Source organism: Meriones unguiculatus, chromosome 20 (assembly GCF_030254825.1).
Source record: "Meriones unguiculatus strain TT.TT164.6M chromosome 20, Bangor_MerUng_6.1, whole genome shotgun sequence".
NCBI lineage: Eukaryota > Metazoa > Chordata > Mammalia > Rodentia > Muridae > Meriones > Meriones unguiculatus.
Window position 1 is genome coordinate 47142504 of NC_083367.1, and position 125501 is coordinate 47268004.

General features: G+C 40.7%; 1 protein-coding gene and 1 pseudogene across 2 annotated transcripts; both read left to right on the plus strand.

The window, feature by feature from the left end:
* The first annotated feature begins 33693 nt into the window (after positions 1 to 33693).
* LOC132649607 (small nucleolar RNA SNORA17) lies at positions 33694 to 33779 on the plus strand (annotated as a pseudogene).
* Positions 33780 to 54307: 20528 nt separating this feature from the next.
* Positions 54308 to 121564, plus strand: Sec63 (SEC63 homolog, protein translocation regulator). Of its 2 annotated transcripts, none has more exons than XM_021644371.2 (21): positions 54308 to 54588; positions 75469 to 75568; positions 80916 to 81030; positions 82808 to 82920; positions 87246 to 87307; positions 88850 to 88908; positions 90762 to 90812; positions 91800 to 91908; positions 94286 to 94380; positions 94481 to 94613; positions 96584 to 96676; positions 97939 to 98093; positions 99275 to 99422; positions 103319 to 103401; positions 104383 to 104442; positions 104605 to 104775; positions 107633 to 107791; positions 109533 to 109634; positions 112721 to 112819; positions 116685 to 116789; positions 117716 to 121564. In XM_021644371.2, exons 1-21 carry the CDS (start codon positions 54465 to 54467, stop codon positions 117857 to 117859), a joined length of 2280 nt encoding a protein of 759 aa, XP_021500046.1. In that variant the 5' UTR covers positions 54308 to 54464; the 3' UTR covers positions 117860 to 121564. The 2 variants fall into 2 exon arrangements, with proteins under 2 accessions (XP_021500046.1, XP_021500045.1); XM_021644370.2 differs by having other exon boundaries at positions 54309 to 54588; positions 104602 to 104775.
* The last annotated feature ends 3937 nt before the right edge of the window (positions 121565 to 125501 follow it).

A 125501-nucleotide genomic window follows, 5' to 3' on the forward strand; every position in this document is an offset into this window, starting at 1 on the left:
CCATGAGCCCTTCTCTGCTCCAAGGCTGATGGGAAATTTGCTTACCTCGTAGCTGAGGGGAGGGAAATGGAAAGAAGACTTGGGCATGCACCTGGGCAATAGCCTTGTGATGCCCAGATGACACAGGCCACTAACAAGCCCCTCCCCCGCTTTCTCCCACACGTGCCCTTCACCAAGGGAAAGTTCTACTTCTTCAGGGCAACTCTCTGGGCTGTTTCAGCTCCGGTCTTCACCTTTCTCTGAACTCTAATTATAATCAGACTTCTCTCTCCATCAATTTAAGATTGGTTGTTTACCAATTTATGTGGGGGGGTTGTTTGTTTGTTTGTTTGTTTGTTTGTTTTAGTATTTTACTTGGGCTTCTCTGGAGTTCGACCAGAGCTCTCAGAAATCACGGGCAAATAATGCATGGTCTTGCCTCAGGAAATGCGTCTGTGTGATCCATTATGACTCTTCCTGGGAGGGTCTGTAGTGGGGAGGTTGTTCCAGCTGTGAGGATAGCGTTCTTGTCCCTGGGATACTATCTCTTTCTAAGGAGTGTGTCGACCCTGTGGCCCGTACTGTACGGGAGCACACATCAGCGGATGGTTCATGCACCTGGGGATTTAGTCTTCCAATACAAGTGTATTAAATACCTACTGTGTAGGGCAGCCTGGATTGTCAAGACGAAGAACTGGCAAGCTCCCTGCCGACCACTTGCCAGAAATGAAGCAAAGGGGCTGGGGAGATGCCAGCAATTGAGGCCTTGGGTTCAGTTTCTAGCTCCCAAATAAGTGTCCGGAACTCCACTTCCATGGAATCCAGTACCCTTTCCTTTGTGAGCTCCTACACACACATGATGAACATACATACATACATACATACATACATACATACATGCAGGTGAGAACACTCGTGCAAATGAAATGAAAACAATAAAATTTTGGGTTGGAGAGACATCTCAGAAGCCCACTGGCTCTTCTTTTAGAGGACCTGGGCTTGATTCCCAGTACCCACATGGTGCACAGAGATATACATAAAATGTAGAACAAAATTTAAATAACAGTAATATAATGACAATAACAACTTAAAAGAAATGAGGCAAAGTTTAGAAGCACCAGAGGAAGAGCTGTTCTTTCTTACTGCGCTCTTTGAAGCCAGCTGTGAAGCAGCAGCAAAGCCGACGTGAATTTTTAGTGGGCTTTCTCATTCACCCCACCTCAAACTCACTGTACCCTGGCCTTTCCAGCTGGGAGATTAAGCTGTACAATCTTGCTGCGAGAAACTGGTTTGTTCAGGTCTGTCTGAGGCAGGCACCCTGGCCAGGTTGGGTGGAATTCAAGTGTGCACATCTAGATACGTCTGAGTTTGGGCTGGAACCCTGTCAGTGGGCAAGGAGGGAACATTACCTTTTCTGCTTAGGGAACTGAATGATTTGGCAAAACAGGGGGACCAGCCTTGGGTTCCACAGTCCACCCTCTCACCTCAGCAAGACCTGCTTCAAGTTGTAGGCTGTGTCTGCCCCCTGCAGGGGGACGTGAGGCTGGCCAGACTTCCTTTTGAACTGGACCTCTTGAAGAACCAGAGTCACATTCTGGATAGTTGTGAAGTCTGCAGTGATGATCCCATGTCCTGGCTGCCTTCACTTTTCTGCTAGACTTAGAGAATGTACTAGAATCACGTTCATATCAGGCCGTAAAGGAAGACATTGCACACACTTTTTTTTCCAGTCCACTTTATTTCTTGTGTGTGGAAATTGTAGTAGGACATCAGTGGCAGAGCCACACAGGGACCCCTGAGCTAGACCTCTCTCATTTATGGTGACATCACCCACCCTTTCTAATCATCATTCTCTTCCTACACCTCTCTAGCAATCTATTCTGTCTCCCTTGACTGACTCACCTTGTGGGCATAAGGTTATTGTGTAATTCAAATGCTGATTCTATACCCTCTGTATCTGTTTGCAATCCTTGTTCTGAGGATCTCCTGTCTCAATGTTGTGTAAAAATTGCTCCCTAATTGTCCCCTGATATGTCAACAAAGCATCTTATAGCTAATCACTGAGCAGGGGAGAGAAGAGGGCTGGACTTCCTGGCAGCCAGGGGAGGAAGAGTGAGAGGTGGAAGTAGGGAATTGAGCTTTGGGCAGAGGTCCAGGAGAGAGGAAGAAGATTCAACTGGATCAGAGAATGCCATAAAGTGCAAGTATTTCTGGGATTTACTCTGGAAGGAAACTAGACTAGTTTAAAGGGTTAATAGATTTAAACTGTTCAGTTGTTGTGCTGTGAAGCTTGTTAAAATAATATAATAGAGGCTCAATTATTTGTATGATATCCGGGTTAAGAGAGAAACTGAGAAACAAGCACAATTATATAAAAATAACTGTAACACACCTCACTGATTTTTCTTCCTCTTACAATATCAAAAGCAAAACTTAACTACCAGTGAAGGAAACCAAAGAACAAAATAAAAAAAGTGCAACTTGTTTTTTCAACACTCCCCTAGACATTTGTTGTTTTTTGTTTTGTTTTGGTTTGCTTTGCTTTATTTGAGATAGCAAATAAAGCACTATGTAGCCTTGACAGCATTGGAGCTGAGAATATAGACAAAGCTAATCTATTCATAGAGATTCACCTGCCTCTGCCTCCAGGGTGCTGGTATTAAAGGTGTGCACCACTGTGCCCAGGCCTTCTCCTAAACACTCGATTTGTCAATAGTTCATGAATAAATATGTATTTCTTAGATTCCACTCTGCTTCAATTCATCCTGTTGAATTGACTGAACTTGGAGAAGTTCAAGTCTTTTTCTTTCTTTCTTTTTTTTTTGAAACAGGATTTCTCTGTGTAGCCTTGGCTGTCCTGGACTTGTAGACCAAGCTGGCCTAGAGCTCACAGAGATCCACCTGCCTCCTCCCCGAGTGCTGGGATAGCAGGTGTAGACCACTGTTCCCGGTCTTCTTTTTTCATTCAGACTTGTTTTGGTTACAAGTGCCAGAAACCCAATTTAGACTAGCTTGAACACAAGGGAGGTTTAATTGGAAGTCTGGGAATGTATCTAGCTTCTAGTTTTTCTAGGCTCAGGAACTACAGGCGATCACCACCTGAGCCTTCTAACTGCTTGTCCGGAAACCCTGCTGCTAAGGTTGCAGTCCCAAGTCTGCCATGACCAGAAGGTCTTTCTTTTCTCTGCCCAAGGATCCCAGACCATCCCCCCCCCACCTGAAGAATGTCACATAGTCCTTAGGGAAATTACAGGTCCAACTCCCTTCCTCCCAGTAAGAACCCATTCAACAGGCACCTGGGATTGCCTGGAATGCCTCCGAATGTAATGAGGCATCTCAGTACCTCAGCCCTTCAGCCAATGGTTTGTACCCACCCTGGATATCCCTTCCCCATTCCCAAAGTTCTATATAGCTCCTCATTTGCCCTGACTAAAGTTGACTGCCTTCCCAGAGCTGACCCTGGAGTGTCATCGCTTCAGTCCATACTAGTGGAGCTTCCAAACTCCCAGTCCCCTGTGGTGGACCCATGTCACGGACGATCCCTGGGGCCAGGGAGGGTCACAACTTGTCTGTGTCACACTCATTATTTTCCCACGCATTTCAGAATAAGCATCCCAGCACAGACACATACTCTCCATGTTAAACTTCTGAAAACCAAGTCTCTCCCCTTCTACCTCTAAATGGACTCTAGGAAAGGGCACTCTTTGGCCTAGATGGGGGCACATCCTCATTCCTGGATCAATCCCTGTGCCCAAGAGAATGAAAAACTAGGATTGAAGAACAGTGTTGTCCATGTGCAAGCACACACACACACACACACACACACACACACACAGAGAGAGAGAGACTGAGAGAGAGAGAGAGCTCTATGATTAGAGGGCAGGGTTCCACAATCAGCATAGGAACAAATCCCCACAAAAGGAAATTAGCAGATTCTGACTTCATTTTTTATTATGTGTATGTGTATGTATGTACATGTGCTGTGCATGTATGTGTGTGGCAGTCAGAGGACAGTTTTCAGGAGAAGGTTCTTTACTCTCACCGTGCGGGTTCTGGGCTTGAACGCAGGCCACCAGGCTTGGTAGCAAGCATCTTTACCTGCTGAGCCTTCTTGCCAGCCCCAGATTCCTACTTTTCCACATGCCCTCACTATCCTTGCAACGGTCAGGGTTGATGTCTGTACTATGTGGCACAGGTCTCTACACTCTGTCTGTGACCCTCTATCCTTACTGTGTACCACACACAAGCTTGTGCATGCACACGCACACACACACACACACACAGCATGATCTGCATGACCCTCAGGCTTGCATTTCTTAACGATCCATGGGTTGATACTGAAAGTGAAATAAATTCTGTAACTCAAGGTGTCACCGAACAGCTAATTTGCAGAAGGAATGCTCATGGGTGTGTCGCTAAGGCTCCCCACAGAAAACAGAGCCCACCTCAGGCAGCTAAGCAAGCAAACCTAAAAGGAGAACCTCTTACGGGAGTGTGCACAGTTAAAGAAGTGCAGAAGGGCTTGGAGGCTGTGAGTCCAGTGGAGTCTGAAAGCCACTATCTCCCCAAGCATTGGGGAGGAGGGAGAAAGCAATGGCAGTGGCTCCATGAATCAGTCCACCTATGGAGAGCCATGTCTGTGTCTCAGCTCCTGCAACCTCCCTACCTTCCATCTTCCCAGCATCCCAGACTAGAAGGGCCTGCACCCTCCTGGAGTGCAGGGAAAGATGGGGAATGGATCTAGGAGGCAGGCAGGCAGGCAGGCAGGCAGGCAGGCAGGCAGGGAAATCAGCAGAACCACCACAGTGCTACAGCATCTCTCCGCTCCAGCCACCACTCCGACTGTGGTAGAAGGTGAGCTCCAGTCAACCCTTGGAGGGAGACGTCCATCGGGACTGGAGGCAGCTCTCAGACCGCAGGGCCTCCAGTGTCTCACCAGCTCTGGGGCTGGGAGGAGGTGAGATGGACTACACAGAACAGGAAGACCGCTGAGCAGACTCTTGGAGACCAAAGGCTCTCTCAACCTGTGGCTCGTGACCCCTTCAGGGGTTGACTGACCCTTTTTCAGGGGTCACCTAAGAGCATTGGGAAACACAGATATTTACGTTATGATTCATAATGGTAGCACAATTACAGATGTGAAGCAGCAAACAGTCATTTTGTGGTTGGGGTCAGTACAACACAAGGAACTGTGTTAAAGATTGCAACGTTAGGAAGGTTGAGACACACCATTCTCCATAGTGTGGGCTAGGTAGCACAACCTGTCACCTCACTGTGACGTAATCTTCAAGCTTCCTCTCCAGCCCTTTCTTCGGATGGCCTTGGTACAGGGAGGACTCCAGTGGTAACGCAGAAGGGGATATGTTACGGTCAGCTAAGTTGTTCAATGACTAAAATGCATTTTTTTTGCCTCCCCCTCCCCTCAGTTTGTCTCTCTTATTAGGGTATGTAGCCCAGTCTGGCCTTGAGAGCCTCCTGACCTCATATGCTCCTCCTTTCGGGTGCTAGACTTACAGGTGTGGTACACACCTGGCTCTAACATACGGTCTTTATTGGGCCTATTCGCATGTGTTTGTTTTTTTGAAAAATCAATGAATATTATACCGACAGGAAGCAGACATTTAGCTCTCAATGCAGGAGACACCTCTCAACGCAGGGTTGACTGGCCTGGGCCTGTGCTACGACTTTCCAGCCATGTGTAGCTTACAGCATTTATTCATCTTTTTAAAGGAGAGAAGAGAAATGAAAGGAAGTCATGAGGGAAATATTCGGAATGAAGTGAAGGATAACAAAGTGATTATCTACTGCAGTGGGTCTCAACAGTCCTCATGTTGCGATTCTTTAATATAGTTTAATACCCAGTGGTCCCCAGCCATGAAATTATTTCGTTGCTACTTCATCACTGTAATTCTGCTACTGTTGTATATCAGAATGTAAATATCTGACATGCAGGAAAGCTGATGGGTGACCCCTGTGAAAGGGTCATTTGACCCCCAAATGGGTCATGACCCACAAGTTGAGAACTGCTGGTTTTATTGTATTGTGACTTAAGGAGGGAAAAAAAAGTCAAAAGTTTATAGCTTTTTCTTAGAGAATATGCTTATTATGAAAAAGTATGTTATTGGAAGGAAAAGGAAGGTAAATCCTGAGCATAGGAAGGAATTCTGAGCTGGGAGCCAAAAGCAGTACTTCTGACCTAGAACACGTTCTTGTTTTAATGAGAAAACGTTTAATAAAAGGCTTTTCTAAGCAGATATTGCTACCCATAGGCCTCTAGAAAAACAAGCCAAATTGTCATGCAAAATATTAAATGATAAGTTTACGAAATATGAAAATCATTCTTTAGAAGAATATGGTCAGGGATGGAGAGATGGCTCAGAAGATAAGACCATTAGCAGCGGCTCCTTCAGAGCTGTTTGTTTCCCAGCACCCACCTGGTAGCTAGCTCCCAGTCATCTGCAACTCCAGTTCCAGAAGATCTGATGCCCTCTTCTGGCCTCCACAGGCACTGCGAGCATGTGGCACACATACACTCACACAGGTTTACTGAGAAACCAGCCGATTCCATTTTGTAACCAGAGGGCATTTTGATCCTCTAGCTTATTTAGGTTTCCATTTAAAAACAGCCATATAGTTTTGCCCTATAAAGGAGGCTTAGAAATTGCCTCAGTACTGAGTGGGAGACAGCCACAATTCTGTTCTGCTGCACACAGAATAAAGCTTGCTTGGATTTGTCAACAATTTGTGGTCAGTGGTGTGTTTCTCCTTGGTTGGTGGAATTAACATTTGGAGGCCCCAGTGAGATAAAGACCCCAACCCAAATTCGGAAGCTGGACCCTACCCTCCAGGCCTCTGGTACTGGAATGCCACTTTCCATGGGGTGCGCACCTTGAGACATTCTAAGGCTCTGGGGTGTGCTTTCGGTTTCAGTTCAGTGGACTGCTGGAGCTAACAGGCTGCATCAAAAGATAACCAGCCAGCACCTGCCTGAGGAGGCCTCCACTGGTAAGCCATCATTTTATTTCTAGTTCAGTTGGGATCCTATCTGGGGATAGTGAGGTGACTGCTGAGACATTGCACTGCTCACCTATCTCTTATCCCCATGTCTTGTTCTGTGTTTGAAATGACTCATTTTACAGAATAAACAGGGATGCCTCCAGACTTCATTGTACAGGGAGCTGAGATCAGTCAGGCCCAGTCATATATACAAATGAAGGTGGCCACCACATATTTTTTGGTTGCAACTGGTCTCTTCTGGCTGTTTGAATTGTCTGTGTCCTGTGTTTATTGGCTTCATTTTGCTGTCTGTGTTCTTTCATTGTATGTGTTTCTGTGCCCTTAATTATCCTTTCCAGTTACAGGTCGACATGGGGGCCCAAGGAGAGAGCAAGGGAGAGGATGAGGGAGCAAGCACAGCTGAGGTGTTTGCACAGATCCTAGCTAGTGCTTCTCTTGGCTCCTTCCTGCAGAGTCCTCTGTCTGTAGCTCCTGCTGTTCCTGGCCTGAGACAATGTGAGCACAGCTCCCCACCCCCGCGCGCGCGCGCGCGCGCGCGCGCGCGCACACACACACACACACGACTCCCTGAGTTTTATTTAGATGCTAAAAGAGCTTCAATTCAGAATTTGTAATTTTTGAAGACTAAATTTAATAGGGATAAAAATTCAAATCCTATTCTTATAAAAGCTACTAACTTATAAACTGTTAAAGGTGATTAAGACATGTAAGTTAACAGTCAGCCGCATTATAAATGATCAGATTCTTTAATATGTTCAAAAATAAACTTGTAGTCATGCTAAATACAAATGTTTTCAAGGTCAAACCTAAAGTAAGTAAGTACACACAAATAACCATTATTTAAAATAAAGTATACTTAACAGATAATGGCCCTCAAGTTCTTCAGAGATCTGCTGAATATGGTACTTAAAATATTTAATGAAAAAGCTTCCCATGGTAGCCAGATATGCCAGCTCCTGGAAGCAACCTCAGGTCTCCAAAGAAACAGTGGGACACAGCTGACTTCGCCACTGACTCCACTGTATTATGATAACATTAACCACTGGGCAAAGAACTACTTCATGCCTCACCTGCCTGGAGCCCTGCCCAAACACTGGACATTGCTGGGATGACTGCACTACTCTGCTTCCTCAAAGTAGGTCAGTTTCCTCAAGTTCTTCCACCGGAAACCCTCTCAGACCTTCTGGGTCTGACAGCAGAAAGCTAATGCTGTCCTGTGTAGCAACTAAAGACATCCTGCTGTCCTGTATGACAACCGAAGACCTACAACCTCTGCTACCCCACCAACGAAGTCACAGGGACCACCACAGGAGCTTAGGGTAGGCAGCTGGTAAGTCTCTGTCATTTTAATTGATACACAGGCTGTTTGGCGTATACTTCCTGCTCTGATTTATTATTCTCAGATCTTTGGTGATATTTGATATCTGTAGGCTTAGATTTTTCAACAAACCTACTTTATTTAGGGTTCTTAAATGCTTCTATCTCCCTTCCCTCACTGACCAGAGGTAGGGGAGAAAGGTAAAGGGGGTGGTAAACCTTTTTAGAAGTAGTTCATTGGGATGAGTCAACTCTTTGCAGTCCAGATACCAGCAGCCCAGCCCAAAGGCCAACACCAAGCAGCAACATGAATCAGCATGATTCAGAATATATGGTTGAATCAGCGAAAGCCACAAGACTCAGTTGGATTGTCCCGAGAAGTTCCCTAGAATGTTTTCCCTTCAAAGTCAAGTGTCAAAGCACAAAGATCAGTGCTGCAATGTGGATCCAAAAGGCCATGTCTCACTGTCTGTGGGCTTCTATATATATAATCCTCTCCTCAGAGTCCACCCATGGATCCACCCACAGATATTCTCAGCTGACCAAAGTCCCATCCATAGCACGAGATAGCTCACAGTAAAACATTATGTGCCCTCTCACAAGCCAGCCTCCAGCAAAACATTACATGCTCTTTTACAAGACAGCTTCTAGTCGCAAAACATCATATGACTCAACTGAGTCTTCAAAGAAGCCAGAAACTTCCACTTCAGATAGTGATGGCCAACTGTAATCTTAGCAGTTTAGCAGAAGGGCTTGCTTGGTTGGGGCATTTCATGTATGAAAATGCCCTTTATTTTTCTAGAACTATTAGGTCTCCTGCTGAGAAAACAGTTTTCACAAAAACAAGTTTCAATGAAGTTTTTGTTTTGTTTTGGTTTTTTGAGATAGGGTTTCTCCTGGACTCACTTTGTAGACCAGGCTGGCCTCCAATTCACAGAAATCCACCTGCCTCTGCCTCCCTGAGTGATGGGATTACAGGTGTGCAATACAGCACCCATCTTCAATGTAGCTTTTTGCTACTCTTTTATTTAGAGGAACTTGCTTTGCAATGACTTCTCTCAGTAATCTGTGGAAGGAATCGATTGTGTATTGTATGCATGTAACACCTGTCAATTTAAAAAAAGTCTATGGCCTATGGCTGAGGCAAGAAATAGGGGTGGGACATTCTGTAGGCAGAAAGGATTCTAGAATAGAGCCAGGAGCTCAAGATTCAGCTGCCAAGATGTGAGAGAGATGGATGCATGGTGCCTGAGCTCAGGTAACCAGCCATAAGGCAGAATTTAGATTAGTATAATGGGTTAATCTAAGTTATGAGCTAGTCAGAGAAGAGACCAGCTATAATGACCATGTATTTGTAAATGATTATCTTGAGTCTCATGAGTCTCCAGGAGCTAAGGGACTGGAGGAAAAATCACCCACCACATAACAGCTACTTACAACAGTAATCAACCACTTGTGTTTCATGATAAATGATTGGATAAAAAAATAGAACTTAAAAATAATACATGATGTAAAAAAATTTAAAAAATTTAAATAATTTGTTTAATTTTATTATATGTGCATTAGTGTGAAGGTGACAGATCCCTTGGAATTGGAGTTACAGACAGTTATAAGCTGACATGTGAGTGCTGAGAATTGAACCTGGGTCCTTTTTGAAGAGCAGACAGTGCTCTTAACCACTGAGCCATCTATCTCTCCAGCCCCCCAAAACCAAAGTTTTAACATAGGATGTAAACTGTGGTAGTGTTATGCCAAGTTCATGAGACCCCACAAAAAACCACCAGGAATTGATGCCACTGCAAACACATGAGGATTTATTTAATACAAGCCTGGGTAGCAAGCTCACTGTGGAAACAGAGAGATATGCAGCCCTGAGGTCTGGGAGAAAGGGTTTTTAAGGGCAAAACTGCAAGTGGGGAATTTCCAAGCCTTGGGCTATTTTAGACGCCAAGGCCATAACGGTCCTGACCCATCTATCTGGAAGGTATATGCTCCTGTTAGGGAGGGGGAACGATCACCACATTTTGTGGTTTTTCTTAGTAGCAGGACTATGCGACTTTGGTCACCAGCTAGGGACTCTTTGGGTGGGTTACCAAGCAACGGTAGCTCTCAAGCTCAAGCCTGGTTACTTTTCTGCAGCAGGGCGGGTCGGTTTCAACTTGCCCACTTCTTTGTCTAAACCTGTACCCAGGACCACAGTCATGTTGCCCAGGAATTAAATTTCAAATTTTGGACCTCTCAGTGGCACACACCTTTAGTCCCAGCACTCAGGAGGCAGAGGCAGGCAGACCTCTCCAAGTTCCAGATTAGCCCGGGCTACAAAGTGAGCCTTTATCCTAACACACACACACACACACACACACACACAACCAACAAACAAATCTCTCAGGATTTGAGAAATGCCTCAGTAGTTAAGAATAAATTGTAACCCACGTCTAGCTCTAGGGAATCTGATGTCCCATTCTGGACTCCGTGGACATCAGTATGCAAACATAAATGCAGGGAAAACACTCATACACATAAAATAAAAATAAATAGAACCCTTGAGAGGTAAAATGAGCTTGCTTAGCTCTTTTTCATTTTTCTTCAAAAAAAAAAATAAAAATAAAAACCCTATTAATTTCCCATATAAGTCAGTAAGGAAAAAATGAAAAGTACATGTAACCAGTGTTTGCTACTTTATGGGTTCTTCTTTCTTCCACCCTTCTCTACCCCTTTTCTTCTTCCTTTTCAACCTCCTTACACCAGATATAGGAGAAAAAGGAGAAGAAAAGGGGCAATGTTATAGTTAGACTACTTCCTGCTGATTGGGGCATCGAACTCCTTGGGGAAAGTTTGATCTTTGCCATCAGGATATCCAGTTTCTTCTTGTTGTTTCTTCTTTGTGCTCAACTACTTAACAGCGACCAAAAACCAACCAACAACCAACAAATAACCAACCAACAATCAACAAACAAACCACCACTTTTCTCAGGGACCTAGCATTTATATACCCACAGAAAAGTACTCAGAATTCCAACTGTCACACAATAGCAGAAACCATCTGCAGCTGGCAAAATCATGCTCCTGACAGAGCACGAAGCAAATCAGTCGGCTGCTGCAAAGCAGCCCCATCTCCCCACACCTGGGATTAAAATGAAAACATATTCTTATAACACTTCTGTGGGATTTTTGTTTTTAGACACCAAACTTCCAAAATTCCCACTACAAGTACAATTCTGGGAATGTGATCTGCAGCTGAGTTCTCTGAACTTTGGCGAATCTCATTGTAAAGACTTGAGCATCATGATGCTTTGACATTTTAAGCTGCTCCAGAAGGAACTTCTGAGAGGTCAAGGACCACAGTCAAGTCTTTAAGCCAGCCAACCTGCCTGTTTATCATGTGGCTAGAGTGAGGCCAAAACCTTAGCTCCACTCTTCCCTTTTGAGTCCTTACACTTGTCTCTCATGCACACACCACAGATTCCAGAGAAGTTCATGACCTCCCCCTCCTGAGCTCTTCCCTTTTCTCTGATTTGGCTTTATAGAAATCGCTGCAGGGGAGGAAACTAAAACAGCACATTTGATACTCCTGTGGTGACCGTGCCCTCTAACTCTGATTAGAATTTATTCCTTAAATTTCATCTCTTTTAGCCTCTCCAGAAATAATCCTACCCAATTCAGTTTATGCCAAAACCCTTGTGCTGGGTAATATCCTCTTCTTTGTCCCTTAAGACAAGGCAGGCAGTGTGCCAGGCTTTGGAGCTGCAGCAGTCACCCCAACAGAAGTAAGGGTTGCCTGATCTCACAGTAACCTTTGATCTGGTGCTAATGACACTGGGGTGTTGTGAAGCCCAGAGAAGGACCCCAGTAGGATTCAGGCTGAAAATCAAAGTTTACCGATAAGAGTGGACCTTGAGCCCATGTAGGCAATTACATTTTGTTTAAAAATTTGAATTTCACAGTTCATTAAATAGAAATGGCCAGTGTTGCTTTGGCTGTTTTAATAAAAGATTCTACTATTCCATGAAAAGCCAGGCTGGCTACAAGAGTGTAATTGTTTTTCTCTAGGTTAGCCAATATTGCAGATAGTATGTATACCCTAGTTTCCTTGGTGGCTGCATAGTGTAATTTCTGTTGACTCCTTAGGCTGGTAGAACTCATAACATTCCCAGGGCCAAGCGAATGGAAGTGTTCGGAGGAACGAGAGTTTGTTATGAGCCGTTGGGCACGGCCTCTTTTGAACCGAGGGCTGATGGCTTTTCACACGGTTCCTCAGCATGGCGCTCCTGGGCTTGGGCAACTTAGAAGACAACGTTTGTAAGACTCAGAGCTCAGAAGACAGTCTGACAGAGTCTTTCTTCCTCTGTCCTTGTGAATATCCAATTCTGCTCATTCCAGTTTTCTTCTTCCCTTTTCTCTCTCACCCACACTGCCATGAACTGATCTGTCTCCAGGAGAGAATCTAACCGCTTTCCAGGGTTTGGCTTGGCCGGAGGTGCAGCCAGAGGGCTGCAGGGAGAAGCAGGATTCCTCCACCCTCTGAGTCAAGCTGTACTCAGGAACTACTGAGGGGAAATCCTTCACCAAACCGCAGGTTCTCAACTCCAGGACAGCAAGCACCATCAACCAGCACCACAAACGCAAGAAAGGATCTAAACTAAATGAGGAAGAGGAGGCAGGAGGGGGAGAGGAGGCGGCGGCAGAGATTTTCTCCCAAAGTATTTGCCAAGCTCCTTAGAAATGCAATTAAGGACCAGTTAGCCTCATCCAGTGCTAATGGAAAGCCCCTGATTCTGTAATGATGGCCAAAGGCCTGGCCATCCACTAACCTAGTTTCACCATTGCTGATTCTTGACAGTTTTAAAGTGTCTATTCCCCAAGAGGGGATGGAACTTAACAGCCTGTGCCAAACTAAATTGCCAATCTTCACCTCGTTAAACATACCATGAGGCCGCTCATGTATTTTATGCAGGCTCGCTTCCTTTCCTGACAGGTTTCACCTCTAAGATGTATGGACTTCTCTGTCTCGCGTTATCTACTAGATCTGTCTGTCTCTCTACCACCTGCATCCTTCAAAGCTACCCTAAGGCTTCAGTTGCCGGCTCTCCCTAAGCTTGTTCAGCCTCTACACTGCCCCCTATTGCCATGCTCTGGAATTGCGGCTCATGTGTCTGCCCAACACTAGCTTAGGGCCTGATTTCTTGAAAAGAATTTTTGGTAGGATTTTTCTGGGTCTCTGCTAGGAAGTTGTGAATAATTTCTCTACGTCTGGCCTCTACCCATGGAGTCAAACTCCAGATAAATGTTTAAGGATAGCTTGTCCTGAAATGAATCCAAACCCGTTTGGATATTAAGATTTGTTTTAGAGCCAAGAAACTTTTCTAAGTTTCATTTCCCAAAGTTGTCACCAGGGCAAACATCTGTTACTAAAATTTCTTTTTCTTTCTTTCTTTCTTTCTTTCTTTCTTTCTTTCTTTCTTTCTTTCTTTCTTTCTTTCTTTCTTTCTTTCTTTCTTTCTTTCTTTCTTTCTTTCTTCCTTCCTTCCTTATCTTTCTTTCTCTCTCTTTCTCTTTCTCTCTCTTTTTCTCTTTCTCTCTCTTTCTTTTTCCAGACAAGATTTTTGTTTTGTTTTGTTTTGTTTTGTTTTGTTTGTTTTAATGTAGCCCTGGCTATCCTGGAACTTGTTATGTAGACCAGGTTGAGCTTGAACTCACAGAGATCTGCCTGCTTCTGCCTCTTGAGTGCTGGGATTAAAGGCATGTGCCACTATGACTGGCTGTAGTTGTATTCTAACAGGGAAGATGCGGCGTGCTTGATCACTGTAAATTACCCAGGTGTAGGTCAGCATGAAGGTCAGCACGTGAAGCACCCTCTTGGTGTTGCTCTTTAGTGCAAGGTGGTGAACCGGGTCTCTACTCTCCCACCTTGGGAAGCCACTAAAGTGCTAAGTCTAATGATAAAAGCTACATCTTACTGATCTGCGGTGTGCCAGGATCCTCCTGTTTCTACCTCCTGAAATTTCCAGTGCACACCGCCACACTTGACTCTGTATGTGGATGCCGAGCATTGGTTCAGGCCCTCCTGTTTGTGAGGCAAGCATTCCTCTGACAGCTCTCTCCCTCTCTGCCTGTGGGCATTCTTTACGGTAGTGCTGTTTTCCATTACAATTATAATACTTAGTTTTGCACTGAAGAAACCAGGACTCAGGAAAGTTCAGGATCTTGTCTGGGGACTAAAGTGTTCTATTTCTTTTCTATTTCACTAGTACCGTGATGGGACCACACACAAAGAGTTCAGATTCATTATTATTATTATTATTATTATTATTATTATTATCATTATTATTTTGGACAAAGCCCTGCTATGTAGTCCAGACTGCGACTGTTTCTGCCTCCCAACTGGGATTACAGGAGTGGGCCATCATTCCCTCTTCACTTGTGGTCCTCCTGGGAGCTGGCTGTGGCCTGAGACCTGAGCCTCAAGCAGCAGCAAGAGAGACAGAAGTCAGACAGAAAAGCTCTGCCTGCCAAGAGCTGCCCAGCGATGCCGACGGCAGCTCATCGGTCAATGGGAATCCTATTTCAGAGTTCCTCCTGCCCAGCAAGCTCTCCGCTAGGTGCTTGGAAACAGACCGACTAACAGAATGGAGTGATTTTGTAAGCTGTCATAATACCATAAGCCAGAGAGCCACAGATGTTGACCCTCCGCAGGTATAATAAGCTCTTTTATTCAGCTGCACATGTTCTGCCAGTGGGGAGGAAGGAAGGGGGCTGTCTTCCAATTATATAACCTAAGCATATGTTTTGCCAGAGCACAAAGCATCATATTCACTTGCAGCAATCTTTTAAGCTGGGTTCTTTTTTTTTTAATCAGTCTGTTAGCTAATTGACAGGTAAGAGTTTGTATTAATAACACACTGCAGCCAGGCACAGCTTGCTATGACAGTTTTCTTAAAAATGCAGGCAAGCGCTGCAGTCGACAGGACTGTCAGCCCGGGATCCTGTTTATCAAAACTCTTACTGTGCCTGTTTAAAACCATTGCTCTGGCAGAAAACTGTGCTCCCAGGTCTCAAAATTGGTACAGCTTAGCTTGGGGGGCTTTAGCCGGTCCCCTTACGACACAGCGGAATGAAGAAGTAATTTTCGCCTGTGACTTCCTAAAATCTTGGTGTGGCAGGCCTGACCATTGCATTGTCAGCTTCACTGATTCGCTCCTGTCGGAGTCCATGTCTGGGCTTGGTACTGGCTGGTTCTCTGTCAACTTGACACAAGTTAGAGGCATTAGAGAGGAGGGAGCTCAGTTGAGGAAAGGCCTCCATGAGATCCAGCTGTGAGGTATTTTCTTAATTCGTATCAATGGGGGAGGGCCCAGCCTCTTGTGGGTGGTACACCCTTGGGCTGGTGGTCCTGGGTTCTATATGAAAGCAAGCTGAACAAGCCAGGGGAAACAGCACTCCTCCATGGCCTCTGCATCAACTCCTGCCTCCAGAATCCTGCCCTGTTTGAGTTCCTGTCTAACTTCCTTTGGTGATGAACAGAGATATATTAAGCTGGATAACAATCCCCCCCACAAAAAAAATCTTTGTGTGGTTCGTTTGCTCTGAACCAAAGTATTAACTTGGTGGATAGATGATATTACTCTCTCTTTTCCTCATATTTAATTTTCATTTTATTTCATGGTGCATAAAAAGAATTATTTCTTCCTGGACTGGTGGCACATACCTATAATTCCAGCACTTGGAGTGGAGACAGAAGGATCAGGAGTTCAAGGTTACATAGCAAATTCAAGGATAGCCTCGTATATGAAAGGTTCTGCCTCAAAAATAGATGGATAGATAGATAGATAGATAGATAGATAGATAGATACCCAAACCTGTTTTTCAAATCATTAACAATGCCCCCAACAATTGTATAAAGAGATGGCTCAATAATTCACTCACTGCTTTTGCAAAGGACCCGGGTTTTGCTCCCAGCACACATACCGGAAGGCTTGCAACTGCCTGTAACTCTAATTCCAGGGTATTTGACATCTCTCTCTTGACTTGGCAGACACTTGAATGCATATAATGTATACATAGCCACTCAGGTCCACACATGTACACATAAGACAATAATGGAATGGAAGGTTTGAAATGTGTACCGTGGTTTGGAAAGACGGCTCAGTGGGTGAGAGCACGCACTGCCCATAGAGGACCTGAGCTTGGGGCTCAGCATCATACCGGAAGCCTCATGATCACCCGTGACTCCAGCTGGGAGTTTTCAATGCCTCTGGCCTCTGAGGGCACACACCTTCACCCCCATGCACACACCCACACACAGATGCACATGTAATTAAAATGAATAAAGATGTATTATTTTTTAAAAAAAAATCATAAAGTTATTGGAGATAAAGCAAAATTAGAAATCTATCATGCTAGGAGCAGCGGTGTGCACCCCTTAATACTAGCACTCGGGAGGCAGAGGCAGGCCGGTCTCTGTGAGTTCAAGGCCAGCCAGGACTTCACTGTCTCAAAAATCAAAACAAACAAACCAAGTAATCAATCAAAAACCTATCACACCACACTTTACTCTCTGCCTTTGAGAGTCTCATTTTCAAAACTTAACATAAATAATCTCTTCTCTACGATGACTCTTCTAGTTTGGCCCATTGACAGCATCAAGTGTTTTTCTGCCCTACTCTTCCAGACACCAAACTTCTCTTTCAACTTCCTCTCAGCTTATGATAACCATCTTGGGGTGCAATTTGGCCTATGTCTCCATCCCTTTCTCCCAGGATATCTTGCCTATTAAAAATATCCACTAAATATTTATTGGCTTAATTAGCATTTACTCTCTACTGCTAACTCTAATCCCAGTCAGTCAGGTAATACCCTTGCTCTGTCTCGATCATAAGTACTTCTGAACTGTAACTGAATTTTCCTGGTGTGGGACTGCTCGTTTTCATTGATAGAGACTGTACCAAAACATATAAATATGATTATAAACATCTCATGACTAAAATCTTTCCATAGTTACCCATTTGTGTGTCCACCTAGCCTTCCTTCCCCTAGTGTTTTGTGTGCTGTATTGGGAGGGTGGGCTGGGACTTGAACTGTCTCTCATGCTCATGCTGGTCCAGCTGGCAAGCTAGTGGGGGAGGTAAGCAATATACAGGTCAGAAAGTACACAGCAGATTTGCCCCTTCCTATGCTGTGTCCACAGGTTCTGCATCCTTGGATTCAAACAATGTGGAGTGAAAAAAATGTTTTAAATAAAATTTCAGAAAGTTGTTAGGGTGTAGTGAGTCACACCTGTAATTACAGCTCGTGGGAAGCTCAGGCATGGGAGTCATGCATTTGAAGCTAGCCTGGGCTGCCTAACAAGGTTTGAGGCCAGCCTTGGCTACATAGTGAAACACTCTTGTAAAACAAAACAAAACAAACCCTCAAAACCACAAAACAACCTCACTCCCCCCAAAATTGGAAAAGTGTCTTCCAGAAGGTTCTCAAAGCGATACACCAAGCACCGTTCTGCATCTGGGCGCGCGGAGTGGCACTGTGCGCATCCTGCTGGAACTCCCTGCTGTGTCCCACACAGATGTCAGCCCAGGCTACTAGACCCAGCAAAGCTTCTAATCACCATAGATATTCCATGACAAAGCCAAATTTAAACAATATCTATCCACAAGTCCAGCCCTACAGAAGATGCTAGAGGAAAACTCCAACCCAAGGAGGCTAACTACATCCAAGAATACAAAGAAATAAACCCACATCAGCAAAAAAAAAAAAAAAAAGGAAAGCACACACACACAAGCACACACTGTACCACTAACGACTTAAAAATAACAAGAATAAATAATCATTGGTTATTAATATCTGTCAACATCAATGGACTCAACTCTCCAATAAAAAGACATAGGCTAACAGAATAGATGTGAAAACAGGATCCATCATTCTGCTGCACATAAGAAACATACCTCAGCAACAAAGAGAGAAATTACCTCAGTGTAAAGGGCTGAGAAAAGGTTTCTCAAGCAAACAGACTGAAGAAGCAAACTCCATTTTAATATCTAATAAAATAGACTTTCAACCAAAATTAATGAAAAGAGATGGGGAAGGACACTTCATACTCATCAAAGGAACAATTCAAGATGACGTCTCAGTTCTGAACATCTATGCTCCAAATGCCAGGACACCCACATTTGTAAAAAACATTATTAAAGTTTAAGTCACACATTGAACCCCATACATTAATAGTGGGAGACTTCAACATCCCACTCTTACCAATAGACAGAAACTAAACAGAGAAATAGTGAAACTAACAGAGGATATGAATCAAATGGACCTAAGAGATATCTGCAGAACATTTCACACAAACACAAAAGAATATATATTCTTCTAAATGCCTCATAGAACCATCCCCAAAATTGACCATGTGGTTGGTCACAAAGCAAGCCTTAACAGATATAAGAAATTGAAATAACCCCATGATATCAGACCACCAGGGATTAAAGCTGGACTTCAACAAAAGAAAGTCTACAAACTCATGAAAACTGAAATAAGAGAGAAATTAAAGATTTTTTTAGAATTCAGTGAAAATGAAGGCTAACATACCCAAACTTATGGGACACGATGAAAGCAGTGCTAAGAAGAAAGTTCATAGCATTAAGTGCCTTCATAAAGAAATTAGAGAGATCTCATAATAGCAATTTAAAAGCGCACCAGAATGTAAAAGTGAGCTTACTGCTTAATAAGCTTACCCTTACTTATTCTTTCTGAGCTCTAAGCTGGCTGGTTCAACTCCACTCCCAGCTGACTTACTCAATCTGGCTTTTTGTTTGGCCTTTAAATTGCTCTGCTTGGCCTCAAACTAACTCCAGCAATCTTCTCTCATTTCCTGCCTTCAACCTCTCTCTGTAAAACTCTTCTGGTAAAACTGCCTCTTCTCTCTCTACAGAGTAAACTAATCTAGGCTCATGGGGGCTCACAGAGACTGAACCACTAACTAGAGAGCATACATGGGCTGGACCTAGACTCCCTGCACATACTTAGCAGATGTGCAGCTTGGTCATCATGTGGTGCCCCTAACAATTTGAGCCAGGGCTGTCTCTGACGCTGTTGCCTGCCTTTGGATCTCTTTCCCCTAGCTGGGCTGCCTTGTCTGGCCTCAGTGGGAGAGGATGCACTTAGTTCTGCTGCAACTTGATGTGCCAGGTTGGGTGGGCATCCACAGGGGTGCTCTCTTTCTTTGGGGAGAAGGGGAGAGTGAAAAAGGATGGGAGGGCTATGAGATTGGGACTAGAAGGAAAGGAGGGAAGGGAGCTTTAAAAAAGAGAAAGGAAAAGTAAAAAAAAAAAATTAAAAACAGAAAAGAAGAAGAAAAAAAAAAGCAAAAAGAGAAAAACCCCTAAACCCACAATCAGTCAGTCAATCAGTCAGTCAGTCAATGGAACTTATTACCCTTGGGGATGGAGGATAAGCCTGGAACCAATCCCAGAGTCTATTGAAGGACTCCTTGCTTGATGTGTCAAGCAGTGGTAAGGACCAAGGGTAGGAAGTGGCAGGTGGTGAAATAAAGTTAATGATGAGAAAAGGCAAAGATTGCCTGAAGAAGGTTAGCAAGGAAGGGCTTCAATGTGCAAGCATATGCTGCAGGTGGTGTTGGAAGCCCTGGAGAGAAGCCAGAGGGTTCAATTGGCTTTCGTCCTGTGTGTTGGGAGGAAGGGGGAATGGGAGTGGAGCGGCAGGAGAATCCACCAAACACATTATAAGTCATTGCTTAAGATGTTTTACTACAATTGGTATTCCTTCCATTATAAAAACTGATAATGGTACTGCATATATTAGTCAAAATTTTCAGCATTTTTGTGTGCAAATGAATATAAGTCATAAAACAGGTATTCATATAATCCTCAAGGTTAAGGAATTGTGGTGCATGCCAATGGATCTCTTAAAAAAGGGGGAGTCATATCTCCAAATCTTAATCATGTATTGTTTTAAAATCTTTAAATGTGGATATACAAGGCCATTCTGTGGCTTATCTACTGTGGCACCCTAATACCAAAGATTATTATACCCAAGTGAAATGGAAAGTTCCGATTACTGGAATATGACAGGGCCCCAACCCTGTATTAATATGGGGAAGAAGGAATGTTTATGTTTTTCCACAGGACACAGAAGGAGTCAGGTGGATCCCAGAAAGGCTGGTGAGATTTGCAATGTTTCCTGGAAGAAGGATGTTCCTGCTGCTGACCATGGTGAATTCTGTCCTGATGGTGAATGGAGAGTTGGATTGGTCTTATGCTCCTGACGCACCTTTGTTTCATTCTGCTCTGGAGAGAAGATGCTGTGCAGAAAAACTTTTTAGATACAACGTGACTGGACTTGATTGATCTGGTAATCATGACAGTTCTCAACAAAATCAGGAAGAATGGGGAAAAGAGGACTGACTATGGGACTTTGGTCTGATTCTGGTTTTCAGCAGACCTATATTTGGAAGTTTGCCACAGAAACTCTTGGAAGCCCTGTAACTGCCTATGTATATTCTCCTTATGCTTTGTTGTTTGGAAATATTAATATTTTTATACTAAGCTTTCAAGTGGTTCCTGTGAATGTTTTTCCAGTTTGGTACTTTGATAATACCACTAAGTCACTTTTATGAAATGTTATAGGACTTGGCCTACTCCTCTTATTAGGAGCATGTCTCCTACCAGTGATAATTAAAACCTTCATCAAGGCCTTTTAGAATGTTAAAGCTGATCTGCATAAGGTTAAACCCCAGTGTCTACCCTAGCGGAGGTTGGTAGTCAAAAAACAGGCAAGATCTCTCTGAAGGATATCCAACCTAAGACAGTTCATGAATGATGAATTCATGCTACCAATGACCGGTAAGAATATATCTTTCAAGAAAGACAACCTAAGACAGGCAGAATCTTCTGCTCCATAGCTCTTATGTTATGGTCAATTTTTAAAATATAAAAAAGGAAGACCTGTGGAGAACCACTTGTTTGTCAGGCTGCTTTGTTATTGAGCTCTTAGCAAAACAACAACAAAACAAAACAAAACAAAACGCCATGTTTTTACTCTGGCCTTCACCTGAAGACAGGGATAGACAGGAAGTTTTGTGAAGTTCACTTCCTTTTATTTCTGACAGTAAGCAGGATATTTTTGTCGAGTTCACTTCCTTTTGTTTGTGTGAGGATCACACAGACAGGTGGTCACGGTAAACAAGTTTGACTTCTCGATTAACTTCATTGTATCAAGGTGCTTTGCTCTGATTATACAAAGGGCCTGTAGAATGAACCAGGGTGCCTGGTTTCTACTGACAGCCCTCTCAAACAGATCCCATGTGTAGTGTCTTGTTTATTTATTTTTTCTTAATTTTCTTTCAATCCTCACTCCCCACTCAGGAACTGTTCAACTCTTCCAGGGGGCTCCTGCACCTAACGACTTAGCTTTTTTGTAGGTCTTACTTGTAAAAAGTCCCAACAACAACAAAGGCTGGCGACCAAGTCTTCAGACATTTCAACCTTTGGGGGACATTCCAGATCAAAACTATTGCATGTTATAAAGGGAGACGTGTGAAATGATAAAAATGTAAAATCTTTTTGTGTGTGGCACATACAAGCGTGTTATGTGTTTGTGGAATGTGTGAGTGTGGATGTGTGCATACTCTCAGTGCCAGTGTGGTGGTCAGGAGGACAACTTTGGATGTTGGTACGTGCCTTTCACTTAGTTTGAGAAAAAAACCTATTTGTTGCTTGTTGCTGCATTTGCAAGTTATGTAGTATAGAAGGAATCTCTTGTGTCTGTGTGGGAGTATCACCTGTCAACAAAAGTTAATGGCCTGTTAGCTGAGGCAGGAAATAAGGATGTGGAAGTTCTAGAGAGAGGCAGGAACTCTGGAGATAGTCAGAGAGGAGATCTGGAGGAAAACGTGCACTTATAAATGGTGCCTGATGCAGGGCTCAAACCTATGACCCTGAGATTAAGAGTCTCAAGTGCTACTGACTAAGCTAGCCTGGCAGGAGGCCTAGTCACTTTAAAAGAGAGTGAAAACAGATAGGAGCCTCGAGTATGCCCCTTAGGCAAAAGACTTTCCTGAGTGATCTGGGCCCAAGGCAGGTGGAGTGGAGCCTCAGAGCACAGCAGCTGCAGCCTCTCCTAGTACAGCACGGTTGTAGAGATGGGTCAGAGAGCTAGGCAGGTCCATGGGAAAATGGCAGCCCAATTTGGGTCCACCCTAGAAAAGTCTACAGCTGCCTCTGGACAGACAGAGGCACCAACCCGAGGTAGGCAGAGCCAGTAGGCCACTGGAGCAGCTAGTGAAATGGCTGGGAAGGTGCTAACAGCATCCAGAAGTACAAAGTGGGAAACCCCAAGCATCTGAATCGTATGGTAAAGAGTTAGGAAAACAATAAAAGAGAAGGGAAGCTGGGTATAAAAAAAAAAAAAACATAGGAAAAAAATATTTGGTTTAAACATAAAGTAGATGCTGCAGTTTCTGCTCTGTAGCTGAGCAAGCTTTAATGGTTCGGTGTTATGCTCTCTGGGAGCTGCTCCTGGGTGCTGTCAGGAAGCTCAGGCCAGCGTTGTGACATGGACACATTAAGCTACAATGATGTGCATGTGAACTTTACTCAGGAAGAGTGGGCTTTGCTGGCTCCTTTCCAGAAGAGTCTCTACAAAGATGTGATGCTGGAGACCTATGGGAACCTCACTGCTATAGGCTACACTTGGGAAGGAAGAACATAATATTGAAGAACATTGTCAAAGTTGTATAAGATATGGAAGGCACGAAAGAAGCCATATTGTGGAGAAACCCTCAAAATATACTCAGGGTGGAAAAGCCTTTGCATATGACAGTCATCCTCAAAGTCATGAAAGAATTCGTACTGGAGAGAAAATCTATGAAGAGTCTATGTGTGCTGATTGTCCTGCAGCTGGAGAAGTACCGTGACTGTCAAAGAGCTCAGTGCCACCTATTTGAAATCTGCTGTGTCTCTTTGGAAAATCTGTTACATCTGTGTGGTCCAAAGAAGCCACCTCTGCTGCTAAACATTGCATTAGGACATAGAAGACCTTAAACTTCTTAAATGTTGGAAAATTTATAGACTGTGGGATCAGGAAGAGAAAGATAGGATTTGAAAGGGATGTTTCTGGTTGTGCGTCAAGTTGCAAGCTGTACAATTTGGTGCCTTATTTCAGCTGTGAACTAGATCCCACTCCAGGTATCACCATAATGTTGGCTGAGCCCTGAGTTGTCTAAGAGTGAAGAAAAGAAGAGAGCAAGTATGTGCACATTCTCCCTTGCTCTTGAATGTGATGTGACTAGACCCTTGCATTCTTCCCTCCCACCCCAAAGTTGCTCTGGGTCAGGTTTTGTGATCAGTTTAACAGAAATGAGACTAGACCACTGCCCTGTGTGTTGCTCAAAACAGAAATAAACCGGACATTAATTAATGGGGCATCTCAAAAGCTTCCTACTGAGCGTGACTTCAATAGTGAGCCCAGACATCGAAGTATGAGTCTTCTTTTGTGTCACTAACACATCATTTCCTTACTCCTCACTAGGAGTTTTTAGTTCTGATGCCTGGGACTGTGCTCCCTGATTGAACTTACTGGTTTGGCCTGATAGACAGACTGTAAGCCACAAGTATTGAGAGAAAAATATAAAGTTGTTGACATAATTTGTTTTTGTAAAGATCAAGAAATGTAACAGGGAATGACTTTAGGTTGTTGGGATTGTAGAACAACAATCCGAAAATTTTAGCATGTTTTAGCATGTGTGAGTCAGGTCCAAAGAAGTTCACAGGTAAACATATCTGAAAGGCCATATAGCATATAAATAGATATTACATCCAACTTAGACCTGTTGGTGCTGCACACATACTCTTGGATGTATGGCCATCTGCTGGAGCTGGACCAACAGGTCCGTGGACTTACCAGGGACCAACTGTGCCCTTCACAAAACTCTGTTCTGGTTAATAATAGCTCCTCAGCCTAGGGACTGGGGCTTCATGCATACCTTCCCCTCCATGCTGGAACTGCTGTCTGGCTTAAGCTTGTACAGGTCTTGAATCACCTCTCTCTTACAGTCCTTCACATTCTAATATGATGCCCCTTTGCCATATTGCAGACTAAAGGCCTTTCTTGTCCTGTTCCACCCTGCCTGAGGCTCTCCTGGAACCTTCCTCCGTGTTCACTTTGAAGCTTCTGGTGGAACATTTCTCTCAATAGCTCTCCACTCCTTCCCCCCATGTGCTTTGCCTGCATGTATGTCTGTGCACCGTGTGCATGCCTGATGGCTGCGGAGGACATCTGGGTGTCTTTTGGGGGCCAGATCCCCTGGAACTGGAGCTACAGATGGTTGTGAGCCCTAGTGCGGGTCCTGAGAATTAAACTCAAGTCCATATCTCTCCAGTCTTATTCTTTATCCTTCATTTCTGTCCCTTCGTTGATTTCCTAGCTTAAAAACCAGCTCAACCTCACCACACCTGTGGTCCCAGCACCAAAGAGGCAGAGATAGAAGGATTACTGTAAACTTGAGTCTCGCCAGGGTACATAGTGAGACCTTGTCTCAAAAATAAATAAATAAACTCGTAGATAAATAGACAAATAAATAAATAAAACTTAAACATTTGTGTCTCTTCTCATGACCCCAGTGCTGCTCCTGGTACATGCTCTCAAGTCTGTCTAATTCAACAGTCACAGCACCTGTCTCAAACAGCATAATTGCCTAATTTTCTCTGTCTCAACCTCTTTGCCTACTGCACATGATATCCTGGTGCCTGACCCAGTGCCTGCTTCTAAAAAGAACAAGTGTTTTTTTTTTTTTTTTTTTCTGTTATGTTTCCAGCTCTCCTCCTTCTAGCCTACCTCCTGAACCCTGTCCTGGTCCATCCTCTCTCATACGGGATTCAGGACACAGCTTCCTGCTCCGCTTTCCTGCCCAAGGGTCTCCATCTTACCCTCTGCAGCTTTTCACTGAAAGAAGCACTGCCCTCAAGCACCATTCTCATCACATGGGCTAGCTCCTCTCCTAGACATCTCCAAGAGCTTCAGTTGCCTCTTGAATTAAATTAAAAGTAGTAATCACGGGCTTCAAGAGTCTCTATCAATTAACGGCTTTCCCACCCCCACCCCTAACTGATGTCATCCCTTTCACTGGCCCTCTAGGGCAGCTTCCCTGATACCCTGAAGCTCTTCCTCCTCAGCCTGCCTCACCCACTCTCCTTTGTCTGCCTCTCCTCCGAGTTTTCTTTCTTCCTCCTAATTTATATCCCACTCCTCTTCAAAAATATTGCTCAATAATCATCTCCTCTTATGAATATTTTCTAAGTCAACTCCATGGGATTTTTGTCCTTTCTGTTAGAAACCTATTATCAGGAATGTGAGGTATTTGTGCTTGTTCACTCATCCCAAGCCTGGTGTCTTCTTGCTGACTTATCTTTCATACTATCTGCCCAAGGTGGAATCAGTCACTTTAAGGACAAAGAACACGTCTTTCCCTCCCTTGTGATTCTCAGTGATGTTGGTTCTCAGGCATGCGCTCCCTGCTTACTCTTGCAAGAGACATGGAAGTGGACTCAGAAAGTGGGGTGTCCTAAGGAAAAATTGGTTTTCTAACCTGAATTTGGGTCAATCCAACCAGGTACAGCCCCAGCTGGGCCCTAGTTTCTCCTTAGCCTCCTCATTATGGGGGAAATCTTTGGGTGGGTGTTAGGAAGAAATACAAAAACAAACCTCCCCTGGCTAGGGTAGAAGATTATCTTAGCCTGTAGGAGGCCCTGAGTTCTGTCCACAGCACCAACGTCAAATAAAAGAATCTTATGCAGCAGCAGCCCTATGCCACACACGCAGGACTGTCACACACATCTTCACTGAGACCTCCCAGATGTGACCTCCCAACCATCTGACGAATTGGGACTTACTTCCGAGTTACAAGTACATTAAGGCTCCAGAGGAACTTGTTTGATCTGTCTGTGTCAATGAGACAAGTCTTTGTGATTCTGAAAACTTACGCCTCCAGGGAGGATGCCTCAGTCTTAAGGAATAGTGCCCAACAGATAAACCCAAACCAGGACTCACGCCCTGGCAGAGGTGTGGCTACTACTGAAGTGCATGGTGACCTTGTGGGTCTGTCCATTATGTTCCCTTGTCTGGCTTTTGATCCACAAGACTCTTTTGGTAAAGGGTTACTTTTACTTTTTAAGCTGAGTGAAATAAGCCCTCCTCATAAAGGCTTTGTTTTTCTCACGTACAGAACCTTGAAGCAGAAGTTTCTGGTTTCTTTTAAGACTCAGTTGAGTCATGTGACGTTGTGCTAAAAGCTGTCTTGTGAGAGGGCACATGATGTTTTGCTGCGAGCTCTCCCGTGCGAGGGGCGTGACTTTGGCCAGCTGAGAACATCCATGGGTGGACTCTGAGGAGAGGAGATATACAGAAGCCCAGTGAGACATGGCTTTTTGGATCCACATCGCTGCACTGATCTTCGTGCTTCAACACTTGACTTCGCAGAGGGAAGTGTTCCAGAGAACGTCTCAGAGCAATGCAACTGAGTCTTGCAGCTTTTTCTCACTTGTCCCAATCTTCTGATTCATGCTGATTGGTGTTGCTGTTTGGTGTTGGCCTGTAGACTGGACTGCTGGTATCTGGGAGACTGAGCTTGGTAATCTAATCAGCAGGAAGTAGATAAAAGAAGTCTACAACCCTTTTCCTTACTAATATCCTACCTAAGGTGTGTGTGTGGGTCGGGGGAGTCGGAAGGGAAATAAAGGTGTTTAAGAACACCTAGATCTCCTCATCTAGCTCCATGTTTGAAAGATGTACACAGACAGAACTGAGGCAGTGTCCTCCCAAACTTGTTTGTCAGAAGTTCTGGAGGCTGAAAAAAAAACAGTAAAGGCTAAAGGAGAGCAGGTTGTTCTCTGTGAACCAGCCTGCCATTTCAGGTTTCTCCACCTGCCATTCAAAGCCTGTGTAGAAGTGGGGGTCCCTGTGTCTGCACATGCGTGGACATTGTATGTAAACCACTCACGGTTGAGGACTGTGCTAGGAGACAATGTCAACAAAATGTGGAACTGAAATTTTAAGTTCTTTTGAAAATTAATTTTTAAGTTCTCATACCAAAGAGCACCCAGAAAGACAGGCAGGTAGACCTCTGTGAGTCTGAGGCCAGCCTGGTCCAGACTGTCCAGTATAGCCAAGGCTACACAGAGAAACCCTGTCCCGAAAAAACAACAAAAAAAAGTTCTCATACAAAGTGGTGGGTTTCACTATGGAATCATCATACATATGTATCACTATGCTTTGTTCTAATTCAGCCCCTCTCTCACTCCCCACAACGCACTGGTTCCCTTCCTTTTCCCAGCCAGCACTCCTGCTCTCATGTCACATGGACTCTGTTACTCTGTCTGTCCCCTGCCTTAAGATTCCTTTATCCTCTCTCACGAGTCCCTTGCTAGTTTTGTCATACACACACACACACACACACACACACACACACACACGTGTTTCTTCTTCTATTATTATTATTACTATTAAAACAGAGTTTCTCTGTGTAGCCTTGGCTATTGTGAACTTTCTTTGTAGACCAAGTTGGCCTTGTACTCACAAAGATCTGCCTGTCTCTGTTTAAAGTGGTGGGAAGAAAGGCGTGAGCCACCTTGTCAGTCCCCCCCACCCACCCACACACTTTTAAATCTAGGTTCTGTAGGCTTAGATTTTTTCACCAAACCTACTTTCTTTAGGGTTCTTAAACATCTTCACCTCCCTTCCAACACCCTCTCCCCCGCCTTAGGTAGGAGATTAGTAGGGAAAAGGGTTGTAGACTTCTTTTATCTACTTCCTGCTGATTAGATTATCAAACTCAGTCTCCCGGATACCAGCAGTCCAGTCCACAGCCAACACCAAACAGCAATACCAGTCAGCACGAATCAGAAGATCGGGACAAGTGAGAAAAAGCTGCAAGACTCAGTTGCTGAAGCATGAAGATCAGTGCAGTGACGTAGATCCAAAAAGCGATGTCTCGCTGTCCATGGGCTTCTATGTATCTCCTCTCCTCAGAGTCCACCCACGGATGTTCTCAGCTGGCCAGTCATGCCCCTTGAACGGGAGAGCTCGCAGCAAAACATCATGTGCCCTCTCACAAGACAGCTTTTAGCAAAACAACACACAACCATCTAAAGAACTTAAGAATTTGCCTCTGGTTGTGCCTGCTTCTCTCCCCACAGTGTCTCTGGTAGAAGAAGCCATGTTCATTTGGAGCACATGAAATTATGATTTTATAAAGAAGCAGTTGTAGGCTTAGGTTTTCCAAAAACCTACAGAAGGTTCACTGCGATCGGTATTAAAGAGTCAGGAGTCAGGGGTCTGCTTGCCTTGACCGTTATCATCTCCTTTATTATTTATGAAAAAGCTTGTTGAATGGGGCAAGGTCCAGTTTTGTATTCCTTGATTGCCCTCTGCTGGTGGGTCTCCATATTAGAAAACAGAAATTCCCTGAGAGATTGGAGCAACCTGGAGGAACCTTCTTGATTCCCAAGTACTACAGACTTGTGGCAGCAAACCTTGTTGGGAACAATACTTTGAACACTCATAATGAGGGAAGAGAGTCAAAGGCACTGTGGTGTGAGGTGAGTGGGGGTAGTGATGGCAGCCATTATAACAGATGACTTTATTCACGCAACAGATATTTGTTGAGCCTCTACTACAGTCTAAGTGCTGGGAGATGGATAACCAGGGCAGACAAAAACCTATCTTCATAGAAATTTGATTCTTGGGCATGAGACATTAAGAAAATGCTGATGTCTAACTAGGATAATGCTAAGTGGTTCCCAGCAAGATAAATCAGGGCAGAAGATGAGCAAGTGGAGGAGGGAGGCTGGTGGAGCAAGGACAATGTTTAGATGAGAAGGTTTGGGAAGGCCTGTAGGAGATGACTTCACATATAAGCCAGAACAAAGCCAATTTTGTTGGGAGTTTCTCTGTGTAGACCCTGAGCCAGCAGTGACCTATGCAGTACATGGTACGATCCTCTTTCCACACCTGAGAGCTACCTCCTGTCACTACCCGTTTCAGTAGAGAGCCACTGAAGCAGAGAGAAAGGGAGACAGTACCTAAACCTCGGTACTGTCCTTCCACACCACTTTATAACTTTTCAAAGCTCTTTCATGCAAACGGAATAATATATGCAGAAATGCTTTGTGGGTGACAAAGTACTATGCAAATGCAAGTAATTAAAATCGTAACTATTTTAATGCAGTCTGATTTGACCTTCATGGCATCCTTTAAAGGAATTAAGGTGTGTAGTATTATGTCCTTCAATAGACACAAAACCACATACACCTCATTCTAAGTGCCTATGAGGTGACTTTGCCAAGGTCACCAAGGCAGCCAAGGGCATATTCAGAATCAGTTCTCAGGGAATATCATTTTAAAGTTTGGGACTTTCGCTCTGGAGATGTTAAATTATACTTGATATTTGTCTTGCCAAGCTTATTTATAACTGCACTAATCATCAGAGTTAAAAATGCTTTAGTGCTCAACAACGTGTCTTCAAGGGCTTGATTTCAGACACTCTAGGTCAGGAGGAATTAGCAACGATCCCCAATGCAAGACTTGCTACAAACAAATGTCAGTGTTTTATTTCCCTTCCGTTCCTAGGACCAGAGCCCCTTCCTGGCCATTGAGGACTCATGTCAGAGGCTAGGGGGCGGTTCAGACTTTAGAAAGCCCCACTTTAGGGTGAAAAGGGCTCTCGTGGCAGAGTGGCTTGCTAGGGACTTGCGGAAACATACCCTAACATCCCTCCTACCCCTGCCTCACTTCCTCCACCCCTCCCCACTTGAAAACTCCCACCGCCAGTAAAAGCTCTGTTTCAGAATTCTCCCCTAAATCTTTCCGTAAGTTGCTTCTTATATTTTCTTTAAGGATTGGAATGGTGACTTAACTAAAAGCAAACACAAACAAAAACAAAACCACCTTAGCAGAGGTCACAGGGACGTCAAGACAGACTAGAAGGGACCCAGACCTTGAAGGTAACTTTTTGTAATGTCCTATCCAAGAGAGAAGCCAGAAGCATCCCATGAGGGGCAGAAAGCAGGCAGGCCAAGAGCATGTTGCTGGGACATAGCAAAGCCATCCACATGTACAAGGAAAAGCCTCATAAGCCATTTGTGATAGCCTATGCTGACCCCAGCACATGGAAAGCTGAGTGTTGAGAACAGGGTCTTTCCTGCTCTGAGCTCCACACTCATGCCATGGCACCCAAGCCAGCCATGTAAATAAAATGTCAAAAACTAAAATATATGACAAATATGATCTTGAATTACAGTAATCTAAAACCTAGGGGTCTTTTATTCTACGATTCCCTGAAAATTTTTCAGGCTTTAAAATGTTGTGGACTATATGAATCTCTGTTTCGAAAGGCCAAAAATAAAAAATAAAAAACCAAAGCAAACAAAACAAAACACAACAAACAAACAAAAACCCAAAATAAAATAAAGGAAAGAGTTTGAAGAAGTTATGAGATGAGGTCAAAGTGGAAACTGATTTCTAGTTTTGTTTTACCTTTTGTGTGTTTGTTTCTTTGTGAGACCAGGTCCCATTCTGTAGCCCAGGCTATCTTGGAACTCAGGACACCCTAAAACTCATGGAGATCCTCCTGCATCAGGGTCATGAGTGCTCTATGCCAGAAATGGACAAATATCTCTGTGTCTTTCCATGATGTCAGAATTTATTGAATAATGATACTTTTACATTACAAGATTTTAATGACAGCCGTTTGTCATATAATCTCACCTACCTCAGTAATACATCCAAGACAAATGTAGGTTCTTTGATTTCAGTTTTAATTATTAAATCACATATGTCACAGTAAGTATATCTCTAACTATATTCATGTATGTGGTTTATAGAATGAATGGTTGTCATAGGCTGAGTGACTCTATATTGATAAGATAAAAATCCAGTACCAAGAAGAAGCTGCTGGACTCAGGGTCTGAGAGAAAGCTGCAGAGTTTGATTGTGAGATGAAAGGCCAAACTGGAGTCTGAGAGCAGAAAACTGTGGGTCCAGGTCCAGACGGGGAAGTGGTCAAATAGGCATCATTAACAGCCGTGGATGGAGAGGGATGAAGCTCCGAGGACAGATCCCCTGCTTGTTGGTTATTAAGGTATCAGGTGATGCATTGGTGTGGGGGCATTCCAAGATGCCCATCACCTCAGGTGGTCCAGGAGAGACCATTACAAACTTTCTTTGGTCTGTGTCCAATTAAGTTCTTGGGTCTGTTTTCCCAGGATGATTTTCATATACTCATGAGCTCTACGGTTTCAGTTCACTCTAGCAAACTCACTGGGTGACTCCCATTATATGCCAGGAGTAAACTATTATGGGGCTGAGTGGGGTCAGTGGTGCCTGAGAGATGGTGTGGTCTCTGAGTCTACCAGACACCCTTCTCCCTCAAAATAGTTAGGAGCTGCTTATAAAATAGACTGACTCTCTCTCTCTCTCTCTCTCTCTCTGAATATATATATATATATGTTTGAGGTAGGCAAGCTAGCCAGGACTACAAATAAACAAAAAACAAAGAAAACAACAACAACAAAAACTTTCCTACAGTGATGCACAGCCTGGAGAACCACATGGCCTTGAACTTGCTATGTAGTTGAAGATGACTTTGAACTTGCAGTTCTTTGACCTCCACCTGTAGTTCTGGGATTAAAGGTATGAGCCACCATGCCCAGCATTGTATCTCATCTTAAAAGTTTTTATGCTTATTAACAATTAAGCACTACATGTATTTATGTTTTTTTATGGGTATGAAGTTTTGGCTTGAATGTATGTCTATTCGCCACATGCATCCTGGTTATCTGCAGAGATCAGGAGAGGGTGTGGGATGCTCTGGAACTGGAGTTGCAAGATGGTTGTGAGACACCATGTGGGTGCTGAGAAGACCCACAAACCTGGATCTTCTGCAATGGCAGCAAGTGCTCTTAATCATGAGTCATCTCTGTAGTCCCTTGGGAGCATATTTTGATCCTCTCTCTTTTGTTATTCCATTTCCCTATCTGATTCCAACTTAGGACACCTTCATACCACATTTACGGGGAGCCATTCACAATGGCTACAGCACTGTGGTGGTCTGAATAGCTGTGGCCCCATAAACTCATGTGTTTGAATGCTTGGCCCCTAGGGAGTGGCACTATCAGGAGGTGTGGCCTTGTTGGAATAGGTGTGGCCTTGTTTCGGAAAGCACATCCCTATGGGGGAGGGCTTTGAGGCCTGCATGGGTCATGGGTCTGCAAAACACTAAGGAGTCCCCTGAGTAGAATCTGTGAGCCCTCTCCACAAGCAGACAGGGGCACATACACAGATCTGATTGAGAAGGGAGCTAGGTAGAAGCCAGAGGTCCAGAAGAGCACATTGGTAAGAGGAAGCAGAATGGTGAGGGAGGGGATGGTCCGTGGACCCAGAGCCGTCCACCTCTATCTTGGAGTTGGACTGTCTGTGTTTAAGACCTGCCTCAAAGCTGGGTGTAGTGGCTCACGACTGCAATCCCAGCACTTGGGAGGCAAGAGGATGTTAAGTTGGAGGCCAGCTTGTGGCACTTAGTGAAAGACCCCATCTCAAAAAAAAAGAAACAAAACCCAAAGCCCCAAACAAGCAGCACAATGCACAAATCAGAGAAACCATCAAAACACACACACACACACACACACACACACAAAAGCAAAATCAAAACAAAACAAGACAAAATAGAAACACCTGTTTCTTACTTGTGCAACCCCGGGCATGCTTCTTCTCCCTACACCCTCTTTTCTTCATGAGGAAATGGTGTGTTGTTGTAGCCCCTGCCTCACCGGGCCACCCCGTGAAATCACGGCAGCTGGGGTGATGTATAGACAGTATAGCAAGAGTCCATGTCTGCATCATCACATCTTGCCTTCAGCATAAGAGTGAGTGGTGAGTAGTGGGTAGAGACTGTGGACCTTGCATTTTGCCTGTGCTCTGGGAGAACATTTGCCTCTGTGTACTAGCTGATGCTCAGGATTCCGTTCTCTATTCTATCCTATTCTATTCTGTTCTATTCTAATTATTCTACGGTGCAGGGGCTCTGACCCAGGCTTTGTTTGGTGATAGGCAGCACTCCGTCAGAGTTATATACATAGACCGGAACTCGTTCTTTGAATGCCTCTAATGGAGTCTCTAGTCGCAACCGAAATTCTGAAAATACTCTGCTAGCAATCGCCAAATTCCTATTTTCTTTCTTTCTTTCTTTCTTTCTTTCTTTCTTTCTTTCTTTCTTTCTTTCTTTCTTTCTTTCTTTCTTTCTTTCTTTCTTTCTTTTTAAGTAGAAGTGTTTGTTTGAGAAGAGCAAATAGATGTGTGGGGAGGAGCGAAAAGAGAGAATGAATGCCTGCCCCGAGAGGTGTTGCAGGTGGGGCTGCTGTGTCGCATGTGTGCCAGTAGGTGGCAGAGAGGAGAGAGGCCAGCCTTAGGAGACCACCAGTCTGGTGCCAGGGGGCCCCCGACAGGGAGCAAGCCTGAGATGACCACAGATCCCGCACTGTGCAGGCCTGGAGGGGGTGGGGGCAGGAGTAGACCATGCCGGAGATGACTCCTGCCCGTACCTGTAATGCATGAGTGGGGCTTTGCACACCCTAAAATGACCCCAGAAATTCAGAGACACCCCCCCCCCAGGAGCCATAGGAGCCAGTAAGTAGTGGAGAAATTGGAGAGAAAGAGAAACAGAAGGATGTGAGCACAGTGAAGAGAGGCAGAACAGGAGACTTGAGGGTTGTGAGGAACAGCCTGATCTGAGTAGCTGATAGTGCCACCTGGGATCACGGTGGGGTCCTGGCCTGTGCTGCCACTGGGGCCACATCTGGGTCCACGGCCCTGCAGCAGCAGAGGCCTGTTATCACCAAAGGCCAGGAGGATGGGACATACCTGGTCTGGGCTGCCGCCCAGGATGTGTTGATGTCTGAGGGCTGTGTGGCACTGTCCCCACCTCTCACCTGGGTATTGTGGGAGAGCTGATCCTGGGGGTGCCAGCCATGGTACTTGGGAGAGCAACCCCCCTCCCATACATTGTGGGAGTTGTGGGTGGCCTGGCCTTAAGGGTATGCGCATGGGAGAGTGGGCCCTGAAAGAGATACCGTCATCCTCCTTTGCCCTCTCCACCTACAGCCCTGGGGTCATGAAAGCAGGAGAGCTGTCCCTGTCCCTCACCAGCTGCAGCACTCAGGAGAAGGGGCCCTGTTCCTGGCCTGGGCAGCAGAGTAGGGTTGACCCTGGTGGCAGGGGTGTGGGCAAACCTGGCCCAAAGGCATAAGCATGGGAGAGCTGGCCCCACAACTTGTCTGCCACGGGGTGCTGTGGGGCCAAGGGAGAGATGCCCCCTTCTCATCACTTGCCACTATGGCGGGCGGGAGATCTGGCTCCTAGGTCACCGAAGCAGGAGAGCTGTCCCTACCCCTCATCTACTGCAGCACTCAGAAAAGTGAGCCCCGCACCTCACCTGGGCAGTATAGTAGCACTGGTCCTGGATATAGGGGTTGTGGGTGAGCTGGCCCTGCCTCTTGTCTGCTATTTGGTGGCCTCAAGGAGGGAGAGATCCCTCCCCTTCCTTTTGCCCTCACCTCCTGTGGCAGGGAGGAGAGCTGTTCTTGCTCCTCGCAAGCTGTGGTACTCTAGGGTGGGCTCTACACCTCACCACGGTAGCAGGGTAGAGGTGGCCCTGGTTGTGGGTTGTGGATAAGCCAGCCCTGAGGCGTGAGAGCAAGAGAGCTGGTGGGCTGACCAGCTTAGATACCTCTCAGACCCAGATCCAGGGCTTTGAATTGGCCCACTCCAACATCTACCTCATCGATGAACGGATGGTGTACATAAAGGGGCTGGTCCTACAGATCCAAATCTACTAAATCTCCATGACAACAACAACAGCATATCTAGGAGGAGTACCAGTGGGGTTCCAGTAGATAGTGTAGCAGAAGCCAGAGATCTTGTACTAGACCAAGTCATTGCAGCGAACATTTGCAAGCAAAGAAGTGTGAACAAAAGGGTATTCTGTGGGACACACTGACACACTACAGCTTCCATAAGATTGTTTTTTGTTTTTTTTTTTCTTCTGTTGTTGAGGAGGTTGCAAGGGTAGGGGGCAGATACAAAGGGAGGGGGAGGTGAGAGGGGACTAGAGTGCATGATGTGACATTCACAAAGAACAAATAAAAAGTGTGAAAACCGAAGAGTAAATGGGGAGGTGACTATAATTGAAACATTATATACACATGGGAAAATAAAGTGAAATTCATCGTTTTTATACAATTAATATACAATAATTTTTAAAAGGGATCATTATTATTTTCCATTGTGCACCAGTGCTTTTGGAATCCCTACTAGTGAAAATGTTGCCAGGAAAGGTCTAGACAGAGATCTACTCATTTTACGGCTGCAAAGCAAGGGTTCTTGGGGAATAGATAAAAGGGTTATTTTCAAGTTATCTGCTTGAGGTTTAACAGGGTTATTTCTGAAGCTAACTAATGAGTGAGTGCATATTTTTGACGTGAGCAAGGACATGTCAAGGATGTCAGTGCCTCAGACCCACAAGAATGGGAGGACTTTCCTCCAGTCAGCATAAAAATGGCGACAGTGTGTGTAGCAGTATTGACCACAGCTTCCGCCTCCAGGACGACGACAGTCTGATACTGTTGCCTGATCTGCCCCTCAACCCAGATTGACTAACCTGCCTCCTCATTCAACTGTGTGTAACAAGCTCGGGGAGTTTTCAAGATGCTGGGGCTTCCTCACCAGAGGGCAGGGTCCACCTGACCCCAGATTTTCTGTGTGTGTCTGTCATTTCTTCATCCCCCATCACCTCAGTCAGGTCAATACCAAAGCTATGAGGGTCACAGCAGCTAGCCATTCCATGAGCAACAACAAAGTCTTCTCTCAGTTGAGGGCACCATTTTTTTTTTCAAGACTTGGAGATGGACCAGCATTATGAATTAGGAGTCAGCCAAATGCCTCAGATAAAAGATGGCTGGCTGGCTTTGACCATGTGATGGCCAAACTCTTGGCTAACAACACAGGTAATCCTCAGATGGGTTGAAATTTTAAGGTCTTACCTTCAGGTTGGGGAAATGCTAAGCAGTAAAGGCAAGAACGATAGCTCTCCGGGCTCTTTGGTAGTCTGACCTTGTCAAACTCTGATGGATCCTGACTGTTAGTCAACTTCCCATTTATTTTGGGTCAGTGTCTTGGAGGCTTTGTTACCGCTAAGGGGTGTGGTGAGTCAGAGTCTAATGGTGGGAACATACAGTTAAGCAAAATGGCTCATCTCATGGCCACTGTTGAAAGGAAGCTGAGAGAGGGATGGCCAGGTGGTGACAAGATCTACCTGCAAGGATACGCTGCCTCATGACCTAGTTCCATCATTGAGGCCTCCTCCCCTATAGTTCCCACCACCTGCCAATAATCCACGCAATAATGAAATTATCAGTGGGCTAATGCGTTGATGACGTCAGAACCCTTCTGATCCAATCACTTTCCAAAAGCCTGACCTCTGTTCATCGTTGCACCAAGGACTAAACCTTCAATACTTGAGCCTCTGGGGAACGTTCCAGACCCAGACTGAAACATAAGCATGGCAGGAAGTGCTAGGAATGCTTCGTACCAAGCATTCAAGGTTTCTTTGTGTGGCCTTGGCTATCCTGGAACTCATTCTGTAAGCTAGGCTGACCTCAAACTCAGAGATCCACCTGCCTCTGCCTCCTGAGCAATGGGATTAAAGGAATGCGCCAACACTGACTGCCTTAAGATATTTTTTAATTGAAAATCTTCTCATACAGTATTTTGATCAAGTTTTCCCCTTCCTTAGTTTTTTTTCCAGACCCTACCCACCCAAATTTATGTTCTTTTTCTCTTGTTTAAAAGCAAAAACAAAACATAAAACTCAAGAAATAACAAGAAGCAAAAAAAAAACCCTACAAAAATAAAAATCAAGACAAACAAGTAAAAGACCAATGAGACTAAATAAGTAAGTAAGTAAATAAATACATAATAAAAAAGACAAAATGGAACAAAAATACTATTTTCATTTTGCGTTGGCACAACCACAACTCCTGGGCATGGGGCCTGCCCTGAAGCGCGATTTGATATACCCAATGAAGCTCCTACTGGAGAAAGCTGAGCTGGTCTTGTCTTTCTTGGTGGGTATCAGGTCTAGTGTCCACTTCGCTCTCTCAATGCTGGGACCCTGTCTAACTTGAACTTGGGCAAGTCTTACCAGTGTTCCCCCAGCCTCTGTGAGTTCATGTGGGCATCAATCCGTTGTGTCTAGAAGACCCTGTTTTCTTGGAGTCTTCCTCCGTCTCACTCAATCTTTCTGCCTCTTCTTCCGCATGCACCTTTGAGCTCTGAGGGGAGGGGTTTGATGAAAACATCCCATTTAGGATTGGCTCCTCCAAAGTCTCTCTCTCTGTGCATTGTCTGGTTGTGGGTGTCTGTTGCAAATCTTCTATACCAAGCCAGGATGGAAGCGCCAAGCCCACACGAATGAACCTACATTTGGTGACTCCCTGACATTTGGGTTACATGTATAGAGTAGTGACAATCAGGTCTTGAGGACTTACTGTTGTCAGGCCTGAGCCTGATACCTTTTATATGTTAACTGATTTACCAGGCAGGAAACAGAAGATAGGGTGACTAAATGAAGTCATCAGTCCAAGGCCATACAGATAGTAAATAATAGATCCAAATTTTGAGTTTTCATATTTTCTGGAAGACCACACCCTCCATACTCTGTTTTTGTCCTCCTATATGTCTCATACATTTCAATATTGTTGTATATTGTTGTATACACTCCATAGTTGAACTCTGTCTCAAATCTATATCATCAATTTTATCCATACTTCTGTCTACTTAAAAATCACATTTATGTTGTTCAGTAGAATTTAGAGCATTCTGTTAATATGACAGCATCTCCTTTTCACCTTAGCATACTTTCAGAACTCAATGCACCTGCTGCTTTCGTCTACTGATATTGAAGTTGGGGGAGGCTCTACAGCTTGGCCACTTTCTGCCTTAGCAGCCTAGGGACCACCTGGAGCTGGCTAGGAAGAAAAAAAATCATAGATGCTGATCTGGCCTGGTGGCATAGGCTGCTAATCCCAGCTACTAAGGAAGCTGAGGCAGGCAGATTACTAGCTCAAAGGCTGACCAATTAGCAGAGTGTTGGCTTCTTGTGGGGCTGACCCTGGGGGTTCAGTTCTTAGCAGGGGGAAAAAAGACTTACTACAGACCTAATGAAAATCGTCTCTTTATTAATTTTTAAAAGACTTATTTTATTTATATATGTGCATTCATACTCATATGGACACAGAGGCAAAAAAAGAGGCATCAGATCGTTTGGGGCTGGAGGTAGAGGCATTTGTGAGCCATCTGACATAGGTGCTGGGGTCTAACCAGCTTCTGCTAGAGCTGCTAACATTTTCAACCACTGAGCCCTCTTTCCAGCTGCACTTTAGTAAGCTACCAGACCTGGCACGATGGCTCAGGGGTGAAAGAGTTAAACCCCTGAACCCACTGCAAGGTAGAAGGAGAAAAATGACTCCGCAAAGTTGTCTCCTAACCTCCAAGTACGTGTTCTGTGTCTCCTGTGTGCCTGTGCTCTCTCTCACACAATAAAGACAAAGTTTCAAAGACACCCCTGGGGCTGGTGGGATGGCTCAGGAGGTAAAGGCACTCACTACCAAGCCTGGTGGCTCGAGTTTGATGTTTGCAGCTTACACGGGAGAAGGAGAGAAGGAGAGAGCCCACTCGTGTGATTTGTCCACTCCTCTCCCTGGCGTGAGCGCCACCCTCACAAAACAAACAAACGCAATTCTAGAAATTATTGAACGTTATAAATGTGTATGAAATTGTCAAAGAACAAAATTAATTAATAAAAAAGCCAAACAAAAAAATATCACAGGATGAAAATTTATTTTTTTAAGAAAAATCCATATTTTATAAAGGTGTCAAGCTCCCTAAAGGATTCATGTTTACAGTAAAATTGGGAAGTTACCAATCTACACCTTTGAAGAGAATCCTGAAGCCACCAAACTCTGTCATAGTTCCCATCCCCCCTCCCAAAAGGATGAGGGGCCCTAAATATCACCCGATGGCATCTCCTTTGCCTTCCCATGTACTTAAGCACTTAAGCAGGATATTGGTTGTCATGGTAACAGGAGGCAGCTACAGGACGAAGTCTGGGAAATATGCTTCAAACGTTTGCTTGCCAATTGGAACCACCTGAGAGAGATTTTCGTATAATTGGTAGAGAGGGCTGCCCCAGTACTGGGAAGTTTCTAGGTTTCCTTAAGAAATTCTTTTATGCAGCACTTGAGTACCGCTGAAAGATTGTTAAGAACTTTTTAATTTTGGTTAATACGATTTGAAGGACTATATTGTGCTCCAAAACATATTAAACTGTCTTTCCCGTGCTCCACGGACTTCAGGACTCACTGGGGATACTTGCTGAAGCAAAACTATCTTACCAGAATCAGAGGGGAGGGAAACTGTCTTTGTAGTGAACACGGAGACGCTCTGCTGTGTTCCAGCCAGTTTCCGGAACTGCTTTCAGAGAGCTGTCGTGCTGTAAAACCTGCCGCAGTGGCCAGCCTTGTCATCTTCCTATTGCTGGAAGGGCACCTACCTGTCCTTGTCTGCCGGGAACTAAACTGTCAAAGGACCTACTAAATGGCCTCAGAGCTGTGCTAAAGCACTGGGAAGGGAAATCTTCCCTTATCAAATGCTCAGGTTGGCTGTAGTCTAGAGCCTAGAACGGCTTCAATATTGAAGTAAATGAATGTGTAATGCCCGATTCGAGAGACACTCCTCACCCCGCACCCCCCAAAGACTACCAGGAGTCGAGTCCGTTGCAAAACACGCGAGGATCTTTATTCGCAGCTTGAGCTGGGACTCTCATAGACACCAAGGCATGGGTATCCAGCTGAGAGAGCCCTGAGCCGGAATGTGGGTGATTTATAGATCCCAGTCCTTCCCAGCGCACCCAAAGCAGGGGGATTCCAGCCTGGCAAGCTTCTAGTGGTTAAAACAGGAAATGGGAGGCTACATTTCAGAAATTTGCTGTGGGAAGGTGCCAAAACCATCAATGGTTCTGGCTTTCTTTGTTCTCTCTCTTATGCGTGTGTGTGTCTGTGTGTGTATGTGTGTGGCAGGTGTGTGTGGGGGGACACGGCTGGCCTTCAGTAGTCTGTACTGTTTTCAGGAGCAAAGCTACGAGTTGGAACGAGTTCGGGGCCATCCAGGCCGGTTTCCCGGCAATGACATCTCTACTGAGCAGCAGGGTCAGCTCTTCCCTGCGGTTGGCTGGATCTTCCTCCAAGCAGCAAGGTCAACTGGCCTGATGTGTTTTAAACGTTTTAGCTCAGTAACCCAAGAAACTTAATTTTTAGTTCTGTGTCCTCTCAAATGAATGGTAAAATAGTTCTGAGAGAGTAGAACCTGGAGGCTGGCTCTCTCCCTCAAGTCCTCACCTTTTACCTTTCACTTTCTTCTTTGTATGTGTGCATGTGTGTATGTGTATGTTATGTGTATATATATATATATATATATATATATATATATATATATATATGTGTGTATATAGGGGGCGTGCGAATGCCATGACAGTCAGAGGACAACACTTGGGAGTTGGTTCTTTCTTTCCACCATGTGGGTTCCAGTATCCAACCCAGGTTGTCAGGGTTGGTGTGGAGCGCTTTTACCCACTGAGCCGCCCATGGACCCCGAAGTCCTTACTTTTGACTCAGATTTACAAATACTCAGTTAATATGGCATCCTTTGCTTGGAGGAACTTAACGTATGGCAATTGGATAAGTTAGGATGTGCTGATCCACTCTGCAAAAGGAGACTTTGATTGATGAAAGCGGCTGGTTAGAGCAGCCTGGTTCCTGGACCAGGAGCAGCACCAGAACCCAGATTCTGTCCAAAATTTGACCTGCTGGAGTTGACTCAGAAACTCTGGCGTTGGGGCCCAGAAATACTGTGTGTGTGTGTGTATGTGTGTGTGTGTGTGTGAAAGAGAGAGAAAGAGGGAGACAGAGACAGAGAAAAACTTTAGATTCGCTTCAGCTTTTCAAGGGTTAAGATTACTGGTGTGAGTCACCATGTCCTGTGGTAATCTATATTTTAACATGTGTCTCAGGTGATTTTCATGCTACTAAAGTTGAAAACTGCAACAAAAGCAAAAAAAAAAGTAAGTAAAAGATTCCATCTGAAAATAAAATTAATGTTTAAGAATACACTTAGAGGGGCTGGTGAGATGGCTTAGAGATTAAGAGTGCTGGCTGTTCTTCCAAAGGTCATGAGTTCACTTCCCAGCAACTACATGGTGGCTTATAACCATCTATAATGAGATCTGGTGCCCTCCTCCGGCCTGCTGGCACACATGCAGGCAGAATTCCGTATACATAATAAATGAATCTTTAAAAAGAAAGAGGAAAAAAAAAAAAAAAGAATACACTTAGAGCCTCGCACGATGGCTCACCCCTGTAATCCCAGCACTCAGGGAGGCAGAGGCAGATGGATATCTGTGAGTTCGGGGACAGCCTGGTCTACAAAGTGAGTCCAGGACAGCCAAGGTTTATACAGAGAAACCCTGTCTCTAAAAACCAAAAACCAAAAACCAACCAACCAATCAAGCAAACAAACAGAGAATATACTAGGAATATCATCTACCTTCTATGGTAGAGTACCCCCGTACATCTTTAGAAAGCTTTTAGATTATACCGAATGGTATATTTTACGTATTAATATGTATAATTTGTTTAAATTTAGTATATTCAAGTATATAAAGCCAGCTGTTGGGGCATACACTTGCAATCCCAGCACTCAGGAGGCTAAGATAGGAGGACCACTGTGAAAACAACGTGGCATGTACAGTTCAAGTGCGGGAGCTACATAGTGAGACTCTGTCCCCAAAAAATCCAAAAATTAAAAAATTTATTTTTTTAATAAATTACAGTTTAGTCACTTTGTATCCAAGCTGAACCCCCCTCCTTTATCCCCTTCCAAGCCCACCTTTCCTCCGTCATTTCCTCTCATGCCCCTCTCTAAGTCCATTGAGAGGGAAGGTTTTCCTCTCCTTCAATCTGACCCTAGCCTATCAGGTCTCATCAGGACTGGCTTCATTGTCTTCCTCTGTGACCTGGCAAGGCTGCTCCCCCATCAGGGGGAGGTGATCAAAGAGCCAGCCACTGAGTTCATGTCAGAGATAGCCCTGTTCCCCTTACTAGGGTACCCACTTGGGCACTGAGCTGCCATGGGGTACATCTGAGCAGGCATTTTAGGTTATAACTCCATGCACCATCCTTGTTTGGAGTATCAGTCTCAGAAAAGACCCCTGTGCCCAGATTTTTTGGCTCTGTTGCTCTCCTTGTGGAGCTCCTGTCCCCTCCAGGTCTTTCTATCTTCCCCTTCTTTCATAAGATCCCCCAAACTCTGCCCAAAGTTTGGCTATGTGTTTCAGCATCTGCTTTAACACCCTGCTGGGTAGTTTTTCATAGGACCTCTGTGGTAGGTTCCTGTCCTGTTCCCTGTTTTCTCCCTCTTCTGATGTTGGTCCCATTTGCCTTTCTGAGTGAGGATTGATCATCTTACCCAGGGTCCTCCTTCTTCCTTAGCTTCTTTGGGTGTACAGATTTCAGTATGTTTATCTTATATGTCTTGTTGATGTAATATTCTGGTGGAATGTACCCCTATTCATTCAAATGATGATTTCTCTACCCCACTATCTGGTTTCAATCCAGACATTGCATTGTGATGCTTTTTCACCTGTCTCAAACTTGTGTAAACAAGCCACCATTTGTTCTCTATATTGTCAATTAAACAACCAGTCCCAATGCTGTGCAATGGTGAGAATAGGGTGGGACATCCTGGTTGAGAGAGGAGGAGAAGGAAGCAAGTAGGAGAGGAGAGCAGAGAATCCAGAGGAGAGGACTTGGAACCATGAGGAGGGATGAACCGGCCCTAAGATATAACTAAAAGCAAGTATAATGGGTGAAATCTGAATGGAAGGAGACTTTGTGGGCTTGGAGTTTTAGGATGGAGTAACTATTGCCCAGCATTGTGCTCTAGGTTAATTAATCCTAGTCTCTGTGTGGTGATTTGGGTATACAGCAGGTTTAGGAATAGTCCACTGCTTAACTAAAAGATAAATCAATACTATTAACTCACAACAATGTCTAATATCCACTTATAAGTGAGTATATACCATGTGTGTCTTTCTGCTTCTGGGATACCTCAGTCAGGATATCTTTTCTAGTTCCCACCATTTGCCAGCAAATTTCATGATTTCCTTGTTTTTAATTGCTGAGTAGTATTCCATTGTGTAAATGCACCACAATTTCTGTATCCATTCCTCAGTTGAGGAACATCTGGGTTGTTTCCAGATTCTGGCTATTACAAATAGCTATTATGAACATGGTTGAGTATTGTGGATATATGACTAGGAGTGCTATAGCTGGATCTTGAGGAAGCACTATTCCTAATTGTCTGAGAAAGTGCCAGGCTGATTTCCAAAGTGGTTGTACAAGTTTACATTCCCACCAACAATGGAGGAGGGTTCCCCTTTCTCCCCATCCTCACCAGCATAAGATGTCACTTGAGTTTTTTATTGTAGCCATTCTGATGGGTGTAAGGTGAAATCTCAAGGTCATTTTGGTTTGCATTTCCCTGATGACTGAGGATGTTGAGCATTTATTTAAGTATTTCTCTGCCATTCGATATTCCTCTATTGGGAATTCTCTGTTTAGCTCTGTTCCCCATTACATTGTTGCTGTTTAACTTCTTGAGTTCTTTATATAATCTGGATATTAGCACTCTGTCAGATATAGGGTTGGTGAAGATCCTTTCCCAGTCTACATGCTGTCATTTTGTTCTGATGACAGTATTCTTTGCTTTACGGAAGTTTTTCAATTTCATGAGGTCCCATTTATTGATTGTTGATCTTAGAGCTTTGTGCCGTTGTTCTGTTCAGGAAGTTGTCTCCTGTGTCAATGAGTTAAAGGCTCCTTCCCACTTTTTATTATAACAGGTTTTATTGCCTAGTTTTATGTTGAGATCTTTGATCCACTTGGACTTTAGTTTTGTGGAGGGTGATAAATATGCATCTATTTGTATTTTTTCTACATGTAGATATCCAGTTATACCAGCACCATTTGTTGAAGATGCTGTCTTTTTTCCATTGTATGGTTTTGGCTTCTTTGTCAAAAATCAAATATCTGTAGGTATGTGGGTTTATTTCTGGGTATTCTATTTGATTTCACTGATCCACCATTCTGTTTCTATGACAGTACCATGCAGTTTTTATTACTATTGTTCTGTAGTACAGCTTGAGATCAGGGATGGAGATACAAAAATACTCAATAAAATACTTGTAAACTGAATCCAAGAACACATCAAAATATATCATCTATCATGACCAAGCAGGCTTCATCCCAGGCATGCAAAGATGGTTCAATATACAGAAATCCATCAATGTAATCCAACATATAAACAAACGGAAGGAGGAAAACCACATGAAATCATCTCCTTAGATGCCAAAAAAGCATTTGACAAAATCCAACACCCATTCATGCTTAAAGTATTGGAGAGATGAGGGATACAAGGCATATACCTAAACATAGTAAAGACAATCTACAGCAAGCTGATAGCCAAAATCAAAGTAAATGGAGAGAAACTTAAATCAATCCCACTGAAATCAGGGATAAGGCAAAGCTGCCCACTCTCTCTGTAGCTCTTCAACATAGCACTTGAAGTCCTAGCTAGAGCAATAAGACAACTAAAGGAGATCAAGGGGATACAAATTGGGAAGGAAGAAGTCAAAAAGTACCACTACTTGCAGATGATTTGTATAGTGATGATATGGTAGTATACATAAGTGACCCAAAAAATTCAACCAGAGAACTCCTTCAACTGATAATCACCTTTAGCAAAGTGGCTGGATACAAACTTAACTCAAAAAAAAAAAAATCAGCAGCCTTTCTGTATATGAAACACAAAAGGGCTGAGAATGAAATTAGGGAAACAACACCCTTCACAATAGCCACTAATAACATAAAGTACCTCGGTGTGACTCTAACCAAGCAAGTGAAACACCTGTTTGAAAAAAACTTCAAGTCTCTGAAGAAAGAAATTGAAGAAGATATCAGAAGATGGAAAGATCTCCCATGCTCATGGATCGTTAGGATTAACAGAGTGAAAATGGCCATTTTGCCAAAAGCAATCTACAGATTCAATGTGATTCCCATCAAAAGACCAGCACAATTCTGTACAGACCTGGAAAGAACAAGTCCCAGTTTCATATGGAGAAACAAAAAACCCAGAATTGCTAAAACGATCCTGTACAACTAAAAATCCAAGATTTAAAAATAGATCATGATAGAAAAATATCACATTGCATTGCACATGGTGAGGGCTTTTCATTTCATGACATTTTTTTTTCAATAATTTACAGGGCCACAATCTGAAATACACTTCTCTTAAAATTAAACAAACAAAACAGTACTTGGGAGGTGGAGGCAGGCAGATCTCTGTGAGTTTGAGGCCAACTTGGTTTCCAGGACAGTTAAGGCTACGAAGGAAGATCCTGTCTCAAAACAGACAAATAAAAAAAAAAATTGTGTGTGCGGGTGTTTTTCCTACATGTATGTTTGTGCACCACATGCAGGTCCAATACCATTGGAGGCCAGAAGAGGGTCTCAAGCCTCATGGGTTACAGATAGTTGTGAGCTCCACAGATTCTGGACTCAAATGTGGGTCTTCTGCATGAGCAGCTAGCTCACTTCTGAGCCATCTCACTTACCCAGGATTTTATTACTTTTATTTTCACGTGCATGAATGCCTGTATTGAATAAATGAATGAGTGCCTGCATGTGTGCTGTCTTGAATAGAGAATGGAGATGAGAGGACTGGAGTGAGGTGTCAGAGCTTAAGAGCATTGGCTGCCCTTCCCGAGAAATCCAGAAAAGCAGCCAGTGCTCTTACCCACTGAGCCATCTCTCTGGCTCCAAATATATTCTTGATGTGAATCACAGTCAACAAAATGCACCCACCCATCTAGGGTTCCAGGCTTGGTAATTGTTTCTGTTTCATGTGAACAGGGAATTCCCCACAAGCAGATTGGCAGAAAGTTAACTTTGAGAATCAAATCACGAATCGATCCTAAGAAAGAGCACTCCTTACATTTGGAAACAGCTTTTTATTGTTGTGATTCAGTTCAGGCTAGTGGTTATCTTGTTTGTTCAGAATTTGGTGAAATGAGATGTAAATACTTGTACCGTTTGGGCATCTATGCTAGATTATAAATATGTGTGTAGATGAGAGAGTTATCTGCTGGCAGTGATTTATTTAGCATCTACCTCCTATCAACGAACAATCACCACCCAGACAGGAACAAACCAATGCTATCAACTTAGGGCTTCCTGTGGCAGGAGAGTCACTTACATGCCGTTGACAGAGACCCAAAGCCAGGCAGGCAGGTAAGGGAGCAGAAAGGGAGGCCTTGGGTGTCCTTTGAATGTAGCTATTGGTGTAGCAAACTAGAAGCGGGACATTCTGTGTGTTTGCTTCCGGGGGTATATTTGGCTAATTGATCCTGATTTGGAAACAGGAAAAAAAAACCACGTGAAGCTGATGGCCATTCACCAAGTCTTGAAGTTCAAGGCCAGTTGTCGCAGAGTTAGAAGCTTGCCTTTCTGGGCTGGTGGCTGGGAGCGTTGTTCTTCCAAGTTTTGTTCTTATGTATCTGGTCAGTGCTTAGCAAAGTGAAGCAGCGACCTAACCTGCAGGGAGAGTTTACTCATTTGTTCAAGACTTATGATCTCTTGCCAGCTTGTCCAGTGAATCAGAAGTGAAAGCAAGGGCTGGACTTAGTCAATCTGTAGGTCATAGTTCCTTCCCACTATTGAATTTGGGCTGGCACTGATGGCTTGCACTAATCTGCTTTAGTGGACAGCGAAGGATCACGGTTGCTGGTGGAGTGTGGGAGGGCTTTTGAAGTCCCCACTAACCGATGTTAGCCATGACTCTATCGTAGCTGTAGCCACTCACTGCTCTTGAATCGGGGGATAGTCTTACCTGCTGTATAGTTAGCCCTATATATGGATATCACTTCTAGAATATTCACTCTACCCCAGGGGCAGGCCCACACACCTTGCAGCCTGGCTTTGAGGCTCCATCAAACACAAGTGACTCTCACCGGTTTGTTCCTGTCTGGGTGCTGATCACTTATTGATGGGCGATAGGGGTTAAATAACTTCAGTAATTAACTCTCATATACAAATATGTTTATAATCCACAGACATGTAAATGGTACAAGTATCTACATCTCCTCTCACCAAAGGAACATGAAGGGATAATATGCCTTAACTTACATTGTGTCACATCCTAAGAGGTGTGTAGAAGTAAAAGGAGAGGCATTGTTTGGACCGTGTGGAGTCGGAAACTACTGTGAGATGAAAAAATTGTAAGCACCAGGTGTGATACCCTTTGTCTGGCTTTGCAAACAAACAAACAGACAGACAGAGCACTCACTATGTCATATAGACAATAATACGTGTCTGGGTTTTTCTTTTCTATGCTGAGGTGTATTTCAGCGGTAGAACATTTACTTCCCTAGTCTGCACAAGGCTCTAGGTTCAATTCTTTGACTCCAATTTTGGATGAAAATCTTACAAAATAGAATTTACCAGAACTGGGGCCAGGAATCTGGTTGGGTGGCAGAATCCTTGCCTTGTGTGTGGCGATGGAAACACAAAGAAAACAGAAAGTTTTCTTAGAAAACAGAAAGTTTACTAGTACCTCTCTGTTTATAGAACACAAACTTATAGCAATTATAACACACAACTGATGGCATAACTGTAATTCTGTATTATTTTTCTGGGATAACATGGAAGATTTTTGTGAGAATTAAATGATGAATATGTCTATAACCTCCCTATCCTTACAGAGAGACAGGAGATGGAGTCAGGGGAAACCCTGGAGGCTTGAGGACCAGCTAGCCTGGCATAGGAAACAGAAAAAACCAAGAACTCTTGCAAACAAGGTGGAAGGCAATGGGATACTTGAGATAGTCCTCTGACTGCCTCACGTGCTACATGGCAGGTGTGCACCTGGATTTGCACACAAGGGTGCATGCGCGGACACACATATACAAGTTAAAAATATTTTCATTTTATATGTATAACTGTTGTTTGCATGTATGTATGTATGTGTGTGCACCACATGTCTCTGGTGCCCAAGGAGGCCACAAGAGGGAACCAGGTCTCCTGAAATTAAACACAGATAGTTGTGAGCTGCCTTCTGGATGTTGGGAACCGAATCCTAGTCCTCTGTAAAAGCAATGAAGCATAGCAGGGAAGATGGCTCAGTGGTTAAGAGCTCGCTCTGCTCTTCCGGAAAACCCACATTTGATTCCCAGCACCTATGTGAGGTAGCTCACAACCACTTATGACTCCATCTCCAGGGAGAACTGGCTTATGGGAGAACTAATGTGAAGGTACACACACACACACACACACACACACACACACACACACATATTAAGAGCAGCAAGTACTCTTAACCCCTGAGCCATCTCTCTTGAGCTTAGCTTTTTGTTTTGTTTTGAGACAGGGTCTCAGTATGCAGCCCTGGCAGTCACAGATATTGACTGTCTCTACCTCCATGCATGTGCTAACATGCCTGGATCACAAAGACTTCTTTTTTTGTTTTTTGTTTTGTTTGTTTGTTTTTGAAACACGGTTTCTGGGACTGGAGAGACGACTCAGAGGTTAAGAACACTGGCTCCTCTTCTAGAGGTCCTGAGTTCAATTTCTAGCAACCGCATGGTGGCTCATTACCACCTATAATGAGATCTGGTGCACAGGCACACATGCAGGCAGAATGATGTATAAATAATAAATAAATAAATCTTAAAAAAAAAGTAAAAAAGAAAAGAGACAGGGTTTCTCTGTGTAGCCTTGAGCCTTGATTGTCCTGGACTCAATTTGTAGATCAGGTTGGTCTTCAACTCACAGGGATTTGAAAGTGCGCTTGGTGGTGTAAGTCTGTAACAAGACCAGCGCTAAGGATAGAGGGACGCTTGGATCAGGAGTTCAAAGTCACCCTGAGCTACATACCAAGTTTGGAGCTAGGCAATAAAACCCTGTCTCAAAAGAAAAAGGAAATAAAAGGTGATTTCCTAGGCTTTGGAACTAAAGGTCATAGTACATGTAATTCCTCCTTTTCTTGGATTTTGTTTTTCATGGTTTTAATTACCCAAATGGTCTAGTAAGTCTTCCATCAAAAATACTAAATGGAAAATTCTGGAAATAAATAATTTGCAAGTATTGAACTATATGCCATTGTGGCCTGATAAAATCACTCTCCGTTCTGCTGTGTCCTGTCCTGAGTTTGAATCATCTAGGTGCCTATGGCATAAACATTCTCCACTCTTAGCCATCTCAGCTATAAGATGAACTGTGGTATGGCAGGGTTGGCGTTCAAGTGACATATTTTCTATTTGATAACGGCTCCAAAGAGCAGGGGTGATAAATGCTGACAACTTAGATATGCTGAAAGGAAGATATGAAGTGCTTTCCTTAAGTTAAAAGGCAAAGGGTGTTGACTTAGTACAGAAACAGGTTAGTAAAAACAAATCCTCTGCCTGGTTTTTAAAATTTTAATCTCATTATTTTTAAAATTATGTATATATGTGTGTGTGTGTGCATGGAGGAGGGGGCCTTGTCCGCTCCCTTGAAGCTGGAGCTGAAGTAGTTGTAAGCTGCCCCGTGTGGGTGCTGGGAATCAAACTTAGGTCCTCTGGAAGAAGAGTACATGCTCTTACCCATTGAGCTGTCTCTGCAGCCCTATACGTGGATTTCTGAAGAAAGGGAAAGAAAACTGTCCTAGGCCTTAGCTTATATCTCAAACTTCAAAATACCTGACCACCACGTCTATAACTGAGATGGAAAATGCAATCATTTGTGCATGTGTAGGAAAAAAAACCCACACAGTATCTATAGGGTTTGTATCATTTCTGGTCTCAGGCATCAGTTGGAAGGCTTAGAACACATCACAGATGGAGACTACTGTATTAAGATGTGGGGGAAGAGGAAAAGGGTAAAATTAGTTGCATAGACCTACTTAATAATTTGATTTCTCCTAGCCTCTGCATTTAAATCCATTGCACAGAAATCTGAACATCATTAGAGCCATATAAGCACTTTGGAATGCATAAATGAGAGCCCAATGCCAGTAGCACAAGAATGACTTACCCACAAATGAAAGATTCACTCTATGGAAAAAGCAAATTATTAAAAGGAGCCTAAAAATAAACTTTCTGTACCTGAGAGGGAATGAACTACCAAGCAATTAGAATGAAAGTGATTAAAATATTCTCTTGCAGACATATCCAGAAATGATATTAAGATATCATTTAAACATATGCTGAAATTAAGGACAGGGTGTGTTTGTGGCTCATTTTCTTCCATATTCATTTACTATTATTAAAAATTTCACTAAATGATCTCTTAAAAAAGTTTTGCAAGTTAATATCATCATTAGAAGGGCCTAGGCTGCAATCCCAGCACTTAGGTGGTGGAGGAAGGAGGAGCAAGAGTTCAAGGTCATTCTCTCTCTCTCTCTGTCTCTGAGACAGGGTCTCACTGTGTAGCCCTGGCTGTCTTGGAACTTGCTATATAGATCAGATTGGCTAGGAACTCACAGAGATCTACCAGTCTCTGCCTGTGGAGTGCTGGGATTAAAGGAATGTGCCACCACACCTGGCTTCATTCAAAGTCATTCTTGCCTCTATATTGAGTTTGAGGCAAAGTTGGGTTGCCTGAGACCCTATTCCAAAAACCTGAGTATTTATAGGCTTTGGATGAATATATTTCGTGTTTTTTATTGGTTAGAGGTTTAATAAATTGATATCAAATTGATATCTCCTGGATAAGTTGTTAAATCCACCTAAATAAGCCCAAAGCTGCAATCAAAGAGGTTACTTTCCATAAATAGTCCAAAGAGCAGGTTTTATTTATTTGTTTGTTTGCTTGTTTTTGAGACAGGGTTATTCTATGTAGCCCCAACTGTCCTGGAATTTGCTATGTAGAACAGGCTGGCCTGAAACTCACAGAAATCTGCTTGCCTCTGCCTCTAGAGGGCTGGGATTAACTGGCAGGTGTTATGATGGATAATTAATTTTGCCATAAGGTTTTGAAAACATATAAGGACTTAGGAGATCCAACCTAAGGAAGAGAATTTCTATCTACTTCAGTTGAGCCACGTTTTTGAATGGTGCCTATTTTTCAGTAAGACAATCTGGTCATGAGGCTGTCAATGGGATGCCACAAAAGAGGACACAGCTCCCCATTGTCATCCCCCCCCCAGCAGTCTGAGGAGTTCCCTTAGAGTTTTAGGGACCTTGACTCAGGTTGACCCAGGATTTGACAGTCAAAAGAATTCCAGAGCTAAGCTTAACTAAAGAAAGTGGAGTAATCCATGCCACTGTAATGTAGGCTTAAGCGTGTGGGCCAGGGGAAAGGGCTCAGAGATGCCATGACTAAGAGCAAGGGCGTGGGCTGCTCAAAGGCAGCCACAACAGTCTGTCTCATACAATAGTCTTCTGTGAGTTGATATCTTATTCCTGGATGGCTCCTGAGGGTACTTGGTAGAGTTCCAATGGGTAAGGAACAGTCTATTCCACAGGAATGTTGGGTAGCTTTACTGTAAAGCAGTTTTGCTAGAGATTCTCTAGCAACATCTGAGGAAAGGAATGAGAGCCTGCCCAGGCCATACACACATAGACCTTAAGTTTGGGCTGTTGCTACTTTAACGTAAAGTATCTCTGTACGGAAGGAAAATTAACTCTAGGTTAGCCTCCTACACAGCAAATATTGCGTTGGAGTTCTTCTCACCTGGTGACAGGCGTTTTTTGTTTTTGTTTTTTTTAACAGTTTCATTGTGTAACCCTGGCTGTCCTGAAACTCACTATGCAGCCTCACTATGGGCCTCGAACTTACAGAGACCTGTCTGCCTCTGCCATTGCCGCCTGAGTGATAGTGTTAAATCTCTGGGAGGAGGGGCTCGTTTCCTTCTTTCATCTCCCGAACTTCCTGTCTATGCTGCCTCAGGACGGCCACAGTTCTGTTCTGACTTCATAGTCCAGTTTTCTTTTCCACTTCTAAGTTTCCCTCCTATAATATACAGGAAAAAAAAATCAAGGAAGAAAAATGCAGAGAAAGTGGCTTTCAGAAATTTCCTCTTAAAGTGGGATTTGAAAGGCGAATACTTGGGAACATAATCTATTGTAAGGGAAAGCATAACTCATTACGATAAATACTGGTTTTCAGACATTACTTAAGGGGTCGTATAACCAGATTTCTTCTCAGACAATGGAAAGCATATTGAAAAGCCATTTAGTTAATGGAATGTAGTCTTCAAACGAGCCTTAGAATACAGTGGGATGCACTGTGCAGCACTTTCTCATTTGAAAGGCACCACACACCAAATCCTTTAATATTCACAGCAGTCCTGTGAAAAAAATGCCCTGTGTGTTCTTGAACCACAGAGGGCAGTGGAGGCGCCGGGACCCGCCCAGCTGAGGCCACCACTGGACTTCTGTGCGAGCTTTGCAAGGTTAGAGAAGCATCCTGCAGCTCAGCTAATTCCAGCTTCTGGGATCCCGTGGCAAGGAGCAGAGAGCGACTGCCGCCTCAGCTTACTCACAGGCTGCAAGAAAGTGCCCCCGCTCTTTGGGAACTCTTAGGGCGGCACCTGTCAAGGGCGGCAGAGCAATCTGGGTTTGGACCCCCAAACCTTGAGCAAATCCAAACCATTGAGCGTGACCTTTGGACAACATTTTGAACCTCAGCTTTCTATCAAAAAAATCACCTATACCAGAGGTTCTCAACCTGTGAGTCGTGACACCGTTTTTTTTTTTGGGGGGGTGGGGTGGGGGTGGGCAGTGTCAAGCGACCCTTTCATAGGGGACACACGAGATATCTTGCATACCATATATTTACACTACGACTCATAATTATGAAGTAGCAACGAAAATAATCTTTTTGTTTGTTTTTCGAGACAGGGTTTCTCTGAGTAGCCTTGGCTGTCGTGGACTCACTTTATAGACCAGGCTGGCCTGAAACTTAGAGATCTGTGTGCGTCTGCCTCTCTGAGTGCTCGGATCACAGGCGTGAACCAGGCGTCGCCACAACATGAGGAACTGCATTAAAGGGTTGCGACATTAGGAAGCTTGAGAACCACTAACACATACTTTGCTTCATTCCATGGGGTCTTTACTGACAATTGGACAAATGATCACAGAAAGCATTAGTGAACCGGCGGCTCCAAATACTTGGGCACTCTCAGGAAACTACCTGTGCAGGCTTAAGGAATCTTTGCAAAATGGATGCAGCGTACACTACAGTTTTCAAAGTAGCAACGATCACTTTGCAAATGCAAACAAAAACAAAAAAAAAAAACAAAAACAATCCCCGCTTTGTACTCTCCGTGGTACTTGTTTTCACAAGGTTCACTTGGAGGAGAGGATCAGAAGCTGGGGAAAATCAAGATGGATAGGAGAGAGAGGGAGAGAGAGGCGGGGCGACTTCGCCGTGCCTGCAATAGCTCAGGTTCGAGTCGCACCCAGGACGCTCGCCCCTGCGCACCGCTGGGTTCAGAAGCCACGGTCCAGACCCACCGGACCCGCTCCGGGAATCTGGCGAAGGGCGCTGGGAAAAGAAAACCCCGGAAGCAGGGGGCGGAGCCTTGGGGCGGGCCTATGGGAAGTTGGGGGCGGGCCCCGCGGCGAGGGGGCGGGGTCCAACAGAGTTTCTCTGCTGCGCGCGCCACGTCTCCCTCAGCGAGCGTGTGGAGGAACCGGCCGGGGAGGGAACAGCCGCGTGGGGCGGGAACTAGCTCCTCTCGCGAGAGTTGGCGACGGCCGCGGCGGCGGCGGCGGCGTGTCCGTGAGAGCGGCGTGGGGGTGGGGAGGAGAGGCGGCGGCGGCGGTGGCGGCGGTGGCGGCGGCGGCGGCGTCCGAGCTACGCCACACGGGGCCGGGGCGCCGGGAGCCGGAGCGCAGCGCGGGGTCGTAGCGGCGGCGGCGGTGAGGGGAGCGTGGTGGAGGAGGCGGAGCCATGGCGGGCCAGCAGTTCCAGTACGATGACAGCGGGAACACCTTCTTCTACTTCCTCACCTCCTTCGTGGGGCTCATCGTGATCCCCGCCACCTACTACCTCTGGCCGCGAGACCAGAATGCGGGTGAGTCGCGCCGGCGGCCCGCCCCGGGCGCGCTCGGGAGGACGCCCCGGGCCGCGCCGTCCTGGCCGCCGGTGCTGCCCCGCGTCCCGCGCGGCCGGGCCTGAGGGCCGCCGTGCGCGGGGCCGGAGCTCGGCGGCGATTTGCCCCTGCACGGTCCACGGGAGTCGAGCCCGGGCTCGTCCCGCGTTGTTCCGGACGCCCCTCGCCTGCTGCCCCTTTGTCTTCCCCGCCCCAGCTTTTGTCGGGTGTTGTTTCTGGAGGGAGCGGGATGGGCCGGGGTGGATGGTAATGGGGGCCGAGGGGAGAGTTGGCCGAGGGGGAACGCCGAGCGTGCGGGCGTAGCCCCTCGTCCCCCGCTCCCGCCGCCCTCCTTCTCTCTCATCCTGGCGTCCCTGCCGCAGCTGTTGTTACAGATGTTCGGGGGCAGCTCTGAGCTGGGTGGCATGTTTGGGGCTTCCAAGTGAGCTCACCAGCAGCCCACCCCCGTCACTTCCTCCCTTTGCTTTTTTTTTTTTTTTTCACTTGTTCAATCACATCGTGGGGGTTGGAAGCGCTGCCGTTATTCCTTTCATAAAAGCAAAAATAGGTTTTTCTCCTTTTCTCTGGAGTTTCCTGTTTACGACGGGAAAAGTGCAAGTATGAAGGATTGTAGGACGTAGTTGTGGAGTCGCTATTCCATTTGCTTTTAGTTCTTGAGTCTTTTCACATAAAACATCGTGTCAGAACTCAACCTCATACAGTTTCACGGCATGTTAGGTGTCGATTGTAATGTTAGATTCTAAGACATATGGCACGAGATATTCTTAAAGCTGATGGCACTGACTGCCAACACTTAATGGGTTATCTCTGGTGGTGGTAACCTTAATTAGTACGTTTGGGGCATAACAGCGCTGAGGAAAAGCTTTCTGTGTCTGCTGAGTTGCTTTTAGGTTGGGTGTGGTGATGATCTAGATTGTCTACCTGTATCTTGGGAAAAATTAACAGTGAAGTTCAGAACACTTTGATGACTGAATTAAATGTCCTATGAAATTATTTAGTTACACAATAGAACTAAGTAAATTTAGGATAAAGAGCAAGCATCTCTTTTGTACATTTGACAATAAGTTTGAGTAGCAACAATTTACCCAAAGTTACTAGCCTCCCTGGTTTCTCAGTCAGTGCTGGTTTATGAAATTTGCATTTCTGACGCTTGTGTTTTGTGTTTTTAAGTGCATTTAGATAGTACTGGTTTTTGGGTGTTGGCTGTACAAACTTTGGGTGTCATAATACAGAAATGTTTTTTCTTGACTGCACACCTAAGCCATTCTTTCAGGATTTCGTAAGTTGAAGAGACCCATGCCCACTGTGGTGGCTCACAAATGTTATTCCAGGCCTTTGAGAAGTGGAGGCAAGATGAACAAGAGTTCAAGGCCACCTGCATCAGCTACATAGTGAGTTCAAAGCCAGTCTGGCAACCTGAAATCTAATCTCAAAAATAGGCCAGCAAGATGACCAGCAGGTAAAGGCCCTTGCCCCAAAACCTGACAGCTCAATTAAGACCTTGGAACCACAGGGTAGAAAGAAAAAGCTGACCCTTGAAGTAGTCCTCTGACCTCTACAGGAGAGCTTGTAGGCCCCCATATTGAGTGATTAAAGGAGGAGGAGAAAACAAAAACAACGAAGAGGGAGGGTCTACTAAAAGTTTTGTAGTTCTGTGTTCCCTTATCACCTCCTGTGTGTGGTTGGTTGTGTAGAGGACAACTGTATCGGTACAGTGGGTAGATTGGTTGGGTATTATTGGAAGCTCCTCTGATTGCAGAGATTCGTAAGTTGAAAGTGATTTTTTAATGATAATTTTAGACAACAAAATTTGTTTGATAACATCATATGTAAGATGTTCTTTGCCCCTTTCCTTAGGGGGGTCTTTGGAGAGTGCCAGTAGTATGAAAGAAATTCATTTTGACTGGGTAAGTCATGGCCTTCCAGTGTTAGTTTTTAAACTCTTTAAAATATGGCGAGGAACTTGGTATGGTGGTACATGCCGCTAATCTTAGTATTTGGGAGGCATAGACAAGCAGAACTCAGAATTAGAGACGAGCTGGGGTCACACAGAAGGACCCTGTCTCAAACAAAACCAAAACAATGCAGTGAGGTAAGGACTGATATTGGCCTCAGTTTACAGACAAGATACTGGGGGTTGGGTAAATTTCCTGTATGACAGAGACTGCATTGGAACGCTGGTTAGCTTCAAAGCTCGTTTCCATATTGCTAGGTTAAAAATACACAGGAACTCTGTTGGAACTTGTTTCTTCTTTACATCCAGCTCTGCTTCAGGTTTGCCCTAGTGAATATACACATGTTGATGTATTTGTTTGGTCTTAACTCAAATTCATGTGGAAATTAAGAAGGATGCTTTGTGCATCATTAACAGACTTGTTGGACATCATGTTGTGTGGCTGCTTTTATAGCTTTTGCTCATCTCATTTAGAAAATAGTCATGTTTTTCTTTTGGAACATTGATTTCATTAGCTATTGGTAATATGTTAGTGTTTAAATTAAACTTTATGTATGTTTGTAGGCAGAGGAGAACTTTTGGGACAGTTTTCTTCTACCCTCTGGGTTTGAACAATCTTAGTCAGGGGTGGCTGCAAACACCTTTACCCTCTGTTAATTTTTGTTTTGAGACAGGGTTTTCCCTCTGTTAATTTGTTTTGTTTTGAGACAGGGTTTCTTTGTGTAGTCCTGGCCTCAGACTTGGAGATCCACCTACCTCTGCCTCCCATGTGCGCCATCATTACCTGGCTCCATGTTAACTTTTTAAAAATTTAAAGTATTCATTATAGGGCTTTCAGTTTTAAAGTTCACAGTTATTTCTGCTTGGCTTTCTTGGAATTATTGAGCTCTTGAATCCATTGTAAACTGTAGTGCCATTTAACAGATTGTGAAATTTAGGGTTTGGAAAAATAGAAATAGCTTAGTCTTTGCTATATTTGATATTGCAATTGAACTTGCTTTCTAAACATTATTAGTGGGATCTTTCTGCATTGATTTTAGTCTTTTGTGTTGGGCTACATATCCTTAATCAACCCTTTTAGTAGTGAAAGGTCCTCTTGGCTTTTTGCAAATAGGTTGAATAAAATGGATCTATGTGAGAAAGTGATGGCATGGAGGGTACAGATTTCCTTATGATAGTGATTCTCAACAGAGGCTACACAGGAAAATTACATACAGGTGTCTCCAGCTACGCTTATCTTATCAGGCTGGAATGAAGTGTTACATACTGATACTTTATAACAAAATGTCTAGAACTTTCTTGAAATGGGCTTTTGCTGGAGGTATTTTGGGAAGTAAGTAGTATATTTGTTTAGTTATGTGCTTCCCCCCCTTACCCCCCCAAAAAAAACAAAACACCAAACCAGTAAGCAGACAGAAAACCAGAATTCAGGACCGTAGACTTGGTTCAGTGAGTAAAAGCACTTCCCCTATTAACTTGACCTAGAGTTTTATCCTGGACCTCATTGGGAGAACTGTGACTAGAAACTTGTCCTCTAACCTCACACGTAGACACTGGCATATATACACAATGTCAGAAATAGACTCAAAATGAATCATTGTCTTGGTCCTTTGGATTTACAAAGCTATGAATGACTTACGGAACAGTGCTTAAAGTTCTGGTTGAAAGTAAAAGACAACTCAAGTTGACTTTTGTCAGTACAACTCCTACAGTCATTCCCTGTTTGCCTGAATTCCTGACTTTTTTGGTGGGGGCAGGGTTGTGTTTTAGGACAGGGTTTTTCTGTATATCAAGGCTGGCTGTCTAGGCAGCTTTGTAGACTAGGCAGACCTGAACTCACAGAGTCCACCTGCCTCTGCCTCCCAAATCCTGGGATTAAAGGCCTGTGCCCCGGCTCTTGAAGTTTTACTTTGATTTATGTGTATGAGTGTTTTGTGTACATGTCAATAGGAGTACTCTGTGAGTGCCTGGTGCCTCAGCAGGTCAGAAGATGGCATCAATCTGCAAGTCAAGATCTGGAGTTGTGTGTGGTGGTACTGAGCCACCACGTGGGTGCTGGGAATAGAACTCAGGCCCTCGGTAAGAGCAAGTGCTCCTTTAACTTCTGAGCCTCTCTCCATTCTCAGAGATAACTTTATATGTAGTTCATAAATGATTGTAGTTAACCATTAGAAGATTCCAGAGTAGTTACCATTATGCTGTGATTGGAGTCTTTAGTGTTTTAGACATTCTTAAGAATCTGAAATAGTTGCAGTCACCTCAGCCACTTTCTGCCTTTGTTTTTTCCATAAATACCATCCTGTGACTTTGTGTGTGCACTGCCTACTTTGTGCCATCACCCATGCTCAGCCTATTTCTTTCTTTATTTATTTGGAAGGTTTATTTTGATATATTTTTAATGGTGTGTGTGTGCGTGTGTGGTGGTGGTGGGGTAAGGGTGATGTGAGGGTGAGTTCCTGTGGAGTACAGAGCAAGGATTCTGATTCCTCTAAAGCAGGCATTACCAGGTAGTGGTGACCTGGCCATTGTAGGTTATAGGAGCCAGCCAGAAGTCTGGAAGAGCACACGTACTTTTTGTTTGTTTGTTTTTTGAAACTGGGTTTCTGTGTGTAGCTTTGGCTGTCCTGAAACTTGCTCTGCAGACCAGGCTGGCCTTGAACTCATATTAGACTGCCTCTGCCTACCAAGTGCTGGAGGTAAAGGTATGCATCACCTCCCCTCCAAAAAAAAAAAAATTGTGTGTATATACTCTTAACCTGTGTGCCATCTCTCCGGCCCCAATGTTTGTTAGTTTTTGATTCGTTTTTCAAAACTGCCTGATTTTGAAACCTGGTGTGGCAGATTGCTATGCTTTAGACGGGTGGTGTGTTTCAGCGCGGGCAGTTGTAAAATAGAGACAGAGAAGTCTCTTTATAGAATTAGAGTGGAGAGTCAACTGGGCTTTATGTGAAGTGTTTAGAACAGTGTCTGACATGCAGTGATACTGTTATTACACATTGTTTTGATTTACTACTTAAATACTCAGGTTTCTTTATTGTTTGAAAAGATTAGTACAATGTTTTAAAAAATTAATTCTATTGACTTGGCTTCTCTCAAATAAGTTAGTCACCTTTTATTTGAGGATGTGAGTAGTTGTCCATTTTTATCCTTTAGTACTGTAATAGGAAACATCTATTTTAGAAAAGGTTTAAGATCTAGCCTAGTCTCTATTTTAGTTAACTCTGAACTAATCTTCGTTTCCTCAGGGTGGAAGTAGTAACTTGCCCTAGGAATCAAGAACTGGTTATAAGCTGGCTTATGGTGCATACCTGTAGTAAGGCCAGCCTTTGGGAAGCTGAGACAAGAGGATTGTGAATTGCACAACCCCCCCTCCCCCAGTCTTTGTGTTGTTTTTTTTTTCTTAAGCTGCAAATACCCAGTACAGAAAAGCACAAAGGGGACCAGAGAGATGGTTCTACTGGTGCTGGCTGCCAGGCGTGATAGCTTGGATTTCATATTTGGAACCCACATGGTAGAAAGAGAGAACCAACTCCTGCGAGTTATCCACTAAATCTACATATGCACCATGGTTCTCAAACGTGCGCATGCGCACGCGCATACACACACACACACACACACACACACACACACACTATAATAAAATTTTTTATAAAGGGCTGGATATATTGTTCAGCAGTTCTTGCAGAGGACCCCAGTTTCATTCCCGGCACCTATAACCACCAATAACTCTAGCTCCAGAGGATCCAACACCTTCTTCTGGCCGTACCCACATGAATGAAAAATATAAATGAGAACATGATGCTACAGAGTTTAGGGTAGGGGGTCAGGGTATGCAAGCCAGGATAGCTCACTCCTGAAACAGGTACTGGTGATGCTGAGAGAGCCTGGAGGACAGGTCTGCTTTGCTATGTTAACCTTTGTTAGCCATTTGTTCTGAGTTTGAGACCTAACATCACATGTGTCCCTCATCTAATACTGAAATATAACTTTAAAAACCAAAAAGCATGAAGAAATAGAACAAAAGTTGTTCTTTTTTCTTTTATAGGGATGATTTTATTGTACTTAAACTCCCACTGAACATTATTCTTGCTTTTGGTGTATGATGTTTTATGTTAAAGTTTTCTGAGTTCTCTGATCTGTCGCATTCTTGTTCACAGTTCTATACATTTTACTTCAGTTGTAACTTTACTTGTCACTGTTTTTTATGTCATCCCGTGTAGTCAAAGGAAAGATAATCTGATAATTTGTGGCCAAACACATGGGCCATTCCCAGGAAATACGCTATACTTGGAGACTGGATGTTTCTACTGTGAGGGATTGTTTTGTGTATAACTGACAGAACTGATTGGTAGGGTTTTTGGTTGTTTTTTTTTTGTTTTGTTTTTTGTTTTTAGGTTTTGTTTTGTTTTGTTTTGTTTTTAATATTAGGTCCTCTATTTGTCTTGTAAGCTGCTCCAGAAACACCTGAATAGTGACTTGCTCTGGGGACTTGAAGTAGTGGCTAAGGCCAAAATTGGCAAGTTAGTCAGTTTAATTTGAAGCCATCCTTCAAGCCTTCAAAACAGTTGTATAAAACAAATTCTGCCAGTATAGTTGTTTAGGTGAGGAAGACATGTTGCTTCTCCCATCTTCCAAATTCTCTGTGAGGATAATTGTAGAAATAGTCTTACTTTGGGCAGTCTCCACTTGCTCCTTCAGACAGAGTTACATAGAACTACAGCCTTTTTCACCTCAGCTCTTTATTACTTTAAGGTGAGGTGTGCTTACTTTAAGGTGAAGTGCGCTTTGAATGGTACTCGGAAAAAATGTAAGAATTATCTGTATGAGAAAACTGAGACCTCAAGTAGGTATTTCACTTGCCTCAAACCATAGCTGTTAGGTGTAAGATTGAATGTTGGACCCTAATTAGTTTTATACCAAAGCTTCTCTTTTAGCTGCTACCTTGTACTCCTTTAATTAAGTAATAATCGCACATTATTATAATATCAATATAGCAAGTGGAAAGTGCTGAAGGAGAGCAGAAGTATTTCTGTTTTGGGGCTTCAGCAAGCGTTTTATGCGGAAAAGGTGATTTAAGATGGATCTTGAAAAGTAAAAGCAGTCTCTAAGTAGGGAAAGGACTGCAAAGGCGGTGTTCTGTAAATAAATGGTGAGGCTTTGAAATGTGATTGGTGCTTTGGACCAAGTGAGCCATTTTGGGTTTATTCCTTGTCCTATTATTAACTTAGAAACAGTAGAGCAGTGACACCTGACTGGTTTTGCTTTTGTGAGCGTAGTGGAGAATGGTTTGGGAAACTAGAAGGAACTGAGAGTCCATCTCAGTTTATTTCATTGAGATGTTAGGATTAAGAAGTATGACTAGATTAAAAAATTCTATGATAGCTTGGATTGTTGATATTTTATATATTTATTTTCCTTTCACTGATTTCTGGTCCCTTGAAAGTTACTTGGTGATCAGCATAGTGTAGTGAAAAGGATTGGGATGGACATTTAAAAAAAAAAGGGAAAGGTCTATGGGCTTCATACTTGTAATATGCCTGTGTACCTAATGGTTATGTCCGGTGCTTCCCGAGGCCAGAGAGGGCATTGGATTCTCTGGAACCTGACTACAAGTTGATGTGAGCCATCATGTGGGTGCTAGGAGTCATAACCAGGCCCTGACCGAGCACCAAATGCTCTGACTGCAGAGCTTCTCTCCATTCTCCCTTGTTTTTAATAGCAGGTTTGGTTAGCTCAGGCTTTGTTTTGTTTTTTAAATTAGAACTAGAAAAAAAGCTGGTTGGTGTTAGCTTTGTGTTCAGAACAGTTGTGAGCTGCCATGTGCTGGGCCTGCAACCCAGGTCATTGGTAAGAGGAATGAATCAAATGTTCCTAACTGCAGAGCATCTCTCGAGCCCCTCAAAGCAGTATCGTTTATGAATGTATATACTTAATTTAGATCATATAATAATTTTAAACAAGATCTTGAAGGGACATTAGAGATCCAAGAAATGTGTGATTGTTTAGGGAAAAAAAATCCTGTGGTTTCTGTCCTGACAAGAAGGGGTTGGGTACCAGACATGTAGCCTACATGCATAAAGGAAACCAGCCGGGAACTTGGTGGCGAAAGGAATTAAGGCACATTCAAGCTCCAAAGATGTGATAAACATTGGATTAGTAAGTTTTAAAAATGCTTTTATTTAAAGGTTCAGTTTCATACATACTTAATCTTGGGACAAACTGAAAAGTTAAAGACTAGGTTAATTTTCTCCAATGAAAAAAATTTAAATTATATGTATATATGTGGGAAGCCAGAGGAAGTTGTCTCCTTGGAGCTGGAGTTAGCTTTAGTGGTTTTAGCTGCCTGTTGTAGGTGCAGGTAACTGAACTTCTCTGCAAGAAGAGTAAGTGCTCTTAATTACTGTGACACACCTCCAGGGGCTCTCCCTTCTCCCTTTGTCTTTTTATTTTTGCGAGTCTTATTTTATAGTCTTGGCTGGCCCTAAACTTAGATCCATCAGCCTCTGCCACCTGAGTGCTGGGATTAAAGCTATGTCCCTTATTCTCTGAGGCCATACCTTTTATTCAGGCACAAAGAAAATTAATACACACACACACACACACACACACACACACACAGAGTGAGAGAGAGAGCGCGCAAGAGCAAGAACACTCGGAGTCCTCTTTTCTCTGTGCCCAGCCTTCAGATGTCACTTTCAAAATTTCCTGGGTTTAGCTGGGCTGTGGTGGCAGAGATCTCATTGGTTGGAAACTGAAACATACGGCTTGAAAGTCATAAAGACCAGTTGGTGGTAGTGTGTGCTTTTAATTCCAGCACTTACGAGGCAGAAGCAAGAGAATCTCTGAGTCTAAAGTCAGCCTAGCCTACTGAGGAAATTCTAGGACAGTCAGCTACACAGTTTAGAAAACCCTGTCTTGAAAAGACACCATTTCCTGGGTCGAGTGAGATAGCTCACCAAGCCTTATGATCTGAATTTGGTTTCTGGAACCCATATGCTGGAAGATGAGAACTGAATTCTGCAGGTTGTTCTCCAACTTCACATGCGTATTCATATGCCACCGCCTTCCATAAATAAAAATGTAAAACACCAAACCAAACAAAAAAAAAAAACAGAAGGCAAAAAATCATTTCCCATCATTACTAGACTCTTTATCAGTGAGAAATGTTATACCATGTATGCCAAGGTTACATTGTTTCTTTGTTACATTGTTCTCTACAAAGTTCTTATTCATACACTCAGGAAAAATTATATATATATATATTCATTACTGTTTGGGATTATGTTTTTGTCATGGATGAAACAATTTTCTCATAGATTGCAGATATTTTCAACTTTTGGTTTTTACTCATTTAGTTCAATCTAGTAGTTATTGAGTATTCATTGGTTGACATTAGTAGGTACAGAAAACAATAGATTGATGAGCGCAATATACATAGCCTTGTTTGGATAACCTGCATGGGATGTGTGAGGATTAGATTGAGATGCTTGAATTGTTATATCCAGAGCACCGTAAAGAGAATGTAAGAGGAGTAGAAATAAATGCTGTGGAGGTTGGCTGGATAAAGTATTTGCTTCAAATTGGGGTAGTAGTAGCAAGCTAAAGGTTAGGAAAGTTTTAAGTATTTAAATTTGTTTTTCAGATTTATTTTTGTGTCTATGTGTATTGTCTCCATATATGTATATGCATGTGTGTATGTGCCTGGTGCCCATGGAGGTTAGAAGAGAGCTCTAAGTCTCTTGGAATTAGTTATAGGCAGGTATGAACTACCATATGGGTGCTGGGAATCAAACCTGGGTCCATTGGAAGAGCAGCCAGTGTGTTCACTGCTGAGCCATCTCTCCAGCCCCCAGAGAAGGTTTTATGAAGTAGGTGGGTTTTATGTGGCAGGGCTTGATAGAAGCTTTCACTCTGCATCCCAGGCTGGTATTGAACTTGGGCAGTCCTTCTGCCTTAGTGTTAAGAATGCATGGGATCAGTTGGAACCTCGATTCATCAAGTGAAAACGTGAGAAAGCACAACTGGAGTCCTGAAGCTCTTGTGTGCTGAGCTGAAGAGTTTATAAGTCACTTTTGCAGCTGCACTGTGTGCCAATCAGTAGGCTCTTATGAAACGAGAGCAAACAGGAAACGGTGGCAGTAGGAATGTAAAGGACATGCTGCTTGAAGTGCAGCCTTTCCTGGGATATTTTTCCCCTGCAGTAGGATCACACAATCCTAGGTAATTTTTGTATCTGACTTGTTTCACTTAAGCTTTTTAAGCTTTCATGTTCCTGTACGTTCTAACGTTATCAAAACTCAGTTGTTTTTATGGCAGAATAATATTTCATCAGAATATTCTCCCTTTTGTTGTCTATTGAAGAGTTCCTAAAACTGTCCATTCTTAGGTTCCTGCAAATAGTGCCGCAGTGAGCAGTGGTGTATATCAGGGTGTTTAGATTTTTTTCTTCCAACATCGTATTTTTATTGGTTATTTGGGAATTTCACTTCATGCACCCCATCACACTTCACAGTCTTCCCAGGTATCCCCTCTTAGTAGGCCCTCCCCTAAAAAAAAGTTTAGTTTGTGTTGCTCATATACTCAACTTGGTTAAACTCACAGTGGCCAGCCCCTTAAAACAAACTGAGGATTTCCCCACCCACACCCTGTCAGAAACTATCAATGTGTCTCGATTATTACCAGCTCTTTTGAGAATGTTTTTAGGAGAATTGCTTGTCACATCGTATATTTACCTTCTGGAGGAACTGCCAGACTATTTTCCACAGTGGCCTCATTGTTTTACAAATTCTTGTAGTTTTCTTAATGGGCTTGAAGTGACTTCTGCTTCCCTAATTCTTAATAAGAAATTTAATGGCTTTAACTCTTTAAACATTTAAATATTTGGGACTAATTTTTGATTCAAAATCAGATGAAAAATGAATCCAAGGCTTTTCTGTCACCACTCAGTGGCATTGTGTACCTGGACTTGCCTGTAGCCCTGGTTCCGAACACATCGCTGTGTGGTGCTGGTTCATACTGCCTGCAACACCTCAGCTCATAATCAGAACTCTTGTAAATGCTGTGTCCTTAGCTGTACATACAAGATTTCTGCTTTTAGAGGTGTATAATGATTTAATTATGGAAAACAGTACTCCTCACTCTCATTCCTCAGCATGTCTTTGGATTGCATTGTTAGAATATATTTTTAAGATTTATTGTTTTTATATTGTATAGATGAGTGCTTATCTGTGTATGTTTATATGCATGTGTGTTTGGTGGCTGTGGAGGCCAGAAGAGCATCAGATCTGGACGTTTTAGATGGTGTGAGCCACTGTATGGGTGTTAGAAACCTAATTTGGGTTCCCTGGAAGAGTAGCAAGTGCTGTTCAATACTAAGCCATCTACCTAGTCCAGAATGCTTGGCTTAAATTTTATTTTATTTTTATTTGTGTGTGTGTGCATACATGCATGTGTGCTTCCACAGAGGCCAGAGAGGGTGTCTGACCCCTTGGAGCTGGAGTTAGGCACAATTCTGAGCAGCCTGATGGATGCTGGGAATTGAACTCAAGTCTGCTGAATGAGCACGAAGCACTGTTACCTGCTGAGCCATCTTTCCTGCTCCTGGAATGTTTGATTTTTAAAATTGCTCTTTGGTGAGTTGACTTGAGTTTCATTTGAGGAAAAAAAAATCATTAAGTGAATTTTGGTTTGGGATTAGCATAGAATTTCCAGCAATTTCTCAAATGGCCTTAAATATTTCATAGTATATATTTATGCAAAGTGTATTTATCAGCATTGATGATTATAAAAATTTAAGATTTCAAATAACATTGAAAATGCTGTATGTCCTGTAGTATTAAATATTCAGCCAAGACTAAAAATAAACAAGCAAATCCATCTCATTACTATGCAGATTGCTTTCTTCTTTAAGAAATAGTAAAAATAATGTGTATGCCAAAATTTATTTTTAATTTTATGATTCATCAGTGAATGTTTGACCAGTATACCTATTTTATACACATATGTCCAGGGTTGTGTAAAAATTTCTCTGAAAGGTGGAATGAGTGAGCTGATGAAGCCTTGTCTCAGTGCCTTGTGAATCCCTTCCTTTTCCCAGTTGGAGCTTCACTAACCTCTTTCCCTCCCTTTCCTTTCCATGTTACTGATTGCTTTGCTTGCAGTGCTTTTCCTCTGGGTAGCCACATTACCTCCTTTTGTCCCCTTTTTCTTTGCTCAGATGTCATCTTCACAGACATGTTTTTGAGCTCCCTTTATCAAATTGTGATATTCTCCCTACTCCCATTTTCCTCTGCTGTATTTACTTTTTATTGTTATTTCTTTAATCCACTAGACTGTATAGTGTGTAAGAGCAGGAGGGTTTTGGATCTCATCCCAAGAGTTGAACTTACAGAGATCTGCCTGCCTCTGCCTCCCTGAGTGCTCAGATTAAGGGAGTGCACCACCACGCCTGGCTTTTACACATGTTTATATAGTACTTAATACATTTTAGGCAGACGTAAAGAGAAAAGGTATTTATAGGTAAGATAGATATCCAGCCCCCAAAAGTCCTGAGTGTAGAGGAGTCAAAATTGGTTTTAATATTGGCTGCCTAAGAGTGGTGGTTCCTGCCAGTCAGGGGTGTGTACACACCTTTACTCCCAGCACTTGGGAGGCAAAGACAGGTGGATTTCAATGAGGCTAGCCTGGACAACATGCAAGCTCCAGGGCAGCCAGTACTACATGGTGAGAACTTGTCTCCAAATAAACAAATCAGTTAATTAAATAAAATGAAAATATTGGTGATTCCATGGCTGGAGAGATGGTTCTACAGTTTTAAGTACACTTGCTGCTTTTGCTCAAGTTTGTTTCCTAGCACCACATTCAGCAGCTCACAACCACCTGTTTCCAGCTCCCAAGGGATCTTGATGTTCTCCTCTGGCTTCTGTGGGTTCATGCACTCATGTACATAACTACATACCCATACACAAACACATTTAATTAAAGATAAATGGTGATTTGTGCATGCTGGTTGACTTTTAATATCAGGATTCCCTGTTCTACCGACTACATGTGGAAAATATAAAAGTTGTGTGTGTTTTGAAGAAGTTTTCTTGTTATTATTCCTTCATTATTTTTTACACAGTAAAATAATCTTTCCGTGTGTGTGTGTGTGTGTGTGTGTGTGTGTGTGTGTTGTAGCTCAGGCTAAATGTTTTGGAGGTTGAAAGTCAAACAGCATAGCGCTGACTGATAAGAGAGCTTCATGGTAGCTGTCCAAGTATGTAATAGAGGAAGGTGCGCTTCTTGGAACTCACTCTAGAAGCCAGAGTGAGACTGGTCCCATCATCTCTTCTAGGGCATGCACCTAGTGGTTTAAAGATCTCTCAGCACGCTCTGCCTCTGAGATTTCATATCACTTCCCAGTTTGATGCCTGAGAGAGCAAGCTTTTTATTGTCTTACCAAATGGAATATATTATCTTGCCTTAATCCACTCTGCAGCTCAGAAACTTTTTGCATTTTATTTTTTGGTACCATTTGTTGGGTAAACTTTGTTTCACCTGACTTTAGCATATAATCGGTTGTTTCAGCTTAATTTTTTGTTACTAAATTTTATTTATGAATTCATGCAAAACATTATAGACCAACATATCTTAGTCTTCCTCTTCCTCCCCTTAGTCTTAGTTAATCTGGAAGTCCACGGCTAATAGCTCTCTTTGTTATTGGCAACAATTTGTAACCAGTCTTGGAGTTGTTCTTCAAATTTTTTTTGGTGCAAAATTTTCTCTACCTCAGAAGTCACATGATCTTGCTCTGTGTGATGGTCACAAATCCTCCACCAAGATTCCCAGCTTTCTTGTTCACCTTGATGCTTCCCTGTTAAAAATTGGCAGCACCCATAGTAGTTATAGCAGTATGTACCAATGTGCTTAATGTTATGTGCCTCATTGAAAGGCCTAAATGAAGTAATCTATATAGTTAACAAATACTAAATACCATCTACCAAGGGGTGAACTATACAGACGTCTTGCAATGGTAGCTACTTCCTGGGAGTTGGGAGGGAACAGGTAATTAGCATTTTACATGTAAACCATCCAAATGCTACTTAATAAGTGCTGTGTTAGTGTTCATGGGCCATCCTGAAAACTTTCCCAACAGTTGAGAACTGAATGACAAAAAGGAGCCTAGTCATTTGATGTATGTTGGCTTGAGAAAAGCCCATTTTAGGCTGAGGGAACAATTGTGAATGAAAGTTTTGAGACAGAAAAGTGTTTGACATGTTCTAAGAACAAAGCAGATTAAAGTGGCAGAGATGTAGCCCATGAGGAAAATAGTCTGGGATGAAGAGTCAGAACTGGTCTCCTACCTAGATGAATCTGTAAGAAGCTTGGATTTCATCTTTAGAGCAGCAGGGAGCTATTGAAGAGTTGTAGGCAGTAAAGTGATACTCTGATTTACTGTTCTTGTTAAGCACAGGGTTTAGAAAAATATTTATTTACTTTTATTTGTCTGAATTAGTGTATCCCACATATGTCTGGGTGCCTTTGGAGGCCAGAAGAAGGCCTAGGGTCCTCTAGACCTGGAGTTCTAGGTGGTTGTGAGCTGCTAGAAAAAAGTGGTAGGAAACAAACCTTGGTCTCTTGGAAGAGCATTAAGTACTCTTAACCACTGACCATCTGTCCAGGACTCATCTTCTTGTATTTCTTAATATTTTTAAGTTCTCAGTATAGTCAATGTTACTGTCAAAGGTTTTTTTGTTTGTTTGGATGGTTCTTTTTTTGTTCCTTAAATTTGTATTATGTGTGTGGATATTTTGTTGGCATGTATATCTTTGCACATTACATGTATGTCTAGTACTGGCAGAGACCAGAAGAGAACATTGGATACTTTGGAACTAGGAACTAGTGTTATATACAAATGATTGCTAAATGCTATGTATATTAGGTGCTAGAAATTGAACCTGAGTCTTTTAGAGCCAGTGCTCTCAATTGATGAGCCATCTCTCTGGCCCCAGTCTCTTTATTCCTTTTTTTTTTTTTTTTAATCAGGGTCTTTCTAGATCATCTAGGTTCTAGGTTTTAGTGATTATTGTATATCAGTCTCCTGGTTATTTAGGGTTCTAGGCAAATACCTCAGTGCTTGGCTCTTTAGAGCTATTTTGAGTTACCTAACAGTTTCTTAGAATATATAGCCACACATGTTGGCACATATTTTAATATTTGGAAGGTAGAGACAGGACAAAAGTGAGTTTGAAGCTGGATTGGGCTGCCTGAGACCCTGTGTTAAATCTAGAAAATGATTTCATTTGTATTAGGGATATAGTGCTTTTGGATTTGAATGTGGTACTGGAAATTTCTTTAAAGTGGTAAATATAGCATTATATTACAGTAAGTATATGCGTTTGATCCCTCTACTATAACCACACATTGTGTGTTTTTTTAAATTTATGTGTGTGGTTGTGTGTTGCGTGTTGTGTGTGTGTGCACATGTGTATGGCTGGCCACAGGAAAAGGTATTAGATCTGGAGCTGGAATGATGTGGGTTGGGAACGGATCTCAGGTCCTTTGTAAGAGCAAAAAGTGCTTTTAACTGACAAATCATCTCTCCAGCTCTAGTCATGGTATTTTTAAAGTGGTTTTTACAAAATTTGCTTACAGTGACAACCAGTTCTTAAAGTTGAGAATATACCCCTAGGGATAATTATGCCGTGTCTGTTATTGATTTGTCTTTAGATGACATGCAAAAAAATGGCAGACAAATATTAACTAGGATTATCCTAGGTTTTCTTCAGGCCTTTTGTTGTTGATATTTGGCTTTTTAGATATTTTATAATAAGATTCTCTTTATTTGGAGGATTAAAAAGAGATTGTTTCTTAAACCCTTGTTTTTTTAAAACCAATCTTTCTGTCTTCTCTCTGTCTTCAGTTTTCAAGCCCTACCATTCATCTTTAATTGACAAACTCTTTGCAAAAAGAAGGGGATAAAATTGGAGGCAATTTTATCTCCCAGGTAGCATTTAATAGTGTCTGGAATGGTGTTTTGCCCCACCCCCATTTTATTTTATTTGTGTTGTGCTTTGCCTGCGTGTATGTCATTGCATCATTGCATGTAAAACCTGGAGCCATCAATCATGTGCTTGCTGGGAACTGAGCCCAAGTCCTCTGCAAGAACAGTAAGTGCTCTTGGCCAGTAGCCATCTCGTACCCCAGTGCTTTTGGCACCTAGCTGTTAATATATTATGATAAACCATGGTGTATAGGCTAGCCATTGACAAAGAATTCAAGATATTAATGACTTCAAGATATTAATGTTGAAGCTAAAAGAGCTTGCTCTGTAGTACTTGTTTTAGTACCATAAAAGGAAAGAAAGTTAAAGTAGTTGAGTATATTGTATAATTACATGCTGCTGTCTAGTCAGTTACTAGCTTTAGGAAGACAGACTAGTTCTTATCTATTTGAACTGCTTGCTTTGTATCAGTTAGTTTGCACTCTGTCAAAGTTTCCTAGGAATTGGGAACCCTTCTGTTGGTGGTGTAGCCTCATACTACTCTTGTGAGTTGTACTCTAGAAGTTAATGTTCTCCTATGCTCTTTTCTCCATTGTCAGCATTTGTACAAGTAGATTAACCAAATCTGCATTCTCATTTAAATTAATCTGATTGTATACTGGATGGTGGGGATGGTAAGCAAGTTATTAGTGGCACTTCTGTCTTTTCCATATACAGATGGTTCTAAACCAGCCAGGACCAAAAAAAAAAAAAAAAAAAAAAAACCAAACAAAAAGAACCCCCAAAAAACCAAAAAAAGAAAATGAACAAACAACAACCCTCCAAATAAGAATGTAATGGAAAAAAATAAAAAAGGTGTAAAAGAACCTTTAGACCTTTAGTTTCTGTTATTCTATTCTGTGGTTAGAATGACTGTATCATTTTTATCTGTGGTCTAGAGGGAAGATTCTCCATTTTCTACTCTGTAGTAGCTTATGCTTTCCCTTTTTTCAAACATTCTGGAAAAGCAAACCACTCTTGTAGAAAACCTTGCTTGTCTGTTTTGATCACTTTTTTATTGCTGTGGTGAAACATCTTGATCAAGGTAATTTATAGAAGGAAGGGTTTATTTGGCTTATGGTTCTGGGGCTCAGAGTCTGTTTAGTGGGGAAGCATGGCAACAAGCAGCAGGCTAGAACAGGAGGCTGAATATTTACATCCTGAATTCTAAACAGGAAGTAGAATGAACTCAAAATGGTGTGAGAGTCTTTAGAGTCTTAAAACCTACCTCCAGTGACATAGCTTCTCCAACAAGGCCACACCTCCTAAGCCTCCCCAAACAGTCCCATCACTTGGGGAACAAGTATCAAACCATCTGAGTTTATAGGGATATTCTCATTTAAACCATCACACCTATTTTTTTTTAATTGATTTAAAAAAAACTGTAGAAAGTGAATAGGTATTGCCCAGGTGAGGTAATACAGTGTCAGTGAGATGCAGAGAGACGTCAGATAACTAGAAAACTGACAATTTTCAAACTTTTTGGAGTGCTGAATATAGTCTTTTTTTCTTATTAGTATTTTCTGGATATCCTAAGATTTAGAAGATGCTTAAGGAATTACTATTTAGAAAAAAGTGATGCATCACTTTTCTTTTAAAAAGCTTAAATTGCATGTATTGTTTTCTTTTTAAGGTTAGTACTTTATATACAGTATGTCTTAAAAATTCTTGTTTTTTTATAGTCTTTAAATTATCAAAGTATGTACTCATACTTATTTTAACAAAAAATGAAATCAGGTCTTTTTGAGTGTTTTATTTAGGTGATTTTTTTTGCCAGCTTGCTTATAACAGTAGATGGTTTTCACATATATATTTAATTTTAGAAAGTTTATTATTAAAACACCTTATAAACAAACAAAAAAACCACACCCAAAATTAAACACACCAGAAGTTTATACAATGAGTGAATTTCTATTGTTGGAGTAGGCATTTGGAATGTAACCTGTGGAACTTGACATTAAAATTTACACTTTCAATATCAAAATATATTTTATGTACTTAGCCACCACCAAAACCAGAAAATCCAGGACAGAATTAGAATTAGAAAAACAATTAGCTTTATGTCCTTTTTCATAATTATGTATTTATAAAGGAAAAACTTGCTTTCTTTTCTATAAATGTATAATTTCTTTAAAAACCATGTCTTAGGGTCTGGAGAGATGGTTCAGTGGTTAAGAGCACTTGTTCTTGCAGGGAACACAGGTTTGATTCCTAGCCCCTACATGGTACTCACAACCACCTGATAACTCCCGTTCCGGGGATTCTGGTGCCCTCTTCTGACCTCTGTAGGCACCCGGCACACACATGGTACATAGACACACATGCAAGCAAGGCACTCATACAAATAAATCTTTAAAAATGTGTTGTTGTTTTTTTTTAAACTTATAAAAGCATACGTTTCTCTGACTTGAGATCACTATACAAATTTGGAATGTGTTCTGTGAATTTTAATTGTGCTGCAAATTTATAATATTTTCTGATTGACTTGAATAGCCTTTAAAAGGCTATGATATTATTTTTAGGGTCAGAGAGCATGGCTTGTAAGGTGTAGGTACGTATTTTGCGAAGCTGAAGACCATGCATATGTTCTTTTGGCCAGGGACGTTAGGAGAAACTTTTTCTTTAATTAGATCAAGCTGTCTGGTACATAGACTTCATCATTTTTTTTTTTTTCAGTTTTATACTTGAAAATGAAAGTCTATTGAAACTTAATGAAAAGCAGATTAAAATTTTACAGTGGTATTTTTTTAACTTCATAATTTAACCATGAAAATCAGAAAATTTTAACATTATATTATTGTACTGTCAGACCCCATTTGCGTTTTGTCACTTGTCTCAGTGATGTTCTTTGTAGCAAAAAATTCAGATTCAGAACTATACATCACATTTAGTTGATATGTTTCTTTAGTCCTCCTTTTAGTCTGGAATAGTTCTTTATCTTCCCCTGACTTTAAGTATTATAGGCTAATTATTTAATAGAATGAACTTTAATTTGGATTGGCTGGTGCTTTTTCATATTAGATTCAGATTTTTGTATGTGATGAACCTGTTCTTTTCATTGCATTTTGTCAGGTGGCATAATTTCAGTTTGCTCTTTTACTGGCATTATTCACTGGTCACTTGGTGTAGTCTGTCAGGTTTTATAATTTTTTGTAACAATTCATCACATACAGTGGCTTAAAACAGCACAGATTTATTTTTGTAAAGTTTTGGATGCTAGAAGTACATATGGGTTTTACTAGAAAGTAATGATGTTGGAGCTGTTCCTTTTGGAGACCTTAAAGTAGAATTTGGTGACCTTTTTCAGCTTCTAGAGATAGTCTGTATTTCTTGACTGATTAGACTGATACTAGACTGATTGACTGGTTAGACTGATACTCTTTTGAAAAGCATCAGTAAGGGACCACAGACGACTGAAGAAAGTGTCTGAGACTGGAGCTGCAGATGATTGTGAGCTACCATGTAGGTGCTGGAAATTGAACCTGGGGCCTCTGGAAGAACAGCCAGTAGTCTTACCCATGAGCCACCAGTTCAGCTCCCAACGTGCTATTTAAGAATTCTAAAGTACATGAGAGATATGTGCCAAAGTCTTTAAAATTTATATTTATTTATGCATGCATATTCACTCCTTGAAACACATGGAAGTTAGGAGAACCTAGAGGGGTTACTCTCCACCGTATGGGTTTCAGGGATGGAACATAGATTGCCAGGCTTGGTCAGTGCCCTAACCTACTGAATACCTCACACTGGCACTGTGTGCCAAATTGTTTTACTTACCTGTTGTGTCATGTAAGTGTCATTTACATGTTGTGTCATGTTGTGTCATTTCAGTTTCGTATACATTTTTAAAATATGGTAAACAACAATAACAATTCAAGAAACCAAAACAAAAAAACAAAGTTCACCCAGCTGGACTCAGGTTCCATGATCCCAACTTTGTTGGGAATGTTCCAGGCATCATAGCTAGGTGCTATGGGAATTGAGCATGTCTTTTTGTTTTCATGGTTTGATATGCTGTCCTTAGGTGCACTGCTGTTGAAGAGCTTCATCACAGCCCCTTTGAACTTGACAGGCACGCTCTTAACTCTTGAACCATCTCTCCAGCCCTTTAAATGGTGTTTAAATCAAGGGAGGTGTTATTTAATCAAAAAAGTGTAGTAAAACAGTACATGACATTTTAAGTTTGGTTAAAATTTTTAATTGAATTGCAGTTTTTCTTAGTGACCAAAATAACTTTTGTCACAACTCTTACACAAACTTGTCTTAATTTCTTACAGATTTGACCTACTTTCCCAGTTTAACATAAAACAATTAAAGCTTGTGATACTGGATTTTACTGCCCACTGTTGTTTAAGCTATGAGTTGATTTTCATGTTAACTGCAAATCCTGTTAGTTTTACATTTTCAGTAGATAAAATTCTGAATCTTATTGGTTAGAATATATCTTATCAGGTAATTGTTTCCATACGTGAAATTATTGTTTCTCCTTGGTTTGTAAATAGACCATATTTTAACTTTTTTATATTTTTTGTTCTGTACAATCAGAGAATAGGAGAGAGGTACTCAGACAGTTGATTATATGACCAAGACATCATAGGTTCAAATTAGTTTTTCAATTTTTAGAAAAATTTCACATGAAAAATACTTGTTTCTTAGTTAAAATTTCCATCTATTATTTGTTGTGACAGACAACTTAGCATAGTTTGTGAATTTTTATAAGGATTATGTAAATAGGCAGGGCTTTATGTTTTAACAAATTATTAGAGTGGTACTGAAGGTACTAGTCTAATATCACAGTCGATATTAACTCTGGTTTGGCTTTCATTGTAAAAAATAATTTAACTTGTCTTTTCTTTCTTGACAGAGCAAATTCGATTAAAGAATATCAGAAAAGTATATGGAAGATGTATGTGGTATCGTTTACGGTTATTAAAACCCCAGCCAAATATTATTCCTACAGTAAAGTAAGTAATGGATTTCAATAACAAAACATAGTAAGTACTTACTCTTTGCTAGGTCTCATGAATTAGGGAATCCAAGAATGGCTTATATGTGTGGCTGTAAAGAAATTGTAGTCAGGGAGAGAGGTGAGGTTTGAATAGTAAGCTTGAGAGCTGTGAAGAGATTAGAAGTCAATGAAAAGGGTATGTGAGGCAGCTCTTGTATGGAGGCAGTAGATATCATGTGCTAGGATTGGGTTTTATGTTGTGATCTATATGGAAATCATAAAGATTTCAAAGACTGGTATGATCACATGTGCATTTCAAGGTGATAATTAACATTTAGTACATGTGTTGCCAGATGCTTCATATGTTTATTTGATTCTGAATTAAGGTCAAGGTGTTTATGGTTTTCTTAAGAAATGAGATGATTGGGCCAGGATCATGCAGTGAATAGTGGTGGAACAGGACTTCATCTTCCTTAATTTTGGGAGGCTCATCTGCCTGGACAAGCCACTAGCATGTGTTTGGTTCTGCGAAGCCAAAGGGTGTGCTTCACACTGGCTTCAAGTCTGTCACTCAGAGTCACTAGATTATCAGTGACAGGAACTGGAAGATGATGCTGTTTGCAGAAGAGTGTCTGGTGCATTACCATATCTTCCTGCCTGAAAGAAAAGAAAAATCTAGTAGAGGATTAAGAGTTGGACCAGTTATTTTAAATATGGTTTTAAATGATGAGGATGGTTATTCACACCACTGTTACTTCGGGGAATTGAAATACAATTTTTTTTTTTTCGAGAAGGAGAATTGTTTTTTTATAGAAAGGGAATCTTAGCTTCCGTGGTGTTACTCAGTGTAGTGCAACTAAAGGCAGAGTTAGCATTGAGACCAGTAGAGCTTTCTGTCCACTGTTTGCTGTCTATTCTCACTTTAAATTAAAATTTTATAACCACATTACTCTTTCTCTTACTCTCTTTCCGCACTCTCGTTTTGTGTAGCCCTGGCTGGCCTGAAACTAGCTATGTAAATCAGGGTGACCTCAAAGTCTTAGGAATCCACCTGCCTCAGTCTACTGAACTCCTGAGGATTATGGGTTTGCACTTCCACTCTCAGACTTAGGTCGATATTTCTATTTCTTAATCTCAGCCCCTACCTCATTTTTGCTCATTTTGCTTCAGGCACCTGAACTTCCATTTTTGTTTCTGTTTTTTAAGTTTTATTTATTGTAGTTTGTGTAGTAGGTATATGTGTGCCACTTTATTAGTGTGTAGGACAGAGGACAGTTTGGATTGGTTCTTTCCCTCTATACCTTTCTGGGGGTCTGGGGGTTGAACTCAGGTCATTAGGCTTGTGAAGCAGGTGCTTTTCTTGATGAGTCATCCTGTCAGCCTTGAACCTCGGTTTTCAAGGAAAAAAGTTGAAGGCCTTTTCAATAAGAAATAACAATATTTTAAAATTTAAAATGAATTTAAATGACTAAGTAGATTCTGGCTATAATTTAGATAAAGTTGGAAATTATAAACATTTTTGCTACTTTATATTATTAGTGCTTCTTTTCTGACAGTAGCTCTGAAACTAAGCCACATATTTCCTGGAAGTTGCTTTCAAATTACATTTAAAATATGGCTAAAAAATACAGAAGACTTTGTAAGTTATTTTACCAAATCTACATGCAGGGAAATATTTGTCTTTCTAGAGAAACCTTATATTCTCTTAGAAAATTGGACATAAGACATAATTATGGATTTCCCCTTTGCTTTGGCACTCTGAAAATTGGAGTACGGTTTTATTGATTGGAAGAGTTCAGAGGATCCTGTCAGGAGCCTTAGAAAGGTCTGCCAAATAAGTTAATTATTATAAATTTAGTAAATATGTTAGTTCTTTTATTTCTTTCTTACCATATAAAATATTTAGGTTTGGGTACTTGATAAAGAAACAAAACTTATTTAGCTTATTTTAATTTTAAAAGCCGGAAGTCCAAGGTCAGGCATCCCCATTTGTTTGTGACCTTTCAAGAAGCATCACAACTTGGCAGGTGACATCATGTCAGGAGAATATCTTTACATATAGACATGCATACATATACATATGTACGTATTTGACGCTCAGAAGAGGGTGTCAGATCCCCTGTAACTGGAGTTATAGGCAGTTGTAAGCCACCCGATGTAGGTGCTGGGAACCAAACTTGGTCCTCTTCAAGAACAATTTGTGCTCTTAACCACTGAGCCATTTTTTTAGCTCCCTAGATCTCATCTCTTAAAGAAAGATTCTCTGCAACTTTTTGTGCATGGTGTGCATGTGTGTTCAAATGTGAATGTGTGCGTGTCTACAGTTAAATATGCATGTGTCTATGAATGAAAGCCAGAAGTTGGTATCTGGTGTCTTTCTTGGTTACTCTCTACTTTATTTACTGAGGTATAAGGTGTTCTAGTTTTACTTCTGTTGCTACTCACAGTCAAGGGCAGAGAGAAACAAATGTATTGATTCTGCCTTCTCTTTGCTAGCTAGCTTTCATCTAGACTTCTCCTATCTTTATGTAGCTCAGGACTTCCTGCCTAGGGAATGGTGCTTGCCCACAGTGGGCTGTGACTTCCTATGTCAGTTCACAAGATGATTCTCAGATATGTTCATAGGCCATTGTGATCTAGGCAGTCCCTCATTTGAGACTCTGAAAAGGTAAGATTGTGGCAAGATGACATTTAAAATGATCATTCAGGGTTCTTGCTAGTTGCCCAGCTAATCTAGCTAGCCATTTTGTCCCGGGGATCTCGTCTTGCTTCCCAAGCACTGGGGTTTGCTGAGCTATCATAACATCTACTTGGCAGATTCTCAGGCTTGTCCCCTGAACTGACTCTCAACCTGGTTCTACCACCTTTTCCTACTCTGTATTGCAAACTTCAGCAATACAGAAGCAGAAGGGCTCCTGACTTCCCAAGACAGAGAAGTCTGTTTGACCCTTGCAAGTGTATATTGTTGACCTATGTCCCTAGCCCTTGAGATTTAGGGAAGAGTTACTAATACTAGCTCATAGCTACCATGAGTTGCCTGTTGTTCACTACCTATGAGTCTAAACTTCATGTAATAGTCAAACATATCATAGAAATTGGATTTGAGATACACACAGCTTAAGCAGCTTGCCAAACTTTTTCAAATTGACGTATAATAATTGTGGGAGTTAAGCTAGTGAGTTTTGGTCTATTGCTTATATTCTATACTCTCCTTGCCTGTATGGTCAGGAAGAAGAAGGGGATGTTCTACATAAGGTTTTCTCCCCTCTTTGGGCAAAATGTGGGCATTTATGTGGGCTGGAAAACAGCTCGAAGTTTTTATATTTTAAAAAGTTTAAAATTTTTATATTTTAAAGTTTAAAACTTTAAGTTTTAAAGTTTTATATTTTAAAAAGTTTTAAAATATGCCTGGGGATGCAGCTTCTTTCGTAAACTGCTAGCCAACCATGCAGGAAACCTTTGGTTTGCTCTCTAACACATTGTAAACTAGGAATCCAGGTATGGTGCTTTTGCTTGCATAGTTAGTATTTGTGTGGATTGTTGAAGTAGGGGGATCAGAAGTTCAAAGTCATCTTCCTCTACATAGCGAATTTATGGGCAGCCTGGGATTAATGAGAGCCTTCTTAAAGTTGTTCTCTCTTTCTCTCTCTCTCTTTCTCTCTCTCTCTCTCTCTTTCTCTCTCTCTCTCTCTCTGTGTGTGTGTGTGTGTGTGTGTGTGTGTGTGAGTGTGAGTGTGAGTGTATGTTTGGTTTAGAATAGTGTTTTGGCCAAATGGAAAGAAACTTCTATCTCAGTTCCAGCTGTCAGCTGACCAAGGAATTTGCAGCAAGTCAAAGAAGAAAAGTTATTGTTTGTGCTGCTTTGTAGTTTTGACTATGTTCTCTTCATCTTAGTGTGAAGGATTGCTTTTGAAGGATGGATCATTTTAGTTGGATTGAAGGATGAACATAAAGTTTTTGTAGGTGTAGGTGGACACACATACAGAAGATTGAAAAATTGGCAAAGATCCAAGAGAGCAAATATATGATTGTGAGGAAAGCTTATAGGATATTTAAGTATAAAAATATTCTTAAATATTTAAAAATATACTTAAATATAGAATATTTAAGTATAAAAATATTGTTGAAAGTCAGGTAAGCAGAAAAATTAGGAGCCATTCTAGATGACTTCAGATGGAAAGGCTCATTTCCACATGATAAGTGCAGAAGCACAGGCTGAGGGTGAGGGTGTAACTAAGAGTTCTTGTCTAGCATGGATGGGCAGAGCCCAGGATGTGATCCCCGTGCAGGGATAGAAATAAAGAGCGTAAACACAAGGGGCTTTTCTTTGTTCTTAACACCATTCACTGCAATTTTGATTTATTTTATATATTTTTTAAATAAATCCTATTCATTGTAACAAATTATCATTCAAAGGGCCTAAATAATAGTTCATATCATCACCTAAAGATATTGATTACTTCATGCTCTTATTGTAATCATGTTTCTGTTTATAGAAATTGGATTCTGTTTTACAAAGCCTGGAAGCTGTTTTCTCTTTCAAATTTAATGTTAAAAAATCTTTCAAGCCAAATTTCACTTTCAGTGACTAGAAAGTATATCACTCTGTTTGAATGATTAAAATTAATTTTTTGTCTAGTCGTTCTTTGATGGACATTTTAAGATGCTTGCATTAATATATTTATGTTATATATAAATTTATATTAAAATAATATAAGATAAATAAATAACCTTATATGTAAAATTATATTCACATGTTTAAGTAATTTTTATATTTAAGATGCTTATATATATCATTCAAAAGAGAATAAATTAGTTCTTTTTTAGGGTTCTTTTATATCCTTATTATGCACATTTTTTTATGTGCTAGCTATAAAATGTTCTTTTTGTGGCTGCTCCATGATTTGACTTGTCCCTCTAAATTAGTTATTGCTGATGCAAATTAGAATATTTTCAAACTTTATAATTGAAAGAAGGCTTCTTATTTATCTGTATACACCTGACCGATTTTTAAAAATTCATCTTACTAAACATGTAATTTCTAGGTCAAGAGTAATCTTTTTTTACTTTAAGTGTTTTTTTGACTTCTTATCATTTATGTGTTTTTATCCAATGAGTCTAGTATTAACTTCTGTATTTAATTCTGCAGTTAGTAACTGAAAACATTTATTACATGGAAGACAATATACTAGATTCAAAAGTGAAAAAGACACTTTTTACACTCCTTGCTCTATCAGGGCTTTACAACTTTGAGTCAGTAGCGTAGCATAGTGTTTTGGAACTTCTTTAGAGTGTTTTATTCCTTAATCCCACAGAAAGCCATACGGATGAACTTATTTATGCATTTGTTTTTCCCTAAACAGGAAAATAGTTCTGCTTGCAGGATGGGCACTGTTCTTATTCCTTGCATACAAAGTTTCCAAAACAGACCGAGAATATCAGGAGTACAATCCTTATGAAGTGTTAAATTTGGATCCTGTAAGTAGTATTCTTATGTAATAAACATTAATTTAACAGTCCCTTAAATACTAAAGGTCTATACTCTAAAAAACAAATTAGACATTTCCAAAAGAAATCAGGCTTTGGTCTGTTAACGTTTTTTTTTTCTTTTCTATTTTTTATTTATGTGTCTGTTGTGTGTACTCGGGTATCCATAATACAGAAGAGGGTGTCAGATCCCTTGGAATTTACAGGTGGTTATTAGCTGCCTGATACAAGTGCTAGAAACTGAACTCAGGACCTCAGAAAAAGCAGTGCAAGGTTTTGTGTGCCAGGCCATCTCCTCAGCCCTGTCAGTTAACTATTTTTTAAATTAAAGTAAGACCTAATTCATTATAATTTGGGTATATTTGTTCTGTTGTTGATTGCTACCAGTAAGTATTAGTTTATAACTGGTGACATGTTAAGGTTATTTGATGAGAAGCTACGTAGTTTAAAAGTGATGGTGCATGCCTTTAATCCCAGCACTTGGGAGGCAGAGGCAGGTGGATCCTGGTGAGTTTGAGGCCAGCCTGGTCTACAGACTGAGCTTCAGGACAGCCAAGACTACACAGAGAAACCCTGTCTCTGCTACAACATCTCCCTCCCCCAACACACAAAGAAAACAAAAACAAACCAAAACAGTGTTTGTGTTGACACATACAGTATCTTTAGTCTGAGTTGGGAGTTCTTGTAAGAAATTGTTCTTATTATCATTGAAATTAGGTAATTCTTGAGTGTGTGTGCGTGTGTGTGTTTTAGTGAGATTTTAGTTGATAAGCCTCTACAGAATGTTAGAAGGTAATGAAGAGAGAGAATGAGCTCTGTAGAAGTTTGTCTTGTAAGAGCTTAGTAACCAAATTGAATATAATAGTTGGAGGTTTTCAATTTTTTATTTCTTTAATGGATGGTTTGATTTTGAAATTGATGCAATACAAATTAAGGAGCATGTTCCTTTTTAGTTTTCTGTTTTGTAAAAAAAAAAAGTTTGCTTATAGTCTGATTTTTATTTAATTTCTTTTTCTTCCAAACAATTTTTTTTTTTTTTTAGATTTTATCTTTAATTATTTGTATGTGTGTGTGTGTTGGGGAGGGTTTATATGTGACAATACAGAAGCCAGCAGAGGGCATTAGAGCTCTTAAAGCTGTTCACCGTTGGTGCTGGGAACTAGACTTGGACATCCTTTTAAAGAGCAATGTGAGCTTTTAACCACTGAGCTATCTCTCCTGCACAATATCTGTTATTTTTCTTGCTGTAATTATCCTGGTTATCAAGAGTATAAAATAAAAAGATGTGGGGAAATAAAAATGATCCAAAAATTGTTGGTAGAAAGTGAGATTGAGAAGCAAGGCTGGTTCTTATTTTAAAAAAACATTTACTTAATATTGAAATACAAGCAGATGAAATGAGATGTTGCTGAGATTATAAAGGAGGTTAATCATTGGTTTGGTTTTGAACTGCAGTTAGTTTACTCTTGATTAATTTTGGATATGTAAAGCCAGTATTTTCTTATTTAAATGTGGAGTTGTACACTTTTACCACTATTATCATCAGTAACTAGTAGATTGCATGCCGTATAGTTAAATCCTTGATAAAAAGAAATATATTGAACAAAAGAAGTGTACGTATGAGATGAAATTTGGGGGACAAAATGTATAGGAAAAATGTTAGTTTCTTTTGTCAAAATTTTGAGTATTTCATGATTTAAGATAAAATAGGATTATTTCTAATTGTATTGTGCTCTTATGTATTAACAAAGCTTTTTTTTTTTTTAAGGGAGCAACAGTAGCAGAAATTAAGAAACAGTATCGCTTGTTGTCACTTAAATATCATCCAGATAAAGGTGGTGATGAAGTTATGTTCATGAGGATAGCAAAAGCTTATGCAGCGTAAGTATCATAGGGCCTGTTACCCTGTTTAAAGAACTGAGTAAAATGAGTGACATACACGTTTATTAAATTTTAACCAGGTGTATTTAAACATGATATTTATGGACCTACTCAGCAGCCCTAAAGTAGTAGTTAATTAACCCTTACATAATTCAGAGTTGGCACTAAGAGATGTGATTTTACCAAATTTAAGTTAGTATATCTTAGTGACTGTTTTTGGTATGAAGAGACACTGTGACCAAGCATGGGTCGTTCCCATAATCAATTCTAGCCAGGGTTACATAGTAATTTTCTGCCTCAAAGGAAAAACAAAACTAATAACAGTAATTCAATGACTGATTTCCAAAACACAATCATCTCTTTAATTATTAAGTTATATAATAAATGTCTTTTGAACTTTTTATATAATAGTTTCCAAATTTTTGGCATTCATATCACTTTCACAGTCTGCTGTTATATCTATTATTTACTCTGTAAAAAAACAAAAACAAAAAAACTAGTTCACAGACTATACAACACTAAGTCTTTCTCATATATTGTCCTCAGTATATATGAATACTAAGGTATCCAGGAAATTTTTCTTTTAGAATATTAGCACCCAGGAAACAGTTTTAATTTTAGATAATATTTTCTAGAAAGTGTATATGGGGGCTGGAGAAATGGCTCAGTGGTTAAGAGCACTGTCTGCTCTTCTAGAGGTTCTGAGTTCAATTCCTGGCAACTGCATAGTGTTTTACAACCATTTATACTGGGATCTCATGGTCTCTTCTGGCATGTAGATGTACATGCAGATAGAGCTCTCATGTAAATAAATAGGTAGATAGATTGGTAGGTAGGTAGATAGGTAGATAAATCTTTAAAAAATGTACATGGAAATGTTATTCAAACCAGGTTATGACAGCTTATACCTGTACTTCCACCACTCAGGAGAGTGAAGCAGGAGGATCAACATGGCCAGCCTGGTCTACAAAGTGGGATCCTATCATTAATTTTTTAAAAGGGGAACAGTGCATATCTGGAGAGATGGCTTAGAAAGTAAGAGCACTTGCTGATCTACCAAAGGACTCAAGTTCAGTTCTCAGCACTTGCACCAGGAAAATCACAACTGCATATAACTCCAGCTCCTGGGGATCTAATGCTGTTAGTTTCTGTGGACACACACAGCACACATATGCACACACTTAAACACAAATTCCATTAAAAAACTGACAAGGTTCTGAATCAAACATGATAGTGTACATCTTTTTTTCTAATTTATTCACTTTATGTCCTGATTGCAGCCCCTACTCTTTCCCCCAGTGTCCCATGCACCCATCCCTTCTCCCCCCATCTCTTCCCACCTTTTCCTCAGAGAAGGTGGAGGTCCCCAGTGGGTACTAGCCTGTCCTGGCACATTGTCACTGCAGAACTAGGTGCATCCTCTCCATGGATGCCAGACATGGCAGCCCAGTTAGGGGAACGGGATCCAGAGAGAGACATCAGAGTTGGAGAGGGCCCCTGTTCCAGTTGTTGGGAGATCCACATGAAAATCAAGCTATGCATCTGCTACATCTGTACAGGGGCCAGTACCAGTTCATGCATGCTCTTTGCTTGTTGAGTCTCTGTGAGGCCTCATGGGCCCAGGTTAGTTGACTCTATATGTCTTCTTGTGGAGTCTTTGACCCCTCCATTGTTCCCCCAACTCTTCTATGTGACTGCCTGAGCTGTGTCTATTGTGTGGTTATGGGTCTCTGTATCTCTCTCCATCAGCTGGTGACTAATGCCTCTCAGAGGAGTTACTACAGTGTTATAAACAGGATGGTGTACATCTTTAATACCAGTTCTTAGAAGGCAGAGGCAGGAGGATCTTTGAGTGTGAGGACATACAGATCTACATGTTGAGTTCCGGTTACATAGTGTGAACCTATGTTTGGAAAAAGGAAGAAAGCTTATAAATGCACAAATGTCTCTGCATGTGTATGAGAATAATATAGCTTGGTTCCCCCATGAGTTGTGGGAAATCAAACCCTAAGCTTTATGTACACTTGGCAGGTACTCTGTTGAGCTGTACCCTTAGCCCACAAGATTCCTTTCCTTTCCTTTTTCCTTTCCTCTTTTTCCTTTCCTTTTTCTTTCCTTTTTCTTTTTCCTTTCCTTTTCCTTTCCCTTTTCCTTTTTTTCCTTTTTCCCTTTTCCTTTTCCCCTTTCCCCTTTTCCCTTTCCCTTCCCTTCCCTTAACCACTGAGCCATCTCTCCAGCCCCCATGAGGTTTCTTAACAATAACAGTATATCTTACGTGTGTCTACATCTAGGTTAATAAGAGAATAATAATAAAGTTCCACATTTTCATTATCCATTCTTTTGATAGCAGGCTAAGCTGATTCTATTTCCTTGTTACTATGAAGAAAAAAAACAATAACTGATAAAACATGAATATGAAAGTATCCGTGTAGTAATAGAATGTAGAGGCTGCCTAGAGGTGCTGTAACTGGGTCTTTGGGTAGTTCTAGTTTTAGATTTTAGAAATCCACCCTGATTTCTGTTGTGGCTGCATTAGTTTACATGTTAATATCAGTGGTGGATGGGGCTCCTCTCTGCTTATGTCCTCACCAGCCTTTGTTGTCATTATTTTTCTGATAGTACATTCTGCAAAGATAAGGTGGAACCTCAGACCACAGCTGGGATACAAGTTGAATAAATTGTAATAAATGATAATAATAAGAAAAAAGAAAAAAAACAAAATTTAAAAAAGATTTTATTTTTATTTTTATTTTTTTTTAATTTTTGGAGATAGACTCTTAACTAGGAAGCCCTAAAGCATGGAACTTCTAGACTACCTGCCTCTGCCTCTGCCTCTGCCTCTGGGATAAAGGCGCGCAATATCATGTCTGCCTAGAGATGTTGAACACTGTAAAAAAAAAAAAGCTTGATTGGTTAATTATAATTCTTTTTTTTTCCCCCTGTCTTATTAGTCTGGGGTTAGGGGGAAGGAGCAAGAAAAATTCCATGTGTTAGGGTGCAGGGTTGGTATAAAGTTTACTATAAATCCTTTCTCTGCAGGTAGGTGGGAAAACCTACCTTCTTCCTCTCAATTACCTTTTATCCTGTTTTCTTCCCTTTGCTCAAACCTCATAGAGCTGTAATGGGAAAGACTGGATGGTATGGAGGACCAACGGGACGTATCTTACCCTGTGTGAAGAAATTGAGATTTTTGTCTAGTGCTTTTTATGATCTATAATAGGATTTGAAATAAGGCCATTTTAATTCTCTGCTTTGAGCTCTTGGTCAGATCAGGACTTACATTTTAGTTAGGTATTGAAAATTATTCTGTCACTTTTACATTGCCGGACCTGAGAAGCTCTTGTATTTTTTTAGTTCTCCTGTCACTTGGCTTAGAAGAGCTTTTCTACACATCATTGAAGTTTTACAGGTGATGTTTACATCTTGAGAGCATAGGGCCACTGTTTTGGAAGGAACTACTATATTTTAAAAGTGTTTAATATTATTAAATTATTAGTGTGCTCATTGGAGAACTTTTAGAAAATAAAAGCCACTTAAAATCTTTCTTACATTTTTAGAAAATGTAGTAAGTAAGTAGCTTTTGAATTTCAACTGACTAAACCTGAGCTAATTGGGGATTTATACTAAGATCTAGGAATTAGCATTTTCTGATAACAGAGCATTTCTACATACACACACACCCCTTCTCTGATTTCAGAGTGACTGTTTTTGATTCTTTGGGTTACTAATCCCTTTGTGGTATGTGTTCACACATGTAGGTGTATATGCATGTAGAGGTAGGTTGATGTTGGGTGTTTTCCTAGATCATTCTCCACCTTATTTATTGAGAAAGCCTCTCTGACTTGAATCCAAACAGCAGCTAGCCAGCTTGCTCCAGTTATGTACTGTCTTTGTCACCTGAGTGCTGAGTTAAATAAGTGGACTGCCATCCGTTTGTCAGATTTGTGTGGTTACTGAGGACTCTAAACTCCAGTCTTCATATTTGCATAGCAAGCACTTTACAGAGTGAGCCACCTTGCCAGCCTTGCTGCATAGGGAGAGGGTGTGGGACACTGAAGAAGTGAAGAATGCTTTGCACTCTTCCGAAGCACCAAGGAGTTTAGTGCCCAACACCGTGTTTGGGCAGCTCACAGTCTCCTGTAACTTCAGGGGCTTTCAAAGTCTTTTTGGGTGCTTTTACTCTTGTACACATAGACACACACAAAATTAAATAAAATAAATGTTAAAAAAACAAAAAATTGATTAGTTAATGAAGTTGTTGCATGTGAGTACTTATTTTTTAGGTATGGTTTTCTAATTTTGATACCTTGTTTTCTTCATGGTAGTTTAACAGATGAAGAGTCTCGGAAAAATTGGGAAGAATTTGGAAATCCAGATGGGCCTCAAGGTGTGGTGACTATAAAAATATTGGTAGTATTGAGTATTAGCTGTTTTCATAAGAGGAATATTGATTTTTCTCAGTTTATGGGTATGAAAATTACAGCCATGAGTTACATGAATAAATTGAACTTTTCTCTTTTTAAAAGAGTTAAATTTTTCTTTTTTATATGTGTAAGTGTTCTGCTTGTATTTATGTTTTGTACCACATGCTTGGCTGGTGCCCACAGAGATAGAGAAAGGGTGGGGGCAGCAGATCTGGAACTGGAGTTTCAGGTTGTTGGGTACCATTTTGGGGGGCTGGAACTGAATCTGAGTCCTAAAAGAGCAACATGCACTTCCTTTTTATCAAATTTATTTTATTTGTGTGTTTTGCTTATGTGTGTAAGGTTAGAAGAGGATGTTGGATCCTAGGAACTAAATTCAAGTTCCCTACAAAAGCAACAAATGCACTTAACCAGTGAGCTAGCCTGGCTGTAGGGATGGCTCCAACTAAAAAGACAGCAAGTGCTCTTAACCACTGCAGTCTTTCCAGCCCCTACCTTTAGTTTTTACTTCATTTTTCTTTTTTGAAGTTTATAGCACCCTATTGAGTAGACCAAAGCTTCCTATAATTCCAGCTCTAATGTTCTTGCTCTCTGGGTACTTGTACTCATGTGTATGTACCTATTCACAAATAGAAACACATATATGTAATTTAAGAATAATTTTTAAAAATTATTTTTGTTTGTTTGGTTTTTAGTATTGTGCTGGGTAGCTAGCTCAGTGAGAAAAGAAGGCTGGAGTTCAGACCCCTGGCACCCACATAAAATTGTTGTGACCTACTTGTAATTTTAGTATCCAGGCACAAACAAGCAATTTTCTGGGCAAGTTGGCTAGTTAGAGTAGCCAGATTATTTAGTTCTAGGTTTAGGAATAGTCCTTGCCTCTATACTGCTGCTATATCTATGCCTGTCTGTCTGTCTGTCTATAATAGCTATTGAGGAAGACACCAGATGTTGACCTTTGGATTCTGTATGCATGACACTTGCATATGTATTTTTAAAAAATATATTCCTCCACATACAAATATGTGTACACATATGCCTACCATGAGACATGCAAGAAGTTTTTTCTGTACTAATTTCTTGCATTTTCATAGTGTATATGAATTCAAAGCATGAAAGAATTTGTTTTTTGGAGAAGGAAACTTAAGTGTGAAAAGTTTCACGATTAAAAACTATGAGGTTTCATATACACACTATTCTGTAACATAATACATACATACATACATTTATTTATTTTGAGACACTATCTTACTCTGTAGTCTATGCTACTTTGAACTTGCAGTGATCCTCACACCTCTGTCTCAAAAGTTGTACATGCCTGGGTACATTCTATTAAGTTTGTATAATATATATATATATATATATATATATATATATATATATATATACACAATGTAATCTTAAAGGTTTGTGAGAAAAGGGAAAGGAGCATAAGTTTGAGATATAAGTAAATAAAATTGGAAGAGTCTTTTGAAATAGTAATTTTTTATTTTGTTTTATTTTAGCTACAAGCTTTGGAATTGCCTTGCCAGCTTGGATAGTTGATCAGAAAAATTCAATTTTGGTAAGTGCATTTAATCAGGCCTATCCTAATGTGGTTGATATGCTTTTTGTTATATACTATATATAGGGTGTAATATAATGAAGGCCCTCACAAAGAAAATCTGACTTGCTGTTTAGTTTTTTACTGAGTTTTGGAAGCTAATTTTTACATAGCAAGAGGAAAGAATTGGTTCCCATTATTACACTGTTGGTTTAGGACAATGTATTCTAAATTTAAGTTTGAAACTTGCCAGTTTTACCAATTTATTTTGAAGGTATTTTGGGGTAATGTCTTACTTTTAGTTTGAGAACTATTAGATTTTATGGTGGCCACATTTATCTAAGGTGAATTCATAATGTAACTTACTTTTTTCACCGTTACTCAAACTAAGGTACTGTATGCTAAATTAAGTCATGTCTATTCCATACTAGGAGGCAGTGGGGCATCAGGTAGATCCATCAGTGATAGTTCCTGAAACCCCAAAATATCAGGAAATGTCTTAATATATTGTTTAAAAATTAATGATCCGCAGCTGGGCGTGGTGGTGCACGCCTTTAATCCTAGCACTCACGGAGGCAGAAGCAGGTGGATCTCTGTGAGTTTGAGGCTAGCCTGGTCTAAACAGTGAGTCCAGGACAGCCAAGGTTACACAGAAAAACCCTGTCTTGAAAAAACAAACCAAACAACAACAAAAAAGACCCCACCACCCCTGCCCTCTCCAAAATGATGATTTGCTGCTTGAGATTTCATGAAAATAGGAGCTGTTTTGTTTTAATTTTTCTTTATTACTTTAAAATGTATTCTCTCTCTCTCTCTCTCTCTCTCTCTCTCTCTCTCTCTCTCTGTGTGTGTGTGTGTGTGTGTGTGTGTGTGTGGTTGTGGTTGTACCTATGCCACAGTGTATGTGTAGAGGTCAGAGGATAACTTGCAGGAATTGGTTATCTCTTACCATGTGGGTTGGAACTCAGGTGTTAGGCTTTGTGGCACATGGCTTTACTTACAAACCATTTTGCTGGTCTGTAGAGCTTTTTGAAACCTTAAAAGCACACTATACACAGTTTAGCTGTAATTGCTTTTGAAAAATAAGTATTTTGTGACATTAAAGTTGGTAATCTTCAGAGCTCTATACTGTCTGCTTGTAAGTGCATCTGTCATGCTTAGGGTTACTATGGGAATAATAGAAAAGAGAAAGATAGCTGACAGATTTCTGATGAAGTTATAAGTGAAAATTCAGTAGATACTATTGAATAAAATGAAATGGCACATTTGTAGTTAGGCACAAGAGTTTGTAAGGGCTTTAATTTGTTTCACAGTACTACTTGTAGGGTGTGAATATAGAAAATACTTGACTGGAAGGAAAGCATAATTTATGAAAATTTTGCAGTTATCTATATGACATCAGTAAATAGAAAATTAAAAGGTGATTGTTATAGCAGACAAAAACTCTAGTGTTTGGATATAAGTGTTACCTGTATGACCTATGACAAGCTATACAATCTATTTGCACTTCAGCTATACTGTCCACAAAATTAAAAAAAAAAATAATGGCACTTTCATTGTATAGGATCAAATAATAAAGTACTTTTTTATTTTTTTTATTTTTTTTTAAGATTTATTTATTTATACATGAGCACTCTATTTGCATGTGTGTCTACAGACCAGAAGAGGGCACCAGATCTCATTATAGATGGTTGTGAGCCACCATGTTTGTTGGGAATTGAACTCAGGACCTCTGGAAGAATAGACAGTGCTCTTAACCTCTGAGCCATCTCTCCAGCCCCATAATAAAGTATTTTTAATAGTGGGTTCTTGTAAATTTGAACATTGTTGTAACTGACCTGATCAAGGCATAACTGTTTTCTCTTGAATTCTAGGTTTTACTCGTGTATGGATTGGCATTTATGGTTATCCTTCCTGTTGTTGTGGTAAGTTCTGTTTATTAATTTTTTGGGAGTTGCTCCGTAAGATTATTAGAATTTAGTCCATTCAACTTCATGTTTTTAAAGGTATTATTGTTGTTTGAGTTGGGGTCTGTCTTAACTTTGGCTGGTCTGGAACTTGATAGGTAGTCCACGTTGGCCTTAAACTCAGAGATCTGTCTACCTTTGCTTCCTGATTTCTGGGATTAAAGGCACCACCACGCCAAGCCTATTTTTGTATTTCGTTTTTATGTATGTGTGTTTGTGTGTAGGTTAATGTACATTCGAGTAGGTATCTGAAGAGTTCAGAAGAGGATGTTAGATTCCTGGAGCTGGAGTGGTTGTGAGCTAGTTGCTCGGGTGCTGGGAACAGAACATGGGTTCTCTACAAGAGCAGTACATGGTCTTAACAACTAAGGAATATATCCCTAGTTCCTAGCAGCTGCATTTTAAACAGTGTCTGTGTAGTACTTCCCAAGAGTTTTATTTCATTTGTTTCTTTTGTGCCTGGTGTTCTTTTTGATCCTGGAGTTTGTGTGGGTCCATGAGTCCTGTTGCACATCTGTCTTGACCTCTTCATAGGTTTGTTGTCTAAGATCCAGTTTCATGAGAACATGAATGAAAATACCACGTCAGCTTTAAAATGGCTCCTATACTTTTCAAATGTTTATTAGAAAATTCTTTGTTAGAAACCACTTTTTTTGCTTATAGCAATGGCTGTTTTTTTTCTTGTTTTATCTTTTAAACAATTTCTGCCTAAAACCTGAAGTATTTTAATCATGCCTGATGATTTATGTTTGTGTTAAGCTTCTGCCAATGTAAGTATTTGTTAACTAAATTATTTGAAATTTGGAACAAGCTCAAACACTTCATGTTCTTGGTAAATTTTTGGAAAATTTGCATGCACACACACACAAAAACATTGTGCTGCATGAAACTTAACATTTATCATTTTTCATGCTTTATATCTTGTTTGATTTTATTTGTGTTTAGGGCTCTTGGTGGTATCGGTCAATACGATATAGTGGAGACCAGATTCTAATACGTACAACACAGATTTATACATACTTTGTTTATAAAACTCGAAATATGGATATGAAACGTAAGTAAAATAACTGCTGTTTGTCGCATTGCTTTCTGCGTCATTTATATGTTGCTGTACATTTCTTAACTTTGCAGTAGATTCCGTCAGATTGAATCTAAAACCAGAAGGACGATTGTTGACTGGTTCTCTCTCAGCCCCACATTCAGTGACTTTTTTATACAGCTCAGGCCCACCTGCCCAGTGGTACCTCCTCCATCAGCAGTAAAGGAAATGAACCCCCACAGAGATGCCCACAGTCCAGTCTGACCTAGGCATTTCCTCAGTTAAGGTTCCTTTTTCTCACATGATTAGTTTATGTCACTAATGATATTATATAAAATTAACAGGTTCTGCATAGCAAAGGCAATACTTACATGAGTAAAGAGATGGCCCACAAGATGGAGAAAATGTTTGGTAGCTATATAACTGAGAGAGGTGAATATCTAGAACGTATAAAGAATTAAAAATCCTAAACCCAGAACTTGAAGAGGCAGAGGTAAGAGGATTGCCACAAGTTTAATGGCAGCCTGTGTCTACATGGAGGGTAAAAGCCATCCAGGGATTCAGTGTCTCAAAAACAAGAAGAATTCTATCTAACATTAGAGTTGGTCTTATTTAGAAAATAATCAACCAAAGCTGGCAAGGATGCAATTGCTGGTGAGAATGTAAGTTAGAGCAGCCACTATAGAAATCAGCATGAAGAGTCCTCAAAAATCTTTAACTAGAATTGTCATATGGTAAGCTATACCACTTCTGGGAAGATACCAAAAGGAATCTAAACCAGATTCTAAGATCTAAGCATGCACATACCTGCTTATTGTGCATTTCTTACAATAGCAAAGTTACAGAATAAGCCTAGGTATCTGTCAACAATAAATGGATATGAAAGATGTATATATAATTATTATTATTATTATTATTATTTTGTTTAGCCATAGGAAGAATGAACTTAGTGCAGTTGCAAGAAAGTTGATGAAATAGCAGATAACTATATTATGTGAAATAAATGAGACTCAAAGCAAATATTGTAAGAGATTGCTATCAGTTTTAGTATTTTGGAACACACATACATATATGTCACAAAAGTTGAAGCAATACTATCTGGGAAAAGGAAGAGTACAGAAAAGGGAGGGACCAATATGGTGAAAATACACGATATAATTGGAAAAAAAAAGTGTGAAACCCTTCACTGTGTATAGTAAATATAGGCTGTGGAATAGAATGAATTTTTTTGTCGTGCATACATATTATTCTTAGGTTGAATTGAAATACTAGTACAGGCACTTCTTTACAAAAAAAAACATTTTATGTGTTTTGTTTTGACCAAGGGATACTGATTTGTGAGAGTGTTACTTAGTCTCATGTAATTCTGTTACAAAGCACTTTTCAGCTTTGGATTTATTTACATATCCTTCATCTGTCTTTGGAACAGTGTTCCCTTCCTCCCTTCCTCCCTTCCTCCCTTCCTCCCTTCCTCCCTTCCTCCCTTCCTCCCTCCCTCCCTCCCTCCCTCCCTCCCTTCCTCCCTCCCTCCCTCCCTCACTCCCTCACTCCCTTCCTTCCTTCCTGCCCAGTGTGGTGGTATACGCTTTTAATCTTAGAACTTGGAAAGCTGGGACAGGCAGATCTTTGTGAGTCCTGGCGGGGGGGGGGATTATTTATTTATTTAGATAGCTGTGTGTTGGGCACAACTGTAGAAACTAAAGTGCAATGAGAAATGTGAATACTGTTGCCTAGGTCATTTAGCCAGGAAGTGACAGAGCTGTAGTCTGTACTCCTCAGCACCTGTGCAGCCTCACCTTTTGTTTGTTATATTTGTTACCTTTTGTTTGTTTGTGTGTTTTCTCTAAGATTTGGTTAAGGTGAGATTAATGATCATTGTGCCAGCCCCTTTAGAGCTTTTAGGACAATACTTGTGCCAGGGAATTATGCGTGTTTCCACAAAACTCTGCATGGGTCTAAGAAGTCATGGAATAAAGAAAACCTCTCACTCTTGGTAATTCATGATTTCCAGCCTTAGCTGAAGGTCACTAACATCACTAATTAGAGTACTAATGCTCTCTAGCAGGCTTCTGTGGAACACATGTTCAGTGTAGAAACATGCTATTATAAGTGATCTGAATTTTTCTAGTTGTTTTTGTGCCCTTAGTTTGATGAATGCCTACACTCACTTGGGTTGGGTAACAATTGTGTGCATTTTTTTTTTTAAAGTAAAGGGTATTTTGTTTGTTTGTTTATTTTAGTAGGAAATACACCTGTCAGTACTGGAGGTCAGATGACTTTTCAGCATTGTGCATGATTAGAAAGGTGTCTTACTTTAGGATAGGAAGTATCTCAGGAAGAAAAATCAATAAACAGATATCTGTTTACCATTCTATTTGTTTTATTTCCATAGGTCTCATCATGGTTTTAGCTGGAGCTTCAGAATTTGATCCTCAATATAATAAAGATGCCACAAGCAGGCCAACAGATAATATTTTAATACCACAGGTTAGGCTGATTCCTAATGATTCAAATTCCTTGATTCAAAAAGTATATGAGGGTGAATGATTCATGGTATGCTTCTGAATAATTATCTTATTTGTCTTAGCTAATCAGGGAAATTGGCAGCATAAATTTAAAGAAGAATGAGCCTCCACTTACCTGTCCATATAGCCTGAAGGCCAGAGTTCTTTTACTGTCTCATCTTGCTAGAATGAAAATTCCTGAGACCCTCGAAGAAGGTATTTGTTACTCTTAATATATGATGGGTTTTAATGGGACCAAAGCAACAGATGTAAGTAGTCCTGGTAATGAAGCATTTAGATACTGTTCCTTTTTTGTTCAGTCAAATCGTTGTGTATATTTCTCTTTTAAAAGTCTATATGTTATATAATTACTTTGCAAAGAGTTGAAGCATCTACATCAGATGCTTTGGCAGATGTCAAAATTTATTAATTGAGGGTGAGAGTATTTTGTATGAAATATTTAATAGTTGCAGGTTAGCAAAAGAATTTCCTAAATGGCTTTGCTTTTTGAGGCAGGGTCCTCAGTTACATCTCTCAGGCTGTCCTTGAACTTGCTCTGTTGCTCAGGCTGTACTCAGAGACCCTTCTTCTTCAGCCTCCTTTGGACTGAGCTTATTAGTGTGCATCGCTGTATCTGGCTCATAGTGGTTTTTTTAATAAAAACTTAAAAAATTTTAGAGGGACAAAAGTGGATTTTACAGCAAATATCTGACCCTCTTAATCCACCATTATTCCCTCATTTCTTAGTAGTAGCTACAGAAATATAGGTGTGATCTTTACTTAAGGGTTGATATGTGTTTGAAACTGTCTACTCCTTAAAAGGCAAGGGCTGAGATGTTTCCAAAGAGACCATTAATTTGACTATCATCTCCTTTTTCAGCTGTATTATTTCAGTTGACACTTGTTGTAAAAACGTTCTTTCTGAATGAAATCTTACTGTTCCATCACTGTTCAGCTTATGATGCAATCCAAGACTTGTAAAGATAAGACAATTTAGTGCTTGGTGCCAGAAAGAATACTTAGGGTGGAAGGAAGGGACATTTTTTAGGCATTGTTGTCATTGGAGTTACTTGGAAATAAATTAGTTGTTTTGTTATGTTCTGTAAACATATGTAGTCTTCATTTTTACCAGTCATTTTTCACACATAAAAGGCCTACTTTTTAGGTTGAATACCAAATTTAATGGATTTCATTTTAAAAGTTAATTTTTATCTGTACGGGTATTTTGTCTGCATGTATATCTTGGTACCACAGAGGCATTGGGTCCCTTGGAACTTCAGTTACTAGTGGTTGTGAGCCACTGTGTGGGTGTTAGGAGTTGAACTCAAGTCATCTGGAAGAGTAGTCAGTGCTCTTAACTGCTGAGAAGTCTCTCCAGCCCCCTCAAATGGATAATTTAAAAATTATTTTTCTGTGTTGCTGGTGTTTGGACTCAGGACCTGACATGTGCTGTGCAAATACTCTACCACCTACCTATATACTCAGCCTGTTAGAATGTTTTAAAAGTATTTTTTATTTTACTTTTAATGTGTGTGGGTATTTTGTGTGTCTGTGTATCCCATGTGTTCAGTGCGTGAGGAAGCCAGAACAGGGTATTAGATCCCCTGGGACTATAGTTAAAGACTGTTGTCAGCCACCATATTGGTGCTAGGACTTGAACCTAGGTCCTCTGGAAGAGCAACCAATGCTCTTAACCACTGAGCTATCTTGCCAGCCCATGTTTTCATTTATGTTTCTTTCTGGAAATTGGACTTGGGTTGTCAGGCTTGCACCACCAGAACTTTTACATTTTAGTCACAACCCTCCCCCCTTTAATTAACTTCCTCTTCTTTCAGTGTTTAATTGATTTTATTCTCATTCATAGTCAAGCAGAGAATTCTCAAAAATAGCAAGATTAGAATTGAATTTATGATTAGGACTATTTTAAAGGAAATAAGGAATGACTATAATAAATATTACTCCATTATGTTAAAAATTTGGCTTGGCTGCATCTTATGTTAGTGATGGCTTTCTGTCTACATTTTGCAGTGATACTGAGGAGAAACATTCTTTCAGACATTAAGATTCTGGGCTACGCGAAATGTTTAAAGGCCAGAATTTTGTGTGGGCTTCAAATGGGAAAGATGTTTTCACTGTAGGATTAGAAAGGTTTATTTCATATTTTTTGCTTTGTTTTGTTTTTTCAGATCAACAGTTCATGCTAAAAAAATGTCCTGCTCTGCTTCAAGAAATGGTTAATGTAATCTGCCAGCTAATAATCATGGCACGGAGCCGTGAAGGTGAGGAGGAAATGTAATTGTGTTGTCCTTTTTCCTGCAAGCATTTGCTTAATATACTTCATGGTTTAAATATTTATAAGTATTAGTTGTAATTCTGTATCCCAGGTTGATCAGGTTTCTCAGATTTGCTCATGATTTTACTCATTCTTTTCATTGTTTTATTTTTCAATTATTAAAATTTTTTCTTTGAATAATTTTAGTTATTTTGTATTTTCACAGTGAGTTTGAAATTCTTTAATTGGCATAATTTGTAGATTTTTTTTGGTTTTTTTTTTTTGTATGAAAAGTAAATTTTTTGGCCAGTAATAAAAAAGGAGATGCTAAAAAAAGGAGACTGTTTACAGTTTTGTTATTATGGGTGATTTTAGCTCTTGGCAGTGTTGTACTACATTTGGAATATTGATAATGTTACTTATTTATCATAAATTACTGATAATAAATACTTATTTATTTCCTATTGCTCACGCCTGTAATTTGAGTGCTTGTTAGGCAGAGGCAGGAGTTCTGGTTTGAGGCCAGTCTAGGTGACCTTGCTGCCTTAAAAAGTAAACATAAGGGATGGAGAGATGGCTCAGAGGTTAAGAGCACTGGCTGCTCTTCCAAAGGTCCTGAGTTCAATTCCTAGCAACCACATGGTGGCTCACAACCATCTACAATGAGATCTGGTGCCCTCTTCTGGTATGCAGACACACACGCAGGCAGAACACTGTATACATAATAAATAAAGTTAAAAAAAAGTAAACATAAAATTTTAAAACACAGTAAACATAAAATTTTAAAACACAGGATCTTGCTTTGTAGCCAAATCTGGTTTTGAACTCAAGAGTCTTTCTGCCTCAGTTTCTTAAGCAATAAGGTTACCATTGTGCTCCACCATCTCTGGCTTAGGGGACTTTTGGGGACTTCTGTGTTTGTGGTAGCATCTTACTATACCACCTGGGCTGTTCCTGAGTACTAGGATTGCCACCCAAGCGCTGGGATTACAGGTGTTCTCCAAATTAAGTCACGGTACAACTGACAGTGCCTGATATTTTACTGTTACTGGAGTCTATATAGAGAGTTTTGTTAAACTGAATTAATGGCTGTTGCTGGGTAATATACATTGACCAATTTTTAGCTTTTTAGGAGCTTTTAAGGGAAAAAAAAAATCAATATCCTGATCTTGAATTTTAGCTTGTTAAATGTTAGTGTGATTTTATTCCTTACAATGAAAGTGTAAAAAGTATAGCCTTTTTGTTTCTTTTTTTTCTATTCTTTCTAAGAAAGGGAGTTTCGTGCTCCAACTTTGGCATCCTTAGAAAACTGTATGAAGCTTTCCCAGATGGCTGTCCAAGGCCTCCAGCAGTTTAAGTCTCCCCTTCTGCAGCTCCCTCATATCGAAGAGGACAATCTCAGGAGAGTTTCTAATCATAAAAAGGTTTGTTGACTGATTTCTAGTCAGAGTTTAACAACTTGTATCACAAGGTAACTTGACTAACAGAGTTTTCTAGACTTGGTTACTGTGGACTTAGATTTTTGTTAGTATTTCTTGATTAGGTGATTTTACAGTATATTACTGCTATAGATTACTGTTTTGGGTTCAGTGAAATTTACCAATTACTATGTTATTTTTTTACATTGCAAAGATACATATGTATGTATGTACGTATAACAAGTAAGAATACACCATAAACTTTTCATTTTGTTTTTGACTTAAAGGTTGGACAGTTGTTATAGTTGAGTATAAACAAAAATCAAAAGGGTAAAGATAATTTCTTTCTTAGAAAATTCAGTAAAGACAAATATCTTAAAAATATGTAGAAATGAAAAAGTTTGGCAAATGAAACTGAAGCTAGAACTCTGATAGGAGATTTTAAACATTACTTTTGGGGCATGATAGTATGAGCTTGTATACTCAGCACTTCAGGAGGCTGAAGCAGGAGGGTTGTGGTAAATTTGAGGCCTAGGCTAAGTAGTGAACATGAGGCTAGCCAGGGCCATAGAGTGACACCCTATTTTAAGAAAACAAAAAGAAAGAAAAGTTAATTTGTATATAGTAGAAAAAGTGAGAAGATAGGCTTTGGCTTTTGTGTATTAAAATGAAATAAATGTATAAGAAATATATATCCAAGTTCTCTGTCCTTTAATCATATTGCTAGTATGTTAAGCAACAATTTAAAACAACAATATCCTCGAGTTGAAATTCTACCTACCTTATGATTTAATCTCTGTGAAAATAAAAATTAAGGACTTAGTACCTAAATTTTCACTAATTTAAATTTACTTGATTTATTGCATAGTAAAACTTGGAGAGGTCACCTGTACTTGGAAAGGTTTTATTCTTAAAGCTGAAAATAAACTTAGTTTATTTTTATTTTAGTTCATCTTTGAATCAAGATTCTATGTGAACATTTTTTATTTTTATAAATTTACTTTTTTTCTGATAAAAAAAAATCCTGTAATGAATTTATAACAAAACAACCTTAGTTTTTAGGGTCTTGCTTTGTAATACCCATAATGTTAACTTTCTGAAGTTGCTAGATTTTATTTTGGTTAGTATGCCAATGGTTTTCATTTTATTAAGAGTATTATTGTTTGTTTTGTTTTTTCCTTATTTAGTACAAAATTAAAACTATCCAGGATTTGGTCAGTTTAAAAGAATCTGATCGTCATAGTCTGCTGCACTTCCTTGAAGATGACAAATATGAAGAGGTCATGGCAGTTCTTGGGAGTTTTCCATATGTGACCATGGACATAAAATCACAGGGTAAATGGGAAGGTTTCCCTGTTACACATTGCAACAAGGTCTCATTTATTTGACTCAAACTCCTTTCCTTTGACTTTCCATCTCACTATATTGTTTTGTCTAGCCTGTATTTACTTTGTAGGCCAGGCTTCTTCAGATGTGGAGAAATCTTGCCTCTGCCTTGTAAGTGCTGATATTAGAGTCATTCACACTGCGTCCCTCTTTAAAACACTTTAATAATATGGTATAAACAGACTTTGTAGAGTATAGTTTTCTCATCAAAACCCTGCTTTTATTTTTGTTACAGTTGTGTTAAATATGAGGATACTGTTTTATAGTTGAACACTGGATTTTCTTTTGTGGATTAATCACCTGCAATTGAAAGTTAGCTTAGAGTAAGGATATAGAAGATTTAACCTTAGTTGAATTCTTCACACATGGAGCTGGGCAGGAGGTCATGCTGAGTGTAGAATGCACCCTCTTCCTGTGGTTTTCTTCATAACTCATGTCATGTCCATTCCTGTCTTAACCCTGGCTATGCTGTGTGCTCTTGCCTCATTAAAACACCATTTGCAACCTTTGGGGCTGAAATCCTGCATCAGGATCCATTGGCAGCTGCTTCAGTGTTTTCTCAGTGGAGTCCTGGTATCCTCTTTTAATTGCTTAACTCCAAAAAATGGAAGAGCTGTCCAAGTGTGATGAAAAGAGATATTTTGCATATATTATTAAAGAAAGTTATTTAGTGCTGAAATTCAAATTTATCTACAGTAACCTTTGAAAATTACTGTGCTTTGTGTTTCTTGTGTTTTTTCATCTTTTATCTTTATGTCTGTTTTAAATAAAAACACTTAATTTTCTACTGGCATAATTGCCCTGTTACCATTTTAGTAGCTGAGTAGTATTTTTGAACATAGAATTACAGATATTGGTTTATTCTGTCTTTATGGTATTGGTGTAGATCTGAGTTGTACCATTCACAATTCACTGTTGAACAAACCTTTTTCTTCGGTACCAAGGATATATGAACATGGCTAGGAATAATGTCTGTCTTTAAAGAATTCATCATCTAGCTGATTATAGGATTAAAAACAGAGGCCATAATGGATGCTTAGTGTGTGTGATGACAAGTACTGCCCTTATGTTGATATAAAGAACACTAAGTGCTCTGTATTTTTTCTGCCGTCTGGAGAGCCATGCTAATGCACTTTGCCCTACTGAGTTTGTATTCTAACATAAGTAAAGGATTTCCAATAATTGGGATGCTAGGGACAGGGAAGCAAACACTGTCATCTGGTTTCAGTTTGCCTAATGTATAGACATTTACAAAGTTATTTATGTATAGTAAATACTTTGAACAACTTTCCTTTAAGATTGGTGAGGCTTTAGACTTGAAGTCACTAAACGCTATGTTTAGGGGCTGGAGAGGTGCCTTAGAGGTTAAGTGCACCTTCTGTGCCAGGCAACGGTGGCTCATTCTTTTAATCCCAGAACTTGGGAGGCAGAGGCAAGAGGATCGCTGTGAGTTCAAGGCCAGCCTGGTCTACAGAGTGAGTTTCAGGACAGCCAGGACTACACAAAGAAACCTGTCTTTAAACCTGCCCCCCACTCCCGAACAAAAACTCTACTGCTTTTGCAAAGGACCCGGGTTCAATTTAAGCTCCTCCGCTTAGTGACCCACATCCACCTGTAACTGCTTGAGCACCAGCCACACATGTGCACGTGCATACCTGCAGGCTCTCACACATACAAAACAAAAATAGGCTTTAAAAATGCATTTATGCTTTTAGTTTTTTAACCAAATCTAGTTTGGCGCATAGGTGACTGTTATAATCAATCAATGTAAAACATATATGTTTAGAAAAAAAATGTTAGATGAGTTTGTCTTCAAGGAAGTTTGTTTTACTGTGTTATTTGAATATGTCACAGGAGTCACATAGTTTGAAGGAAGAGTGGAGAATATAACACCAGTGCTTAATATGGTGGGGGATATAATGATCCCTTTATCACTAGAGGCCACCTAGCAGCTCCTGGCAGGCTTCCCCCCCCCCCCTTTCTTTACTCTGAAACACCAAATACATGTACTCATTGATGTACTTGTGTAGCAGATGTCACAGGTACTGCAGAATGAAAAATGTAGATGATATGTGGTCCAGGTTTCAGTTCTGATAATGGACACTTGCAGGGTAAAGAAAGGATAGTATACCCTTTCTTGAGCCACACAGTCAAACCTCACAACCAGTAGTGCAGTTAGCAGTTACAAGTTGTTGGAGACTGCTGTTTTCCATGTGCTGGTGTGTAATAAAGGCCAGAACAGGGTACTGAACCAAATCTGTAAGCCAGGCACATTTTTCTACAATTAATACCATTTGAATATAAGGTTATGAATAGTAATCATCTTTCTCATTGCTTTAGTAAGATTCCTTACAAGCAACGTAAGGGGAAAATGGGGAAAAGGTTTATATTGGCTCATGGTTTGAGAGATATAGTCCATTGTTTTGAGGAAATCTTGGTGTAGAGGAGGGCTGTGTGTGCGTGTGTTTATGTTTATGTTTGGGTGTGTGTGTTACATGCATGGGTGCATGCAGAGGCCAGAGCAAGATGTTTGGTGGCTTTTCTTCTTTTCCTTGTTGCATAGAAGTAGGGTCTCTCGCCAGAACCTAGCCTTTTTAGCTAGTCTGACAGCCAGCTAGCTCTCAGATTCCATCAGTCTTCACCCCACTCCCCACCCCCAATGCTGACATTACACATACGTTACATGCCTGACTTTTCATGAAGGTGCAGACAAGTCACACTCTGGACCTAATGCTTGCCGAGCAAGCACTTTCACCCACTGAGCTATCTTCTTTGCTCTTTCAGTTACTTTTCTGTTGCTGTGCAGAGACCATGACCAAGACAGCTTACAAAAGAAAGCATTTATTTGGGGCTTACTTAGAGTTTCAGAGGGTGAGTCAGTGACCTTCAGGCAAGCAGAAATGGCACTGGAGCAGCAGTTGAGAGTTTACTTCCTGATCTGTGGGTTGAAGACATAGAGAGAGCATGCAAGGTTAGGACTGGTGTGAGCATTTGAAACTTGAAAGCCCACCCCAAGTGACACACCTCCTCTAACAAGGCCACACCTCCTTATCCTTCTCAAAACAGTTTTACCAGCTAGGGACCAAACACTGAAATATGAGCCTATAGCAGCTATTCTCTTTTAAACCACCACATCTGCTCAACAGTATTTTTTTTTTTTGTATTTTTTTTTTAATATGGAATTTTACACAAATATGCATGCTATTTTTGAACACAGGCAATGCTAATCTTCTTGTCTGTTGTTCCAGGGTTTTTGTTTTTCCTTATTGAGACAGAATTTCTCTATGTAATAGCACTGGCTGTTTTGGACTCACTTTGTAGACTAGGCTGGCCTTGAACTCATAGCAATATGAGTTCTGGAATTTAAGGGATGTACAGCTTTTTGTTCCAGTTTTAATGTCTTTCCAAAGCTAGCCCTTAAAAAGTTTTTTTACTGTAAAGAAAATGTTGAAGTTACTGTTTTAAATATTGTCTTTTTTAATGTTTAAGGTCATTTGGAATGTTAGTTTTTATTATTGAATTCTTGCAGCCAGGAATGTGTCAGAGAAGTAAAATTATACTGTATCTACAAGGTTGGTTTTGAAACTTGGAAGTGCTAGTGCAGCTGTGAACCTTGGTTTCTTAAAGTGGAAATAGTAATCATAATAGTCTTTAGGATTAAATGAAGCACTTATTGAAGATACCTGGAGGGTTTTATAGTTACTGTCAAATTGTTTTTAATAAGTTTAAACATAATATGTTCAAAATACTAAAGTGCCGAATTGTTTTGGGCAAGTAAAATATTGATGTTTTCACTGACTTAGAACTTGTTTTTTATATTTTGCTCTGTTCCTCCTATCTTACAGTATTGGATGATGAGGACAGCAACAACATTACAGTAGGCTCCTTAGTTACAGTGTTGGTTAAATTGACAAGGCAGACCATGGCTGTAAGTAGTTTATTTGTATTATTTATATTTATTTACATAATATTTATTATTTTGGAGGCTTATTTGTGTATTTGTTGGTTGGTGTGTAAATATACATGTTTGCCCATGGGTGCACATATATATGTGTGGAAGCTGCAGGCCAAAATCTGATAGTATCGTGTTGTTTTTGAGACAGTGTCTCTCACTTGCCAATTTAAGTGAGGCTGTCTGGCCAGCTAGTTCCAGAGGTCCACCTCCCTAGTACTGGGGTTAAAAGCATGTGCTATCCGTCATTCCTGTCTTTAATTTATTATTTTTTTTAAGACGTAGTCATTTTGTGTGTATGAATGTTTTGCCTATCTGTTTATAAATAACACCACTTGAGAGCCTGGTGCCCACAGAGGTCAAAAAAGGGTTATAGGATGCCCTGGAATTATATCCATGGATGCTTATGAGCTGCCATATGGGTTCTTGGAATTGAACCCAGGTCTGCAAAGAGCAACAAGTGCTCTAAATTACTGTGGTGCCTTTCCAGGCCCCCAGCCCCAATTTTTTAAAATATGGATTGTAGGGATCATACTCAAGCCTCATGCTTGATAATCCACTGATAATAATGAATAAACTTATAGTGGTCCCTTGAAGGTGAAAATTAGAATAATGTTATATATTCAAATTCCCATTAAACTATTCTTGCTTGATTACTGTTAGAATAAAATGAAATTTCAAGTTGAAATATTTTTAACTTTGAAGTGAATTTGCATTATTAAGTCATAGAATTTGTTAAGTTAAATAGACTGTACTTTTGAAAGTCTATGTACGAGAGCTTTGAGGTACTTTGGAAGGTTGCTACCTGCATATATACAGACTTACGACTGCCAAGCCTATTCACACTGCCAGTTGGAACTGATTAACAAAGCCTTTATGGAGAGACATTTTGAAAGATTTTATTTTTCATCTGAAAGACAAACATGGGCTGATAGCTACTGTTCTTGTTGCCTCTAGGAAGTATTTGAAAAGGAGCAGTCCATCTGTGCTGCTGAGGAACAGCCTGCAGAAGATGGGGTAACACTTGAGTCTTCTTACCTTCTTGATGAAGTTCTATTTACTTCTTTGGTAGACTTATATTTCAGAAGGGTGTCATAGAATTCATGAAAATACTTGTTTTTATCAGTCTCTTTTAAAAATAACTGTTAAGCCTTAATAGTCATATGTGGTTTGCAGCAGAATGATACCAACAAGAACAAGGCAAAAGGAGGATGGCAACAGAAGAGCAAAGGACCCAAGAAAATGCCCAAGTCCAAAAAAAAGAAGCCTTTAAAAAAAAAACCTACAGCTGTGCCATTACCCCAGGCAAAGCAGCAGAAGCAAAAGCAGGCAAACGGAGTTGTTGGGAGTGTAAGTCTGTAGTCACTGTTATGTCTTCACTAATATGAAATCTGTATAAAGTGTTTAAGTACGTATAAAGCTCCTAAAGTTCACAGGTGGATATGCACATTAAACCCAAGTCAAGATCTGTCCTCCCTTCTTTGCTTTTTCTCCTCCAAGTGCTGGGATAGTACTCTACCCCTAAGCTGTACCCAGATCTAGATTTAAAACTCTGGGCTACTGTTCTTGCATAGAACCTGAATTCTGTTCCTAACTTCTATGTCAGGTGGCTCACATCTCCCTGAAAGTCCATCTGCAGGGGGATCTGTCATCTCTGGTCTCTGCAGGCAGCTATAATCACATGTGAACATTCCGGCATATACACACAATTAAAAAATAAAAATAAATATTTAAAAAAATATTTTAAAACTTTCCTTGCATTCAGGAGAGCTCCTGTTCCTTCATAGTCAATGATTCTTCTGTTCAGTTTTCACCTCTCTATACCACTACTGTAAAATTATAGTCACTATAATTTTACTTATTAATAAACTTCAAATAAGTGAAATCACTCTTTAAGGTTTATTTTATGCGTATGATTGTTTTTATCTGTGTGTACAAATGGCTGCGTACCATGTGTATGCAGTGCCCTGGATAGACAGATGCGGCCAGAAGAGGGCATTGGCTTCCATGGAACTGGAATTACAAATGGTTGTTAGTTGCCGTGTGGGTGCTAGGAGTCAGATCTGGTTTGTCTAGAAGAGCAGCCAGTGCTCTTAACTGCTCGGCTATCCCTCTAGTCCTGACATTCTCCCTCCCTCCACCCTCATCCATTCTTCCTCCTTTTTTTCATTTTTTTAGACAGGATCTTACTATGTAGCCCTGGCTGGCCTGGAACTCACTATGTAGATCAGAATGGCCTTGAACATACAGAAATATACTTGCCTTTGCCTCCTGGGTGCTAGGATTAAAGATGTGTGCTTGCCCAGTATTTTTTTTTTCTTTTTTTAGTGCCAGGCTTAATGATGCACATCTTTAGGGAGGCAGGGCCTCCTTATTTTGTAGTGTTTGTTGGGATTGTCCAGAGGGGGTGGGATGGAAAGAGGTGGCACTGCTTCATACAAATACATGGTCTCTCTGTTCTGTTTGGGTTTGCCATCTTAATCTACTGTAACAAAAGGTGCTTTTTAATACCCTTTTTGTGCATTTTTAAATGGTCACTTTCTAGAAGTAGGGCTGGGTCATAAGAAAGATGGGTTTAACTCATCAGTAGAGCCTGCTTTCCGAATTCTGCCATTTTAACTACTCTAGCTGAGTATGAGAGTCCAGTTCCTGTGCTCTCACTTCTACTTGGTTTTCCCTTCTTTTGCTTTAACCATTTGGTTGATCTGTAGTGATAGTACTTTGTGTGGTTTTCATTTATATTTACCTAATGATTTGGGGTTTCATGTACTTACCAGCCGTTTGGTCATCTATGACCTTGATAAGAGTTCTTCATGTATTTTGGTATGAGTTTCTTTCCTTCTTATAGAATATAGCTTTTTGATGGTTCTTATTTTAATAAAATCTACTTTAGTGTTCTTTTTAAAAAATACCTTTTTATAACTCGGTATGTTGATGCATACGTTTTCATCCCAGCACTGGGAGGCAATGGAGGGCAGATCTCTTGAGTTTGAGAGCCAGCCTAGCATATAATGCATTCTAAACCAGGCAAGCTACATAGCCTGACCTTATCTCAAAAAAATTTATTTTCTATTTTTTGAGCATTTTATACGTGCATACTCTTTATTTTGATGATAATTATCCCATTCACTCTTCTCAGTGCAACTCCAGGTTCCTGTCTTTTTAAAACACTAGTCCAGTTTGTGCTGCCTGAATATTCATGGGTGTGGGACCATCTACAGACCGTGGTCAATCTACCAGGGGCTATACCCTTAACTGACTTTTTCTACCCGCAAATCATCATTAACCATCAGTAGCTTCTCTGTTGGGGCATTGAGGAGCCTTCATTCTGGAATGCTTATTGGTTTAATCTTGTGCAGGCAACCACAGCTGCTGTGAATTCATTTTAATATCACTGTCAGCTCTGTGATACTGTGAATGAATTTTCATTAATAATGTAAATTATGGAATATTTGTTCCCGTACTTATTGAAAATACAGTTTTTTCCTTGCTGAATTACAGTGGTGTGTTTAGAACAAGGACCATATTGCTTGTAATGTGCCACTCTGACTACCCTAGTCCACTGCGTTTGCCTAAATCACACTAGTTTAATTGCAGCTTTCAGGCTTTACATATCATTGTGTAAATTCCCTAGCTTGTAATTTTACTTACTTTCTTAACTATTTTACATCCAACTAAACATTGAGGGTAAGTAATTTTTACTAAAAATTAATTACTGAATTTAGACTGAATTCCCATATTGAATCTCTGGTTCAATATGGGGAGTTAACATAGCACTATTACTGAATGTTCACATTCATTGTGTCTTCATTAACTTAGATCTTCCCAGTAGTAAATGATAGGTGTGGAACATTTGTACTGCTCTGTTCTTGATAACTTTTCTTGGTGTTATTTTAATTTTCTTTTCCCATTGGCTATTACAGCTTTGTAGGAACATAGTAGTATTTCTTAAAACTTGACCTCGTATCAAGAAGTCTTAATGACTTGACACTGATTTCAACCATTTGTAGGTGTTTTAATAAAGACATTCCACAAATGCAGTTACTGCCTTTGTTAGTGAAGACCATTTTTCTTTTAAGCTTTATGCCCTCAGTTTCTGCCTTTTGCCTTGCTAAGCTTGAGCCAGTTTAGTTATGTTGACAGTGAATTTAGCTTCAGAGACTCAGAACCATACATCCTGACTTCTGTCTTTGCCTTTGCCTTGTAGGAAGCTGCAGTAAAGGAGGAAGAAGATGACATTTCTGACAAAGGCAGTGATTCTGAAGAGGAAGAAACCAATAGAGATTCACAGAGTGAAAAAGACGATGGCAGTGACAGAGAATCTGATAGAGAGCAAGATGAAAAACAAAACAAAGATGATGAAGCAGTAAGCCTTGATATTCCTGTCTCCCCCTACCTCCCTTGTGCTGGTAATGGAACCCAGTGCACACCCCAAGCCCAGACTTGATAGTTTAAATCATTTGTATCACATTTCTGATGATCACTAGAGCTGGTTCTTCATTTGTTTGCTTGTTTGCTTGCCTTAACTCATCCATTTTACAATTTTATTACTTTGAGATTGTATTTGTTTTGAGGGATTCTAAAGGAAAATTGCTTCAGACCAGGATTGGAAATCCCATGTTTCTTAAATTTGTTGAAATTACGAGGTAGAGGAGGTCCTATGTCTAAGTGAGACAAGTTTGGTCTCTTTAGGGAATTTTCAGGGATGGAAGGTATCTCTGGAAATAAGATAAGGGAAGGTGGTTATGCGACAGGAGCAGTCCTTGTAGGGTTCTTCCATGTATTCCAGACCACAGGGAGAAGTAAACCTGATGCTGGATAGTCAATTAAAGAGGCTTTTAGAATGTTACCTTGTTTTTCGGACTCCAGCGATAATTAAGAATTTATTAAGATGGTAAGATACAGTGTATTGCATTGAGTTTCACTTGATTTTCAGGAACAATATAGAAAAGAATGTACTGGAGATTCATTGCAAATGAAGTATAAACTGATCACCTGTTCCCTTGCTCTTCTGACTGTACTATTGATCTAAAAGAAACCCTTGGGTTTTGAGATGGAAAAAATGATCCCCTGAATAGCGTCGGAAGCAATAGGACAGGCCTGGGAGCACCTATCCATCCTCAGGATGAGAGACAGTGAAAGATGAGATTTCATTAGTTGCTGGGTCTTGAGTGCTTTTAGACTTGGAGAATTACAGCTCCACTCTAAGAAAGATTTGTCATGTTGTTGTCTCTGACTATCTAGCAAATCAAGGTTTTATAGATGAGTTTCTTTTTTTTTCTTCTTCTTTTTTTTTTTTTCTTCTTTTCCTTTTTTTAGACAGAATCTCACTATATAGCCCTGGCTGTCCTGGAATTCACTATGTAGACCAGGCTGTCCTGGAACTCAAGGAGATCCACCTGCCTCTGCCTCATTGCTGGGATTAAAGGTGTGTGCCACTACACCCAACTACAGACGAGTTTCTTTAGAAGACCAAAGATATGCAGTTAACCAACAGATTCAAAGTCTATCTTATCCTAAGCACAAGTTAGTCCATAGTCCAAGACAATTATGAAATAGTTTTTGTCTTTGAACATGCTGGCTGTCAGCGTCAGTAGACTTTAAAAAAATAAATGTGGTTATTTATTTTAAAAACAATAAAAATTAATATGTTAATAAATTAATATGTTACACAAACTGTAATAATGGTATAAAGGTGTGATCAGCTAAGTTCTGAGACAGGGATATTTTTGGTAGGCTTCTCTCCAGAGTTGATTAGGGTTTTAATTTCACTGAAGGAGTTAGGAGCAGGCGTGAACGTGAACAGAAACTCAGAGAGGTTCAGGGCAAGTGAGATAGCTTGGTGGCTTCAGAGCAGTGTGCATAGTTATGACAAAGGGAAAAGAATAAAGCGCTGGTGCAGGTTCAGAGCTGGAGCAGTCGTGTCACTCATGCTGTAGGGCTTGAAGGCACAGTTAAAATTGTTCCAGATGATGATAATGGTGAGATTTGTGGAAATGAACTTAAATCTTTAGTAGCTGGTTGGCATTTTCAAGAGTAAAAACTAGAAATTCCTCTAAATGGTCTCTGAAAGATATCAGATTTCAAGTAATGTTTTCTTCTCCTAGGAGTGGCAAGAGTTACAACAAAGTATACAGAGGAAAGAGAGAGCTCTTCTGGAAACCAAGTCAAAGATAACACATCCTGTGTATAGTCTTTACTTTCCTGAGGTGAGTTGCGCTCAGCCTCATATTTCTTTAGCTCCATTTCTTCTTTCCATATATTTCTCATTGGATTTGTTCTGCTCTGTGATATGTTTATTGCTCCAAGGTGTAATAACTTTTATTTTGATAGGTTGTCCTCATAACAAAGGATATATTGTAATATAAATTACTTTCAGTGCTTAACTTTTTAAGTCTGTGTGGTTTCCTAAGCTTCTGCCATCTCTGGCCCTGCTACTGAGCATTGTGCCTAATAGTTGTTTCATGTAGTAGTGAGAGGAGGCTTTATAAGATGGATGCGTTATTTTGACTTTGATTACTTGGCTGTTCCAAGTCTTTCGCCCCCATTGAGTTTTAAATAGGATGAAAGAAGTTCTTACCTCTTAAGGGTTCCTTACCTAGCCACTTGGTACCAGCAACTTGCTTTTAACCCCAGTAACTGTCCTAGTTTGTGGCAATAAATGAGCCCATGGGTAGTAGCTATTGAACCAGCTATTTTGGGTCTGAACAAAATTCATCAAGAACTGAGGATACCTGAGTTCCAGACTGCGGACAGAGCATCAAAGTGGCAACTGTGCCATTGTCCTTATCTTGTCTTTATGCTTGCTCACCTTTCAATATCCTTGCTGTCTGAGTTGTTGGTCTGGAAATGACTATAGAATTTCCTTGGCATTTTGCTTTCGAAGATGATTCTGTCTGTGGAGCTCAGATCAAGAGCTGGTTCCCTTAGTTCATAGACACTGATCATGGACTGCTCACCTTACCATAGAACCTTCTGCTCTTTCCTTGTGTTGGGCCTTTGGGTTCAAATACACAGTCTGCTTTCTGTTTGAGAATAACAGTCCAAAGATTCTGGGGGCTTCTAAGTCCTAAATGACTTGGCTTTTCTAGCAATAAGTAAGTGGCTGTGCACAGACTCCGGTTGTGACTTGAAGAGAAGCTGGCCCAGGGTTCCATCTTAATGTATATTCTGCTCTTCTGGCATGTCTTGGCTTTTAACCCATCTGTTAGAGGCATTTTCCCATTGCAGAGATGGCCTGCCAACACCAGGCATCCTGAAGTCAAGCAGATAAGCAGTGCTCATTGATTGGGTTTAAAAGTGTGAGATACAGTAAGCACTCCTGCCACATACTTGATACCCATGTAACTTCCAGTATCATTTGAGATCACGCTTGGTTAATAAGTAAAGCATTGATTCCCTTGTAGTGTTTTATTCTGGAAAATGCTTTTTTCCTAGTGTAGTCTGTACCTCGTGGTCAATATTTGAAAACTCGACCTGTGTGCCACACACAATTTAAATTTAAACATTGAAGAGTTTATGTGATTCATTCGTTCATTCGTTTTTGTAGATGAAAACGTTTTACATTTAGAAATGTTGTTTCTAAAGTTGAGCATAAGACAGTCTAGTTGCCTCCCCCATCATTTCCTAAAGGTCCCTGGCTGCCTTGAACAGAGGTTCTTCTGCCCCTTTCTCCCTACTACTGGGATTAAAGGCATATGTCACATGCCTGCTTTTGTAATTATGCTATGTTGTAAACAAAGTTTATTTGAGTACAACGTGATTCAGATTCATTCTTTTCATGCTGCAACAGCAAATCTGAACACTTGGCAAACGTTTCCATTAATATTGCATGTTGAGACTATTAGGTTTGTATAAACATTGTGTATATACAAAACAAATTTGTAGCCTGTGGCATTTAACAGAAGAGCCTTTTGTTGAGTTTAAAGAAGCAGTTTTAAAAAGATACACAAAAGTAATAATGGAAAAGACAGGGCCAGTGAGACGGGGCAGCAAATGCAGGAACCTCCTGCTAACCCTGCGGATAGGAGTTCAAACTCTGGGACTCACATGATGGAAGGGAGAAGACTGATTCCGCTGGTTGTTCCTCCATATGTGTCATAGCATACTTAGACCAACATACATATAAACACACACAAGCAGATATTTTACTAAGCCACTGTTCAAGGGTAAATAAAATGAGAAAGGTATTGATTTGGGTTTAAATATTTTCCAAAGAAATGATTTCAGTAGAATTCTCTATCTCTCTTTCTCACTCTTTCTTTTTTACAGGATATTGTTGTTCCTACCAATATAGTTTTTGTTGTTGTTTTTGGCTTGTTTGTTTGTTTTTTTAAGTGATGGAAAATTGAGAATTTGGGGTAGTGCTGTTTTGGCTAATGTATATTTAGCACATCCTGGAGTTTATTTTTAGCTTCCAACATTTTCCTTTAAACCACTTAAGGTATCTTCCCTACCCTGTCCTTAAAACCAATGATACTAAGCAGCTGGAAGTATGGCACAGTGGTGCCTGCTGGGCACACTGTGGCATGGTGCGTGCTTGTGTTTATTAATAAAATCATGTTCTGCCTTGTGTTCCATTATTTCTAATTCCCAGTTCTCATTGTGCATTCTATTGTTGGTTTCCTGATGAGCTTTTTGTTGTTCTGATCTTTCTGCAGTTCAGCTAGAAATGCTGAGCTTATTCAAATAGTAGTGTGCAATGAAAGAAAAATATAAGCTTTTAAAATTGGAGGTGCTCTCTTTTAAAAATGAGATGATGCTGGGCAGTGGTGGTGCATGGTTTTAATCTCAGCACTCAGGAGGCAGAGGCAGGTTGATCTCTGAGTTTGAGGCCATCCTGGTCTACAGTGCAAGCTACAGGATGACCAGGGCAATGCAAAGAAATCTCAAATATTAAAAAAAAAAAAAGTAAAATATTTAATGCATTGATATTTTTATTGGGTTGCCAAAGTCCCTTATAGTTATGATACAGTAATAATTTAAATTGTTTTCTTTTTTAGAGTATCTTTTGTCATTTTAAAGTAAATCAGGGATTTCTAATATTGATCCATTAGTAGGCTTTATGGAGTTTTGAAACTCCAAAAAGTTTATATATAAACTTCCTTGTGGGATAGTGAACGTTACCCTGCAGTGGTTGAGTACATTTATTCAGTTGAGCCACACACTGTATCAGTTCTGAGGATGTAGCACTGAACAGAACAAGAGTAGCATCTCTCTAAAATCAGGCAAGTTAAAACTATTTCTCTAGTCTTTTCTGATAACTCAGACTCTTTTTTTTTTTTTTTCTTTGCAGGAAAAACAAGAGTGGTGGTGGCTTTATATTGCAGATAGGAAAGAACAAACATTAATATCCATGCCATATCATGTGTGTACACTGAAGGATACAGAAGAGGTAATTGACCAACAGTATTTGTTTTAATATCTTAGCATTATGATGCTTCATTAGATTTTTAATAATTTAGTATATTGTGTTTTGCTCATTATATTTTGATTTTCTGATTTTGTTGGGGCCAGCCTGTAATACTAGTTCCAGGTTACATAATGGCCTGTCTAGATGCCTGCACTTTTGTGTATGTGAGCATACACACACATCTAATTTAGAATAAAAATAAATATATATTTTTTTTATTTTAAGGGAGGGAGGGTTAACTTCAGAAGGTTCATCCATGTTTGACAATTAGTTTGTTACTTTTAGTTTCATGGCAAGGTCCATGACAAAGTCCATGGTCCTTTAGTGGCAGCCAGGAAGTAGAGAGAATAGGGAAGGTCCTGAGACAAGTTGTACCCTTCATAGGCTCATCCTTCCAGTGACCTACTTCCTCTAGCCATCACCTTCCAATAATGTCATCAAATTATGTTGCCATCAAAGGGTTAATCATTGATTACATCATAGCTCTCAAGTTTGAGGCATACGCAGAAATGTGCTTGATCATTCTAAGTGTTTCTCAGTTCAGTCAATTCAAGATGACTTCTAGAGTGACATGGTGATGAAGAGTTGTTTCCTCACTATGTTGTATGTTTTATCATGGAAGCTGTATTCTGTTGTACTGTATCTTGGTTGGGGGCAATGTACGCGTGAGTGGCTTACAGGCTGCAGTCCAGCTAGAATAACAGTGGCTATCTCCTGACAGTCCACAAAAGTGCATGTCTCAGGGGGTCTTCCGTATATGTTGGAATCTCAAAGAAACGGGCTCTAATGACACCGAAGGAATGCCTCAGCAGCAGGGTAGATGGACTTGCCAATGAGAGTAAGGGCAAGCAGATAAAAAGCAAAAGCTGCTTTCTTTTATGTCCTTTATATAGGCTACCACTAGAAGTTGTGGCCCAGATTTAGATTGGGTCTTCTGACCTTAAATGATCCAGATTTAAGGTGGTCTTTCTTAATTACTGTTCTATTGCTGTAAAGAGATGCCATGACTTAAGGCAGCTATTACATAGGAAAGTATTTAATTTGGGTCTTGCTTGCAGTTCCAGAAGCTTAGTCCATTATCATAATGGCAGGAAGCATGGCAACAGGGAGCCATGGTGCTGGAGAAGTAGCTGAAAGCACATCTTGATTGTAGGCAGAGAAAGGGAGACTGGGTCTGGCATGGGCGTTTGAAACATCAAAGCCTATCCCAGGCAAAACACTTCCTCCAACAAGGCCATACCTCCTAATCCTTCTCAAATAGTGCCACTCCCTGGTATGTAAGCATTCAATAAATATTACGAGCCTGTGGGGACTATTCTTATTCAAACCATCACAGTCCAGTCCCTGAACCCCGTTGACTTACAGCCATATCAAAATGCAAAAAGTGGATTCAGGACACCTTCAAAAGTCCCCATAATCTGACACGGACTCAACCCTGTCTAAAAGTCCAAAGTTCAAAGTCTCTTCTGAGACTGTGGCAATATCCTTAACTGTATTCCCATGTAAAGTCAAAATTAAAAAGTAGATCATATACTTCCAACATATCGTGGCACAGAAATATTCATTGCCATTTCAAAAGGAAGGAAGGGAGCGTAGTGAGGAAATACTGGACAAAAGCAAGACAAAACCAGGACAGACTTCAAATTCTGCATCTCTGTCTGATGTCAAAACGCTCTTTAGATCTCCAACTTCTTTCATCTTTGTTGGTTGCATCATACTTCTCTCTTTTAGCCTGGTTCCCCATCGTTCTGCAGCTCTCCTTAGCAGGCAGGTGTCCTGCTTGCCCTGTCCTCTGCCTATAGACAGTTCATGTTACCAGTTTTGTTACTGTTCTTTCTAAGGGTTTCTGTGTGTAGTCCTGGCTGTCCTGGAACTTGCTCTGTAGACCAGTCTAGCCTCAAACTCACAAAGATCTGTCTGCCTCTGTCTCCTGGGTGCTAGGATTAAAGGTGCGCACTGCCACTGCCCATCAGCCAAATTTTAATGTATTTTACAGGATATTCCCCATCCCCAAATTTTACACAAAAGTCGGCTAATACCATGCTTTACAGCCTTGCCTTTTTCTTTTAACAATAAAATGTGGGCATGGATCTCCTGAGTTACATTCAGCCTTTTCTTCCACAAGCATAATACAGTTGTTAGCCAGGAATCAACACTGATGTGATGCAGTGTCACAGTTCATATTTAATTTCCCCTTGTGTCTGCCACAATTTTTACTTTGTCTTCAGGTTCTAAATGTAATGGAAGACTGCACTTGTATTTTGTTCTTAGTCCTTTTTACTCTGGGAAATATTAGTGCCAGCCAAGCATGGGCTCTACTCAAGTGATAATTTCCAGCCCCTGCTTTTTGTTTTTTCATACCATCCTTTTCAAGATTCTACCAGAGTGTTCTGTTAGAATAATCAGTGTAATTTGCCTCATTGCCTACTCGTTATATTTCTTATTGCTCATATAGTCCATGTATTACACAGTTATATTTGTTTGCTCCCAGTTTGTAGCAATAAGGTTTTCTTATTTCCAGAGAGTTTGATATCTCCAGTGGGGTATTATTTGGGCACTGACCTGTTCTCCAGTTTTTTTGTTTGTTTTAAACCAAATATTTACCACACAACAGTGGTTTTGATATAAATCGCTTTTCACTCTGCTCTTTGTTCAGTGTAGTCTGAGTGAAACTGGACACTGGCAGTGTGGTCAAGGCATATTTTTGTATGTATGCATGTTACCATTGTTGGGTTTTTGTTTTCTTTTTGTTTTTAATCTTTAAAATTGGTTTGGATATTTTTTCTTTTACTATGCAGAAATCAGCCTTATAAAAACAAAAATAAAGACAAAGCAATTATTTCTCTCTGGTTTGTTTCATGTCTCGGTTTTCCAGGTGCTGGGATTACAGATTTGTACCACAATGGCCTGTGTTAATTAACATTGGCTGCAAAATCTGGATTTTGGAGATTGAAGACAGATTACTAGAGTGTGAAAGTGTCATTTAATAAAGTGTTTTATTGAAATATAGTATGATATATAATTCTTTTTAATTTGTTTTAATCGTTTTGAGTTTCATATAAATATAATAAATTTTAGTTGTTTTTAATTGTTTTTATTTTTCCATTGTTCCCTCTGATATTTCCCTTGATCTTTGAAACTTTTTCCAACAAGAGTATGTTCTTCCTGCTGAGTTTAATTAGGATGCTTTACATGAGTAAGGATGGGTAGCTCTTTATTGGAAAGTGGACAACTTTAACTACTGGAAAAATGACACTCTTATCCCCCAGCAACTGTTAACTGCCAAAAACAGTGCCTTGGGATTTGTGGGACCTGTGTAAGTGACCGCTGCTGTGCTGGGTTGAGAATGCAGTGGCTCTGGCATGTCTTCAGAACTTCTTTTTGCAGCATAGCTTTCCATTCCAGCTCATCTATTTTTCTGCCCCTTCTTGAGCCTTGGATTTTTAAGGCATAGATAAAATAAAAGAATTTAGCAATAATTACTTTTTTATCTTTCAAGTCTGTTAACTCAACTTTTCATTTATTCATATGTTCATTCTTTGCTTAATTTCTTTCCATTTTAAGGTGACAGCATAGAATTTGGTTGCTTTAATATGCTTTCTTGAATTGTGTATATAGAAGTAGACCCCAATAGTTCTGCTTAATTTGATTCCTTTTTGTTTAGTGTTTATAAGAGATAAAATAGATACTACACATGTTGTTTGTTATTGTGAAAGTTTCTGTAAATCATCTGCTCAGTACTCTGAGGTAGAAAGTTTAAAAATACTCTGGGGTTTTTTTTGTTTTGTTTTTGTTTTTTTTTATGTATATAATCCAGGTTTTTAAGGGTTGATTTTTATCTTCTTAGGTAGAACTGAAGTTTCCTGCACCAGGCAAACCTGGAAATTATCAGTATACAGTGTTTTTGAGATCAGACTCCTATATGGGTTTGGATCAGATTAAACCACTGAAGGTAAGACTAGTGAAAAATCAAGTAAGTAGAGTCACTGAAGATGTGGTTACAGTAACCTTTGAGCAAATGCTCAGGGAAGGTGTGTGAAGCATTTCCAGTTTTGAAATGTAGAAGGAAGGAAGGAAAACATCATCTCAGATACTTTCAGTAATAGTTAGATTTTAAGAAGCTGTGAACTTCGACTCTTGGTTGGTTTAGTGCTGTACTGAGATGTGCTGTGCTGAGACGTGGTACATCTCAGGGTTTTGCCGAGTGTGCTCTGTTTTCTTTAGAAAGGCTGGTGGGGGCCCGCGTGGGGAACAGTACTCAGATTTTTACCACAGACTATTGGAATGTGTATTGATTTCTGAAATGAAGTGGGGTTTTGTTGTTTTTGTTTTTGTTCATCTTAGAACATAAACTTTGTGTATGGTTTGAAGCATACCCTTCCCTTGAGCTTTTCATACAAGTCATTCTGTTATATTCGTGAGATTTTGCACAAGCAGTGTTACACTGTTAGAGTAAAAGAGCCAGGAAAGGCAAGTCTCCTTCCTCCTGAGAGTTCTCTCTTTCTTTTATTGGCCATAGACTTTTACTTCACAACCAATCTTTGAAAGGCATGCTTGAATTGTTCTTTCAGCCAAAGATTTCTGTTAAGATACCATTCAGTGTTATTGCATAGGAATCACAGTTGTTAGTACTTTGTACCATAGAAATGTATTTCTAAATGGTTTAACTTCTACAGAGTCAAAATACTGAACTAGAAATTCAGCTGTATTCAGTATTTTCATTTACAGAATGAAGTACTTTTTAAAGAATGCATTGAATTTAGAGTTGCAGCCACAAAATCCATTTCTTTGTGATTGCCATAGTCAAAGAAAACCTTTAACAGATATTTCTTTCATTATTCTTCCAAATTTCTAATGTGCACATTTAATTCTTCATAGTTGGAAGTTCATGAGGCCAAGCCTGTGCCAGAAAACCACCCACAGTGGGATACAGCAATCGAAGGTGACGAAGACCAGGAAGACAGTGAGGGATTCGAAGATAGCTTTGAGGAAGAAGAGGAGGAAGAAGAAGGGGATGACTAACCAGTGTATGAGTGGACCACAGCATTTGCACATATTCGCAAACATCTGCTGCTTTGTAAATTGTAATAAAGCAGAAGCAGTGGAGAACTGACGTGGAGGAAGTGTTGGCGTCTTCACTAGAAATGGATGCAAAAAAAATAGGCAGCTGGTGCCACCTGGAAAAGGGTCATTTAATGCCTTTCAGGTATGGGGTGGTGTGTTTATCTCGTCTGCAAATGGTAATAAATCCTTTATTGTTAAAACTGTCCAGAAGTGTGGGCTGTGCATTACCTGATCAGTTTATGGTCTCAGTAAAAGTCAAGGTACATAAAAAACAATCTATAAATGAGGAACTTTTCTTTGTTCAGCTTTAGTTTTAGTAAACATTAAAATATGATAAACATCACAAATATGTTTTAAGTAACATCTGCTCAAGTTTTTAATCTGTTAATAAGCTCTATTATTCATTTATCAATATTTTACAAATGGTAAGATTGTAACAGTTTCATATGTGAGTTCGAACCTTTATTCTCATCTACCTTGGCCATAACTTAGCATTCTCACACATTCCACATAAAACAGAGGGCTATATTTTGGAATTTTCCGTTCTTAACTTGCCCAGAGTTAGCAGACATTACAAAAGTGGCTTTAGTAGTTTACAGCCTTTTAAAACCTGTGTTAGTGTCAGCAGGATTTAATTCTTCTGATAAGCTTCAGGGCTGAAAGTGATTGTGGGACCATACGCTCTCTGATGCTTGGTTTTTGTCACCCAACCTTCTTGAAAAGGTTCACTATAAAAGCTGAACTACATTCTTAGCTTATACGCTACCTGACTCTATCAGAAGCCTTTTAAAGAAAATAAATACAGCATACAAAGGAGGCTTTTTTTTGTATTCATTTTGGACTCCTGTTAATAAAATAGAAATTTGACTCATTTTATGTTTGTAATTGTGTTTGTCTTTTTACTCCTAGAGAAAGGGCATAAATAGGGCAATCTTTTATTTTTCGACTAAAATTTTAATATTGTACCTCACTATGGAAGTGACTGCTATCTCTGTAAACTCTTGGAAAACCCAGGAGGAAGAGCTATTTTCTCTCATTTAGTACAACCTAAAGGGCAGTGCTCAATGTAGAGTAGAAATGTGTGTGATGAGTCACTGAGATCAGAGGAATATTTTTATTACTACATACAGAGGATACACAGATCTACAATATTATATGACTGATTGCAATAATCCTACCAAACTCTCCATAGGCCAAAGTACTGTTGCAATACTAACTTATGACCTTGTTTATTTAAAAGGTTACTACTCTTCATGCAGAATTATCGCTGGTATTTTGTTACTATAGTAGTTGGAAATAAAATTTGAAAATTACCAAAAATATGATTTTTTTTGTTGTTGTTCTAAATTTAAGATGTAACACTTAACAGTTGAAGTTTTCATTGGAGCCTTGCTCACTAGTTGAATGAGACCCTCCCCTCCTCTGTAGGCAGGAGCCTGTGCTGCTGAGGGTTTGATTCATTTGTTTCATTTATGTGTAAGCGGGTGGGTTTGCTTTCAAATCAAGTCTTGCTGGGAAGCCCCAGTGTTGGTTGTAGCCACTAGACAGGCATACAAGTGTGAGGTAATGAACTAGCTTATGTCAGGTGAAAGGAGAGAGATCGGGAACGTGAACAAACAAAATTGTAGTATTTGCATTTCCTAGCTCTACTGAAGTAGACAGGCTCAAAAAAAGTCTTCTAGTAGCTGTTTTCCTTCTGAAAAGGTGTGCAGAGTTCATTCAGACTACTGGCTTCTCTGGTTTGAGAGTCTATGGTGAGGATTTTACAAACTGATAACAGCAGCATGCTTACAAAATGGTATGTCTTCCATGATTGAAAATGTCAACAATTTGCTTATGTTTGCCTGTTTTTTGATGTATATCAACATCTCAATCTAAAGAATCAGTTTTCCTCTAACAAGTACCTTAGGTGAAGGACCTCAGTTAGGGTTTTCATCTCTTTACTCAGTCACCAAACTCTACATCCCTTCCTTCTCCCCATTATAATTAATAACTTGTCCTCATTTGCATTTAGTTGAAAGAAAAATTTTTAGTGAGGTTTCATTTTTATTCCTATTCCAAATATTGACATTTTGTCAATAGAATAAATGAGTATATAGATGAAAACACAGTAGGTACATACAGAGTAAAATTGATGACATATTAAATTAAGTAGTTTACATTGTGTAAAAATTTTAGTCTCCAAATTTTTAGAGTATCCTTTAAAATAGAGCCTTCCACAAGGAGACTTAACAGTTGAAACTGTGGCAGGTGCAAAGGTTAACATTGTAAGATCTGACTGAGGCATTAGACTAAAAATTAGTTAGATGTTTGTGTTCCCTAAAATTTTTGCTATTTAAAAAGAATCGAACACATTGACTGAGATTCTGTGTATGGAGCACTCTCTTGTTCTCTCCTCTGCTTCTCCCAGCGTGCACTAGGAGGTGAAGAAGGGCAGGCTGTTGGGTAGTACCATGTTACTGTTTGCTGGGAGGCTTAGGCCTATAGGAGGTATAGGAGTAAAATGCCAACTCCTAAAGTGGAGCTCGGGAATTGTGTGTTAGGAACATACTGGGGTTTTCTTAGAATGTTCTAATTTGGTTTTTGTGGTTTTAAACGTCACTATATAGCCTACGCTGGCCTTGAACTTGGTGTAGCCCAGGTTGTGGACCTTGTGATCCTACAGGCTCAGCTTCTTGAGAGATAGGATTACAGGCAAGAGCCACCACACCTGAGTTAAACATGTTTACTACATTTATTCAGGTATCTGCTCCAGCTGGAGTGTTGTTTAGTAATAATCTGAATTTCAAATACACTTCAGGACCCTACATGGTTGTGAGGGATTGTTTATCATGTATGTACTGAGTTTCCATGTCCGGGCTCGGTGACTAAGCACTATATAGATTAAGCTATACAGATGCTCTTTGTGTTCAGAACTTACTTGGATTTGGTCAGCACGTGGATGGGAACTTGCTTTATTCTTCTCCCCTTGGCACAGTGGCCAGTGTTTAGAATGCCTCCCCCTACCTTTTTTTCTGTTCTTTACTTTCTTCTTTTGTTGTTGTTGTTTTGTTTGTTTGCCCTTTTCACTAGGCCACTAGGCAGAAAAATTATTATTATTACTGTTTTTTGGTTTAGGGACTAACTTTTGAATTAGTTGGCCTTTGCTTTCCTTATCCCATTTGGATAAGGCAACACTCATCCTTTGTTTTTAAATGCTTCTTTTTTGAAGCATTTTCTCAACTCTATGAATCCCCTTTTTAGTCTGCCTTAAAGTGAAACAACTATCAGTGAACCATAGCATGACATCATACCAGCTGTGCAGTGATTTGTTCAGATGTGTCCCAAGAAGTTGGCATCATTAGACACTTAAACTCAACACTAGGGCTATTTTACAGGCCTTAACAAACAGAACAGACACTATCTTGTACATTTTCATGTAACTGAGCTAAAAATCCAAATAGCAATCATGGGCATGCTTTAGAACTGTGGTTTCAGGCAGGTGTGTACATCCCAGGGGTATGCAGATAAGTCCATTGAGAAAATGTTAAAATAATGATTCTTTGTATTTAATCTCATCCTTTTAAATTTCTATTTTTGTGTGTTTTATAATGTACATAATATATTGTACAGTTGTACACTTATATAATTTATAAATAAATAATACATTTATGGTGCATTATATATATTTTTTCTGATTTGGGTGCATGATGAAAACATTTGGATACTAGTATTTTGTGGCATAGATAGGATGACATTTCAGTGGACTGCAGGTTGGGGCTTTTGGCTCTGCCATTTGAAATGACGGTGACATACTCTGACAGCCAGAAACAAGGATACATTTGCTATGTCTAGATCTACTGCTCCCAAGTGCAGAGATGATGGAAGCCTTTGCAGTGGAGCCATGAGAGAGGGAGGACTCTGAACAGAGCTTTGGCTGCTTTGAGCTAGACAGTTAGTGGCAGCTGCAAATTAAAGGCTAATGTGCAAAGGACCATCCCTCCAGCCCCAAAGGAGCCAAAACCCCTGTGTAATGGTAGCAATGGCTACCAGTTGGGTGTAAGCAGATTAACATCACAGTTTCTCTGTATTCTCCAGCCTCATTCCACTCGAGGGCAACGGCCATAATTAATTTTCATTAAAGAATGTTTGGTGGGACTAAATCAAAACCTCAAAAATGCTTTTTTTTTTTTTTTTTTTTTTTTTTTTTTTTTTTTTTTTGAGATAGGCTGTTGCATGTCTAGCCATGCCTTAGATTCCTGGACTCATCAATTACTCCTTCATCTTTGAACTTCTGTACCCACTCCCCACCAACCCTGTCTGCTTACCTAGGTAATTCATTAAATATGCATCTATTTGGAAGGTAAATCCATTTGTAGCAAACTCCAAGAGGCAGTTTTGTATATCCACTGGGCTAGAACTATACTATATTGCTTGAGACAGATGGCAATCAGGTAAGTTGTTGATGCTCTTTTACTTCATGAAATTTAATTTTTTGAATGGTGTCAGCTATTTTGTATGGGTCTGCCATTTTCTCTGTGTAAGCTAATCTGCCACATTGTCTGGGTGCTAGCTCCAACTCCTGGGTCAGACCCAGCATTGGCTTTGTGTCACTCGAACTGCTCCTGTGTCTCCAAGTTCCACGGGAGCAATTCCAAGTGGCTAAGGTTGGCATTGTGCATGTCAGCAGAGAAACTTTGAGCTTGGGAATCTAGCCTTTTAAAAAGATGTGTGGACAAACTTGTTAACTCTTTACTGTTGTAACAGCAAACATTCCTGTTATGAGGGGAATGATGCTGTCTGCCATGGCTGTTAGGACACATGTCTGTGAGAAGGCAGTGTGGAACCAAAGTGTGTGTGTGTGTGCGTGTGCGTGTGTGTGTGTGTGTGTGTGTGTGTGTGTGTGTGTGCACGCGCACCCGTGCTAAAGTGTACAGAAAGTACAAGTACCCAGTGGCCTTCCAGCATGTGAAATTCTATAGTCGTAAATAATATAATACCAGGAGTTGTGGGACACTTACTTTCAGGGGAATAAGTTCACATTCTTGGGACTCCAGTCACTTCCCTTCAAAAGCTTACTGTTCCTCTTGACAACACATTAAACTCAGGGCAGTAGTCAGGAGAAGGGGGTGGCCAAAGAGATGCCCATTTGACAGGCTGCAAGGCAGCCTCTTCGGCTCAGAGCTGTGGCTTCAGAACTTGGAGTTACGTCTTCCTACAATCCATAGGAGCTCCTGCCCCACCTACCCACCCTCACTCACACAATTATGATGGAAATTGTAAGGATTAACATGATTATCTGAAGGGCTTTTGAGAGTGGGGATGAGACCGAGCTGTTATCATCTACTACAGTACTTCTTTGCACGAGGCAAGCCCCTGTGTCTGTCAAGTCTGCTGACTTAATGACAGGGTATCTCAGCAGATGTCAGCAGTGACATCTCAGGAGCAGCACGTTTTACGTGGAATTTAAGTTCAGCAATACTAAGATTTGAGTAAAATTTTAATGTTTTGGTGTGTTACATGGAACAAGGTTTTCAGAGTATGAAATCTTTAAAAAGCCTTTCTTTTGCCTCTAGATTTCCAGAATTTTCTTCTCATTTGATGCTTAGCTGCCAATGGGCTTTAGTCACTCCAAAGCCTAAGCATCATAAGGAGACAGAATCTTTAGGGTTTTGGCCTGTACCTACCTTCTTGCAATGATAATTGTGGCAGAAGTGAGTGGATATGCTGAGAGCATCTCTGCAGCTTTGCTCCAAAGCCACTTGTCTTTTCCCTTGCCCCTCTGAGGGTCAGACATGATGTTAAGGAGGAACGTAAGAACAAAGAGCCAGAGAGGAGAAGGGATGTGTTACATTTGGAGAACTTCTGTAGGGACCCAGGTATCACTGCACATTCCGAACTCCCATTCCCTAACTTCCCAATGCATGCATGGGAATAGAAGCTGGCCAGAATCGTGTCTAGTGTGTTCACTTACTGTATCTCACTTAGCCTGTGTCAGCCATGAGCTATCAGCAGTGGGCCTGGGGTCACACATGACTCAGCTCCTGTCTCAGAGTTCCCAGTTTGGGACAACATGGGATCCAATTGTGTCCAGCTTTGTGAGGTTCCAGATCAGATAAACCCATGTTAGCTAAAAGCATGAAGGTATTTCTAAAATCCCTCTCAAGTCAGACACTCAAGTGTTAGCAGTTTCAGGTCTGTCTTGAGAGGAGCAGTATGTTCTCCCCCGGTATTGAATGTGCCCTTAGGAGCCCAAGAGAGTGGCACAAATGCTCGAAATGTCCCCTCCCACTCATCTGTTTCCTACAGAGTGGGCCCAATAACCTTCACGTTTAGCACCTTAACCCAAAGCATTACAAAGATCTGCTCAATACACCCCTCTTAGCAGATCAAAGTTTTTGGTTTTCAGAGACTTTTGCCCTCCCCGACCCCCGAGATAGAATCCAGGGCCTTGGGCATGCTAAGTAGCACACAATCTCTTAGAGGGATTTTAATCTAGCAACATGGCTATTGCTGGAATACAGATACACCCTTAGCACATATCTTTAATCTCTATGGCTGGAATACAGACTGGTCCTTAGTTTACACCTTTAATCTTAAACAATGAAGGTAGAGCTAGTTTGTAGAAGGAAGCACCCATGTTTGAAAGTGGCATCTAATTGAGGGGGAGACCAAGAGAAAGAGTTAGAATAGGATACGCTCAACTCTCGTCAGAAGAGACAGGAAAAAGAAGACTCAGGAGAGCAGTGCAAAGAGAGGTGGAGACAGTTTTGCTGGGACAGGTTGCAGAGAGAACAAGCCAGACACTGGTGAAGACAGGATGAGCCAGTGACTGAGAAGGAGCCAGATTAGAGCATATTGCGAGATGTAGTTTGTTTGAAGCTAAGCAGAGCAATTCAGTCAGGAGCTGGGTGAAGCCAGTCTAAATCAGTCAGCTTGGAGAGGAGTTTGCACTAGAACAGTTGAGTTGAACCAGAAAGAACTAGAAAAAGTGAGCTTATTCAGCAGTAAGTCTCAGAAGCTGAAAACATGCTAGGCCTAGATTAGACTGTACAGAGGCTAGACACTTCCAGGACTAGGCCTAGGTTAGCAGATAGAGGCAGTAAGCCTCTAAGACGACAGTTACATCAGGCAAAAAGTTACTTTTTACACATTCTTACATCTGAGCTACATCCATATCACACCTCCCCTTATACAGACCTTTATGAATTTATTCTTCAGCTTTTTTAGTAAGTTGTCCGAGGCTAGCTCTGCACTTTTGATCATCCTGCTGGGATTACAGGCCTTGGAAAATTTTTCGATGTTGGCGTGAAGGCAGAAGACTAAAAGATGAAAGCGGATGAGCGGAGAGTGCTGATCCAGGAAGGATCACTAGGTTCAGATTCAGAAGCTCCTATCATGTCTATTTGTTGACACCCACCCAGTTACTAAAATCCACCCCAGCAGTGTGTTCACAATAAAATAAGACACTTAAGATTGCCCCATGTGGGGCGTGGTCTGCGGGAGTCTTACACATGCCGTTACCCAGCATGAGATGCAGTAGCTGAGGTCTAGCTCGTTGTAGAGTGCACTATTGAACTGAAGTGTTGAGAGTTGTCCTGCTCGAATATTAGAGACTCTC

What these genes read in the sequence shown, in the direction of transcription:
- Sec63 (XM_021644370.2), top strand. Translation starts at nt 54,465, where the DNA reads ATGGCGGGCCAGCAGTTCCAGTACGATGACAGCGGGAACACCTTCTTC. An exon ending in ATAATATTTTAATACCACAG is followed by an intron (nt 94,381 to 94,480) that starts GTTAGGCTGATT and finishes TATTTGTCTTAG; the next exon opens with CTAATCAGGGAAATTGGCAG. An exon ending in TCCTGAGACCCTCGAAGAAG is followed by an intron (nt 94,614 to 96,583) that starts GTATTTGTTACT and finishes TTGTTTTTTCAG; the next exon opens with ATCAACAGTTCATGCTAAAA.